This window comes from Neoarius graeffei, chromosome 3, assembly GCF_027579695.1.
Source record: "Neoarius graeffei isolate fNeoGra1 chromosome 3, fNeoGra1.pri, whole genome shotgun sequence".
In the NCBI taxonomy this organism is placed as follows: Eukaryota; Metazoa; Chordata; class Actinopteri; order Siluriformes; family Ariidae; genus Neoarius; species Neoarius graeffei.
This window is the reverse complement of record NC_083571.1, coordinates 90,641,246-90,785,424: the sequence shown is the minus strand read 5'-3', so window position 1 is coordinate 90,785,424 and position 144,179 is coordinate 90,641,246.

Below are 144,179 nucleotides of genomic sequence, written 5' to 3'. Positions count from 1 at the left end.
TAGTTCGTTATTTAAATTTTTTGTTTTGGGGAGTCGAATGCGGGGGGGTTCTTTTGAACTCAATTGTATGAGGGCTCCTGAAGACTAGGTCAGTTTTAATTAGGGATTTGTGTTGAGTTAGGTGCGGGGCTACTCCTGTGCTGTTGGTTTTTCGTTGATTGTGGGACATGCGCTTCAAGGAATGGTGATCCAGCATGCATGCGGTGTGGTGAGTAATTGGGCATTTGTGATGAACTTTTTGTGAAGTTAGTTTGGTAAAGTTGGCATCTGGTAAGAGTTTGGATTTTTGGTTTGGTATTTGGGTTTTGTGATGGAAAGTGTAGATGCATTTGTGGCATTTCCTTCAGAGGAGACATTAAATACTTTGATGAAGGATCAACTTCGGAAAGTTGTAGGTCATTATGGGTTTGAGACTGACTTGGCAAAAACTTTACATAAAGCCGAGTTGAGATTAGCCGTTAAAGATAAGTTGCTTGAGTTGGAAGTATTAGATCCTTCAAAATTGGTACCACCTGCTGGCTTATTAATGCCGCAGGGTGTAGCCCCAGTGGTTACTCCACCGGCGGCTTATTTGGCTTTCGAGCAGCGGAAGCAATTGTTGGAAATTCGGATGGAGAGAGACCGGCTGGCTGCTGAAGTCCGTGAGAAGGACCGGCAGCTGGTGTGTGACAAGTTGCGTGGGGAGGTTGAGAGGCGAAGGCAGTTGGAAGAACGGGCTTCCACCATTGTTGGTGGATCTATGGAAGGTAATTTATCAAATATGGTTAAACTTTTGCCTAGATTTAACGATCGTGACCTCGATACGTTTTTTTCATTGTTTGAAAGTCTTGCTGATGATCGAAGGTGGGGAGACTCGGAGCGCACTTTGTTGTTGCAAAGTGCAGGGGCGGTTCTAGCCATTTTGGGGCCCTAGGCGAAATACAGACATGGGGCCCTCAAAAGTCAGTCTTGAAACACACATACATAATAATGGTCATCCCTACTTGGCACATGCCATATCTCCTTGCTGTAAATTCAGAAAAAAAGATAGAAAACTGCAACTAACAATGTGCCCCAAATAAGCTCCACAGTGAAACAGGTTTGAGATTACTCCAGCATTTGCCAAAATTCTGACAGTGTTTATTGCTCAGATCAAACCAGAAAGAGAGAGTGACAAGGCAAACAACAGAAGAGACAGTCAATTTTAAGAGTCAATCTCCATATTTTAATAAAACAAGGATATCTGAAATCCAATTATTATTTTTACTCCACAGATACATATTACCAGATATAAAATGATCTTATTCTTATCAGAAGTAGAACACAAATGGATACATATTACCAGATACACATTACCAGAGATAGAAAATGATCTTACTGTTATCAGAACTACAACACAAATAGATATTACTCTATCGAAACCTCTACATTTCAATGGGATAAGACTGATGCCAAGATAAATGTATGAGAGAGAGAGTTTGTGTGTGTGAGAGTGTGTTTGTGTGTGCGGGGGGGGGGTAGAGAAAGAGAGAGGTATGAGTTTTAAAAGGTTGCAGCCAGTACATTACTGAAAAGTCTTTAATCTCCAAATGTCCATTGTTCATCATAATCATATGCGAAAGAAAGTCCTACTTGTTTTTGGGAAAATCTACTCCTCGTATTTGTACTGGACCTTTTTGGACAATTGAACACCTCTCTGAGTCTGACAACGTTGCTGGCCACAGTGCCGGATCATCGCTTAATATGACATTGTCTCCACTTTAGTTAGTTTCAGAAGTGCCGCTGCATTCTTTTTGCTTTGTGCCCTTTTTTTTCGTTTAGCGCAACCACTCTCATAACTGCACTTCATCTTGTTTACAGTTCCCGCTGCTTTGGTTTGAATTTCCGTCGCGCACCTGTCTACGTCGTCAGATCATGGACTAGTCCAATGTAAAACAACCGGGGGGGGTGCTGGGACAAATACTATATGGACCCTTTTCACGTGACATCACAACAAACTCGGCCGCCATTTTGGACATGTACTACCAGTAGTTTACCACAGCCAACATTGAGGAACGGCAGCAAAGAAAGTTTTTACTTTCAGCAAGACTTCCATCATGCCACTATATTGTTGTGCACCTGGATGTAGTAACCATCAACAAACAAGGCAAGGTTTATCATTTTATCGGATCCCGATGGAGAAGATGGATGGCGGCCATTAACAGGAAAGATTGGCAGCCCTCGGCATACCAACGCTTGTGTAGTGACCACTTTGTTGGAGGTAAGACGAATAAAATTAGCCAGAAAAGGCATTACATTGCTGTTAACATTCTGTGGCGGCGAGTGTGTAACCAAATAGGTTAAAAATAACCCATTGTAAACTCTTTGTTCTTCTGTAGTAGCTATTGAGCTAATGTCAACAACATAGTAGCTAGTACGTTACTGTAGCAATGTTTACGTTCAGTCATTTGGATGACTGTTAAAACCTTTCAGTCTCAAGTTTTTCCTTTACTGTATTTACTAGTTTACTGTAATTATGATCCAGCAGCTATTTACACTGGATCCAGTGTAAATAGCTGCCGGAGCCAACGTCCGAGGTTCTGGAGCGCGCTCCGGCTTGCTCCCCTTCAAATTAAGCAGCTCGCTCCGGCTTGCTCGGAGCACGCTGCGTAATTTGAGGGGGAGCAAGCCGGAGCGCGCTCCGGAACCTCGGCCGGAGCACTCCGGGAGCAAGCCGGAGCGCGCTGCTTAATTTGAAGGGGAGCAAGCCGGAGCGCGCTCCGGAACCTCGGCCGGAGAACTCCGGGAGCAAGCCGGAGCGCGCTCTGGAACCTCGGACGTTGGCATGTATGTGTATGGCGATGGGTTTTTAACGACATAGGTATACAGATTATGTGGGCCGAAGTCAGGTAAAGACGAGGGCTTCGTGTACTTCCGTACGTCAGTGAACAATCCTGGTGGAAGCAGGTAAACGTCGTTCTCTAAGCCTGCTAACCTCAATTTTTGCAAATACCTCTCCCTCTGCTCGCCTTGTAAATGACCTACGTTGCTGGATAGTGAAGGTGTTTTCTGCATCTCGCTCCTTTTTCTTTTATGTTTTTCGTTTGTCGCCTTCCTCGCATTCAAACTGATTCGAGCCGAAGTCCACTACATGTCCAAAATGGCGGTCGCGTTTACGAAGGTCACGTGACTGAAAAGGGTCTATACCATAGATATACATAGAAGACTAGATGCCTCGTCCCCGTTGCCCGTCAACAAAGTCGAACGTCCGCACATGGCGGCCATCTTACCTCAGACAGCTGGCTTACCCATTACATTGTGTTGGTAGCGATATGTACTTTTCAGATGACCGTAACTTCCTCAAATTTCAGTCGATATTCAAACGGTTTGGTTTGTTATATATATAAAAAAAAAAAAACGGAAGTATGTATTTATGATATTAATGATGAATAATCATTTTATGTTTTAAAAAAAATACATGCTGAAATTCCTATGCTGTGAGAAGCCTAACACTGCATACTTATGGATAACTGCGGCCTTAGGACAAATAACCATACAATTTATTTCCAATTTTTAGTGAAAATATTTTTACATGTGATAGGGCCGTAGGGGAAGCTAAAGTTAAATAAACAGCTTACTCACTTCTGAAACTTCAGAAATACTTCATCCACCTCAAAAACCTAATGCACTCACATCATAGCATAATAACAAATGCAAACTCACATCATAACATAATAACAAATGCACTGCCCGAGTAAGTAATAGTATAAAACAGTGACAGCGACTCACAGTAGTTTGTGACAAAAAAAGCATTTAATTAATCACGTGGTTATACTTCCAAGAATAAAAATATATCTTTACATTTACAAAAAGAACATTCAAAGCTGATTATCATGTCAGAGTCAATATATGTTAGCACAGAAGAATGAAATTTCATTTGACTAGGCTCCAATGTGCAGTTAAAATAAAACTAAACATACTGATATAAACATCTACAATTAAAACACACACAGACACACATCATCTTGTCATCAAAGTCAGTACTTTGATTTCCTCTAGAAATCATAATGCAAGTTGTTTTAAATTAACCAACCCAAAAATGAAAACCAAGTGCAACTTCAGTTATTGAAAATATTCTCATGACCTTCCATGTAAAATTACTTGGTGCTACGAGCTAACCTAGCATGAAACACAACTTTGACAAAGCTGCAGTAAGTCGTTTTTGAAGAGAAAAGGTACGATTTTAGCATGTTCAAGCACCCAGAATTACAACCACATTAATAATGTTTTAAGAAATCAAACCATTTGTATATACGTCAAAATTTCAGCGAGATAAGAGTATAAACATTTAAGCATCTCAATGGTCTTACCTCGGTGTACTGCAAATTCTGTGGAAAAGCTTGCCTGTGGTAAGATGGCCGCCCTGTGTGGACGTTCTGGAATACGCGGTGAGGCATCTAGTCTTCTATGTATATCTATGATATATACACATGAATTCGATATTCTGATGCTATTTTGGTGTGTTTTTCCATTTATATCACTGACTACTTAATATCAGAGACAAATTAAGATTACATATATATTTGGTGTTTACCGTGACAGGGCTGACTGTTAGGGGGCCCCCAAATTTTGGGGGCCCTAGGCAACCGCCTTGGTTTGCCTAATGGTAAGTCCGCCCCTGGCAAAGTGGTCTCACGGGGATGGCTCAGGATGCCTATGTTGCCCTGAGTGCTGAAGAGCGGAAAAACTATGCTTCTGTTAAAGGAGCCATACTGAAGGCTTATGAGCTGGTCCCAGAGGCCTATCGTCAGAAGTTTAGAAATTGGAGGAAAGGAGATAGACAGCTGCATACCGAGTTTGTTCGCGAACTCCTTACATTTTTCAATCGGTGGTGTACGGCTGTGGGGGTGAGTACATTCCAAGGTCTTTGTGATTTGGTCTTGTTAGAACAATTTAAAAATACTATACCTGACCGAATTGCAACTTGTATAACTGAGCGGAAAGCTAAAACTGCCGCTGAAGCTGCTGTGTTGGCAGATGAGTTCGTTTTGACTCATAAAGGTAATGTTAGTGGTACGTCTTTGGGCAGTCGTGATTCTCGTTATAATCGTCCGGCTGGTTCGAAACAGTTTATTTATCCCAGTGTAATGGGGAATGACCGGTGTCGTTATTGTAATGAGCGGGGTCATTGAAAGAAGGAATGTCCCGTGTTGCAGGAGTGGGGCAAAGGTGGAAATACTTCTGCTAAATCTGTGTGTGCTGCCTCCTCCAAGGGCGTGGATACGCCAGTGGAGGGTGTGAGTATGAAGTATAAAGATGTAAAAACTGCTGTGTGTAGCGCTTCAAGGAGTTTGTCGGGTGGTGAGAGCTCTGACAAGTCTGAAGTGACGATAACAGCTATAGGCCATAATGAAAGCTATGGGCAGTTTATTTCTACAGGTTTTGTGTCGTTGTTGGGTAGCTTGGAGAAGGTTCCTGTAAAGATATTGCGCGATACAGGGGCATTTGAGTCATTTATTGGACAACACATACTTCCATTTAATGAACAGTCCGACACGGGAAGGTGCGTTCTTATTAGGGGGATAGGAATGCAAACTTTTTCAGTTCCACTGCATGAGTTCAGTTTGGATTCAGATTTGGTAAAAGGGGAGGTTATAATAGCTGTTCGGCCCGAGTTACCAGTAGAGGGGGGTTGATGTAATTCTGGTTAACAACTTGGCAGGTGGACGTGTGTGGGCTGAGTCCTCGCCGTCACCTGTGGTAAGCGTGGTGCCATCACCTTGTGTCCCTGATGATTGCAGTGAACGGTTTCCTGATGTGTTTTGTGCCTGTGCTGTAACTCGTGCACAGAGTCGCAGGCAAGGCGTAAAGTCTAGTCTAGTGCCTACTTTGCCTCTGTTGCCATCAGTGTTGTCACGAGATGACCTGATTGTAGTTCAGCAGGGGGATGATGAGTTGGCAGATGTGCTGAGGAGTGGTTTATCTGTTGACACGGATTCTAGTGAGAGTGGTTATTTTGTCATTGATGGGATATTAGTGCGTAAATGGTCTGCCATGGGTGATGATCCTGTGTTACAAATTGTGGTTCTGGTGAAATACCGTGATTTGGTGTTGCAGACAGCTCATGGTGATGTCACGGGGCACTTTGGTGTCCGCAAGACTTATCAGAGGCTGTTGCAGCACTTTTTTTTGGCCAAGAATTAGTGTGGCTGAGTATGTGAGAACATGTCATGTGTGCCAGTTAATGGGTAAACCTAATCAGACAAAGCCTGTGCCGTTACATCCAATTCCTGTTGGGCAACCTTTTGAGCATCTTATTATTGATTGTGTAGGTCCATTGCCACCCTCAAAGTCAGGGTGTACATATTTGTTGACTGGTGTCAAGCCACACGGTATCCAGCTGCTTATCCGTTACGCACAATTACCACTCATTCAGTAATGAAAGCATTGTCTCAGTTCATGTCGATATTTGGAATACCGAAGGTTGTGCAGAGTGACCGGGGAAGTAATTTTACTTCAGGTCTATTTAAGGAAGTTTTGAATCAGCTTCATGTAATACATCGCGTAAGTAGCGCATACCATGCGCAGAGCCAAGGTGCTCTTGAACGGTTCCATTGTACATTAAAATCTTTACTGCGCACTTACTGCGTTGAGTTGAATAAGGATTGGGAGGAGGGTCTTCCCTGGCTTTTACTAGCTGCACGTGAAGTAACACAGGAAAGTATGGGATTTAGTCCCAATGACCTGGTGTTTGCACACAGGGTTCGAGGCCCTCTCTCTGTGTTAAAACATGAGGTGGAACCAGTGCAACCACCTCAGAACCTAATTGATTTTGTGCATGGGTTTAGACAGAAACGTTTTCTTGCTTGGAAGTTGTCCAAAGAAAAGCTGTCTAGAGCACAAAAGAAAATGAAGCGGCTGTATGACCGTTGCGCTGTGGAGCGTAAATTTAATGTTGGGGACCAGGTCCTGGCTTTGCTTCCAGTGCCCGGTTCACCTTTTTTTGCTAAGTTCTCTGGTCCGTATGTTGTGCGTCAAGTAACTGATTTGAATTATTTATTGTCTACTTCTGATCGTAAAAGATCTACCCAGTTGTGCCGCATTAATTTATTAAAGCCATATTATGCTCCTGCTGTGCAGTCAGGCTTGAGCAGTGAGAGAGCCAAGTCTATTGGATTGGCTACGGCGAGCGCATAGAGTGTGAGTTCTGATGTGATTGCAGACCCTGAGGATGCATTTTCTTCTAGTGTGGTGCTGCAACCTCGTCTTAGAAATTCTGAGTTGTCCAATTTGGATAGGTTGTTTGGTCACCTTTCTCTTGGACAGCAAAGTCAGTTGAAGTCTTTAATTCTTCAGTTTGATGTCTTGTTTTCTGATGTTCCTAGTTGCACAAATGTAATTCAACATGACATTGTGGTTGAGGATGTACAACCCATTCGTCAACGTTTTTACAGAATTTCACCCGAGAAAGAAAAACTTTTAGAAGCGGAGGTGTGCTATTTATTAGATCATGGTTTGGCTAAGCCACCTTATTCTAGCTGGTCCTCACCTTGTTTGTTGGTAGCCAAGCCGGATAATACTTTCCGGTTTTGCACCGACTATCGTAAGGTAAACAAGGTGACAAAGCCTGATTCGTTCCCTCTTCCACGGATGGAAGACTGTATTGATCGGGTGGGTTCGGCACGCTTTGTCAGTAAGTTCGATCTATTAAAAGGGTATTATCAAGTCCCACTGACATCGCGAACACAAGAAATTTCTGTGTTTATTACATTGTCAGGTTTATACTCTTATAACGTCATGAGTTTTGGTTTACGCAACACTCCTTCCACTTTTCAGCGGTTAATGAATCGTATTATCGCTGGGTTAGAAGGTTGCGCAGTATATCTTGACGACATAGTAATTTATAGTAACACTTGGGAGGAACATCTGTCCCACATCCGTTCATTTTTTGTTCATTTATGTGAGGCAAAACTTGCAGTGAATCTCGTGAAATGCGAATTTGCCCAAGCTACGGTGGTGTACCTTGGTAAGGTTGTTGGAAAAGGGCAGGTTTGTCCAGTTAGAGCCAAGGTGCAAGCAATTGATGAATTTCCCCCACCTACCACAAAGAAAGAGTTAATGAGGTTTTTGGGTATGGTGGGTTATTACCGCAGTTTGTTTGAATTTTTCCACTATTGTTGCTCTGTTGACTGCACTGCTTAGGAAAGACGTTAAGTTTGAGTGGACATCGGAATGTCAGTCTGCATTTGAGAATGTGAAGTTGCTTTTGAGCACAGCGCCTGTTCTTGCTGCCCCTCGGCTTGATATGTCTTTCGAGTTGTTTGTGGATGCTAGTCAGGTGGGTGCTGGAGCGGTTTTGTTAGTCTGACGACAGTGGCGTTCGTCGCCCAGTTTGTTACTTTTCCAGAAAATTCAATAATCAAGTAAATTATTCGGTTATAGAAAAGGAAGCGTTAGCTTTGGTTTGGGCATTGCAACATTTTGACGTTTATGTGGGGGGAGGAGTACGGCCCGTGGTGGTCTATTCTGACCATAACCCGCTAACGTTTCTTTATTTGTTGCAGAATCCCAACCAGCGCCTTATGCGTTGGGCATTGTTTCTACAGCCGTATAACTTGGATATCCGTCATATTAGGGGGGTGGAGAACATCATGGCTGGCGCTTTGTCGCGGTCCCCTTGTGATGTGTGATTGCTCGGTCATAATCCAGTGTGTTCTGTGTTTCTCTTATTTCAGCCCGTCTTAAATTGCTGCCTGGTGCTGGGGTGTGCTGATTGGTTGGGGTGGGGAGATGCAGGACAGTGGAGGGTGGATGGATATTTCAGTCACTGTAGTTTGACTGATTTAAGTTTTTGTGGTGTTTTCACTGTGCTCTGTTGTGCATGTTCTATATATGGATATTTACTTTTCTGTTTAGTTAAATTGTGTAGAGACTCACTGAGGTGTGTCTCTATTTTAAGGAGGGGGGGGGGTGTCACGACCCTGTCTGTTTTGGGGTGTCTTTAGCTCCACCCTGGTCCGTGTGTTGCTTAAGGTGCAATCAATAGGTGACTGGTCCAGGTGTGGAGGATTACAGATAATGCGGGCTTGGCCTATAAAAGGTCTCCCAAGAAAGCAAGAGGGGGCTTCCTCTTTCATTTTGGTTAATTTACTTGTATTCACACTAACACATTACACTTTTATTTTATGTATTTTTGACATTCTTTCATTATTTAAATAAATATCGGTATATCGAACGTACTACTTGGTGTGGTCTCCCTTCATGTTGCACTTGCCTTGAGCCAGCAGGTGTAACAGTGTCCAGCCACCTTTTTTGATGCAATATTATGAGTTCACTATTTCTGTCAACTGTAGCTTAAATAACAGTTTCTTGATCTGGGAAAGACATTGTATTTGTTTTTTGAAACACAGCTTGATTACTCATGCTGCGTTCATGTGCTATGGGAATTATGGTAAATACCAAACGCTGACATGGAAAGCACACATGAACGCCCCCTCTTGTGGTATTTTCCACTGGGCAACTCGTAGAAAATTTTGATACACAAGTTGCCAAGATGAGATGAACTTTAACCTTTTCAACATGGCAGCGAGCGGTACAAGACACTTGAATGTTAAGCATTGTATGCTACTAAAGTTTTTTTTTTTTTACTAGTACTAGTGGGTAGTTTTTTGTCTATGCAATGTTGTCATTAACAAGTGTAATATAATACGTTAGAAATCCGTTTCCTTTAAAAATGTGTTATGGTTTGTTTTTACCTATCCAGAGCAGACGCTATTGCTAACGATAGCTAACTAACTATTGCTAACTTGAATCTGGTCCACCATCTTTAATTTGTCAATAACAACAAAAGCATGTGAAAACACACTGGTAAATACCACTTCCCAACTGGAAAATATCATCTTCCCATAGCACATGAACGCAGCATCAGTCACATTTGATAGAAGATCCACAGGGCATCTGGTTCAGGAGTTGAATAAAGTTGTGTTGTGAAAATTTGTGAATGAAAAATACCAGCAGTCCTGTTTTTCAATGTATCTAAGGTATAGTACATAGTACTACCATTGCAGATCATGCCCAATTGTGCAAATATGAAAATATGGCTTAAAATATGAAAATGAATACAAATATTTTGAGCATTAAACAGATACAGATAATGGCATTATGTTCATCACTAATACCATTTCAGACAAATGGGTAAATCAAAGTGCTGACCAGCTAGTAGTGAAACCAGCAGGTACCGGTAAGTATATGTGTACACACACACACACACACACACACACACTCTCTTATTGGGGGGGGGGGGGGGGGTTACTTAATAGAACACAAGCAAGAGTGCTGTTGTACTGAATATCAACATGTGCTGATATTCAGTACAACAGTATGATTAAAAATGTAATATTGCTTATATACAACAATATGAAATTAATATTAGTAAGTGTTGTAACTGCATGTTCAATCAAATCAGTGGACTGGAACTAGCTGTTGTATCATAAGATACATATATACTGTATCATGTCAATATTTAACAACCAGAACAATATGATGTATATTAAAAGTTAAGAAAATGTTAATAAACCAACCACTTTAGTAAAGAAATGTACATCTCACCAGTAAAAACAACATAAGCAACATACTTGATGACTTGTGACTGTCATTACAGTTAAATGAGGACATTTTCAGAAATGTTTAATTTAGGCAAAAGTAAATTCAGAATCAATTAGTTGTGTACATTTGCTGCAGAATGTTAGCCCTCCTGTCTCCAGTGGACATCTCTCAATTAACACAAAACACTTGTAGAGTGAATGCTAATGCATTCTGCTTAACAACATCAAAGTATCACATCAAGTGCATCATGGATGGTTACTGGAAACATTCTCAATATACAGTCAAGTCATTTTTATAGCACTTTTAACAATAGACATTGTCACAAGGCAGCTTTACAGAAATTTAAAGACTTTAAACATAAGCTAATTTTATCCCTAATCTGTCCCCAATGAGCAAGCCTGTGGCAAAAAAAATCTCCCTCAACAACATGAAGAAACCTCAAGAGGAACCAGACTCAAAAGGGAACCCATCTTCATTTGGGTGATAACAAGCAATGTGATTATAAAGAACTTGCTACTATAAAAGTGTCCTATATAGTCACAAAGTATAACACTGTAACCAGGAAATTCATTATAGTTTGAACATGAAATCTGTTTTGTTGAAGTTATAAGCTGTTCATCGATGGAAACTTGAGTGCAAAACTGTTTATGACAACTGCAGTCCTAAAGTTAGGAAGTTAACTGTAGTCCTCAGCCATAAAAGCATGACTGTAAGTATCTAGAGCCATCTTCCAAGTGCGACTTTTGACTGTCCATATGGAGTCGTTCTCCACAGGAGCAACATGTTGAGACTTCAGCTAGATGTAAGGCATCAGGATGGATCAGGCAGGTCCAAAGAGCAGAAGAGGTCAGCATCTCAGTCTCAGGATTGACATGTAACTCAGAGGGACTGACTGTGTGTGTGTGGGGGGGGTTGTTAGGTATGCCCAATGTTACCTAATGAGTAAGAACAGCATACATTTTGGGCTGAGTGCAAGCAGTGACTCTGGCAAAACTAACTATGACAGCATAACTAAAAGGGGAGAGACAGAAGGTAACAGGCATGAGGGCACCCTGGGACATAAAGCGGCCAACTTTATGTCCCATCATCAACAAACCCGAGTGAGTGGGGGGCTAACAGCATCCATACATCCCTAAACAGATATGTGTTCAGCCTAGACTTAAATACTGAGACTGGGTCTGAGTCCCGAACACTACTTGGAAGGCTGTTCCATAACTGTGGGGCTTTGTAAGAAAAGGCCCTGCCCCCTGATGTAGCCTTCACTATGAGGTACCAGGTACTATACTGCACCTTTTGATCTAAGTAGGTGTGGCGGGTCATAAAGGACCAGAAGTTTGCTCAGATACTGTGGCACGAGACCATTCAGTGCTTTAAAGGTCAATAGTAGTATTTTATAATCAATACAAAATTTGATTGGGAGCCAATGCAGTGTGGACAAGACGGGGTGATGTGGTCATATCTTCTAGCTCTAGTAAGGACTCTTGCTGCTGCATTTTGAACTAACTGGAGCTTGTTTATGCACTTATTGGAACATCCAGACAGTAAGGCATTACAATAATCCAACCTGGTGGTAACAAAAGGATGAACTAGTTTTACTGCGTCTTGTAGTGACATGAAATTTCTTATCTTGGCAATATTTCTGAGATGAAAGAAAGCTATCCAGGTAATGTTATCAATATGAGTTTCAAATGAAAGACTGGAGTCAATGATCACCCCGAGGTCTTTTACTGCTGCACATGAAGAAACAGAAAGGCCATCCAGAGTTACTGTGTAATCAGAAATCTACTTCTAGCTGCATGTGGTCCTAGTACAAGTACTTCGCCTTGTCAGAATTAAGCAGAAATAATTTAATAAGTATCCAGTGTTGAATGTCCTTTACACATTCCTCAATTCTGTTAAGCTGGTGTCTCTCATCTGGTTTTGAAGAAACATACAACTGTGTCTTAACAGTGGAAACTAATATCACGTTTACGAATAATATCACCCAGAGGTAACATATATAAAGAAAAAAGCAGTGAACCCAAGACAGAACCTTGTGGAACACCAAACTCTACCTCAGTATGTCTAGAAAAGTCACCATTTACATCAACATACTGTTAGCTATTAGTTAAATAAGATCTGAGCCAGGAGAGGGCTGTTCCCTTAACTCCCACAACATTTTTTAGTCTGTCCAGGAGAATAGATGATTTGTCAAAGGCTGCACTAAGGTCTAGCAATACAAGCAGGGAGACACAGCCCTGATCAGATGCCAACAGGAGGTCGTTTACTACTTTAACCAGTGCTGTCTCTGTGCTATGATGAGGTCTAAATCCTGACTGATACATTTCATGGATGTTATTTCTATGTAAATATGAGCATAACTGCTGTGCCACAGCTTTGTCTAGAATCTTGGAGATAAATGGGAGGTTTGATATTGGGCAATAATTGAACAGCTGACAAGGGTCGGGGTCAGGTTTTTTTAATCGGGGGTTTGATAACTGCTAGTTTAAAGGATTTGGGTACATAGCCAATTCTAAGGGAATAATCTTTTATTTATTTCTAATTATTTTTAGAAGCAGTTCAATTGCTTCTGGTATTATCTGTTTGAAGAGTCATGTACTGTAGGTAAGGCATCTAGTACACAAGTTGAAGATTTTGATGTGGAGATTAATGAAATTACTTCGATTTCTCTAAGGGGAGTAAAACATTCTAATTGCTAATCTGTAACAATTATATTGTTAACTACAGGGTTACTTAAATTGGTAGTTTGAATTTTTTGTCAAATATTTTCAATTTTGTCATTGAAAAAATTAATGAAGTCGTTGCTACTACAAATTTCAGGTGTGCATGTGTCTCCAGTGGTCTTTTTCCTGGTTAATTTTGCTACAGTATTAAATAGGAATCTCAGAATATTTTTGTTAACTTCTATTAGTGTGAGGAGATATGTTGATCTAGCAGTACTAAGAGCTTTTCTATATTTCAGGAAGCTCTCCTTCCATGCTAATTTAAAAATGCAAGGTGTAAATAGAGCTGTCTTATTGACTCACATCAGCTATGATATTGAGGTTTTATGGTAATAAACATTTTACAGTACATTATATATTGAAGAAGTGCAACATTAACAATCAATAACTCTAAAGCCCCAGAATTCACAACTACTGCTAGGCTAATAGCAAAATAAAACTAATGTTGACTAATAAAATTTACTACATTGCATTGTAAAACTTGTCTTTAATGGAGGAAAATGGCAATTAAAACATCTTTACATGACATACTATATGCAATAAAATCCATTTACTTAGCTAAAAAGTAAAACATGTCAGGTTATATTAATTGCAAGTCCTTGTTTCAGGGTTTTAACTTAAGGGCCTGGTCCCACAACACTGATAACTATAACTACTATGACTATTAGACTAGTACAATTTTCACAAAAAGGAGTTCTAGCGGCAAATTTGAGGAAAAGTTGGTAAAGCATGTTTTTTACATAATTTGAGGGTGCTGATTCTGAATATTTTGTTTACCAAGCTGAATTCTGAGTTTTAAGCCTTCTAATTTGCATATTAATATGAGAAACGATTTTTTTCATTTATTATTATTATTTCTAAACTAATCAGTTAAACATAGCATTAGGCTCGAATTTCATATTTAAGTGCTAAAATGCATGAGTCATAACAAAATGTTTTCTTAACATATTGCATGGAATCAAGGTAATAAAACAAGGTAGAGCAGGAGTCATAATATGACGTTTATTAATAACAGATGGGATAAAGGTAACAAAGCAAACAGCATTCAGAAAATAAACAATTTTAATTAGTCTTAAACTTGAAATCAAACTAAGAATGAATACAAATCAAATTTATTTACAGCAGTTTAAGATTAACAGAGAGTGCCTCTCCAACTCCATGGACACTTAAACCATTCTCCTCGTCAATGCAAAAAGTCACTGTGGAAAGAAAAAGTCACACATCAGGATTTTATGGTGTGTTTGATGTTTGTTCTTTTAAGCTGTGTTAAAATTGTGAGAAGAAGTTTAGAGAAAGAACTGCTAACTTACCTGAAGTAAGGTGTGTATCCCTAGTCCGAACTGCTAGCATTCTGGCATGGGTGATCTTGAGTACTTCTACATTTGCAGCCACCTGTACAGAGCAAGCCAGCACTGCGACAACTGCATTTGCTTGTCTTACAACCATACTTGCATCTGCAGATAACCATCAAGCTGCAGCTTTTGGGGATTGCTGCAACAGACATCAGTTTGGGTTCCAGGTGTCCATTGATGATGTTCCATCCCATTTCCTCTATAGGTGGTAGAATTGGATGTGTTTTGTTTGATTGTCTCCATACTAGAGCTTGATAATGTGCTCTTCTAATATGCCACTGAGCAGCATCACTTATAGGGGGTAGGGCCTCAGGTCCCTAACATCTGGAGAAAAGAGTGGCTCTTGCATCATTGCAGCTGACATCGTTGGTGTCATAAACATGATAAATGAACTTCTCTGCAGAATGTATGGTGGTTTCAGTCAGTTCACCCAGGCCAAGTCCATCTAGAAGTGCAGGCTGCTCCAAGAAAGTTGTTTGTTAACATTTTTTGAAAGTCGGCCATCTTTAAACCATTGGCTTCCAAAATGTAGATATTCATGTACACATGCTAGAGCATCAACATAGAAGATTTGGTGACAATCCATCAACCCTTTCAAAAGTTATCGCACAAACAAAAAATCTTCATTCGCCTAGTATGACTGCTATGCTATTATGCTAATTAGCAGGCTTAAAACTCAAAATTCAGCTGGGTAAACAAAATATTTGGAATCAGCACCCTCAAATTATGGGAAATAGCATGTTTACCGACTTTTCCTCAAATTTACCGCTAGACCTTTTTCTGAAGGGAGCATTCATACCACAACTATGATCCCGACTATAATATTGGCTGGTACTGCCACTCAGGTAAATAAATGCATGCAGCTTAGGAATCATCATGGAAGTTTTTTCCAAGGGCGGCACGGTGGTGTAGTGGTTAGCGCTGTCGCCTCACAGCAAGAAGGTCCTGGGTTCGAGCCCCGGGGCCAGCGAGGGCCTTTCTGTGTGGAGTTTGCATGTTCTCCCCGTGTCCGCGTGGGTTTCCTCCGGGTGCTCCGGTTTCCCCCACAGTCCAAAGACATGCAGGTTAGGTTAACTGGTGACTCTAAATTGGCCGTAGGTGTGAATGGTTGTCTGTGTCTATGTGTCAGCCCTGTGATGACCTGGCGACTTGTCCAGAGTGTACCCCGCCTTTCGCCCGTGGTCAGCTGGGATGGGCTCCAGCTTGCCTGCGACCCTGTAGAAGGATAAAGCGGCTAGAGATAATGAGATGAGATGAGACTCTACATACTATATAGAATGGAAATGAATGCTTTGTGACCTCTCAGCCTCCCACACCTATCTTTTACTCCATATCTCTTCTAATCATTTTATAGCAGTGATTGAATATGTTGTCTTGCAGAACGTGTTGAAATGCTGGCCAAATGCACTGCATGTGTTAAACCATTGTTGGCATTATGTGTTTTGTGTGTCTGTTTACTCTATGCTCTATCTAGTTTTGGAACGTCTTTTTCCCTCAATTGCTTAAATTTTGTACAAAAGCAGATTCAGCACAAATTCCTTCAGTCACATTCTCAAAACAAAATGCAGAATAGACTGATGTCTCCATGCAGCATGATCTCATCTCATTATCGCTAGCCGCTTTATCCTGTTCTACAGGGTCGCAGGCAAGCTGGAGCCTATCCCAGCTGACTACGGGCGAAAGGCGGGGTACACCCTGGACAAGTCGCCAGGTCATCACAGGGCTGACACATAGACACAGACAACCATTCACATTCACACCTACGGTCGATTTAGAGTTACCAGTTAACCTAACCTGCATGTCTTTGGACTGTGGGGGAAACCGGAGCACCCAGAGGAAACCCATGCGGACACGAGGAGAACATGCAAACTCTGCACAGAAAGGCCCTTGCTGGCCACGGGGCTCGAACACGGACCTTCTTGCTGTGAGGCAACAGCGCTAACCACTACACCACCGTGCCGCCTCCATGCAGCATGATGAGACTACAAAACACATTGACAAAATAAAGTGCAACAAATGATATAAAATGTTGGTTAAAACCACATTTATAGACTATAAAATGATTTGTTCCTAAAACTAGTAATGACATATAATTCACCTTGTAATGTGTCCATTATATATGGTACAGTACCTGTGTATAAAAATTTACCATTGATGTTTTCAGTGACACCATGTCAAGGCAGATGTGGTAGAAGTATACAAATTCATTGAAAAATGTAAAACTGAAAAGAGTAATCTAAAAGTATTCTGGTACAAATTTTTATTTTTTGTCTTTTTTAAGTGCACAACACAAGCTCTTACAATTACTTACAGTGGTGCTTGAAAGTTTGTGAACCCTTTAGAATTTTCTATATTTCTGCATAAATATGACCAAAAACAACATCAGATTTTCACACAAGTATTAAAAGTAGATAAAGAGGACCTAGTTAAACAAATGAGACAAAAATATTATATTTGGTCATTTATTAATTGAGGAAAATGATCCAATATTACATATCTGTGAGTGGCAAAAGTATGTGAACCTCTAGGATTAGCAGTTAATTTGAAGGTGAAATTAGAGTCAGGTGTTTTCAATCAATGGGATGACAATCAGGTGTGAGTGGGCACCCTGTTTATTTAAAGAACAGGGATCTATCAAAGTCAGATCTTCACAACACATGTTTGTGGAAGTGTATCATGGCATGAACAAAGGAGATTTCTGAGGATATCAGAAAAAGCATTGTGGATGCTCCTCAGGCTGGAAAAGGTTACAAAACCATTTCTAAAGGGTTTGGACTCCACCAATCCACAGTCAGACAGATTGTGTACAAATGGAGGAAATTCAAGACCATTGTTACCCTCCCCAGGAGTAGTCGACCAATAAAGATCACTCCAAGAGCAAGGCATGTCTTAGTCGGCGAGGTCACAAAGGACCCCAGGGTAACTTCTAAGCAACTGAAGGCCTCTCTTACATTGGCTAATGTTAATGTTCATGAGTCCACCATCAGGAGAACACCGAACAACAATGGCAGGGTTGCAAGGAGAAAGCCACTGCTTTCCAAAAAGAACATTACTGCTTGTCTGCAGTTTGCTAAAGGTCACATGGATCCAACAGCCTTCTGGATCACCAGAAGGCTATTGGAAAAATGATTTGTGGACAGATGAGACCAAAATAGAACTTTTTGGTTTAAATGAGAAGCATTATGTTTGGAGAAAGGAAAACACTGCATTCCAGCATAAGAACCTTATCCAATCTGTGAAACATGGTGGTGGTAGTATCATGGTTTGGGCCTGTTTTGCTGCATCTGGGCCAGGACAGCTTGCCATCATTGATGGAACAAGGAATTCTTAATTATACCAGTGAATTTTAAAGGAAAACGTCAGGACCTCTGTCCATGAACTGAATCTCAGGAGAAGGTGGGTCATGCAGCAAGACAACGACCCTAAGCACACAAGTCGTTCTACCAAAGAATGGTTAAAGAAGAATAAAATGAATGTTTTGAAATGGCCAAGTCAAAGTCCTGATCTTAATCCAATCAAAATATTGTGGAAGGACCTGAAGCGAGCAGTTCATATGAGGAAACCCACCAACATCCCAGATTTGAAGCTGTTCTGTATGGAGGAGTGGGCTAAAATTCCTCCAAGCCGGTGTGCAGGACTGATCAACAGTTACTGGAAATGTGTAGTTGCAGTTATTGCTGCACAAGGGGATCACACCAAATACTGAAAGCAAAGTTTCACATACTTTTGCCACTCACAGATATGTAATATTGGATCATTTTCCTCAATAAATAAATAGCCAAGTATAATATTTTTGTCTTATTTGTTTAACTGGGTTCTCTTTATCTACTTTTAGGTCTTGTGTGAAATTTTGATGATGTTTTAGGTCATACTTATGCAGAAATATAGAAAATTCTAATGGATTCACAAACTTTCAAGCACCACTGTATACTGAGTATGATAAAAGATGATTGCAATAGAGGAAAAAAAAAGAATTGTACAATTTTATTCTTATACATACAATTAATTCCCACCTTAGTTACTGACTCTAAATTAATTTGCCTCTTGCCAAGAAATCAAGTACGTGGGCAAATATTGCCTAAACACACTCAAAAAAACCAACATGCATGTCTGTTACATGAACCTATTGACCCTTTTCCACTACCCTTTTTCAGCTCACTTCAGCTCGCTTCAGCTCACTTCAGCCCGACACGGCTCGCGTTTCGACTACCTTAGAGCAGCACGACTCAGCTCGCTTCAGCCCTGCTTAGCACCCAAAACTCGCACGGTTTTGGAGTAGGGCTGAAGCGAGCCAAATCGAGCCGAGTGGGGATATGGGTGTGAGGAGACACTCCCCTGTGCACTGATTGGTGAGAAGGAGTGTCTTCACATGCCCACACACGCCCCGCGAGCACGCTGGGATCTGTAAACACCGTAAACCCGGAAGAAGAAGAATTATGAATTACGAGAATTTCTGAAGCCTTATGCGCCTCGCCTCATCTATACGCTCTTGCCAGTATCAGTTGGCGTTGTCGGTGACAACAAGCCACAGCACCAAGACCAGCAACACTAACGACTCCATGTTTATTGTTTACTATCCGGGTCGTGAGCCTACCGCTTAAAAGATCACTGATGTCACTGTTTGCGCCGCCTAACGACATCACGTGACGTCCACCCACTTTTGCTAACTCCTCCCAATGTGTCCACCCACTTCCAGCCAGCACGGTTCAGCGCGGTTGTAGTCGAAATGCAACTCCAACAGCCCCGCTCAGCTCGACTCAGCCCGACTCAGCACGGCACGGCTCAGCCCAACTCAGCCGCGTTGGTAGTGGAAAAGCGGCATAAGTCTAACATGTAACGGTTGTCATTTAGGTCACTCAACAAAATTGTTTCTGGCTAAGTTAATGCATTCTACTTGGGTGGAAATACTTTCCATAATTTTATTACGTTCACTGAGCAAGTTATTTTTTTGAGTCCAATAGCTGTGTGTCTAATTTCTCAAATATTAACTAGCATCATAATTCTGATAATTTGCATTATCAGGATTATGATGCTATTTAGCTTGTTATTTAGCTTGTTAATGCTGTCACAATACAACCTGTAAATAATATCTGATCTTTTCCCACCTTTAATGTGATATACAAACCAACAAAATTCAAGTGAAAACAAAAAGAAGCCTTTTTAAAGAAAGAGAAAAACAACTTAAATTAACTGGTTGCATTAGTGTGGACAGCTTTTTCATAGTGGGGCATAAGAGTATGTTAAGAATTAACCAATCACATTCAAACATCCTGTATGTAATTCTGATTAATCCCAAATGAAGATAATCTGTTTCTGTAGGGACTGGGGCTCTGTTCAAGATAAAGGGATTCATGGATCACACGAAATACCAATCTATTTTGGCAAAACCTGAAGCCTCTGTTAGACAGCTGATGAAGAAGAAAAATATTCACCTTCTAGCATGGTAATGACCCAAAGCATAAATCCAAGTTAAAAAAAAAAGGATTTGGTAGAAGATCAAAGTTTTGGAAAGGTTCAGTCAGACCCCAAATCTAAATCCTATCAAAACCCTGTGGAATGTCTTGAAGAGGGCTGTGCAGATATCCTCATAAGTGGACAGATTTGGAGTACTTGGCCTACATTTGGACTATCTGGTCAAACCTCCTGACCATCACACTCATGCTTTTTCTACATCCAGTTCCAGATCTAATTTAATGAGAAAAATACTTTATTAACAATATCTCTCAACAAATAAAACTACAACATACAAATAAATATATTGAATAAAAACTCATTTAAAGCCCTGTCCAGGGATCAAAATATATACTGTCCACAAAATTGAAATAAACTACTCGATTCGATAATTTTTGACTATGTCCGCATTTTCAAAGTAATTGTTCAGTTTCTTAATGGTTCTCGATCCTCTAAGACTTAATACAGCTGATCTGATAAGAATGAATGACAGTTTGACTCTTAGCCAGTGTAGAACAGTACTGTAATCTTGGTCCTTTTTCCTTGAAACTTTAATCGATAATTCGCTAATGAAACGTTCCGCTTCCCTTCCATTCCCTCCATAGGGGGTAAAGACTAAAGGGGTGAAGGAGCCCTGTTCAATCTGTATAATGCGTTGGTTGTATTGGCATTTCTTTTCATTCTCGTTAGTGGAGAATGTTGTTTCTAGTTTCTGGTTCAAGTGGCTCTTAGCAAATGGGTTGAACACCCTTACGTCAAAAAATGCTCGTTGCCCCCTTATCCAGAAATCTCTTGCACAGACATCTAGCCTGGCTTCATCTGATGAGTTGGAGCTACTATGCAAAGCTTCGCCAGTTAACGTTTCCAGTTGTGGCTCGATTTCAACATCTTGACATACATCGTTAAGTAAATCTGCAAAAAGATCTCTTACTTCATCATGGCGTCTGTGTATAAAACCGCCTTTCATACATGACATGGCGTGGTCGACATCAAAATGTTTACCACAAGCACACATTGTTGGTAGATACTTTGGAGTCCAACGGTATCTAAGGCAAAGAGCATCATAGAATTCTCTTTTGCTCAAGTTGAGGTTCTCTGATTGTACTGGTAGGGTAGTTAACCAGCTTGAGGCTCCCTTCATCATGTTTAGGTCGTTTGCTCTTAGTTACTCTTTATTCGTCTTTTCACGGACTTGCTGTAAAGTGGCTTTGTGTTGTTCCTCTCTGGCTTTCACAATATTCTTTCTGGTCTGCTTCAATAGCTCATGATCCATCAGCGCTGCGCTGTCTTGATTCTTGATATTTGTAACTAGTTGGTCAGTTGCTGACCGAGAATTTGCATACTCAAAGTCTGCGATATTAGTAAAGATAGGTATTGCTAGACCTCCTTTCTTTACTGGTAAAGACAGCAAGAGTCGTTCTTCAACAGTGCAGATATGACCTTCTGTAATTGCTGGGATAAACATATTGTCTATCACTTCATCTACTTTAGTTAGGTATTGCTTGATGTTTGGAATTGTTCTGATGTAGTAGGTCAGTTTATGTCTAAAACCACTGGTAAATGCAGCGTAAGCAGCATGTGGTTCAGATCTTGCTATTTTGGACAGAAATATCAATTGATTACACCACGAGTCTACTAGCCCATCAATGTATTCGGACTGTCCAGCTTCACTACCGACAAATCCTCCGAGACACTGCCTTCCTTCGGTTGTTATCTTGATATCCATGCCAGCAAAAACTTGATATACTTCATCTTCTACTTCTGGTTTTACCACCAACCAAGATTTAGACACCTTGGGGTAGTATCCCAGTTTAGGTCCTAATGTTACCAAATTATCCCACCATGTTCTAAGGGGGGCTAGATTGCCTGCACCGCTCAAATCATCTGCAAATGCAACATGTTTCACACTGTCATTGTCTGATTTAATGACTTCCAGTAAAGGAATAATTCCTATAGCATACACTGGCATTGCAAGGGGATCACCTTGCGTGGTTCCCTCCGATGACAAGATTTCAGTACCACCAAGAACAAACAGGCGAGATGGAGTGCTATAGCAGTTCCTTATGTATGTAGCCATTGGGGGACATAAGTAATGTATATTGTGAAGTAGGACAGCGCGGTTGAGAGAGTTGAAGGCGTTATCTGCATCCACAAGAAGTACTGCATCAGTAGACTGGGCATCAAAAATATCTCTTATTGCATGTACAGCAGCTTCACAACCACTTGCCTGACCAGCACATAGTTGTAAATTTCCTACTGAGCTGATGATGTCCGGCTTTATGACTGATAGAATAGCTTTACCCACAATCCTCCGCAGCACTTCTCCAACACCTATAGGTCTGACTCCTGGATTCTTGTCCAAAGGTATCAATCGGCAAGCTAGATATGCTTCAAGATTAGTACAGCTCCTGTTATCTTCCATTGTAGTTTCAATTTCTATCATGCTGACTTTTTGTGCAAAGATGGCAAGTGCACATCTAAGATCTCGGCCAGCAGTTGCAAAGTTCTTTGAGACGAGTATCCTCCTCCATCCATCAGCATCTAGACCCGAAGGTCCACTTGACCCTTTTGTTTTTAGTGCTGCATTCATGATAGTAGATTCTGTTATGTTTTGAAACATAACAGGGTCAACGAATGGTATTGGACCATTTATCAGCACAGATGTTTCCACTTCAATAGTGTCTGGGTGTTTTCGTATTAACTCATCTATTGTGATTTGAGATAGTGGCAAAACGCCCCTACTGTTCTGTTGTTCGAGAAGTTTTAATGCAGCATTAATCTTTCCTTCAAACACAAGTTTGGCAAAAGTTTTTGCCAAATGTTAGGATTGCGCTGTGTGCTGTTCAGATGCGTTACCAAAGGAGTACTCCTGGGACAAAGGAGAGCAAACCACACGAGTTAAATCAATCTGGTTTATTCTCAGCCGTGCCCAACGCGCAGCTGCGTCGGGGCGTTTATATGCACTCCTCGCAGGGAGTATCAGCAGTGGAAAATTACAGAATGTGCTTTGCACACAGTCAAGGTCACACAAGAGTTATGCACAGTTTTAACAGGATGTTTCACACGAAAACATATACAAAATCAGGCTATGAAACGGGAACAGAACATGTGGAAGTGCAAAATGTACAGAGCAGCACGTATTGTAGCTGGCCTAAAGTAAACCCTAAACTGCTACACTAAACGACAGTCACCCTTGGGCTGCGCATTTACAAGAGTAGGTTTAGGAGTATTCAGGATTATATTCTTACAATCCCCTCTTTAATACTCTGACGCAAGCCCAGAGTATTATTCACACCCCAGTCGTGGCCGACACAGGGACATAACCTGTGTGCGAGATCATCATATTATATATACGATCCATGCAACAACGGAAAAGAAACGGGCCACACAGGCACACCAGAAGGCCAATAAACACAACGGGAATGATCATAGAGATATAAGGAGCCAGACCTCCGAACAAAACGTGCAACCACCCCCATCCCCAGGGCGAGCTAGCTTGCTCGTCCATATGTAAATCTTGAGCTACCTGTCGCATCTTTCCTAATTGTTTTGCAATCTCCCCGAAGCTTTCGTCGTCCTTATTAGGAACGAAGGTACAGCAAGAGTCGCCTATCATTGCACAAACACCGCCCTCTTTAGCGAGAAGTATGTCTAAAGCCATTCGATTCTGGGTTGTCATTAAGCGCAGCGCCGTTAGTTCGACGCGGATGCCTTCCATAGCGGCGTTAGTAGCATTAACAAAGGTAGCAAGACGATAGTGAGTTACTTCTAGTTGGTTCCATACCTGTGTTAGACTGTATTGTGGGACCAACGATTGCCAAAATTTATTCCATTTGCTTTCTAATTGATGTTCACGAGGCGGGAAAAAATCGTCGTCTACAGATCGCCGCCTTCGGCCCGTATTGAGAACCTCAGGGACGGGCACAACAGTAAATGCATGCTGGACCTGAACCAGGGCACACAGGCCGCGTTGAAGAGAGGGAAGGTAAGACCACAACTTACCCCGGTCGCAATCCCAATACCAATCTGGTAGCCAGATCGGGTGGTCAGAATTAAACATGGTACGTCCCGCCGTGTCCTGTTTCAGGTTAAAGGTATATTGACAACGGCAGCCAGGTAGACCTTTCTGCCAGGGGGAAGAAACATTTTTCCGGATACATACGGTTGGGTTCGAAAGACTACAGTGATTGAACGCCTCTCGGTCTACTTCCGTACCGTTACCTTCATATCGATGAAAGCATACTGAATAATTCATAGAGGTATCCCAGTGTATTGACAACCTTACCTCTGGGTCTGTATTGTCTGTCAGGAAAACCTTAGTTTGATTATACGAGGGCCACAGGCTGAGCCATGTCATATTAACCTCAGAGTAGTTAGACGGGGCTATTCGGACCGGAAAGGGAGCGCTGCTGTCATGGGGTAACAAAGAACACACATAGCAGGGTTTACTCATATTCATTGATGTTTTTACAGTGAAGTTTACATATTTCCAAAACTCGTTATCCCTTGGGTCCCGGTGTATTGCTTGTGCGGGTAACCCTGCCCCAAGCGTTGAGATCAGCACGATGATGAAGAAAGTCATACTGGTCACTGACTTTGTTCTCTAATGCTCACAGGGTGCAGACGGCGAAAAATGTCACAGGCTCCCGTGCATTTCAGACTCTTCAGCCCAGAACTTTGCAAGACTCACCAACCATCCCCTCTTTGTAGATCAGCCGAAACTGGATTGCTCCAGATGCTGGAAGGGGATCCCTGAAAAGGCCGTCAGCTATTGTCACAGCAACTTTCTGAAACACAAAAGTCTGTTAAGCATCAACAATATAGATTTCTATTACATTGGAGCCTTCTTTATTCTGCTGGCATGGATCCACTGTGGAAAAAGGTCCTTTAGCACAGCCGTGCGAGTTACAGCGAGTACATCGGTGGGCCCACTGTAGGGTGACTCCTCCATGGGAGCGTTTAGTTTAGCAAATCTCTTTACTAAAACTCTGTCCCCTACCTCAAAGGGGTGAGTGTGTGCCTCTGGAATGGGAGGCTTTTTGGAATTTACTCTCGCCCAATACTCATCCAGCACCCGCATGAGACCCACCGCGTACTCGCTGAGATGTACTTCAAGATCACCCGTTCCTATAACCTGCATGCCTCTACGCCAAGGGACAGGAAAGGGGCGTCCCATGACGAGCTCGTACGGAGATAAATTGTCGAGAGCGACCTGAGCAGTCATGCGCATATCAGCGAGGACCAACGGTAAAACTTGGACCCAATTTTTCGTGCCTGCGTCTTGCATAGCCTTACGCAACTTACCCTTAATTGTTCTATTCGCGCGCTCCACAATGCCAGAGGACTGTGGATGGTATGGGATATGAAAACGCCAATTGATCTTGAGGTCTTTACATAGCTCCTGCGTTACCTTAGAGGTGAACGGCGTTCCCTTATCAGAGTCAATTCCTACCGGAAGACCGTAACGTGGGATAATTTCCTGTGTAAGTTTGTTCACTGCTGTTCGGGCGTTCTCTTTGCTACACGGGAAAGCCTCAATCCACCGTGAAAATTTGTCAATCATGACTAAAAGGTATTTGAACGGGCCCTGCTTTGGCATGTGAGTGAAGTCGATCTGCCATTCTTGGAAAGGCGTGTCGGGTATGGGAAGGTGCTGATGTACCGCGCCTGGTTTAGATAGATTATTCTGGGCGCACGTTAAACACTTGTCCAGAATGTTGTGTGCGTCTGTGTGCAAATTATTGATGCAGAATGTTCTGTTCATATCCTCCACTACCCGTCTTCGGCCGCGATGAGTGGGACCATGGAACTCGCGGACGAGAAAGGGAGTACAGTGACGAGGTAAACAAAGACGGCCCTGTGCGTCAAGCAAAACGCCACTCTTCTCTGTCGCGCCCTGGACGTCCCAGAACTGCGTATCTGCCACAGAGGCCGAGGCCTGGATAGAAATGAGATCTATGTCAGGTAAGACAGCGCTAACCATGCGATCAGTAGAAACTAAAGCGCAGTTAAAGCCTGGAGGCAGGACACCGGATGCGGCTGCAGCTTTAGCGACTCGATCAGCGAATGAATTGCCCTCGATCAGCGAATGAATTGCCCTTTACTTCAAATGAGTCCCCTCTTGTGTGCGCGCGTGTCTTAACAATGGCCAACGTGCACGGAAGGAGACAGGCGGTGATTAAATCAGTAACAAGTGAAGAATGAGAAATGGGCTTACCGTCGGCTGTCGTAAACCCCCGAGACGCCCAAATGCGGCCGAAGTCGTGCGCCACGCCGAAAGCGTAGCGTGAGTCGGTGTAAATAGTAACGTCTGTGTCTTGAGCCAAAATACACGCGCGAGTCAAAGCATAGAGCTCCGCAGCCTGAGCAGAAGAAAAAGGCAAAGAATGAGCTTCAACAATTTCATCAGGGAGGCGACAAACAGAGTAACCACACAGGAACACACCATCCGCAGGGCGGGAACAGGAACCATCTACAAAAAGAGAATCGCCTGTGGAAAGAGGGGTGGAGTGTAAGTCTGGGCGGATGCTAGTCTCAAAAACGATATTAGAAAGACAGTCATGTGAGTCAAACACAACATCGTCATCCTGTGAGTTAAGAAGACGCTGAAGAGCGTGGGCGACAGAATCAAACGACGAGGAGGGCTTAACAGTGAGATGCTCTGTGGCCAAAAGAATAAACTCATAGCCAGAGCGACGCTGAGCAGACAAATGCTGAGTGCTAAGATTCCGCAGAATGTACACGACGTCATGTGAAGTGTGTAAAATGAGCGGATGCGACAAAACAAGTTTTTCAGCGTCCGTGACCATGAGAGCACACGCAGCAACAGCCCTAAGACAGCCAGGAAGCCCTTGTGCCACAGCGTCAAGAGTTTTAGACAGAAGCGCGCAAGGTCACATGCCCCCCCCGTGCTCCTGAGCCAGCACCCCAGAGGCGGTCCCCTTCTGATTGCACACATACAGGTGAAACGGCAAACGATAGTTCGGCAGCCCGAGAGCAGGGGCGGAGCACAAAGCTTGCTTCAGAGCCTTGAAGGCCGTTAGCATGTCCTCAGTCCAGACCAGGGGCTGAGTCAAAGGATCTGAGTGACTTATAGCTGAACGCAAACACTTGTCGTAGATTGAACAGTCAGGGATCCATTGACGACAGTAATTGATGAGGCCCAGAAATGCCATGAGAGCGTGCTTGGTTGCAGGCACCTGAGTGTCCATAATGACTTGAACGCGTTCCGGGCTAAGCCTCCTGGAACCCTGGGAGAGGTCATGTCCCAAGTAGCGAACAGTTGTGAGGCAAAACTGCAACTTCGTGCGGGAGACCTTGAAACCCTTCTGCGCCAGGAGTGTGAGGAGAGACAATGTGGCGGCAGCACAAGCGTCTTGATCCTCCGCCGTTACCAGGAGATCATCCGCGTACTGGAGCACCGTGGAGCCCCGGGGAAGACAGAGATCAGCCAGCGCGTCCCGCAATGCGGCAGTGAAGACCGCCAGTGAGTCAATGAAACCCTGTGGCAACCGCGTCCACGTGTATTGTCTTCCCCTGTGTGTGAAAGCAAACAGGGGCTGAGTCTCATGGCCCACAGGAACACTGTAAAAGGCAGAGCACAAATCAATCACAGAGAAATAAGCATGGTCACACGGAATAGAAGACATAAGAGAAGGAACGTCAGGGACCACTGGAGCCACGGGAACGATGAGTTCATTTATTTTACGTAGGTCTTGAGTGAAGCGCCATGTGCCATCCGGTTTTGGGACCGGGTTCACTGGGGTGTTATACGGGCTGACACAAGGAACCACGACACCTTGCTGCAAAAGAGATTTTAGAATATTGTCAATACCATTGAGCTTACTAGGAGACAGAGGGTATTGTTTAACATAAACAGGTGTAGAGTGTTTAATAACAGCTTCATACGGAGAGCAGCTCACAGAGCCCACATCGTCCTTATGATCCGCCCACAGGGTGTTGGGAAGAGCAGAGAGAACAGGGGAAGGAGCTTGGGACGTACAAGCAGCGTTCAGAATGTTATGTGGCAGCACAGAACTGGATAGGGCAAAAACATCAGGCGGACGATGAGGGTAAAGAGACGGCCGCCAAAGAAGGATATATTTTAGGTATGGCGCTTATTTTTGAGGTGCTGCCCGTCAAGGGCTCACCGTACGGAGGGGGTTTAGCAGGGGGCGCACTAGTCGTGGTCGAACAGCAGCCATTATCTAGGGCGGCCTGGACCGCCTCTTTAGTAACAGGCGTTGGTCTTGGTTTTGGAATAGCCTTTAAAACAGGTCTCGGGGTGTAAACACCCTTTGATTTATCCCATACCTTCTTCATGTCAAACCATTTACCATACCCTGCGCGCATATAAGGGCGATCCCAATCTGGATCGCCTAAGCTTTCGTAAATCATACGGTGCGCTGAAGCAAGGAAGCCTGGATTAAACGTCCCATCACGGGGATACGATGGAATCTGAGGATTTGCCTCCGTCCACCCAGCCAAATTGTCCAGCCACGGCGTAACGTAATAGCCTAAACCGCACCTATTCATCCATTCCGCCGGGGTGTCTGTGACCTCAGGTTTAGGATACGAGCCCCCCATTGTACAGTAAAGCAAACGGATCTGAACAGAAACAAACAGCAGATATTTATCCAAATTTCTATAGCGCGCTCTTCCTGGACTCGAACCAGGGAAAACAAAGCCCTCCTTAGGGCGCTACGGAGCTACTGCCAACCAGGTAGTCAATCAAACATGTCTTACCTGATTGAGAGTATCACGTCGGGGTCACCAAATTGTTAGGATTGCGCTGTGTGCTGTTCAGATGCGTTACCAAAGGAGTACTCCTGGGACAAAGGAGAGCAAACCACACGAGTTAAATCAATCTGGTTTATTCTCAGCCGTGCCCAACGCGCAGCTGCGTCGGGGCGTTTATATACACTCCTCGCAGGGAGTATCAGCAGTGGAAAATTACAGAATGTGCTTTGCACACAGTCAAGGTCACACAAGAGTTATGCACAGTTTTAACAGGATGTTTCACACGAAAACATATACAAAATCAGGCTATGAAACGGGAACAGAACATGTGGAAGTGCAAAATGTACAGAGCAGCACGTATTGTAGCTGGCCTAAAGTAAACCCTAAACTGCTACACTAAACGACAGTCACCCTTGGGCCGCGCATTTACAAGAGTAGGTTTAGGAGTATTCAGGATTATATTCTTACACCAAATGTTCCTCCTTAAGGCTATTCGGTGTTGGGGAGCGTAATTTATCTTGAATTGTACGGGCCTCTCGAATTAAAGCAGCTAAATCCCCACATTCCCATTGTGCTAGACGTCTTGATAAGCATTGAGAATGTTCCTTTGATGTTGATTTGAATGATGTTTTTTGCAGAAGTAGTGGAGGCATGACCATTAACACTTTGAAAACAATATCTCTAAAGTAAACAGAGTCATTGTTCCAATATTCAATCCATTTAATGGTTTCTATGATGAATTTCTTTCCTGCAGCTCCACTTGGTAACATAAATAAATTACGTCTCCAGTAAACAATCTCATTGTATATTTCATCAATTACAGAATAGAGGTCTTCTTTAGTCAAAGAACCCCAAATTTGTGTAGCTGGTTGACTACACACAAATGAGCTAGCATTGTTATTTAAATAATTTAGTGTTCGATTTTGCTCTCCTGAAGTCAGAGTATTAGGCTGTGAGGAACCCAGCCATTTTCTACATGTACTTAGATGAATGTTTTTACCGTGATTGGTAGCAAATGTTCGTGGACAAAGATCACATTTGAAGTAAGCTGGAGGTTGTGTTTGGATTAGATTTGGCTCCTCTTCGTGTCGTTGATGATCCATCTTTCATCGTCGAAAACTGTTTCATTTCGCTTCTTTAATGCACAAAACTTTAACCAAAGCGTTGATTCACATTTAAGATTATCCGGAGTATAAAAATATTTGCAACTTGATGCTTTTTTCCAACCATAAAACTTAAATTTGTCAACTAGCTTTGGAGGCCATTTTGTGCCGCGCCCAAAAAAAAAACAAAACCATCATCTCCTGATAATCCACCTATCCAACTATAATAATTAAACTAAAAATGTTGAATGTTTCCGCTTTTCTCCTTTTTTGCCATTTGATGTCGCGGGTTGTTGATTTTTCACGCATGCGCAGTCTTCCTCTTTGACCTCCAATTTGCCGTATATCCCGCCTTCTTGGCTACGATTGGCTAGAAATTCATCTATACAGAGTCTTGATTGGTTGACTGGTCGTGACTTTGCAGTATTGTCCAATCACAATGTGGAGGCGGGGTTTTCTGTCTGGAAATCAGTGTGACGTGTCTCCGGAAGCGCCGCAGTCGGAGCGGTGTGTGCCATAGACATCCTAATACATAGACGGAGAGTTGGCTGTTCTGACGCGAGAAATACGGTCGCCATCTTGGAGTGGTGAGAAAGCGCGAGATATCAAGGTACCGTCTATTAGTCTAGGGGGATTCAGTTTGCCCCTTTATCCCCATCTCATCTCATCATCTCTAGCTGCTTTATCCTTCTACCGGGTCGCAGGCAAGCTGGAGCCTATCCCAGCTGACTACGGGCAAAAGGCGGGGTACACCCTGGACAAGTCGCCAGGTCATCACAGGGCTGACACATAGACACAGACAACCATTCACACTCACATTCACACCTACGGTCAATTTAGAGTCACCAGTTAACCTAACCTGCATGTCTTTGGACTGTGGGGGAAACCGGAGCACCCGGAGGAAACCCACGCGGACACGGGGAGAACATGCAAACTCCACACAGAAAGGCCCTCGCTGGCCCCGGGGCTCAAACCCAGGACCTTCTTGCTGTGAGGCGACAGCGCTAACCACTACACCACTGTGCCGCCGCCCCTTTATCCATTAAAGAAATTCAATTTGGAGTGTTTTTAAATAATAACAAAATTGAATATGGTATTAATAATTTACTACTTTTAGGTAAACACTTTATTCACAAATGTCGTTTTTTATAAAACTAAACCTTATGTTACACACTGGAAGAATGACCTCAAGCTTTTTGCCAAATCTCTAAAGTTAGTTGAAAATAAGGATGTTGGTTATTTTATATCTTTTTTGGATGACTTTGATTTACTCAATTAACATATGTAAAGATAGTTAAGTAACCCCTTTCTTGTTCATATTTTTTACTTTATTGCTATGTGTGTGTTTTACTATTTTGATGTTTTGGATCTGTATATATATGGTGCTCTATTTGTTTGTATTTTGAATGTTTTGGGAAATAATAAAAAAAAAAGTACCATCTATTACTGCACGACTGAAGAAGAAGACAAGAGACAAGATGCCAGGCTGGTGCTCAGCGTACTCCTGCTCAAACGAGCGAACCATTTCAAACAGAAGCAGGGGGATTACTTTTCACAAGTAAGATTTAACATTACCATACTATTTGTTGTTTTTTTAAATAGTATATTACCAGAGCTGAGAAGGAGCTAAGAGACTTAAATCGTCATCAGGTAGTGGTTTCACGAGTGATGTTTTAATGTTGTATGCTAATATTATATATATTGTTATTAAATGTTTATTCATATACTACCTTTTTTATTTATTTACTAGTTTATTTATTTACTACATTGTTATATTTTTTTATGTTTGACATTAATTTGTTATAAATAAATGTTTTGATATGCTTTAAAACAAAAAAAAAAATGTTTGTGGTCAATATATGGTCATCACACATTGTCCTACATACCAAACAAAGTGCCCCACTCAACCTGAATACATCAGCTTTGCTGAAGGGGGGTCAGATTGTGTTGAAGGATGTAAAAGGCTCTTATAAATTCACTGACTAGATTAATTTCCCCTTTGATATTGTTTTGCTGGGATTCGAACCTGGTTCGTTGGTGTGATAATCCAGCAAACCCCCACTAGGCCACCAGGGGGATGACTCAAATGCAGAGGCGTGAGGCGGAAGTAGAAAAAGAATCAAAAGGTTTATTTAAACTATATACACTATATACAGGGCAAAACAAAAGACAAAAAAAAAAACCAAAGAGTATAATCCAAAAGAAAAGCAAAGTGCAAAAATTCAAAAGCTAAGAAGATCAAAAAACACAGTACAAAGGAAACTGGAGATAAACATAACAGCACAAAGACTCCGTGACAAGAGGACTGAACTCAGGGGTATAAATAGACAAACTAATTAAGGACACAGGTGAAGATAATTAGGCAATTAACACAAACACAAAACACAGGAACAGTGGCGGCCTCTAGAGGCCAAAATAAACATGACAAGAAAAGGAAATAACAGCGGCCTCTAGAGGCCAAAACAGTCCTAGTCCTAACAGGACCCCCCCCTCTAGGAGCGTCTCCTGACGTTCCCAGGGCGATCCGGATGGGCCGAATGGAAGTCCCGACATAGTTCTTTATCAAGGACATCCCGAGCAGGAACCCAGCAGCGCTCCTCAGGACCATAGCCCTCCCAGTCCACCAGATATTGCAACCCGCCGCGGACCCGGCGGGAGTCAAGCAGGCGATTCACAGTGAACACAGTCTGCCCCTGGAAGATGCGGGGGGGTGGGGGGTTCCTAGGGGCAGGGGCATACGTAGATGTCAGTACGGGCCGTAACAGGGAAACATGGAAAGTGGGGTTGATCCTCAGAGTCCGGGGCAACTGGAGCCGGTAGGAGACAGGGTTCACCCTGCGCACCACCTTGAAGGGGCCAATGTAGCGAGGAGCAAGCTTGCGGTTCTCCACCCGCAGTGGAAGGTCCTTAGTGGACAGCCAAACACGCTGCCCAGGGCGGAAAGCGTGTGCAGGTCTTCTATGGCGGTTGGCCTGAGTCTGGTTGGTTCTGGAGGTCTGTATGAGGGTCTTCCTGACCTTGCTCCAGGTCTTGCGACACTGTCTCACATATTGGTTGACCGAGGGCACCCCCGCGTCCTCCTCCTGGTCCGGGAACAGAGGTGGCTGGAACCCGAATTGGCACTGGAATGGCGACAGCTTGGTGGCCGATGACTGCAGGGTGTTGTGGGCGTACTCCGCCCATGGCAGCCAGGTGCTCCACGATGTCGGGTTATCCATAGCCAGGCCTCGCAGGGTGGTTTCCAGGTCCTGGTTGAGCCTCTCCGTCTGACCATTGGACTGTGGGTGAAACCCAGAGGAGAGGCTGGCAGTGGCTCCGATGACCTTGCAGAACCCGTGCCACACTCGGGAGGAGAACTGGGGCCCTCGGTCTGAGACGATGTCCTGTGGAAGACCAAAGACTCGGAAGACATGATTAAACAAAAGTTTCGCAGTTTCCAGAGCAGAGGGGAGTTTGCACAGTGGTATGAAGCGGCAGGCCTTGGAGAATCTGTCAACTAAGACCAAAATGACCGTGTTACCTTGTGACTCAGGGAGACCCGTGATAAAGTCGACTGCCACGTGGGACCAGGGACGCCGGGGAATGGTCAGAGGATGCAGGAGACCCTGGGGACGCTGTCGTGGGTTCTTGGTTCTGGTGCAAACCTCACAGGACAGGACAAATGACCTTACTTCCTTCTCCATGTTAGGCCACCAGAAGCGTCTTTTCAGGAAGTCCAGGGTCCTCCGAGCTCCCGGGTGGGCGGTGAGAGGGGAAGAGTGACCCCACTGGAGAACCTTGGCCCGGGCTTGATGTGGGACGTACAAGAGGCCTGGTGGCCCCGTCCCAGGACCGGGGTCCTGGCGTTGGGCTCGTCAGACAGCCTCCTCAATACCCCAGCGGACAGGGGCCACAATCCGGGACACAGGGATAATAGGCCCGACTTCATTCTCCCTGTTAGTGGCAAAGAACAGTCTGGACAGTGCGTCAGGTTTGGTGTTCTTGGAGCCGGGGCGGTATGAGAGGGTGAAGTCAAACCGACTGAAAAACAGGGCCCACCTAGCCTGTCGAGGGTTCAGTCTCTTGGCTTGCTGGAGGTACTCCAGGTTCTTGTGGTCAGTCCAAACCAGGAATGGATGTTGTGCTCCCTCCAGCCAGTGCCTCCACTCCTCAAGGGCCAGTTTGACCGCTAGCAGTTCTCGATCCCCCACATCGTACCGGGACTCAGCAGGACTCAGGCGGTGGGAGAAGTAAGCACAGGGGTGCAGCTTTCCTTCCGAACGTTGAGAGAGCACCGCGCCGACACCACTGTCCGAGGCGTCCACCTCCACGATGAATGGTTGGGAGGTGTCCGGGAGAACCAGAATGGGTGCCGTGCAGAAGCGGTCCTTGAGGTCTTTGAATGCCTTTTCTGCCTGAGGAGACCAGCCATAAGATCCACCTGTCCCTTTGGTGAGGTCTGACATGGGTGCTGCCACAGAACTGAAGTTCCTGATGAACTTGCGGTAGAAGTTAGCGAATCCTAAGAACCGCTGAACCTCCTTAACGGACTTGGGAGTAGGCCAGTCCCGGACGGCCAGGGTCTTGGCAGGGTCCATTTGGAGTTGGCCTGTCCGTACAATAAATCCCAGAAAGGAGACCTCGGGAACATGAAATTCGCATTTCTGGGCCTTGGCGAACAGATTGTTCTGTAGCAGCCTCTGGAGAACCTGGCGGACATGGTGGCGGTGCTCCTGCACGGTCTTGGAAAAGATAAGGATGTCGTCGAGGTAGACAAAAACGTATAGGTTAATCATGTCCCTTAAGACGTCGTTGATTAGGGCCTGAAAAACAGCTGGTGCGTTGGTGAGTCCGAAGGGCATCACCTGGTATTCGTAGTGCCCAGACGGGGTGTTAAAGGCAGTCTTCCACTCGTCTCCCTGTCGGATACGGATGAGGTGGTATGCGTTCCGTAGGTCCAACTTGGTGAAGACGGTGGCGCCTTGGAGCAGGTCGAAAGCTGTGGACATCAGCGGAAGGGGATATCGGTTGCGCACAGTGATCTTATTCAGGCCCCTGTAATCAATACATGGTCGGAGCCCCCCATCCTTCTTGCCGACAAAGAAGAAGCCGGCTCCAGCAGGTGAAGTGGAGGGTCGAATAAACCCAGAGACCAGGGCATCTTTGAGGTATTCCTCCATGGCCTTGCGTTCTGGCTGAGAGAGTGAAAACAGTCTGCCACGAGGAGGGGTAGTCCCAGGGAGCAAGTCGATGGCACAGTCGTAGGCCCGGTGCGGAGGAAGAACGGCGGCCCTGCTCTTGCTGAATACCTCCTTGAGATCCCAGTACTCTGTGGGAACTTGAGATAACTCGGTGAGATCAGGGGGCTCGGCAGGAGACACAGGAGAGCTAGAGAGCAGACAAGAGGCATGGCATGCAGGGCCCCATTCCACAACCTGGCTTGTTACCCAGTCTATGCGAGGGTTGTGGCGAGTAAGCCAAGGAAGGCCTAGAATAACTGGGAACTCAGGTGAAGGAATCAGGTGCAGGGATATTTCTTCCTTGTGACCTTGAGACTGGAGGAAGACTGGAGAAGTAACTTGAGTGACTCTTCCATCACCTAACGCTTGGCCATCGAGGGCAGACACAGACAGAGGGACTTCAAGAGGTGCAGTAGGTATATTGATGCTTTGGGCGAAGTGAATATCCATAAAGTTCCCAGCCGCCCCTGAGTCTATCAAAGCTTGACAAGAGTGGACAGACTCACCCCAGGAGATGGAGACCGGGATGTAGATTCCTTGGCCAGGGAGTCCGGGAGAGAGGGTAGGCCCCGTCACAACCCTCCCTCGGCTGGACGGGGCGGTCCTTTTCCCAAGAGTTCGGGACATGATGCTCGGAAGTGACCAGGCTTGCCACAGTAGATGCAGCACTTGTCCCTCCTTCTGCGCTCCCTCTCAGATGCGGAGAGGCGAGTACGACCCACTTGCATGGGTTCTGGACAGTCACTGAAGGAGGTAGACGGTCTCCAGGTAGAGGTAGGGAGGCTGGGGGGGCTCAAGGCTTGGTGGCGTTCTCTCATCCTGTTGTCCAGACGAATAGCATGTGAGATGAGGGTTTCGAGGTCACTTGGGCATCCAATAGAGGCCAGACCGTCCTTGATGGGGTCAGACAGACCATGGTGGAAGGCTGACACCAGGGCAGTCTCGTTCCATCCACTTACTGCTGCGAGTGTTCGGAACGAGATGGCGTAATCTGCGACGCTTCCTCCTTGCCGGATGGACATGAGCTTTCGGGCTGCGTCGGTACTGATGTCTGCCTGATCGAAGACCCGAAGCATCTCTTCAGAAAACAGCTGGAAATCAAAGCACTCAGGTCCCTGTCTTTGCCAGATAGCAGTAGCCCAGGCTCGCGCCTTACCAGCTAATAAGGTGATCACAAAGGCAATCTTGCGGCAATCCGTAGTGTAGGTGGTAGGCTGAAGCTCAAAGGTGAGTTGACACTGGGTAAGGAACTCTCGGCACTCACTGTGCTTGCCGTCATACCTCTGTGGTGCAGGAAGGCTGGGTTCGCGAGGTGAAGAAGGCAGCATTGCAGGAGGCACTGGAGCAGGAGTGGGAGCTGGATCAGGAGCAGGAACTGGATCAGGAGCAGGAGATGCAGGCAGAGATGTCAGCTGTGCCAGGGTTTTCCCAATTTGCTGAAGCAGTTCCTCGTGGCGAGCGAGGGCCTCACGTTGGCTGGTGAGCGTACGTCCATGAGCGTCCATGGTCGCTCCGAAGCGTGTCAAAGCTGCCATAATTCCCTGAAGGTTGGCCGGGTAGACAGTTGAAGCAGCCTCTGCTGAGTCGGTCATGACGGAGTCTTTCTGTTAGGGTTTTGCTGGGATTCGAACCTGGTTCGTTGGTGTGATAATCCAGCAAACCCCCACTAGGCCACCAGGGGGATGACTCAAATGCAGAGGCGTGAGGCGGAAGTAGAAAAAGAATCAAAAGGTTTATTTAAACTATATACACTATATACAGGGCAAAACAAAAGACAAAAAAAAAAACCAAAGAGTATAATCCAAAAGAAAAGCAAAGTGCAAAAATTCAAAAGCTAAGAAGATCAAAAAACACAGTACAAAGGAAACTGGAGATAAACATAACAGCACAAAGACTCCGTGACAAGAGGACTGAACTCAGGGGTATAAATAGACAAACTAATTAAGGACACAGGTGAAGATAATTAGGCAATTAACACAAACACAAAACACAGGAACAGTGGCGGCCTCTAGAGGCCAAAATAAACATGACAAGAAAAGGAAATAACAGCGGCCTCTAGAGGCCAAAACAGTCCTAGTCCTAACAGATATGTTCTTAACAATCTATTTAAAGAAAACATACACACATTTGAATCATTATAATGGATTTAGATTGTTAAAACCGCATTTTATTTGCAACAGATTGGTGGTTGTAGCCGATAGAAAAATGTTAAGCTGTTTATATCTAATGTATTTAGTATTACACTGAGTGCAGCGGATCACCACTCCAAGATGGCGGCCCCGCGTCTCGTCAGCGCTTTTAGAATTTACATTGGATGCTCCGTCTATGTATTAGGATGTCTATGGTGTGTGCGGGTTTGCGCGTTAAAGCCGGGTTTGATCCGCTGCGTTCCAGATCTAATTCATCATTTTCAATCAGAATAACCTCCACTCTTCTGGGAAAGCTTTTCACTAGATTTTGGAGCCTGACTGTGGGGATTTGCGGTCATTCAGACACAAAAGGTGCTGATGTTCGGTGAGGAGGACTCAGTGAGCCATTATAATTCAGCCCAAACATGATCAATGTGGTTGAGGTCAGGGCTATATGCAGGACAATTCAGTTCTTTAAGACCAATTTTGGCAAACCATTCATGGGCTTCACTTTGGGCACAGGGGCATTGTCATGCTAGAACAGAGATTTTGTGGCAACAGTTTGTGGAAGGTGTGATGGTCAGGTGTCTATATACCATTGGCTATATTGGGTGGGTGGGTAGATAGATAGATGGATGGATGGATGGATGCCTGTGGGACTTTTAGTTATCCATCAGTTCCAATTGTTTCTTTAGGAGTTTTGTTCCCTTGCTATGCTAAAATCCTATAATAACTCACTCCATGAGAGAGCAGCAGAACAGAATCATTTTCCTGTAATGGATTAAATATGCTCATTGCACCATCTTGGTAACAATGTGGCAAGACATTTTGAACAGATAATGGAGACTTCTATCACAACAGAAATTAAATAGCATCAATTCCTCATTTGCCTTATTGACAGCTTGCCTGCCATGCTGACACATCTTTATAACACACACACACACACACACACACACACACACACACTTGCTGAAAAGGCAATCCATTTCTCAGCTATTGTCATTTTTATTTATTTTTTGAAAGTTGATAAAATTTTTCATAAACCCTATTGAAAAATGCTTTTGATTTAAAGCACAGCCTGACATGTATCTCTATCTTGAATTTTTTTCTTGAATATTTACATAATTTACACATATGTGGTTTCCTTCACTCCTGTATTATTTGTTTCCAATTTGTCATATTACAGTTTTCCCCCAAACTCTTTTATTGTTGCTGCAACCTCACTGGATAGAATGAAAAGCCAATGAAATTCTCAGTCACGGTCATCAAGGGGCATAACACATCACAACTGAGAGAAAGTTTGTAAAGTAATTACAGATAATATATATCTTGGTATAATTTACTTTGTATACAAGCTGCTCTCAATAAACATGGGAGTAACATTATGTAACACACACAATGACCATCAAATATTATGTGAATAATACTAAAATATGTGAATCTTAAAAATGAGAGGAAGCTTAGATAACACTATTCAGCACCTAATATTAGTCTTTTTTTACAGTACCAGTTAGTTAGTTAGTTAGTTAGTTAGTTAGTTTCTTTTCCAGCAATATGATTTAAAATGATTCACCTTTGTATCTAATGTTAGCTAACATTTATCACCACCAAATTAGCTAGTTAAATACAGGTTAATTAAACTAATTTTAGCATTAATAAATGAGAAATGTCACAAATTTGCTCCCACATGCACACTGCTAATGTGGCTGACATTAGGGATAGAGAAAGGCATTTTACATTAGTGATGTTGGAATTTTAAGAATCATACATGTGGTGTGAGCTATGAGTATGATTATAGTAAAATCTTTTTACTTTTAACAGAGATGTGTTGATTACTATAATTATACCACAGTGCAGTTCTGGAATCAGAAAGTGTTGGTTGCTGTTCTATAACAGCAGCTATAGAGCAGCTACTCTATATGCAGCTGTTCCTTCACCAGGCTCTTTGTTTTCTCTGTCTTGGAGTTAGATAGATAGATAGATAGATAGATAGATAGATAGATAGATAGATAGATAGATAGATAGATAGATAGAATAAATAAATAAATAAATTTTATGTTACAGAGGAACTAAAAAGCACAAACTCCTCTTTCCTGAAAACAAACAATCTGACAAACAATTCATAACATTTAACATAACCGAAAACATTAAAAAATATAATGTATCTTTCAGTAGTAAATTAAAAACTGTAATTGTTGGCAAATTGCTGCAGTATAAAAGATATATGATCTCTGACATACAACCATACAAACTCAACACTCCTCAAACTACTTCATTTTAATGTTTGTTTATCCTATTTTTTTATTTGATTTTATATAGGCGGCACGGTAATGTAGTGGTTAGCGCTGTCGCCTCACAGCAAGAAGGTCCGGGTTCGAGCCCCGTGGCCGGCAAGGGCCTTTCTGTGCGGAGTTTTCATGTTCTCCCCATGTCCGCATGGGTTTCCTCTGGGTGCTCCGGTTTCCCCCACAGTCCAAAGACATGCAGGTTAGGTTAACTGGTGACTCTAAATTGACCGTAGGTGTGAATGTGAGTGTGAATGGTTGTTTGTGTCTATTGCCGCTTTTCCACTACCAACGCGGCTGAGTTGGGCTGAGCCGTGCTGTGCTGAGTCGAGCTGAGCGGGGCTGTTGGAGTTGCATTTCGACTACAACCGCGCTGAACCGTGCTGGCTGGAAGTGGGTGGACACATTGGGTGGAGTTAGCGAAAGTGGGTGGACGTCAGGTGATGTTGTTAGGCGGCGCAAACAGTGACATCAGTGATCTTTTAAGCGGTAGTCTCACGACCCGGATAGTAAACAATAAACATGGAGGACATGGAGTCATTAGTGTTGCTGGTCTTGGTGCTGTGGCTTGTTGTCACCGACAACGCCAACAGATACTGGCAAGAGCGTATAGATGAGGCGAGGCGCATAAGGCTTCAGAAATTCTCGTAATTTGTAATTCTCCTTCTTCCGGGTTTACGGTGTTTACAGATCCCAGCGTGCTTGCGGGGCGTGTGTGGGCATGTGAGGACACTCCTCCTCACCAATCAGTGCACAGGGGAGTGTCTGCTCACGCCCCTAGCCTCACTCAGCTCAGTTTGGCTCGCTTCAGCCCCACTCCAAAACTGTGCGAGTTTTGGGTGCTGAGTAGGGCTGAAGTGAGCTGAGTCGTGCTGTTCTTAGATAGTTGAAACGCGAGCCGTGTCGGGCTGAAGTGAGCTGAAGCGAGCTGAAGTGAGCTGATAAAGGGTAGTGGAAAAGGGCCATATGTGTCAGCCCTGTGATGACCTGGCGACTTGTCCAGGGTGTACCCCGCCTTTCGCCCGTAGTCAGCTGGGATAGGCTCCAGCTTGCCTGCGACCCTGTAGAACAGGATAAAGCGGGTAGAGATAATGAGAATGAGATGAGATTTTATATATATGTGTGTGTGTGTATATATAATCTCATCTCATCTCATTTTCTTCCGCTTATCCGGGGCCGGGTCACGGAGGCAGCAGTCTGAGCATGGAAGCCCAAACTTCCCTCTCCCCAGACACCTTGGCCAGCTCCTCGGGAAGAACACCGAGGCATTCCCAGGCCAGCCGAGAGACATAGTCCCTCCAGCGTGTCCTGGATCATCCCCGGGGCCTCCTTCCGGGGGGACATGCCTGGAACACCTCCCCAGGGAGGCGTCTAGGAGGCATCCAAAAGAGATACCCGAGCCACCTCAGCTGATTTCTCTCGATGTGGAGGAGCAGCGGCTCTACTCTGAGCTCCTCCCAAGTGACTGGGCTTCTCACCCTATCTCTAAGGGAGCGCCCAGCCACCCTGCAAAGGAAACTCATTTCGGCCGCTTGTATCCACAATCTTGTTCTTTCAGTCATTACCCAAAGCTCATGACCATAGGTGAGAGTTGGAACGTAGATTGACCGGTAAATCAAGAGCTTCACCTTTTGGCTCAGCTCCTTCTTCACCACAACGGACCGGTAAAGCAACCACATCACTGCGGAGGCTGCACCGATCCGCCTTTCGATCTCATGCTCCATCCTTCCCTTACTCGTGAACAAGATCCCGAGATACTTAAACTCCTCCACTTGAGGCAGGACTTCTCCACCAACCTGAAGAAGGCAAGCCACCCTTTTCTGGTTGAGAACCATGGCCTTGGACTTGGAGGTGCTGATTCTCATCCCAGCCGCTTCACACTCGACTGCAAACTGCTCCAGTGCATGCTGAAGGTCCTGGTTTGAAGAAGCCAACAGGACAACATCATCTGCAAAAAGCAGAGATGAAATCCTGTGGTTCCCAAACAGGATTCCCTCCAGCCCCTGGCTGGAGGGAATTTTATATATATATATATATATAAAATTTATATTATATATTGGGGAGAGTGGGGAGACTTGGGACAGGGAGACTTGAGACTGTTTGTATTCCCATAAATTACTTCCAACCAATCTGGTTTTAGATTACATCAGAAATTAGATGTTGCCCCATCAAGTAACCTACTTCCTTTGGAGCCATGAAGCTGGACACTGCAGCAAGGTTTGTGTAGTTAAAGATGCTGACTGCAAAGTCATCTGAAATTTAAATTTTTTTTTTATTGTGCATTGCATTTTCCTATGTCTCGCAAGGACAATATCATGCGGATGAGATGTGATCATTTTGATGTGCTGAGGGCCGCGTTTCTCTGTTTTGGGACCATTTTCCTACCTCTTGAGGTAAACAGTATGGTCCTACATAAATAGCTGAACATGAGGGGATTTAACTAATTAGCATAATTATGGAATTGGTCACACCAAGATGGCGACAACATTGTCCCTCTGCACTAACACACTGCATTAGTCTCGGAGAGTTTTGAATCACAGGTATGTAATTTGTGGTTGACATTTGCAAATAGATCCATGAAACGAAAGACAAATATATATTTTCTTTGCTTCTGCTTTTATGTTATTGTTTCTTTCTCTGTAAGATCAAAACATTAGGTGTTTTGATCTTACATACTTACTCCATACTCACTAGTGTGGAGTTGAGCCCATGCATTCTAAGGCTAACATAGCTAAGCACTAGCTAGAATGTCCTGGGTATGACTTTAAACTGCAACCAGTGGTGAGTTTCAGGTCTGGGAGGGCTTGAGGATTGGGGAAAGTGGAGTTACCCCTTAATCACCATTGCTCCCAGGTCTGCTCTGACCCGGAATGGTAGCACCTGCCTGGGTTCCAGCTATGGGTTAAATAGTACATCACCAATAAGGCACTGGCAACAGGGTGCTTTTCGGTACAATATGGCAGATGAGCCCAACAGGATCAATGGTGCACCACTTGATGGCATGCAGAAGAGCCACCCAAATAGCCAATGGATGGCGTAATCCAGCAAGTCAGTTGTCACTGCGGGACAACTTCCATACCCGTCAGATCTGTGGCACTTTTGTGAACCACTTGCCATCAGGTCTGGAGGTCCAGAGAGACAACACGATGGGGGCACAACATCATTTGCCCTACCTTACTGTGCAAGACGCTTCATTAGAAGAGGAGCTCTGGTGCGGGCCTCGCGGCCCATCTCCGTTTCTGCACATCATAATGAAGCAGTTACCATTGCTAGCAATAGACAGCCAATGACAAGCTAGAATGACTTAGTTATTTGTCCAGAAAAATGACATCATCTAACCTTGCTCTGTCTTGCAATTGCACTCACTAGGCAGGCTTTTCTTTTCCACTGGCTTTTAGCTGGTGGGAGAGCAGAGTCCACCATGTTTGGCGATGCTGATTTGTTTTGGTTAAAAGTAGGTCAAACATGCCCCATGGTGGTAACATGATATTATTGCTCACTTGCTTCAGTAATTGCCAGAATTGTAAAATGTGGGACGCATTTTATCTCGGTAAAACATTTACACACGTGTGTGTGCAGCAGCGAAACATTTTGAAACGCCAACAACAATGGAAATAGAACATTTTGCCCAGAATTCAAATTTGCAGTCAGCACCTTTAAATATTTTTGTCAATCAAAATTTGTGTTTTCTACTTCACAATCCACCTCCATTCTATAGTGCAATGTATGCTGGTGAATTTGGGATTTGTTAGGAATTAAAGTATGCAGCCTCGAGTTACCATATGTAGTATTATTTATTAAACTTAAATTCTGGGGGGGGCGGCACGGTGGTGTAGTGGTTAGCGCTGTCGCCTCACAGCAAGAAGGTCCTGGGTTCGAGCCCCGGGGCCCGCGAGGGCCTTTCTGTGTGGAGTTTGCATGTTCTCCCCGTGTCCGCGTGGGTTTCCTCCGGGTGCTCCGGTTTCCCCCACAGTCCAAAGACATGCAGGTTAGGTTAACTGGTGACTCTAAATTGACCGTAGGTGTGAATGTGAGTGTGAGTGGTTGTCTGTGTCTATGTGTCAGCCCTGTGATGACCTGGCGACTTGTCCAGGGTGTACCCCGCCTTTCGCCCGTAGTCAGCTGGGATAGGCTCCAGCTTGCCTGCGACCCTGTAGAAGGATAAAGCGGCTAGAGATAATGAGAGATGAGATGAGATGAAATTCTGGGGGAAAAACATTTAAGAATTTCTTTTTTTTTTTCAACATGGCCAGATGGGGAGAATTGGGACAGTTCATGGTTCAGTTTTTTTTTTTTTTTGGGGGGGGGTTACAAATAAAAAATTGTTTAAAATGTTTGTTAAAAATGTAGGCATGTACCTGTATGAGAATGAAGCTTATTTCATTCCTTCTTGAGAATGAAACTGTTTTGTCTTGTCAGGTTTTGGGTAAACTGACATTTTTCTATCATTGTACCACCATTGTATTTTCATACGGTTCATATGTTACAAGTTTTGATAATGAATAAAAATTAAACATGTATGCCTAGGTATTTTATTTTTGTTTCATGTTTCCCCACTATGTCTCAAGTCTCGTCTCGTCTCTCGTCTCGTCTTCTTCCGCTTTATCCGGGACCGGGTCGCGGAGGCAGCAGTCTAAGCAGGGAAGCCCAAACTTCCCTTTCCCCAGACACCTCGGCCAGCTCCTCGGGAAGAACACCGAGGCGTTCCCAGGCCAGCCGAGAGACATAGTCCCTCCAGCGTGTCCTGGGTCTTCCCCGGGGCCTCCTCCCGGGGGGACATGCCTGGAACACCTCCCCAGGAAGGCGTCCAGGAGGCATCCGAAAAAGATGCCCGAGCCACCTCAGCTGATTCCTCTCGATGTGGAGCAGCAGCGGCTCTACTCCGAGCTCCTCCCGAGTGACTGTGCTTCTCACCCTATCTCTAAGGGAGCGCCCAGCCACCCTGCGAAGGAAACTCATTTCGGCCGCTTGTATCCGCGATCTTGTCCTTTCGGTCATTACCCAAAGCTCATGACCATAGGTGAGAGTCGGAACGTAGATCGACCGGTAAATTGAGAGCTTCGCCTTTTGGCTCAGCTCCTTCTTCACCACAACAGACTGGTAAAGCGACCGCATCACTGCGGAGGCTGCACCGATCCGCCTGTCGATCTCACGCTCCATCCTTCCCTCACTCGTGAACAAGATCCCGAGATACTTAAACTCCTCCACTTGAGGCAGAACTTCTCCACCAACCTGGAGAGGGCAAGCCACCCTTTTCCGGTCGAGAACCATGGCCTCGGACTTGGAGGTGCTGATTCTCATCCCAGCCGCTTCACACTCGACTGCAAACCGCCCCAGTGCATGCTGAAGGTCCTGGTTTGAAGAAGCCAACAGGACAACATCATCCGCAAAAAGCAGAGATGAAATCCTGTGGTTCCCAAACAGGATTCCTTCTGGCCCCTGGCTGCGCCTAGAAATTCTGTCCATAAAAATTATGAACAGAACCGGTGACAAAGGGCAGCCCTGCCGGAGTCCAACATGCACTGGGAACAGGTCTGACTTACTGCCGGCAATGCGAACCAGACTCCTGCTCCGTTCGTACAGGGACCGGACAGCCCTTAGCAAAGAGCCCCGAACCCCATACTCCCGAAGCACCCCCCACAGAATACTACGGGGACACAGTCGAATGCCTTCTCCAGATCCACAAAGCACATGTGGACTGGTTGGGCAAACTCCCATGAACCCTCGAGCACCCTATGAAGGGTATAGAGCTGGTCCAGTGTTCCGCGACCAGGACGAAAACCGCATTGTTCCTCCTGGATCCGAGGTTCGACTATTGGTCGAATTCTCCTCTCCAGTACCCTGGAGTAAACCTTCCCTGGGAGGCTGAGAAGTGTGATTCCCCTATAATTGGGGCACACTCTCCGGTCCCCTTTCTTAAAAAGAGGGACCACCACCCCAGTCTGCCACTCCAGAGGCACTGTCCCTGACCGCCACGCGATGTTGCAGAGGCGTGTCAACCAAGACAGCCCCACAACATCCAGAGACTTGAGATACTCAGGGCGGATCTCATCCACCCCCGGTGCCTTGCCACCGAGGAGCTTGCAAACCACCTCAGTGACTTCGGCTTGGGTAATGGACGAGTCCACCTCTGAGTCATCAGCCTCAGTCTCCTCAGTGGAAGACATGACGGTGGGATTGAGGAGATCCTCAAAGTATTCCTTCCACCGCCCGACAATGTCCCCAGTCGAGGTCAACAGCTCCCCACCCGCACTGTAAACAGTGTTGGCAGAGTACTGCTTCCCCCTCCTGAGGCGCCGGACGGTTTGCCAGAATTTCTTCGAGGCCGACCGATAGTCCTTCTCCATGGCCTCCCCGAACTCCTCCCAGTTCCGAGTTTTTGCCTCCGCAACTGCCCAAGCTGCAGCACGCCTGGCCTGCCGATACCCGTCAGCTGCCTCGGGAGTCCTGGAGGTTAACATGGCCCGATAGGACTCCTTCTTCAGCTTGACGGCATCCCTTACTTCTGGTGTCCACCACCGGGTTCGGGGATTGCCGCCACGACAGGCACCGGAGACCTTGCGGCCACAGCTCTGAACAGCTGCGTCCACAATGGAGGTAGAGAACATGGTCCACTCAGACTCAATGTCCCCCGCCTCCCTCGGAAGCTGGGAAAAGCTCTCCCGGAGGTGGGAGTTAAAGACCTCCCCGACAGAGTGCTCGGCCAGACGTTCCCAGCAGACCCTCACCATACGTTTGGGCCTGCCAGGTCTGTCCAGCTTCCTCCTCCGCCAGCGGATCCAACTCACCACCAGGTGGTGATCAGTTGACAGCTCAGCCCCTCTCTTCACCCGAGTGTCCAAGACATAGGGCCGGAGATCAGATGAAACGACTACAAAGTCTATCATTGACCTCCGACCTAAGGTGTCCTGGTGCCACGTGCACTTATGGACACCCCTATGCTCGAACATGGTGTTCGTTATGGACAAACCGTGACTAGCACAGAAGTCCAATAACAAAACACCACTCGGGTTCAGATTGGGGAGGCCGTTCCTCCCAACCACGCCCCTCCAGGTGTCACTGTCATCTCCCACGTGAGCATTGAAGTCCCCCAGTAACACAATGGAGTCCCCAGTCTGAGCACTCCTCAGTACCTCTCCCAGGGACTCCAAGAAGGCCGGATACTCTATACTGCTATTTGGGCCATAGGCACAAACAACAGCAAGAGCCCTCTCCCCAATCCGAAGGCGCAGCGAGGCGACCCTCTCGTTCACTGGGGTAAACTCCAACACATGGCGGCTGAGCTGGGGAGCTATAAGCAAGCCCACACCAGCCCGCCGCCGCTCACCACGGGCGACTCCAGAGAAGTGGAGAGTCCAGCCCCTCTCGAGGAGCTGGGTTCCAGAGCCCAAGCTGTGCGTGGAGGTGAGCCCGACTATCTCTAGCCGGTACCTCTCAACCTCCCGCACAAGCTCAGGCTCTTTCCCCCCCAGCGAAGTGACATTCCATGTCCCAACAGCCAGCCGCTGTGTCCGGGGATCAGGTCGTCGAGGCCCCTGCCTTCGACTGCCACCCAATCCACATTGCACCAGTCCCCTACTGCTACCTCTGTGGGTGGTGAACCCACAGGAGGTCGGGCCCACGTCAGCTCTTCGGGTTGAGCCCGGCCGGGCCCCATGGGCAAAGGCCCGGCCACCAAGCGCTCGCATACGAGCCCCAACCCCGGGCCTGGCTCCAGGGTGGGGCCCCGGCTGCGTCATCCCGGGCGACGTCACGGTCCTCGGATTTTTCTCCATAGGGGTTTTGGTGAACTGCTCTTAGTCTGGCCTGTCACCTAGGACCTGTCTGCCTTGGGAAACCCTGACAGGGGCATAATGCCCCCGACAACATAGCTCCTAGGATCATTCAAGCACACAAACCCCTCCACCACAATAAGGTGGCAGTTCAAGGAGGGGTATGTCTCAAGTCTCCCAGCATAATAAGGCTGGCAGCCTTGAGCCCAAAGGGTCACCGGTTCGATTCCCGGGACCGGCAGAAAAAAAAACATGAGAGGAGATGAGCGAATGAACAGCACTTTCCCCTCCTCTGTATCATGGCTGGAGTGCCCTTGAGCAAGGCCCCTAACCCCAAACTGCTCCCTGGGTGCTGTAGCATAGCTGTCCACTGCTCTGGGTATGCATGTGTGCTCATTGCTCACTTGTGTGTGCATGCATGTGTTCACTGCTTCAGATGGGTTAAATGCAGATGAGGAATTTCACTGTGCTTGAGTACATGTGATAAATAAAGGCTTCCTCTTCTTTTTCTTCTTCTTCTTCATAATGTCCCATGTCTTCCCTCAATGTGTCATGTCTCCCTGCAAAAAAACAATGACAGAAGTGAAGCCTGAAGGCCAGTATGTAACAAGCTGAGAAACTAATGTTGTGGCAGAAGGGTATAGTCTCATCTCATCTCATTATCTCTAGCCGCTTTATCCTGTTCTACAGGGTCACAGGCAAGCTGGAGCCTATTCCAGCTGACTACGGGCGAAAGGCGGGGTACACCCTGGACAAGTCGCCAGGTCATCACAGGGCTGACACATAGACAACCATTCACACTCACATTCACACCTACGGTCAATTTAGAGTCACCAGTTAACCTAACCTGCATGTCTTTGGACTGTGGGGGAAACCGGAGCACCCGGAGGCAACCCACGTGGACATGGGGAGAACATGCAAACTCCGCACAGAAAGGCCCTCGCCAGCCACGGGGCTCGAACCCGGACCTTCTTGCTGTGAGGCGACAGCGCTAACCACTGCACCACCGTGCCGCCCCTGGGTATAGTAAATACTCTCTAATGCAATATGAATGTGACACTACCTGCATAGAATTTCACACAATCTACAAAAGCTGAAAACTTCTCAAGTCTCCCTGTTCTTCTTTATTATTTTAGCATTTGCAGTTAAAGGAATCTTTTAAAAGTTCCCCCACTTCCCGAGAACTGTAATATACTATCAGATATTACATACAAGGCGGCACGGTGGTGTAGTGGTTAGCGCTGTCGCCTCACAGCAAGAAGGTCCGGGTTCGAGCCCCGTGGCCGGCGAGGGCCTTTCTGTGTGGAGTTTGCATGTTCTCCCCGTGTCTGCGTGGGTTTCCTCCGGGTGCTCCGGTTTCCCCCACAGTCCAAAGACATGCAGGTTAGGTTAACTGGTGACTCTAAATTGACCGTGGGTGTGAATGTGAGTGTGAATGGTTGTCTGTGTCTATGTGTCAGCCCTGTGATGACCTGGCAACTTGTCCAGGGTGTACCCCGCCTTTCGCCCGTAGTCAGCTGGAATAGGCTCCAGCTTGCCTGCGACCCTGTAGAACAGGATAAAGCGGCTAGAGATAATGAGATGAGATGAGATATTACATACAAATCATTTAAAAAATAGTGTGTGTATGTGTTTGCCTGAGCAGTTTCACTCTGATTCACCTTTGTGGAAACTAGTGTCACGTCAGTTTCATGATGTAATGTTTATGGAGACTTCCTAAAATCCTGGACAAAAATTCATAGCCTTCAATCCTGTGGGATTATTTGGAACAGCAGGTGAAAAAACAAGCAGGTAAATCTAGTCAGTGGAAGAGATGGCTTAAAATTGACAGAAGCTGTTTTAAGACACTGCGTTACATCCAGGGAGAGCCATTTTACCAAATGGGTGCCATTTCCATCCCCAGGACATTATATCTATAAATATGCATAAAAAATCTATAAAAATAATTTTATTATTAACTAAAGTGTTCTACATATTGATCTAATTGAAAGTTCATGATATATAATTTAAAACATTGATAAAAGCTAACCAGAACACTGAAAAAATTGCATTTGTTACCTGTCCCCGCTTTCAAACACTTCACTTTACCATTAAATACAATGAAAAAAATCCTTCAGAATTTTTTGTACATAGTTGTGTAACTCCAGATCCCATCTATTCTTTAAAGATATTTTTAAAATAAGAAATGCACAATATTGGAGTTAAAATACGCATTTTAGTTGTGTCCCAAAGTTTTCCCTCAGTCCTGTTACCATAATGCATTCCTCACTCTGAAAAATTTGGAACATTCCACAAGTCACATTTCCATTTACATCATTTGAATCATCTGAACCTCATGGGAAGATCAAAGTAAGTTCTCTGATTTATTTTTCAATATATTTGAAAATGCAATGGATGAGATGCAATAGAGAGAGGCAACTATAGGGGTCTTAAACTAACTGAGCACTGTTTGAAGGTAATTGAAAGAGTGGTAGAGAAGATAGCCCGTGAGTTGGTGGCCATTGATGAGATGTAATTTGGTTTCGTACCTGGCAGAGGGCCAACTGATGCAATTTTCATTCTACGGCAGCTCCAGGAAAGGCACCTCGCCAAAGAAAATAACTTGTTTCTTGCCTTTGTAGATCTAGAAAAGGCTTTTGACTGTGTTCCTTGAGATATGCTATGGTGGGCAATGCAACATCTTGGTCTACCAGAGTGGCTAGTCAGTATAGTTTGGGCCATGTACACCAGTGCTTCAAGTAGAGTCTGAGTCAACAACTTCTTCAGTGACAGCTTCAAGGTTCAAATACAGTAGGTGTTCATCAAGGCACAGTGTTGAGTCCCCTGCTCTTTATCATTATGCTGGAGGCCTTGTCACATGAATTCCACACTGGATGTCCATGGCAGCTATTGTATGCTGACGACTTAGTTATCTCATCTGACTCGCTGGAAGAACTCCTGGAGAAGCTGTGTAGGTGGAAGTTTGGATTGGAGTCAAAAGGTCTTCATGTAAACATGAGCAAGACTAAGATCATGATGTCTGGCCCCAACTTAGATTCCCTGAGAGACTCAGGCAAGCATCCATGTGCTGTGTGTAGGAAGGGTGTTAATAGTAATTCCATCTACTGCAGTGGGTGTTTACACTGGGTTCATAAGAAATGCAGTAATGTATGTGCCAAGTTGATCTCTGACCCATTGTTCAGGTGCAGCAGATGTCTAGGAACAGCTCTCCCTATTGATGGCAGGCCATGTGACCACATCATGGTTGGTGAACACCATCTGGATGTGGTGGATTCCTTTTGCTATCTAGGAGATACCATCTGTGCTGGTGGTGGCTGTGAGGCTGCCACAATCACTAGGGTGAGAGCCACCTGGGGCAAATTCAGGGAGCTGCTGCCTATACTGACTTGCAAGAGCTTGTCATTTCAAACATGGGGTAGGGTGTATGGTAGCTGTGTTAGGGGTGCCATGTTGTATGCCAGTGAGTGTTGGGCCCCTAGGAAGATCGACATGGCAAGGCTGGAGAGAATGAGTGGGTAATGCTAAGGTGGATGTGTGGTGTCAAACCTGATGATGGTACCAGTGTGAGTGATCTATGCACAAGGCTCGAGATGGTTGACCTCATGACTGCTATCAGATGTAAGCAGCTGCAATGGTTTGGACATGTAGAAAGGGCTGAGAACTGTATGAAAACCATAAGGAACACCCAGGTTGATGGGCAGAAAAGAAGGGGTAGGCCATGCAAAACATGGTGCGAAGTGGTCACAAACGACCTAAAGGTGACCAACTTCACTGCAAATGACACAAGGGATCAAAGAGCATGGAAAATGAGGGTGAAAGCTTATCATGCAATATCACACCCACCAGCTGGTGGAAACTGAGTGTGAGTAAGTGATATTTGACAATATTGTAACTATAACCGGGACGGTAAAACTCAACATACTGTCCTGTTACCTAAAGTATGTCTTAGATATTGTTTGTCTATTTTTAAAATGTTAATTTTGGTAAATCACTAGAATGTGCAAAGTGTCCTTATGCTATTAGCATGGATGCCATGTGGCTATATTTTATGTTTTTGCGAATTCAATGTTTAAAACTCAGTCTTGTTACTTAAAGTCCCATTACTTAAATGAAGAATGAGTGATAGTAACAGGAATGAGTAGACTCCTCTGGTTTATTGATTTATTAGTATGAATATCAGTCAATATAATACTATTTAGCTGATTTTGAAGTTTTACCGTTGAAATTATTGAAGTTGTTAACATTCAAGATCAGTTTTTCAAAGTGAATGCTGTACTTACATGGAGCCAATCCACCACTAAGTGCTGCAGAAAAGCAGCAGCACTATCACGCTTGACACAATGCTGACCCAGAGAGGAGAGCGAAATATTTAGAGCAGGAATGAGAGAAATACAGAAAGCACCTAAAATTAGGCAGGATGAAAACCATCAATGACCTCCGTGAGGCTGTCCACTTCAGTGCATCACACCAGCAGGCAACACTGCACATCGGTGTGCTTTATGTGCATACAACTCCCCGCCCAATGTCCTTTTGCACAGTGTCCCCCTCAAAACAAAAGGGCCCACCAGCAGTCTGGCAGTCCATGTCTCCAGTACATGATTACCTGCAGAATGCATATCCAGAGGTTTCCATGATTCATTTTTACAGTGATGATCCTTGCACTCAGTATAAACAGCAAGGGAATTTTTTTCATGTTTTGTACTGAACTGTTTAGATGAGGATTCACTGCTGGGACATGGAACTTCTTTGAGGCGAGCCATGGGCAGGGTGATTCAGATGGCTTGGGAGGGGCCCTGAAGAGGATGGCTGACAGTCTGGTCAGCAAAGGGACAGACATTCTTGATGCTGCAGAGCTGTTTTCTGCATTGCAAAAAACAGACACAACAATCGAGCTGTTTTTTGTTGATGAGGAAACAGTTAAGAAAGCAGTTTCAGAGACGCTCAATGATTTGCCACCAGCTCCATCCACTATGAGGATCCATCAGGACCCTTGCCCAGGGACGTGCACAGGATTATAGAGGGGCAGGGGCTCAAAGTCAGAAAAAGGGCAGCAAGTGCATGATTTTTTTCCCGGTCCTTTCCAAAATATGGAAATGTAGAATTAAAATTAACGTACTAATAGGAAGGTAAGTACTTAGCTATGTGTCCTGTGTTGGTGAAAGTGATATGCAATTGCCATTTCTTTTGTGTCAGCAAAATTATCACTCATGTTATCATAGGCTTGGAAGACATGCAAAGCAATAAAACACTTGTGCATTATTAGGCTTTTTTATTGTTAAAGATTTAACATTGAACAGTGAAACCTGAACTTTGAATAAATAAGTAAATAGCCTAATGGACAAAATGATAAAAATCAGTCAGCAGCATTTTATTTTGTATTTTATACTCGATTTCCTGCACCATGCAAACTTCTCTGTGCTGCTCCATGTGCCGTACTCCGACGTCCAGCAAAAATAGAAAATGACACATAACATTGTTTTTTTCTGAAACATAACCCACATTTGATTTGAGCACGTTGTGGAAGAGGTCGATGACTAGTTATATATACAAGAGGAGAATGTAAGCTTCCCGACGATATATGATACTTGCATGTACACCGAAGCACGGCCGAGGCAATCGATTGTGAACAGTAACAGGTCAGGTCACGTCAGTTAACAAGCAGATTATTAAACTACAGAGACTTAAATTACTCGCACAAATGTCAGTAGCCCTACAAACGCCCAACTGTCATGTACATACAGTTTGAAAGGGCTAACTGTTAGACCATAACTCACATGTTCAAGCTGCCTCACTGTCACGTCTCCTCTGTTATCATTGTGGCAGCGCAGCGGCTTCTTCCCTCTCACTCCCGTCCGCGCGCCCCCTCTCTCTGGCCGCACTCGAGCGGAGCAGCAATGGAAAGAGAAACAGCAGGCTCAACGCACACAACGACCCCGTATTACAAGAAAATTGGTAGATTGCCGTGGAGTTTTTGTACCGCCGTTGTTTTAAACTTCTAACAGGACTGTATTATTTATTATTAGGATTATTATTATTATTATTATTTTAAAAGGGCAACATTTAATTCGAGGCAAAAAGGGCAGGGGCTCAAGCACCCCTAAAGCCTTATGTGTGCACGTGCCTGCCCTTGCCCATGGAATACTGACCTACAGAGACATCAGCTGCTTGTACACGACCATGCAAACTCTGACTTGTGAGTGCTTTAATGCAAAGCACTTCATTTTCAGTCATCAAGATGTGGCTCCCACAGCCTCAGTGGCAAAGTCCAAAAGTTGGCAAATGGTGTGTGCTGAGGTATGAAGATGACCTGTACCCTGGCATCATAAAAGATATGAGTGAGACACATGTTGAGGTCCACTGTATGCAAAAAGTTGGGGTCAACAGGTTTTTCTGGTCAGCCCATTATGACATTCTTTGGTAGCTGTTTGAGGATATTGTGCACATCATACCACCCCCAAGGCCAGCCACAGGTTGTCACATGGAATTTGAGAAAGAAGTACAGTATCTTGCAAAAGTATTAATCCCCCTTCATGTTTGTCCTGTTTTGTCGCATTACAAGCTGGAATTAAAATGGATTTTTGGATGGTTAGCACCATTTGATTTATACAACATGACTACCACTTTAAAGGTGAAAATTGTTGTTTTATTGTGACACAAACAGTAATTAAGATGAAAAAACAGAAACCTGGAGTGTGCATAGGTATTCACCCCCTTTCGTATGAAACCCCTAAATAAGAGGTGGCCCAACCAATTCACTTAATAAGTCACATAATTAGTTGATTAAGATCCACCTGTGTGCAATTAAAGTGTCACATGATCTGTCACATGATGTCTGTATAAATCAACCTGTTCTGGAAGGACCCTGACTCTGCAACACAACTAAGCAAGCAACATGAAAACCAAGGAGCACGCCAAACATGTCACAGACAAAGTTGTGAGAAGTATAGATCAGGGTTGGGTTATAAAAAATATCCCAAACTTTGAATATCCCACAGCACCATTAAATCCATTATAGCAAAATGGAAATATGGCAAACCTGACAAGGCTGCCCATCAAAACTCACAGACCAGGCAAGGAGGGCATTAATCAGAGATGCAACAAAAACACCAAAGATAACACTGAAAGAGCTGCAAAGATCCACAGTGGAGATAGGGGTATCTGTCCATAGGACCACTTTAAGACGTACACTCCACAGAGTGGGGCCCTTATGGAAGAGTGGCCAGAAAAAAGCCATTGCTTCAAGAAAAAAATAAGAAAAAAATGTTTGAAGTTTGCCCAACAGCATGTGGCAGACTCCCCAAACACATGGAAGAAGATTATGTGGTCAGATAAGACTAAAATTGAACTTTTTGGCCATCATGGGAAATGCCATGTATGGCGCAAACCCAACACCCTGAGAATACCATTCTGGCAGTGAAGCATGGTGGTGGCAGCATCCTGCTGTGGGAATATTTTTCATCTGCAGGGACAGGAAAGCTGGTCAGGACTGAAGGAAAGATGGATGGCACTAAATACAGGGTGATGCTGGAGGAAAACCTGTTTGAGTCAGCCAGAGGTTTGAAACTGGGACGAAGGTTCACATTCCAGCAGGACAATGACCCTAAACATACTGCTAAAGCAACACTGGAGTGGTTTAAAGGGAAACATTTAAATGTCTTGGAATGCCCTAGTCAAAGCTCAGACCTCAATCCAATTGAGAATCTGTGGTAGAACTTGAAGATTGTTGTACACCAATGCAACCCATCTAACTTGAAGGAGTTGGAGCAGTTTTGTCTTGAGGAATGGGCAAAAATCCCAGTGGCTAGATGTGCTAAGCTAATAGAGACATACCCCATGAGAATTGCAGCTGTAATTGCAGCAAAAGGTGTCTCTACAAAGTATTGACTTGGGGGGGGATGATTATGCACACGCCAGATTTCTTTTTTTTCATCTTAATTATTGTTTGTGTCACAATAAAACAACAATTTGCACCTTTAACATTGTAGGCATGTTGTGTAAATCAAATGGTGCTAACCCCCCAAAATCCATTTTAATTCCAGCTTGTAATGCGACAAAACAGGACAAACACGAAGGGGGATGAATACTGTTGCAAAACACTGTATGGGCCAAACTAGAGAAGGCCTTGTAAGTCAATAGGTCAGGCAAGTTTTCATTTGCAATTCTGTCTAAAATACTATTGGATGTAGGTTTTGCAGCTGAACCATTTAGTTTTTTGTAGACAAGAACATTGTGAAGTACATTCTATGCACTGGTAGTCCATGCAGAGCTCCAAGATCTTAGGAAATATCTTTTGCCTTTGTTGTATTTCTTACAGGGCAGGGCCATGGCCCTCGTGCCCTCTCAATTTGGCCTTGTGCCCTTGGAAAAAAAATATCTGCCGTAAGGCCACAGTGGCCTTGATGCCCTGCAGTTTTGCAGTTTTGTAGTCTGCCTCGTGACTGCCAATAGGCTTTAACATCACCTGCATCTATTGAGAAAAAAATACGTCTTTTGATGACATTCTGGATTCTTACTGGGCAACTCATCAGTGGTGGATCGGACTCGAGCCTGGCATGAACCGCTCCGACGTGCTATAATGACACCAATCTATCACCAGCCAACCAGGAGACTTAATCAAATGCATCCCCCGCCCACTTGTGTCTGCGTCTGAGACATTGAATTTTCACAGAAGGAGGGAAGAAGTTGACTGAGGTAAGACTGTGTGATAAATTAATGAACGAATAAGATAGGAATTAGGGCTTAAGTTTGTTACTGTTAAATAAGCATTGCTTGTACAGTAACGTTACTGTATGTCATTACAACGTTGACCCACTTTTAACATGCCGAGCACTGACTGTAGCCGGTAACAAATGCTAATTAGCTTGCTGTCAAGTTTTTCCTTTGTGAAGCTTTAAGCGTAAGGTCATGGATGTTACTACTGCTTGTTCCTGCCGTAATATGATACGCAATATGTGCTGTTGTCTGTTCATAGCCACTTTTTTAATCTATGCAGTTAGCATTGTTTTGTTACTAGTCTTGTATGTTTCTTTTTGCTGTTTAACCAAAGTGTAACTGCTACCATCTTGATGAGATCACGATCGCAAGAGATTTTATCTCATTGTTAAAAACAGAAAAATGCAGGCATATTGTCCAAGGAGCATGCAAAGTGCAAAGACCTTAAATTGCTCTGTGTACAGTGGTGCTTGAAAGTTTGTGAACCCTTTAGAATTTTCTATATTTCTGCATAAATAGGACCTAAAACATCATCCGATTTTCACACAAGTCCTAAAAGTAGATAAAGAAAACCCAGTTAAACAAATGAGACAAAAATATTATACTTGGTCATTTATTTATTGAGGAAAATGATCCAATATTACATATCTGTGAGTGGCAAAAGTATGTGAACCTCTAGGATTAGCAGTTAATTTGAAGGTGAAATTAGAGTCAGGTGTTTTCAATCAATGAGACAACAATCAGGTGTGAGTGGGCACCCTGTTTTATTTAAAGAACAGGGCTCTATCAAAGTCTGATCTTCACAACACATGTTTGTGGAAGTGTATCATGGCACCAACAAAGGAGATTTCTGAGGACCTCAGAAAAAGCGTTGTTGATGCTCATCAGGCTGGAAAAGTTTACAAAACCATCTCTAAAGAGTTTGGACTCCACCAATCCACATTCAGACAGACTGTGTACAAATGGAGGAAATTCAAGACCATTGTTACCCTCCCCAGGAGTGGTCGACCAACAAAGATCACTCCAAGATAAAGGCGTGTAATAGTCGGCGAGGTCACAAAGGACCACAGGGGAACTTCTAAGCAACTGAAGGCCTCTCTCACATTGGCTAATGTTAATGTTCATGGGTCCACCATCAGGAGAACACTGAACAACAATGGTGTGCATGGCATGGTTACAAGGAGAAAGACACTGCTCTCCAAAAAGAACATTGCTGCTCGTCTGCAGTTTGCTAAGATCACGTGGACAAGCCAGAATGCTATTGGAAAAATGTTTTGTGGATAGATGAGACCAAAATAGAACTTTTTGGTTTAAATGAGAAGCGTTATGTTTGGAGAAAGGAAAACACTGCATTCCAGCATAAGAACCTTATCCCATCTGTGAAACATGGTGGTGGTAGTATCATGGTTTGGGCCTGTTTTGCTGCATCTGGGCCAGGACAGCTTGCCATCATTGATGGAACAATGAATTCTGAATTATACCAGCGAATTCTAAAGGAAAATGTCAGGACATCTGTCCATGAACTGAATCTCAAGAGAAAGTGGGTCATGCAGGAAGACAACGACCCTAAGCACACAAGTCGTTCTACCAAAGAATGGTTAAAGAAGAATAAAGTTAATGTTTTGGAATGGCCAAGTCAAAGTCCTGACCTTAATCCAATCGAAATGCTGGGGAAGGACCTGAAGCCAGCAGTTCATGTGAGGAAACCCACCAACATCCCAGAGTTGAAGCTGTTCTGTACTGAGGAACGGGCTAAAATTCCTCCAAGCCGGTGTGCAGGACTGATCAACAGTTATCGGAAACGTTTAGTTGCAGTTATTGCTGCACAAGGGGGTCACACCAGATACTGAAAGCAAAGGTTCACATACTTTTGCCACTCACAGATATGTAATATTGGATCATTTTCCTCAATAAATAAATGACCAAGTATAATATTTTTATCTCATTTGTTTAACTGGGTTCTCTTTATCTACTTTTAGGACTTATGTGAAAATCTGATGATGTTTAAGGTCATATTTTTGCAGAAATATAGAAAATTCTAAAGGGTTCACAAACTTTCAAGCACCACTGTAAATTAGAAAATGGCGCAACTTCCTCTGTAGCCGTCAATGGAAAAGCACAGACTTGTCTTGAGTTTTGAGCCAATCACAACAGGGCAGCACTATGGCCTGAGGTAAAACATGATAGTTTAAGTTTATTTAAATTACAAAAATAAGTACACCCAATAACTGTCTCATATACTCTTCATATACTCATACTGTTTAAGTAATGCAATAAAACTAATCTTTAAAAGTGGTATTTACTCAAACTGTTTGCATAGAATGAACTTTCGGGTTAACAGTGTGTGGCAGCGGGGGCGTGGTCAAGTGTCGGTCTGTGATTGGAGGGCGGAGTCAGGGAAGGTAAGTGGCGGAATCACTGTACCTGATGGGAATTAACCTGGGTTTGTGTGTCTTCCCCAGTGACCGTGCCCTATAAGAGGAGAGGGAGCGCGGAGGAAGGGGGCGACTCCTGACCTGGATACCTGTGTGTGTGCATGCATGCGTGTATAGTTAAAAGCTGAAAAGCTACAATAAACAAGTTTTGAGAACTCAGTTTTGGCCTGCCGTGCTTCTGTGCTCCACCCATCTAGAACACTTGCTACAGTGGTGCCGAAACCTGGGACGGAGCGCAGGAGAGAACAGCCCCATGGAGTCCTCCCCCTTCAAGGACCTGATCCATGCCCTTGCCATGGCCCAACAGAGCCAGCACCAGGTGCTGGTCACCCTCCGGGAAGAACAGGAGAAAGGTTCGAGGCCCTGGTGCTGGCGCAGCAGGAAGATCGCCGGGCATTCCGGAACCTACTCGCGTCAGCGGGGTCCACCACCTCCACTGCCACGGGCCCTTCCCACCTAACCCTGACGAAGATGGGCCTGCACGACGACCCCGAGGCCTTCCTCGCTCTCTTTGAGCAGGCAGCAGAGGCGTGGGGTTGGCCAGTGGAACAGCGCATGGCGCGCCTCCTCCCCCTGCTCATGGGCAAGGTGCAGCTGGACGCGCTACAGCTCCCCGCCGACAGCCGGCTGGTCTACGCAGACCTCAGCAGGGCCGTCCTCCAGTGCGTGGGTCACACTCTGGAGCAGCAGCGGGCGCGGTGGTCCGGATCCCCGACACGCCAGGAACCGCCCTCAATCGGGCCGGAGGGTATCGCATACCAGTGAGTATCCAAGGGGATACATATCAGGCTTTGGTGGATTCTGGCTGTAATCGGACCTCAATCCACCAAAACCTGGTGCAAGACGAGGCATTGGGGAGAGAACAATTGGTGAAGGTGTTGTGTGTGTGCACAGGGATGTTCACAACTATCCTTTAGTGTTGGTCCACATTCTGTTTTGAGGGGAGAAATTTAGAGTTCAGGCAGTGGTTAATCCTTGCCTCACCCACTCTATAATTTTGGGGACTGATTGGCCGGGATTTCGGGATTTAATGACACACTTAGTGAAGAGTGGGTCCTGCCGTAGTTTAGCAGGGGGAGGTCCTGGAGTGGCATTGGCGGGAGCAGCTGTCACAGAGCCGTCTACGTCATCACTGCATCAGGGTGAGGAGCAGCAGGCTCCTCCTCCCTCTCTCGGGGAATCCCTCGCGGATTTTCCATTAGAGCAATTGCGAGACGAGTCTCTGCGGCATGCGTTTGACCAAGTGAAAGTAATCGATGGTCAAACACTCCAACCAAACGCCACCCCGTCCCTCCCCTATTTTTCCATTATTAAGGATAGATTATACCGAGTGACGCAGGACACTCAAATTAAGGAACAAATAACCCAACTTTTGATCCCAAAGAGCCGCCGGGAATCGGTATTCCAGATGGCTCACTTTAATCCCATGGCTGGACACTTAGGACAAGATAAGACACTAGCCCGAATAATGGCCCGGTTCTATTGGCCAGGGATTCGTGGCGATGTCCGTAGGTGGTGTACGGCATGCTGCGAATGCCAGTTAGTAATCCAGCGGCCATCCCAAAAGCGCCTTTGTGCCCTCTACCATTAATTGAGACCCCATTTGAAAGAATTGGGATGGATCTCGTCGGGCCATTAGATCGGTCAACACGAGGGTATCGCTTTATTTTAGTTCTGGTGGACTATGCAACGCGATATCCGGAAGCGGTGCTGCTCTGCAATATCTCCGCACATAGTATTGCGGAAGCGCTCTTCCACGTTATCTCCCGAGTCGGAATCCCCAAAGAGATTCTGACTGATCAAGGCACTACGTTCATGTCATGCACACTGCGCGAACTGTATGGGTTATTGGGAATCAAGCCGATCCGCACCAGTGTTTATCACCCACAAACGGACGGCTTAGTTGAATGGTTTAATCGCACCCTCAAAAACATAATTAAAAAATTTGTAAGCAAGGACGCACATAACTGGGATAAATGGCATGAACCCCTGCTTTTCGCAGTGTGAGAGGTCCCACAAGCCTCCACGGGGTTCTCCCCATTTGAATTATTATACAGGCGTAAGCCGCGCGGCATTCTAGATGTGCTGTGGGAAAATTGGGAGGAGGGACCTTCCCCGTGCAAAAATGAAATTCAATACGTTATTGACCTGTAGGTTTAATAAGTTTTACAATTTTTGAAGTGAGTGATGGATTGATAAGTTTAGATGTGTTCAATATTTTCTTATCTTCAGACATAATAATGTAGGAGATGTTTCTTTACCTGCTTGATAGTTTCAACTGAGACTCCAATCTTCCTCAGAAGAGTCATTAGTCCTTAAATTAAATTCATTATAGATGTGAACTTAAAATCATTGTTTTATTTTATGGCCTTGGTGCCCTGGCTTTTGGCCTTCGTGCCCTCAAAAAATTGACAGTACAAAAGGCCAAGTGGTCTTGCCCCTAAAATGATGAAATTCCAGGCCTGATTTCTTACCTTTTGTAGAAGAGAATGGACAGAACTCATACTGTGTCGGGGCCGGAAACACCCACCCATGGCATGCTTTAGGAGGAGCAAGGTACACCTGCCACCTTCTCGATCTCCCCTCTCTATCTCTTCCTCCCTCTCGCTCCCTTTCTCTCTCCACCATCTTCATTGTTATGAAGTGCAAACACACAGCACATCCTTTCCTCTCAGAAATCTCACATACACATGCACACGCGTGTACACACACACACACACACAAACACACACACACACACACACATATATATATGCATGCAAACACATTCCTGTTGTCTACTGCTAATTCCTGTTACTGAATGTTCATTCCTGTTACTAAATCTTTTTTTTTTTTGGTCAAAAATAAAAAAATCACATTTTTTCAATTATGTTTGGTCCATTATTTATCCAATTGTTTAAAAAATCTCATCTCATCTCATCTCATTATCTCTAGCCGCTTTATCCTGTTCTACAGGGTCGCAGACAAGCTGGAGCCTATCCCAGCTGACTACGGGCGAAAGGCGGGGTACACCCTGGAGTCATCACAGGGCTGACACAGACACAGACAACCATTCACACTCACATTCACACCTACGGTCAATTTAGAGTCACCAGTTAACCTAACCTGCATGTCTTTGGACTGTGGGGGAAACCGGAGCACCCGGAGGAAACCCACGCGGACACGGGGAGAACATGCAAACTCCGCACAGAAAGGCCCTCGCCGGCCACGGGGCTCGAATCTGGACCTTCTTGCTGTGAGGCGACACCGCTAACCACTACACCACCGTGCCGCCCTGTTTAAAAAATGACATGATTAAAAATTTTGATAAGTTTGAGGTTTAAGTCTCCTTTAAAAGAGATAAAGAGCTTTGCAGTTTAAAAAAAGTACAACTTCCATGCATGTAAAGTGATTTTTAGTCGCAAATATCAGTTATTTAAACAAGTCACCAATCAGTTCTTTAAAACAAACATTTTTCTTGATGGGAAAACAAAGGAAATAGTTGACATGCTTTTAAACATGCTTTTAAAATGAGACATGAATTTTGGTAACAGGACTGAGGATAATTTTGCACTTAGAAATCTTGTAAAAAATGAAATTAAATACTCTGAGTATTTTATAATCACCTTATAACCTTGAAGGTTGTTCGTAGAGAAAAAACACTTTTTGTAGTTAAAAAAAAAATTAAAAATCAACCCATCATGCTGGGTTGGTCCCTATTGTACACCAGACTGAGTGTTCTTAGGGGTAGTTGTTTGGAACCATTACTGATAGGAAACTACTCTGTTGTGAGATTCTACATAAAACCTTTGATGATTCCCCCAGAAGGACAAAGGGCCCTTGAAGAGTTCTAGATTTGACCTTATTTCTATGAGTGCACAATTATGTAATTCTTTGTTATGTTATGTAAATTTATTGTGGCAGGTGGTAGCCTTTCAGGACACTAACCAGTGTAAGAGACCAGACAAGGCCACCCTGGGAATTTCACACAGGGAAATATTTACCTTAACCCAACATCAATAGCCAAAAAGGCATTCAGGTTCCTTATACTAAGAAGCAGGAGATGTGGTTCATCCATTAATAACCTTTTACTGACAACAATGGAAATGATATATACAAAAGATAAAAAGAAATAAAATCGCACAGTTCACAACTAAATCAGAAGGACGGGGTAGAATTCTAAGCTGAAGCTTACCAGCAAAGAGGCAGCTAACTAAGTGGAGGGAGGTATCCTAAAAACATAGAAATCCACCCCAAATGACGTGTATATACAACAGTGCAGGGTCAAGACCAGTGATGTACAGATGCAGATGGCACGCAGGAAAAGGAATACCAGCACTGGAAGAAATCAGCTCCCCACCACCACCACCACAACCATTTTAGGTTCTCGGTTTCTGAAAGAAAACAGGAAGAATAGCAAAATTAGTGGGACTGCACACAATCAACCAATAACCAAGCACATGAACTGCAATTGACCAAATGCTGAATGCTGGTTATCAGCAGTTGTTAAAAAAAAAGGCCCTCCTGTCAGTGTATCAGAAAATGATTACAAATACAAAAATAAATAAACAAACAAATTGCTAGGCCAAATGCTAAACCAGTAGTACTGACTATCTGCAGTAGAAAAATGGCCTCTTACCAGGGAAACTAACACAAAAGGATACAACAAAGCTACAAACACAGAACAAACTAGAAATTTAAAATTGTCACTGACAATTTTGAGTTTTCATCTATTTCAAATGTAAATTGACAAAGTCCACGTTAACAGCCTCGCACCATTTGCCTCACACCTCGTGACAACTGCCAAGCACCATTTGCCTCGCAACATTCACCTAGCGCTATTTGCCACATGGCGAACGACAATCGCCTTGCGCCATTTGCTTTGTGGCAATCGACAATGGCTCACCAGTCATTACGGCCTCAGTCGAGGATGGCCCCCGCTACTGAGAGCAAGTACGGCCCTGTGAGTGATGGTCTTTACCGAGAATGAATAACTTTATACACACACACACACACACACACACACACACACACAGTCACAGATACAAACATGTATCTAGAAAATTAATTTTGGGTGTTATAACCATTTGCATCATGATATTTTAATTCATGGTTGGTTACTGTATGAAATAAGGGCCACATTTTTATTTATTATTAAAATATATTTATACAGGGTATAAACAAATCTATAAATGTTTTTCAGTGTTTGTTGTCATTTACCTGTTTACAATAAAAAATGAAAATAGTTTATCTATCTATCTATCTATCTATCTATCTATCTATCTATCTATCTATCTATCTATCTATCTATCTATCTATCTATGTGATCTTATTTCTTTTTATCTTTTGCATATATAGTTTCTATTGTTGTCAGTAAAAGGTTATTAATGGATGAACTGCGTCTCATATATACAGTGGTGCTTGAAAGTTTGTGAACCCTTAAGAATTTTCTATATTTCTGCATAAATATGACCTAAAACATCATCAGATTTTCACACAAGTCCTAAACGTAGATAAAGAGAACCCAGTTAAACAAAATGAGACAAAAATATTATACTTGGTTGTTTATTTATTGAGGAAAATGATCCAATATTACATATCTGTGAGTGGCAGAAGTATGTGAACCTTTGCTTTCAGTATCTGATGTGACCCCCTTGTGCAGCAATAACTGTAACTAAACGTTTCCTGTAACTGTTGATCAGTCCTGCACACTGGCATGGAGGAATTTCAGCCCATTCCTCTGTACAGAACAGCTTCAACTCTGGGATGATGTTCCAACTTTTTTGGAATCGGGGTTGTGTGTGTGTGTGTGTGTGTGTGTATATATATATATACACACACACACAACCCCGATTCCAAAAAAGTTGGGACAAAGTACAAATTGTAAATAAAAACGGAATGCAATAATTTACAAATCTCAAAAACTGGTATTGTATTCACAATAGAACATAGACAACATATCAAATGTCGAAAGTGAGACATTTTGAAATTTCATTGTGGCAGCGGGGGCGTGGTCAAGCACCGGTCTGTGACAGGAGGGCGGAGTCAGGGAAGGTAAGTGGCAGAATCACTACACCTGAGAGCAATTAATCTGTTTGTGTGTCTTCCCAGTGACCACGCCCTACTTAAGGAGGGAGAGTGAGAGCAGAGGAGCTCATCCCTGAACTAGACGCCAGTTGTGTGTGTTGTTTGGTGTTGAAACTGTTCACTGAAAAGTGTGGCAATAAAGCCTATTTTGAACCTGATCTCTGTCCTGCCGTCCTCTGTGCTCCACCCCCGCATACAGAAGTGTTACAGTGGTGCCGAAACCCGGGACCTGGAGCACAGCAGCCTAACAGCCCCATGGAGTCCTCCCCGTTCGCTGAACTGGTCCACGCCCTCGCCACGGCCCAGCAAAGCCAGCACCAGGCGCTACTCACCCTCCGAAAGGAGCAAGAACAGCGGTTCGAGGTCCTGGTGTTGGCCCAACAAGAAGATCGACAGGCGTTCCGGCACCTCCTCACGTCGGTGGGGTCCACCAATGCTCCCTCCGCGGGCCCGTCCCCCCTCACCCTAACAAAGATGGGCCCGCAGGACAACCCCGAGGCATTCATCACGCTCTTCGAGCAAGTCGCGGAGACCTCGGGGTGGCCGATGGAGCAGCACGCAGCGCGCCTCCTCCCCCTGCTAACGGGAGAGGCACAGCTGGCCACGCTACAGCTCCCCGCCGACCGCCGGCTGGCCTACGTGGACCTTTGCGGGGCCATCCTCCAGCGTGTGGGGCGCACCCCTGATCAGCAGCGTTAGCGCTTCTGTGCGTTGTGCTTGGAGGAAGTCGGCCGGCCGTTCGTGTTTGGCCAGCAACTCCGGGACACCTGCTGGCAGTGGCTGAGGGCCAACAACCGCGACGCTGAGGAGATCGTCGATCAGGTGGTGCTGGAGCAGTTCGGCGCGCGCTTGCCAGCAAGAACCACGGAGTGGGTCCAGTGCCACCAGCCGGCGTTGCTGGATCAGGCCATCTGCATTTCCATTACAATATGCACTAAAGATTGTGTTTACTCCCTGAAGTATCTGGACATGTAAACAGCTGATGAAATTAGTGCATTAAAAAGTGAAAATTACCTACCTGATCTCGGAAAGTAGGTCAAAGGTCAAATCTGACAGTTGATTCAGGTCGAATGGGTATATATTTGGGCCAGTTTACTATAGAATGTTATCAGCCAAAAACATTATTTCATGGTGAAAATGACATTTTTTGTCTCTTGTCTTGGTAGTTTTTGTCCTAGACCTGAAAATATTAGAGAAACATGCGATTTGATAGTATGAATAGAAAGAGCAAATGTAAATTATATATCGTGAATAATACATTTCATTCATGTAGAGGTAGGCTTAAAGTAGAGAAAACACCAATGCAAAGTTTTAAGCGATAACCATCACATTTTGGAATTTTTCTAATTTTTCTATATAACTTTTTATAAAATATATCAGTTTGTCAAAATCTATAAAAGAATATGCACTAAAGAAAAAATACAAGGTCATTGTATGTAAATATTAAGGTATTTTTATGATTTTTTGAAAATAGTACAGTCAGAAACAGAAAATGACCTTTTTGACCTCAAAAATTGAGTCAGAGGTCAAATTTGACACTTGACGCGGTACGCGGTGGTCCGGACTACCGTTGTGGTCCGGACCACGCCGTTTTCAGGTGTGGTCCGGACCACCAAGTTCAGAAGACAAATAAATTTTAAATTTTCAGCTACTTCTTCCCCTAATTTAGAATAAATTCTTTCCTTTGCCCTTTCTTCTGTTGCTTTGTAGTCTCTAGCACATTTTTTCTTATTCCTTAGAAGCTGTTCATAACCACCCTGAGACATAATGACGAAAGTTGGTAAAATTATTTTTCACTTCCCTCGTGGCAGCTCCCGCTTTTTTACATGCGTTAGAACTGGTATCTTTTATTGCACGTGTGTTTTACGCATGCATTTCTCTTCCGGTTTGAGAAAAAATAACAAATGATGTACGACTTTGTAAAAAAACTCGTATTAAATGACAAACACAGTATGATTTTGGTAAGTTTTTATTTATATCGTAATATAATACAGCATACGGTGAACCGGACCACAATCCAGGAAAAATAATTAATTAATGCCCTCGTTTTGTATGGAAAATACGGTGATCCGGACCACCGCGTACCGCGTCACTTGATTCTGGTAGAATGGGTACATGTTTGGGGTAATTTACTGTAGCATATTTTGAGTCAAAATCAATATTTCATGGTGAAATGGCTATATTGACCATTTTTGCAAACACACAAAATACATTAAATTCAATTTTTTGAAAACCGATAAAGACTTCTTTACCAAAGAAGAACTTGTACTAGTCCAAAGCAAATTAAAACTTTTGGCACCATTGGTGTTTTTGAACATGTTGTGGTTTTGGTTATTTAGGAAACAAACTGTTTTCGACCACAGTCCAGAAGGCGTTACTTTCCACTTGACTTGTATCGAAGCTTTTTGCGCAGGAAATGAGCACGTCATTTGTTTATATAAAATCTAGGGGGAAATCCTTACATCTTTAGTAAATACTGTAATAAATGAAGTGACATTTTCAACAAAAAAACCCATAAAATATGCTTTGTGACCTTGAAAAATAGGTCAAGGTCACTCATCTTGGTTCAGTGAGCTTTTGTTGTCCATAGCTACCAGCAGTTAAAATTTCATCTGAAACTGAACAACTTTTGGAAGAAAAAAACAATAAAAAAATAATAATAAATATCACCAAAAACAATAGTCTTCATCGATGAAATGGATGAAGACTAATGAAATGGGTTGCAATGGACCAACAGCTGAAAGCACTGGGTATCAGCATCTGTGATAAGAGCCTCCTGGCAGTGTTGTAACACGAAATAATTGCAAACATACAAAAGAAAAAGGAAAAAAAAATGATAAAAACAAGGAAAATACTGTCCAGAATAGCAATCACATGCCATGCACGTAATTTACAAATTAGGAACTATATAAACTAAACCCGGGCGGCACGGTGGTGTAGTGGTTAGCGCTGTCGCCTCACAGCAAGAAGGTCCTGGGTTCGAGCCCCGGGGCCGGCGAGGGCCTTTCTGTGTGGAGTTTGCATGTTCTCCCCGTGTCCGCGTGGGTTTCCTCCGGGTGCTCCGGTTTCCCCCACAGTCCAAAGACATGCAGGTTAGGTTAACTGGTGACTCTAAATTGACCGTAGGTGTGAATGTGAGTGTGAATGGTTGTCTGTGTCTATGTGTCTGCCCTGTGATGACCTGGCGACTTGTCCAGGGTGTACCCCGCCTTTCGCCCGTAGTCAGCTGGGATAGGCTCCAGCTTGCCTGCGACCCTGTAGAAGGATAAAGCGGCTAGAGATAATGAGATGAGATGAGATAAACTAAACCCCACTCACGATACACACAAGCAGAGTAAAGAAACAATAACAGTTGTGCTAGTGCTGTCTGCTAACCAGCAGAGGTAATCGACAACTAACAAAGGGAGTCACAATTGTGAACTGACACAAATAGCCTGAGGCAAAGGTGGATAAAAGTGAAGCCAGCTCAAAGGCAAAGCAGGTATAGGCAAAGCAGCAGCAGTTTTGTAGCATGAGCCGGAGTCGCATGTATAGTTCCCCAGTCAAGTTAAACACCAACCCAGGCCTGCAATCCCTATGATGCATAATAAAAACTTCAGATTAAAACTCCGGGACGCCTGCTGGTGGTGGCTGAGGGCCAACAACCATGATGCCGAGGGAATCATCGACCTGGTGGTGCTGGAACAATTCGTCGCCCGACTTCCGGAAGGAACCATGATGCCGAGTGGGTCCAGTACCATCACCTGGCATCGCAGGATCAGGCCATCGAGCTGGCCGAGGACCATATGGCGGCCGTTCCGATGGCAGGACAGCGTGTCTCCCCTTCTCCCCTCTCTTCTCTCTCTCCCTCTCTTCCTTGTCCTTGCCCCATCCCCCCACCGCAGAGGCGGGGCCTGGCTCCACCCCAGCCGGCCTGCCGCACCCACGGTGCCCTACCGTTTCCTACTTCCTTGTCTGTGTCTTCCCCCCCTCAGGTGAGTGATCTCTGGAACACCAATGCAGGGAGAGAGCCTGGGCCGGTATGCTGGCGCTGCAGGGAACCGGGGCACCTTCAGCATCAGTGCTCAGCGATGGAGGTGGGCGTGGTGGTCCAGATCCCCAACGCGCAAGGGACCGCCCTCAATTGGGCCGGAGCATATCGCATACCGGTGAGTATCCAAGGGGATAAGTATCAGGCTTTGGTGGACTCCGGCTGTAATCAGACCTCAATCCACCAAAGCCTGGTGCAAGACGAGGCACTGGGAAGAGCACAATTGGTGAAGGTGTTGTGTGTGCACAGGGATGTTCACAACTACCCTTTAGTGTCAGTCCACATTCTATTTCGAGGGCAAAAATTTAGAGTAAAGGTGGCGGTTAATCCTCGCCTTACCCACTCGATAATTTTGGGGACTGATTAGCCGGGATTTCGGGAATTAATGATGCTTTTAGTGAAGAGTGGGGCCTGCTATAGTTCAGCAGGGGGAGGTCCCGGAGTGGCATTGGCGGGAGCAGCTGTCACAGAGCCGTCTATGTCATCACTGCGTCAGAGTGAGGAGCAGCAGGCTCCTCCTCCCTCTCTCAAGGAATCCCTCGTGGATTTCCCGTTAGAGCAGTCACGAGATAAGAGTCTGCGGCATGCGTTTGACCAAGTGAGAGTAATCGATGGTCAAACTCTCCAGCCAAACGCCACCCCGTCCTTCCCTTATTTTTCCATTATTAAGGATAGATTATATTGAGTGACGCAGGACACTCAGACTAAGGAACAAATAACACAGCTTTTAATCCCAAAGAGCCACCAGGAATTTATATTCCAGGCAGCTCACTTTAATCCCATGGCCAGACACTTGGGGCAGGACAAGACACTAGCCCGGATAATGGCCCGGTTCTATTGGCCAGGGATTCGCGGTGATGTCTGTAGGCGGTGTATGGCGTGCCGCGAATGCCAGTTAGTAAATCCCGCGGCCATTCCAAAAGCACCTTTGCGCCCTCTGCCATTAATCGAGACCCCGTTCGAAAGAATTTGGATGGATCTCGTTGGGCCATTAGATTGGTCAACACGAGGATATCGCTTTATTTTAGTTCTGGTGGACTATGCAATGTGATATCCAGAAGCAGTGCCTCTTCACAATATCTCAGCACGTAGTATTGCAGAAGCACTTTTCCACGCCATCTCCTGGGTCGGAATTTCCAAAGAGATTCTGACTGATCAAGGCACTACGTTTATGTCACGCACACTGCGCGAACTGTATGGGTTACTGGGAATTAAGCCTATCTGCACCAGCTTTTATCACCCACAAATGGATGGCTTAGTTGAATGGTTTAATCGCACCCTCAAAAGCATAATTAGAAAATTTGTAAACGAAGATGCACGCAACTGGGATAAATGGCTCGAGCCCCTGTTATTTGCAGTGCAAGAGGTCCCGCAAGCCTCCACGGTGTTCTCCCCATTCGAATTATTATACGGGCGTAAGTTGCATGGCATTCTGGATGTGCTATGGGAAAATTGGGAGGGACCTTCAACCAGTAAAAACGAAATTCAATCTGTTATCGACCTGCACCCCAAACTCCACACACTCACACACCTAACCCAGGAGAATTTGCGGCAGTCCCAAGAATGGCAAGTCCGTCTGTACGACAGGGGCACGTGCCTTAGGGAATTCACACCGGGAGATAAAGTACTCATGTTGTTGCCCACGTCGAGCTCCAAATTGATCACCAGGTGGCAATGACCCTTTGAGGTCACACGGCGAGTCGGGGACGTCGACTATGAGTTGAGCCGAATGGACAGGGGTGGGGCGTTACAGATATACTGGTACCACCTCAATCTATTAAAACTTTGGAATGAGGAGGTACCCATAGCGTTGGTGTTAGTGGTTCTGGAGAAGGCGGCACTGGGGCCGGAGGTTCAAAAAAGAAAATTGACATCGCCCACCGCTCCGGTCCCCTGTGGAGACCACCTCTCCCCGACCCAGCTCACGGAGGTCGCCCAGTTGCAAACTGAATTTTCTGATGTGTTCTCACCCCTGCCTGGCCGCACCCACCTCATAGAATACCACATTGAAACGCCCCCGGGGGTAGTAGTGCAATCACCTTTACAGACTGCCCGAACACAAAAAAAGGTGGTTCAGGAAGAACTCGAGGCCATGCTTGAAATGGGCATCGTCGAGGAGTCCCACAGTGAATGGAGCAGCCCCGTGGTCTTGGTTCCCAAGGCCGATGGGTCAGTCCGGTTCTGTGTGGACCATAGAAAAGTCAACGCGGTATCTAAATTTGATGAATACCCAATGCCTCATATTGACAAGTTGCTCGATTGACTAGGCACAGCTCGTTTTTATTCAACACTGGATTTGACAAAGGGATATTGGCAGATCCCCTTGACTCCTCTGTCCTGAGAGAAAACGGCCTTTTCCACACCGTTTGGCTTACACCAGTTCATCACACTTCCTTTTGGGCTGTTTGGGGTGCCCGCTACATTCCAGCGGCTTATGGATAGGGTCCTCCACCCCCACGCCACCTATGCGGCCACCTGCTTGGATGACATTATTATTTACAGTAATGACAGGCCGTGGCACTTAGAACACCTAAGGGCCATCCTTAGGTCGCTGAGGCGAATGGGTCTCACAGCCAACCCGAAGAAGTGTGCGATTGGGCGGGTGTAAGTATGGTATTTGGGTTTCCACTTGGGCAATGGGCAGGTGCGTCCCCAAATTAATAAGACAGCAGCGATTGTGGCCTGCCCGAGGCCCAAGACCAAAAAGGGGGTGAGGCAGTTCCTGGGGCTGGCTGGCTACTATCGTAGGTTTATACCTAATTATTTGGACATCACCAGCCCACTGACTGATCTCACTAAAAAGGGAGCACCAGATCCGGTCCAGTGGACAGAGCAATGCCAGCGGGCTTTCTTTGAGGTAAAGGCTGCACTGTGTGGGGGGCCACTGTTACACTCCCCTGACTTTTCTCTCCCCTTTATTTTGCAGATGGACACATCGGACAGAGGGCTGGGGACTGTTCTGTCCCAGGAGCTGGAGGGGGAGGAATGTCCAGTGCTGTACATCAGCCGGAAGCTGTCGGTGCGTGAGGGCAGGTACAGCACAACCAAAAAGGAGTGCCTTGCCATCAAGTGGGCGGTCCTTGCCCTCCGCTACTACCTGCTGAGGCGCCCTTTCACCCTCTGTTCGGACCACGTGCCCGTCCAGTGGCTCCACCGCTTGAAGGATACCAATGCACGGATCACCCATTGGTATCTGGCACTCCAGCCATTTAAGTTTGAGGTGGTCCACAGGCCGGAGGCGCAGGTGGTCGTGGCGGATTTCCTCTCCTTTCGGGGGGGGAGTCGGCTACAGGCCGGACGGCTCCCCGGCCTGAGTCGGGCAGTGGGGGTATGTGGCAGCAGGGGCATGGCCAAGCGTTGGTCTGTGAATGGAGGGCGGAGTCAGGGAAGGTAAGTGGTGGAATCATTGCACCTGATGGGAATTAACCTGTGTTTGTTTGTCTTCCCCAGTGACCGCACCCTTTAAAAGGAGAGAGAGAGCAGAGAAAGGGAGCTCTCTCCCCAACCAGAACACTTGTGTGTGTGTGTGTGTGTGTGTGTGTGTGTGTGTGTGTGTGTGTGTGTGTGGCTGGGAGAGTGTGAAAGACAAGCTGAAAAGCTAAAAATAAAAGAGGTTTTGAGAACTCAGTTCTTGCCTGCCGTGCTTCTGTGCTCCACCCACCTGGTCAGATACTACAGCATGCTTTAATGTTAAGAATATTCATCACTGGATCTAAGAAGCCCAAACTTGTTCCAGTATGACAAGGCCCCTGTGCACAAAGTGAGATCCATGAAGATTTGGTTTGCCAAGGCAGGAGTGGAAGAACTCTAGTGTTCTGCACTGAGCTCTGATTTCAATCCCACTGAACACTAACCAAAATCTCATGCAAAACTTATACCCAGAAGAGTGGCGGTTACTATAACAGCAAAGGAGGGATTACAGTAAATTTAGAGTGGGATGTAACAAACAAACAACAAAAAAAAACATACAGGTGCTATGGTGAGTTATCCAGAAACCTTTGGCCATGTATGTAGTGTACCACAGTTCCAAAGTTAAACCTTGAAAAAAAAATGCAAACTCATAAATGTGCACTGCTAGTAGGGTTCTACTGGAATTGAAATACCTAGTCTAACAAGAATGGCAGGTGAGATGAGTAACCCTCTTATCCAGATTGGCTGGAAGTTCATGGTCTTGATCTTTTTTCCTCCCCTTTTCAGAGCCTGGGATTTCTCCTCTGGGCATCTATTTTACAGTGGTGCTTGAAAGTTTGTGAACCCTTTAGAATTTTCTCTATTTCTGCATAAATATGACTGAAGACATCATCAGATTTTTACACAAGTCCTAAAAGTAGGTAAAGAGAACCCAGTTAAACAAATTCGACAAAAAAAATCTTATACTCGGTCATTTATTTATTGAGGAAAATTATCCAATATTACATATCTGTGAGTGGCAAAAGTATATGAACCTCTAGGATTAGCAATGAAATTAGAGTCAGGTGTTTGCAATCAGTGGGATGACAATCAGGTGTGAGTGGGCATCCTGTTTTACTTAAAGAACATGGATCTATCAAAGTCTGATCTTCACAACACATGTTTGTGGAAGTGTATCATGGCATGAACAAAGGAGATTTCTGAGGACCTCAGAAAAAGCATTGTTGATGATCATCAGGCTGGAAAAGGTTAAAAAAACCATCCCTAAAGAGTTTGGACTCCACAAATCCACAGTCAGACAGATTGTGTACAAATGGAGGAAATTCAAGACCATTGTTACCCTCCCCAGGAGTGGTCGACCAACAAAGATCACTCCAAGAGCAAGGCATGTAATAGTCAGCGAGGACACAAAGGACCCCAGGGTAACTTCTAAGCAACTGAAGGCCTCTCTCACATTGGCTAATTTTAATGTTCATGAGTCCACCATCAGGACAACACTGAACAACAATGGTGTGCATGGCAGGGTTGCAAGGAGAAAGCCACTGATCTCCAAAAAGAACATTGCTGCTCATCTGCAGTTTGCTAAAGATCACATGGACAAGCCAGAAGGCTATTGGAAAAATGTTTTGTGGACAGACGAGAGCAAAATAGAACTTTTTGGTTTAAATGAGAAGCGTTATGTTTGGAGAAAGGAAAACACTGCATTCCAGCATAAGAACCTTATCCCATTTGTGAAACATGATGGTGGTAGTATCATGGTTTGGGCCTGTTTTGCTGCATCTGGGCTAGGACGGCTTGCCATCATTGATGGAACAATGAATTCTGAATTATACCAGTGAATTTTAAAGGAAAATGTCAGGACATCTGTCCATAAACTGAATCTCAAGAGAAAGTGAGTCATGCAGCAAGACAATGACCCTAAGCACACAAGTCATTCCACCAATGAATGGTTAAAGAAGAATAAAGTTAATGTTTTGGAATGGCCAAGTCAAAGTCCTGACCTTAATTCAATCAAAATGTTGTGGAAGGACCTGAAGCGAGCAGTTCATGTGAGGAAATCCACGAACATCCCAGAGTTGAAGCTGTTCTGGACAGAGGAATGGGCTAAAATTCCTCCAAGCCAGTGTGCAGGACTGATCAACAGTTACTGGAAACGTTTAGTTGCAGTTATTGCTGCACAAGAGGGTCACACCAGATACTGAAAGCAAAGGTTCACATATTTTTGCCACTCACAGATATGTAATACTGGATCATTTTCCTCAATAAATAAATGACCAAGTATAATATTTTTTGTCTCATTTGCTTAACTGGGTTCTATTTATCTACTTTTAGGACTTGTGTGAAAATCTGACAATATTTTAGGTCATATTTATGCAGAAATATAGAAAATTCTAAAGGGTTCACAAACTTTCAAGCACCATTGTACTGACAGCTGCCAGAATGGAGAACTTCACCAAATACTCCATTTCAAAATGTGTCCATCTTTAATAAGTTATCTTTTTTAAAAGTAAAACTTTTTAAGATGTTTAATATAAATGTATTAAATAAAATTTTAAACAGGCATTTTCATCTCATCTCATTATCTCTAGCCGCTTTATCCTTCTACAGGGTCGCAGGCAAGCTGGAGCCTATCCCAGCTGACTATGGGCGAAAGGCAGGGTACACCCTGGACAAGTCGCCAGGTCATCACAGGGCTGACACATAGACACAGACAACCATTCACACTCACATTCACACCTACGGTCAATTTAGAGTTACCAGTTAACCTAACCTGCATGTCTTTGGACTATGGGGGAAACCGGAGCACCCGGAGGAAACCCACGCGGACACGGGGAGAACATGCAAACTCCACACAGAAAGGCCCTCGCCGGCCCCGGGGCTCGAACCCAGGACCTTCTTGCTGTGAGGCGACAGCGCTAACCACTACACCACCGTGCCGCCCTAAACAGGCATTTTATTGACCATAATACGAAATAGACAATATTATTATCAAACAATATTATATCAGATTTAGTGTTTACTTTCACATTCCTAACCCAGACGATCAGTTTGTTAGAATATAGTTGAGAAACTGCCTGGCATGGAAAAAAGATTTAGCCCTGATTGGTTGTAATAAACCATTTATGTCTTATGTGTCCATCTGTATGCCTGACAGCAATAGCCCCACTCTGAGAGTAGCAGATGAATTACATTAATCAAATTTAATGGAAACACACTCTAATTATAAGTTGAGTGTATATGAGAGAGAGAGAGAGAGAGAGAGAGAGAGCTTTCATATGAGTACTGTACATTTCTGTGTGTGTGTGTGTGTGTGTGTACACATACATATGTGTGTCTATGTGTGTGTCTGCAGCTATTGTCTCATTGCTATGCAGCTAGCATTGGTCTCGCTAAAATAGGAAGCAATTACACTTGAACCTGCAGTTAAAGTTTGAGTGGCAGCTGATGTTTAATGCATGTATGAGAACACCGGAAGGTACATGCTCTCTGCCTCACACGCTGCCTCCCTGAGGCTCAGCTACAGGGTAAGAGCCTGGACCAGGACACATTTTCAGAATAAACAGTAGAGCTCTCATCTCCGTCTCAGACATGTACCTGTAATAGAGATGTTAATCATGACTTGTGCACCTTTACCAAAGCTAGCATATTAAGATCGAGTGGAAATGTACATTGCATCTTAAGCAGATTATCATTTATTCATTTAGTCTGAGCAACTGCTGTCCCATTTTAAGCATTTATGGTGCACAAGTATGAGAAAAGTGTCCAAAGATGACTTTTTTTGTATGCTCATGAAGGTTTACACTCAGGTAAATATTAATTTCAAAGAGTGAATGTATAGTATATACATATCTCTATGTTGAAATATAGAGTTGTTCCCAGACTGCACCTGCTAAAGGAATCAATAATCACTGTCAGATTTCTAATCCCTGTCAATTTTGAGGGGAAAGACAACAGGGATACTGTGCAGCTTATGAGTCAGCAGGTGTTTACATTTACTAGCAATGAAGGAGGAATGTCATGGCTTTTACACTTTGCGATTATATATAGCTGTCATATGACAGGGCAGAGGCCTGCTTGTGTAGAAACTGAAGTAGACAATAGGAGAAAGTAGGATAGACGTTTAAAAAAAATCAGCCTTAAATAAATAAGTAAATAAATAAATAAAGTAATGCAATACACCAATCATTATTCCAGACTCTTAAAACTGAAAAAGAGACAATAATGTCAGATCGCTATGCTGCTCTCAGATATTGAGAAGTACTCTGCTTGTGGAGTAGCTTAATATGGTGATACTGATTGGGTCATAGACACAAAGTAATCACAGAAAGTTTGATGTTTGCTTTTGATCTCATGTGCACAGAGAGAGTTTGTTCAAGAAGAATTATGAAGGAAGTGTAGCCAAGAAGCACTGTGGGATACCAAAATCCAGGAACCACTGATGCTCATCAGGAGGCTGATGATGATTGACAGGCATTATTATTATTTCAATTTGAGACATACGCCTCCATATTCTTCCTCTGACAGGCCATCATAACAGTGATGGACTATCTCTGGCCTTAAATGCAGGATACTCGGCTGAAACCATGGTTACCAGATGAGTGAGTGATTTGAGGAGCGGAATAAATGGGCCTCTCCCAAAACTCATGAAGCGTGGAAAAAAATGAAGTATGCACCGCGGGATGGCAGCAATGCATGTACAGTACTTACTTTTACCCCCTTTGAAAAGCTTTTCAAACTTTCTTCATTGGTCTCATTGTCGCAAAATGGAGATTATTGCCATTGGTTTTTAGGATTTCAAGGCTTGGAACCTCTTCAATTTTATGGAGTGAGGCTAATCCATCTCAACTTGGATTTAGGCAGCTTAAGTCATTTTCCTAAATAAGAAAATCTCATTTTTAGGAGTTTATGTTCACCTTGTGTGGGAATGTATGGCAGTATTATAGGTAATGGAATGATAATTAGTGTTTGATATAATAATTAAACATGATCTGTTCCCAGCAGTGCTGCATTACACAAGCTTGGTGTAATTATGAGACTGAGAGCCTGGGGCTGCTACTGCTTATTGAGACCTAAATGCTCCTGTTTGGGTGTGAAAAAAGGAGATTAGTTATTACCGACATTCTCTGCCAACCCTGTTTATTGAAACACATTTATTTTGCAACAATTAGTTGTAGGTTAAATACTAGATGTGGAAAAGTAAGGATGAGTGGCCTGTAAAACAAGAACTACAGATTTGTGCAAGGATTTATGGCTGCATTAGCTACTTTGGTAGAATTCCATGAAGAGAATTTGTTGCAATGATGGCCATGTGATGTGTTAACACAGTCAGGAAAGAGAGCAGAGCAGCTCCAGCTTCCAGCTGCGGAATTTAAAGATGAAAGATGCAAAAACAGGACTTCATATTTTATTCAGTGACTCCTTGAGATGAACGTATGTTCTTAAAGATACCACATGCTGAAAGCAAATCCTTGTGAGGAATCTAGTTAAAATGAACAAACCAGAGTATCAAAACTGTTGCAAAGTTCAAAACTCTTCCTGATGAAAAAGGATCTATCAGTATCAGAATGCTGTTTACTATTCCTCATGCTATTTTACATTAAGAATGTAGCTAAGGTTTGTGTGTCATTATGCATTTTATTGTTGTTATTAATACATCATGCTTAGGCTAAAGTTATAAAGTTATAGTTTGAAAACGAACTGAAGTTAGTATCAAAGTCCATATGTGGAGTGTGGCTTGTCAGGAGACAAATGAACATCTGCAATTAGAGCATCTGCAAGCAAAGAAATGTGTGTTTGTGTGCCCACGTACACTACCGTTCAAAAGTTTGGGGTCACTCAGACACTTTTGTGTTTTCCATGAAAAGTCACACTTTTATTTACCACCATAAGTTGTAAAATGAATAGAAAATATAGTCAAGACATTTTTCTGGCCATTTTGAGCATTTAATCGACCCCACAAATGTGATGCTCCAGAAACTCAATCTGCTCAAAGGAAGGTCAGTTTTATAGCTTCTCTAAAGAGATAAACTGTTTACAGCTGTGCTAACATGATTGTACAAGGGTTTTCTAATCATCCATTAGCCTTCTGAGGCAATGAGCAAACACATTGTACCATTAGAACACTGGAATGATAGTTGCTGGAAATGGGCCTCTATACACTTATGTAGATATTGCACCAAAAACTAGACATTTCGTAGAATTTAGCTAGAATAGTCATTTACCACATTAGCAATGTATAGAGTGTATTTCTGATTAGTTTAAAGTGATCTTCATTGAAAAGAACAGTGCTTTTCTTTCAAAAATAAGGAAATTTCAAAGTGACCCCAAACTTTTGAATGGTAGTGTATGTGCGCATGATTCATTTGAGTTCTACTCACAGACAAAGGAAAAGAAAAGAGAAGAAAACACAGAGAGACACATTTAAATCATGCATCTTTAGGTGTTGATTGGGCTGGAATGTGTGTGTGGTATCCTGACTGAAATGTATTACATGCACTACCACCCCACACCACCAGGTGTGATGGTGGATCCTTTAGAACTAATGAGATACTCAATAGAGAGGTAGTGAGAGAATAACTAGTGACTTGTAAGTGGAGTTTGTCTGTAATAAAAAGTTCGGAACAGGATGCCTGTGAGTGACATTGTCCTTTGTGATTAAGTTATCACAGTGTGAGAGATAGAGCCAATGAAAATACTTGCAGAGACTGATGACAGAGCTGATGCACGATGGGAGTGCAACTGGAGACACGCACATGTGCGCGCATACATACACACGCACACACACTTAGGGGGACTTGCCTTAATAACTGCAGAGGTTACCAAATAAGAACAAATATGTAGTCAGTATATTTGTGACATTTAGTACATATTCTCTTTCTATCAAGGCTTGGTGGTCATTTTCCATGTGTCTTTATCTGCCTCTGTTGATAAGTTTTAAACTGCTTCAGTCATATCTGTGAATTAATGCATGAAACTAACCTTTTGAGAGATTAGACACACTGTCCTCTAAATGTGCAAAAAATTCCCATCCCATGCAAAACACACTCTCTCTGTCGGAGTGCATGCTGGGAGTGAGTGGAAGGAGCGTGTGAGCGTGAGTTCTGTCCGCTGTGGCTTGAAAGAGTATTTTCTCTTTTCTATCTTTCTTCTAATTTTGTGTGTGTTGATTAAACTGTGTGTAAAGAAAGAATTTCCTTTTTTGTGCTTCTGTACTTTGTGGGTTGTTGTTGTTGTTGTTGTTGTTGATTTATTCAATATAAGAATGATCTTGTACATAATATATAAAATACAAGTACAAAAAACATTAAAATATTGGGATAACACAAGAAAGTGTAAACACTTATTTCCATTGTGGTCCCTAAAAAAAAAACCCCTGACAAGAACAACATAAGGTAAACTTAACACTAGAAAAATAAACTAATAAACAATTAACAGGTTATATAAGTATAAAAAAATAAATACAACAATATCACAGAAAAACAAAAACGGTGGTATACAATTGAAAAAAACTCATCAATAAAAATAAAAACACTAGATTCCTGATTGCTAAGATTTTGGAATAAAAATTGTTTGACTAGACGTTTAAACTGAGACTTGCTGGTAGCACCTTGAATATGACTAGGTAATTCATTCCATAACAAAATACTAGAATAACTAAATGAAGATTTTCCATGAGACTTAACAACTGGTACTTGGAAGGACATGGCACTAGATCTTGTACTGATAGAGTGGCGGTGTTGGTTCGAAAGAATGGGAAAGATAATTTGGAGCATTACCATTAACAATATTGTAAACTAAATTATATTTTAACTGATTAACACGTAACTCAACCGGTAACATACCAACTAGTCCAAATTCGTGAGTGCCAATATGTGTTCTGGCTGGTACATTTAAAAGATATCGAATAATTTTATTCTGAGTACACTGTAACCGAGTTTTATATTTCTTGGTTAGACCAGTGTACCAGGATTTGCTGGCATAGTCAAAATGACATTGGATCAGTGCCGACAGTGGGTCGCCGGTAACCAGTGTTAAAACTGGGAAGCATGGCGACTCCAGGTCTGGACGTGTTTGAAGCACTCGCGCGTCGCCACGGAATTAAAGTGGTGTCGCCAATAAGAGTGGATGAGTGTAGTGTAGCGGTAGGCAACATTGTTGGACATGAAAATGTGCTTGATGCGTCTAAAATGAATAATGCCATTGTTCTTTTTCTGAGTTCTGCAGCTAAGGTGAATGAGGTAGTTCTAAAAGGCTTGACTCTGAACGGGTTGTTTACCGCTGTGCTCCCTCTCTCCACACCTGCCAGGAGAGTAACGATATCAAATGTGCTGCCAATGTTGGCCAAAGAGTTGGGTCGGTATGGAAAATTGGTATCTCCAGTTAAGAAAATACTTATTGGAACCAAATCAGCGCTTGTGAAACATGTTGTGTCATTTAGACGATATACATACATGATTTTGAATAATTGTAATATGGAATCGGATCTTGTTTTGAAGTTTAAAGTCAACGATTTTGATTATACTGTGTTTGTTGTCCACTGAATCTATGCGCTGTTTTGGTTGTGGGAAGACAGGACATGCTGTTCGAACTTGTCCAGAAAAGGTAGCAAGTGCGCCAAGTGGACACACTGATGTTAACCGCGATTCAGAAACCAGCGCTGGTGCTGAGGAGCCCGGTGTAGAAGCGCATCCCTCTGCTGCTGAGCGAGACGGCCCAGTTGCACTGGCTCCGTTAGGAGCGGACGGAGAGGAGGGGAATGTTGGGGCTCAGGATAGTATTGATAATTTGAGTGAAAATGCTAGTGAACCCTCTGAGAATATAATTGTGGGGGAAAAAAACGATACTAGCAACGTTAGATGAGATTGAAAACAAAGAAGCGATTAATTCGCAGGCTGAAATGCCAATGAGTCAAGAGGAACTAGATGCTGATCAGGCTCCTTTCAAGAAACCTGAGAGAAAGAGAAAGATGAGTCTAAACCTGCAAAAAAAATCGGGAAGGGGAAAGAGTCCGAGTCTTGCAGATGATTGTGAGAGTGATTCAGGTGCTTCTGTCTGCTCATAAAAAAGTGCACCTGCCTTTGAGTTAACCAATTGGACTGTTGGTTATGATGTCAGTCATATTAAACTGTTTCTTAAAGTTACTAAGTTTACCAGGAATGTCCAAATTGTCAATTATTTCCCAGACCTCCAGAAGTTTGCTTAGTGTACAAAGAGCTTTTTGAGCAAACGTAAGTTTGCTAGAAGAGAAGTGTTCAGGTTAAAGAAGTTCTTGACAAAGATAAATGTTTTAGTGGGAGGTGAGGATGGTGCTGTCAATGTTGATGGGTATGGTGAGGAGGAGGAGGATGACGATGGTGTTAGTGGTGGCGATGATGAAGACAAAATGGTCTAGAAGAGATTACCTTTGGTTTCTCTTTCTTTGTATATTAGCATGTTTTTCTCTTCCTCTACTCATGAAAAATATTCAATTAGCTTCTCTTAATGTAAATGGAGCAAGGGAGAGTCTAAAAAGGGCAAGGCTCTTTGAATTGACAAAACAGAAAAAAAGTGGATGTCTTATTTGCACAAGAAACACATGAGAAATGCAACTGATTGGGTTAAAGAATGGGATGGTCTTGCCATTCTAAGTCACAATACCTCTGTTAGTGGTGGCGTTGCTATTTTGTTCTCCCACGGTTTTATTCCTCTTTCTTACACTGTAGAGGAGATCATAAAGGGTAGGATTCTTAAAGTTAGGGCTCTTTTTGAGAATTCTGCTTTTATTTTTATTTGTGTTTATGCTCCAACACTAGCTTTAGATCGAATGTGTCTTCTGGATGTACTTGATACAACCTTAGAAAACTGTTCCAATGAAGAATATTTATTCTTGGGTGGAGATTTTAATTGCACAGAGAAAGACATAGACAGAAATCACCTTGAACCACATATGCCTTCACGAAAGAAACTAGCGCAACTTTTAGGCCCTGTCCACACGGCAACGGATTCAGGTGAATCTGATAAAATTGTTTATCGTTTCGGCCTGGCGTCCACACGGCACTGGCGTTTTGGGTGCCCCCACAACGATATTTTTTGAGAACGGGTTCCAGAGTGGAAAAATCTGGCAATGGCGCCATTGCGAAGTCGTCTGGATGAGTAGAACGGATTTGTTTACAATGACGCCACAACCACATGACTAGAACAAGCAGCACTCTCGCTGTTTTGTATGAACCACTGCATTGCATTCACTTTTGTATACAGCTTTTCTTTTAAACAAGTAACTGAACCATTTCTTGAATTTCTTTTTTTTATTGGATAAGACTGCTTTTCAAAATGTTCACACACAATATAAAAAGTTATATAAATTATATAAAAATGCTTTTCAAAATGTTCACACACAATAAGAAAATTAAGTTATATAAAACTATGCACACTAATAAAACTAATTTGTACACACAGAAGGCACGATTTCCTCGCGTAGTCACAGCCATCTTCTTGTTGTTGTGTGTTTGTTCCTGACAGTGCTTCACACTGGGTAGAAGAAGGGGTTTATGCGCATGCGTTTACTTCTTCTATTGTTCTGGTGTCTCCGATGGGACCGTCTTATAGCACCCCTAGAGGTGTGACATGTGTATTGCATCATTTTCAGCAAGCGTTGCGTTGCCATATGTACCTGATATTTTACTGATCCGTTGCCCATGTGGACGCGATATTTTTTTTAATAAAATCTCGTTGCCATTGTCGTGTGGATGTAGCCTTAGAAACACATGAGTTAAGTGATGTTTGGAGGAATTTACATAGAAATGTGTCACAGTATACACACACACTCATATGTCTGCTAATTCTGTATCCCTTGCAAGGTTGGACCGTTTGTATATCTTTAATCATCATTTAAGCATTCTTAAAAAGTCTTGTATTGTTCCAGTTTGCATTTCAGATCATAGTCTGGTATTATGCTCTGTATTTATTAGTTCTGTTAAACTTAAAAGTGCTTATTGGCATTTTAACAATGCATTGTTGAATGATAATCATTTTAAGAACATGTTTAGATATTTCTGGTTCACTTTTAGAACTGAAAAGCACACTTTTGAATCATTACAGAGCTGGTGGGAGTATGGTAAAACAGAGATAAAACAACTATGTCAACAGTATACTTACAATGTCTCCAGAGATACAGTACAGAGCATGACATTTTTAGAGGATGGAATTTTAAATTGTCAAAATTTGGCACAATCTTATAATAATCAAGATACATTGGACAAATTATTTGAAAAGAAAACTAAATTGGCTGACCTGCTGGAACGTAAAGCACAAGGGGCTCTTGTCTGGTCACGTTTTCAAACCTTGAACGAGATGGATGCACCTTCAAAGTATTTTTTTAATCTTGAGGAAAATAATGGTCAGAAGCATATTATCCATGCATTAAAGTCAGAATCTGGTAAAATGTTGTCAAACCCAGCTGAAATTCGCTCTAGAGCTTGGGATTTTTACGTTAAGCTATATGCTTGTGAGCACAAGGAGGACAAGACTGCTGAAAGATGTTTTTTCTTGGGGCTACCCAAAGTCTCAGACCAGTCAAATGAGATGCTCACTGGGGTGTTGACCCTAGAAGAGTTACATAAAGCACTTCAAAGTATGGCGTGTGGGAAGGCGCCTGGCTTGGATGGACTTCGAATGGCTTTTTTTTTAAGTGTTTTTGGCCTGAATTGAGGGAGGACTTGCTTGAGGTGCTCAATGATAGTTTAGCCGGAGGGCTGATGCCAATGAGCTGCCGTAGAGCTGTTCTTACCCTTCTCCCTAAGAAGGGGGATCTCTGTATTGTGAAGTCATGGCGTCCTGTGTCTTTGCTTGCCTCTGAATATAAGTTATCATCTAAAGTATTGGCCACCTGGTTGGGGAAGGTTCTGGAAGGGATTGGTCAAGGTGAATAATCTTATTGTGTCCCTGGCAGGTCAATATTTGACAATGTTTTATTGGTTCGAGACATATTAGATGTATCAAACATGTTTGGCTTAAACACAGCTTTTATTTCTATAGATCAAGAGAAAGCTTTTGATAGAGTCGAGCATGCCTATCTTTGGTTTCAGCTCAGATTTTATAGATAAAATAAAAGTACTGTATAATGACATTGAAAGTTTGCTTAACATTAACGGTGGCTTATGTGCTCCTTTCAAAGTGTTAAGAGGAGTAAGACAAGGATGTTCACTGTCAGGAATTCTCTATAGTTTGGCTATAGAGCCTTTCCTGCATAGGCTTAGGCTACGTTTACATTAGACCGTATCTGTCTTGTTTTCTTCGCGGATGCACTGTCCGTTTACATTAAACCCCCTGGAAATGCCAGGAAACGGGAATCCGCCAGCGTCCACGTATTCAATCCAGATCGTGTCAGCTCCGGTGCTGTGTAAACATTCAGAATATGCGAATACGCTGTGCTGAGCTCTAGCTGGCGTCTCATTGGACAACGTCACTGTGACATCCACCTTCCTGATTCGCTGGCGTTGGTCATGTGACGTGACTGCTGAAAAATGGCGCGGACTTCCGCCTTGTATCACCTTTCATTAAAGAGTATAAAAGTATGAAAATACTGATGCAAATACTGCCCATTGTGTAGTTATGATTGTCTTTAGGCTTGCCATCCTTCCACTTGCAAGTAGTAAGTGATATGCGCTGGGATCACACACACAGCGGCTCAGTCCCGAATCGTGGCTTGTTCACTTCACTCGCGCGCTGTGTGAGCTGCGCAGGGCCGGAGTGCGCACCCTCCAGAGGGCACTCGCTGTTCAGGGCGGAGTGATTTGGAGCGCAGGATGCCTGCGGAGCCGAGCATATCCGTGTATTAGGCTTGCCATCCTTCTACTTGCAAGTGGTGAGCCTTGCGCGGCTTGCCATCCTTCTACTTGCAAGTGGTGAGCCTTGCGCATGCCCTAAATGCACTGGGATCATGTTATGCGCCGTCTAAAGTCATGTGATTAGCGTATCCACGTATTGGCGTTGCTGTGTGCACGGCTAACGGTTTTAGTGTAAACGCGAATCGTTTTAAGAACGTTAATCTGATGATCCGCTGATTCGACGTAATGTAAACGTAGCCTTAGAAGTGTCTTAAAAGGTACATCTTTACCAGGCTGCAATGATGTTTTTTATCTTTCAGCATATGCAGACAATGTACTCTTGATGGTTAGGGGTCAGGATGATATGGATACTTCGGTCAAAGTTTCTAAGGTTTTTGAAATTGTCTCTTCCGCCAGAATCAACTGGTCAAAGAGTGATGCTCTTTTTGTTGGAAAATGGGACAATAGCCTTCCAAGGTTACCGGGTGGGTTAATATGGAAGAACGATGGCATTAAATACTTAGGTATCTTCCTTGGAGACAGTAGTTATGTGAAGAATAATTGGGAGGGGATTGTTGATAAAATAAAAGGTCGTTTGGATAAATGGAGATGGCTTAAACCACAAATGTCATATAGAGGACACATATTAGTTATTAATAATTTAGTGGAATCTATTCTGTGGCATAAATTAGTGTGTGTCGATCCACCTGTACATTTGCTTTCAAAAGTTCAATCATTGTTAGATATTTTTCTGGGATAAATTGCATTGGGTCTCATAAAGTATATTGTATTTGCTAAAGGAGGAGGGGGGACAAGGTTTGGTTCATTTGTTCATTCTGCAAAGCAGAACAGCAGCTTTTAGAATGCAGTTTTTACAGAAGTTGTTAATTGAACAAAAATATGTGAGATGGAAATCTGTGGCCTTTGCCATTCTACGAAGTGTTGGTGGACTGGACATGGACAAATCTCTTTTCTTGATGGATTCCAGAAGACTGGACACTCTACAGCTGCCAATTTTTTACAAGAATCTTTTTAAAGTGTGGGACTTATTCACTGTACAGAAATTAAGTAAAAAACCTTCTTTGTATTGGCTTCTAAAAGAGCCTTTGATCTTTGGGACATGGTTGGACTTTACTTATGACAGCAATGCAATGTATGACAGTTTCTTAAGGTCACACTTACTTACTCTGGGGCAGCTGGTGGGCGTGGCCGGTAGAAATTTTCTAAATTGCCAAAATGTAGCAAGAGTTTTGAACATCAGGTCTGTTCGTGTCGTTCGCCAATTATTGGAAAAATGTAAAGCCTCACTTACAGCAGAAGAAAATTTGGTGTTAAAAGGCTACTTTGAGCAGAGAATAGTTCCTTGCGATAGTGATCCATTTCCCAATCTTGCACTATATCCAGATTTTGGTGAAAATGCTGGTCTTTTTTTGGATAATGTTGAACCTGTGCCCTTACACAGAGCTGGCAGAAGTGGTGGTCATGTGTTTTACAAGGTTTGTGTCAAAATTTTTAATTAGAAGGGGTTAAGTCAGAAGGTTGACTCTCCCTGGCGACCTGTACTTGGTTTGGGTGATGAAGTGAAACCGGAATGGAGAGCATCGTACAAGCCACCATTAGTTAAAAGAGTTGGGGACTTACAATGGCATGTTTTGCATGGAATCATTGCCGTAAATGCTTCTATTTCTGTTTTACGTCCTGAAGTGAGTCATAATTGTCCATTTTGTTTTGAGAGAGAAACAGTATTTCATGTTTTTATGAATTGTTCAAGATTGACTGTTTTTTTTTAATGCACTGGAGAGACTCTTTGAGTGTTTTAATGAGACGTTTTCAAAGAAGATCTTTATTTTTGGGTTTAAATATGTTAAGAAGCGCAGATCTGTTTGTCAATTGCTTAATTTTGTATTGGGTCAAGCTAAAATGGCTATTTACGAGTCGTAAAAATAAGATTGAATGCGACCAGGATCAGGATGTTGCAGCCATTTTTGCTGCTCTGGCTGAATCTAGAATACTAACTGATTTTCGCTTTTATAAAGCAACAAAGAATACACAATTGTTTAAGGATATTTAGTGTTTAAATGGTGTTTTATGTGCAGTAGAAAATGATGAACTCACTTTTTTGTACATTTTTGGTAGTTCAATTTTAATTTTTATTTATTTTTGAAATAACATTGTGTTTATCTGTTGAATACCTGCATTAAAGGTCTTTTGAAATTCTCAAAAATTTTCTCTCTCTCTCTCATCTTGCTATCTTTGTTGGGGTATTTCCTATCCATCAATATAATCCAAAACACTCCACATGCAATGTATCAGTATCAGCAATGTTTTGTATTTTCTAAAAGGAGTTAAAACATTTTGTTTGTACAGACGATGAAGAACAATTGTCTGACCTGTGTCTTTGGGAACTTTGTATACTACACTTAAATATTATTACATCCACTATCTGCACTGCCATATGTATACTGCAGTGACTTACTGGATTCTAACAAATAAACAAAAATCAATAAATAACCAAAATTATGTTTTTACACAAAGCTCTGGGACTCAAAAATTACAAAGTGAAAATATCATATTTACACAAGTTTTTTTGCTTTTACTCAATGCTAGTTGCACACAACAGAGACCACAGACTTAAAGAAAGAAAGAAAGAAAGAAAGAAAGAAAGAAAGAAAGAAAGAAAGAAAAATTAATGTTGTAATTGCAGTCATCATGGATGAGGTCCCCCAAGTCCAAGTGGGTTTTTTTTTTCCAATTTTCTCTGTTTCGAAAACAGCCATATCACTGTTTTCAAGCCTTCAGTAGAAAATGTGTGGTGAATGAAATGCTTCATCACTGAAACGCTTCATCACTTGTTATCTTCAGTCCCTAAACATCTCAAGTGTTGTGAGAAGGAATGGCAACATTACAAAGTGGTAAATGCTTTACCATCCCAACTGTTTTTAAAACGTGTTTCAAAAATCAAAATTGAAATGTGTTTATTATGAACGAACGAATGAATGAATGAATGAATGAGTGAATGAATAATTAAATTTATTTCATGAGGTAAAACATCAAATAATGTACTGCTGTGTTGTTTTGAATGCAACACAGGTCAAAGATTATTTACAAAACATTGTTTTCAGTTTTATGTTCAAGTTTAACAAACCATTTCAACTTTTTCTTATTTGGGCTTGTAGAATGATGGCTGAATATAATGCAGTATCAAAGCAACACATTTTTGACTGGGGGAGTGTTTTGTGATTACAAGTGCTAGTACAAAGGCCAAACTTTTCTTCTTTTTATCTCTGCTTTTTTTCTCTCTCTCTCCTCTTCTTATTGCGACCTCTCAAACTACTGAGACTTTTCACATTGTTGGGAGAAAGAGTTGCTATGGTAACCCCTAACAGTGGAAGATCTCAACAGGTGTGTAAGTTCCTGGGAGATTTCTCAAGGTGGCATCTACTTTTATTGGCTTCAGACACTGATATGAACTGAGTTCCAGATCATTATTGTACCAGACCTTGTCAGCTTTATTTCTCATTATTACTTTGGGCTCTTCTGTGATAATATAACCTTCCCACTCTTTCTTTGCTGTTCTCTTCCCCCTCAAGCTCTGTTTATTGTCCCTGCTCCCCCAATATATTCACACACAACCACCAAAACAACAATTCCTTCCATGGTGGAAAAATATAGGCTAGACAACACGACACAGAAATAACACGGATAAGACGATGTGTAAACAGCAGGACTCTTCATTTACTGTGCACTGTTTAAACATTTTCACAGCACTCCTCAAACAATAAATAGCCCTGATTCATTCTAGTGCCATATATTATATTTTAAATAGTATGAGGTAGAATGTATGAAAATGATACAGAGCTGAATCATATGTAATGTATACAACCCCAATTCCAAAAAAAGTTGGGACGCTGTGTAAAATGTAAATAAAAACAGAATGCAATGATTTGCAAATTTCATAAACCCATATTTCTTTTATTTCACAATAGAACATAGACAGAGGCGGCACAGTGGTGTAGTGGTTAGCGCTGTCGCCTCACAGCAAGAAGGTCCAGGTTCGAGCCCCGTGGCTGGCGAGGGCCTTTCTGTGTGGAGTTTGCATGTTCTCACCGTGTCTGCGTGGGTTTCCTCTGGGTGCTCCGGTTTCCCCCAAAGACATGCAGGTTAGGTTAACTGATGACGCTAAATTGACTGTAGATGTGAGTGTGAATGGTTGTCTGTGTCTATGTGTCAGCCCTGTGGTGACCTGGCGACTTGTCCAGGGTGTACCCCACCTTTTGCCCATAGTCAGCTGGGATAGGCTCCAGCTTGCCTGCGACCCTGTAGAACAGGATAAAGCGGGTAGAGATAATGAGATGAGATGAGAAGAGAACATAGACAACATATCAAATGTTTAAACTGAGACATTTTACTATTTCATGAAAAGTATTAGTTCATTTTCATTTTGATGGCAGCAACATGTCTCAAAAAAGTTGGTATGGGGGCAACAAAAGGCTGGAAAAGTAAGTGGTACTAAAAAGAAACAGCTGGAGGAACATTTTGCAACTATTTAGGTGAATTGGCGACAGGTGAGTAGCATGATTGGGTATAAAAAGAGCATTTTAGAGAGGCAGAGTCTCTCAAAAGAAAAGATTCACAGAGGTTCACCAATCTGTGAAAAACTGCATTTACAAATTGTGGAACAACTTCAGAATAATGTTCCTCAATGTAAAATTGTAAAGACTGAATATCTCATCATCTACAGTACATAATATAATCAAAAGATTCTGAAAATCTGGAGAAATCTCTGTGCATAAGGGACAAGGCCAAAAAATCAATATTGGATGTCCGTGATCTTCGGACTATTTTGCTGCATCTTGGCCAGGATGGCTTGCCATCATTGATGGAACAATGAATTCTGAATTATACCAGCGAATTCTAAAGGAAAATGTCAGGACTTCTGTCTATGAACTGAATCTCAAGAGAAAGTGGGTCATGCAGCAAGACAATGACCCTAAGCACACAAAGCATTCTACCAAAGAATGGTTAAAGAAGAATAAAGTTAATGTTTTGGAATGGCCAAGTCAAAGTCCTGACATTAATCCAATCAAAATGTTGTAGAAGGACCTGAAGCGAGCAGTTCATGTGAGGAAACCCACCAACATCCCAGAGTTGAAGCTGTTCTGTATGTAGGAATGGGCTAAAATTCCTCCAAGCCAGTGTGTAGGACTGATCAACAGTTACCGGAAATGTTTAGTTGCAGTTATTATACTTTGCTACTTTGCTCACTCACATTAGCTAATGTGAGTGAGACCGTCAGTTGCTCAGAAGTTACCCTTGGGTCCTTTGTGACCTCGCCGACTGTTACATGCTTTACTCTTGGAGTGATCTTTGTTGGTCAACCACTCCTGGGGAGGGTAACAATGGTCTTGAATTTCCTCCACTTGTACACAGTCTGTCTGACTGTGGATTGGTGGAGTCCAAACTTTTTAGAGATGGTTTTGTAACCTTTTCCAGCCTGAGGAGCATCAACAACGCTTTTTCTGAGGTCCTCAGAAATCTCCTGTGTTTGTGCCATGACACACTTCCACAAACATGTGTTATGAAGATCAGACTTTGATAGATCCCTGTGCTTTAAATAAAACAGGATGCCCACTCACACCTACAGTGGTGCTTGAAAGTTTGTGAACCCTTTAGAATTTTCTATATTTCTGCATAAATATGACCTAAAACATCATCAGATTTTCACACAAGTCCTAAAAGTAGATAAAGAGAACCCAGTTAAACAAATGAGACAAAAATATTATACTTGGTCATTTATTTATTGAGGAAAATGATCCAATATTGCATATCCGTGAGTGGCAAAAGTATGTGAACCTTTGATTTCAGTATCTGGTGTGACCCCCTTGTGCAGCAATAACTGTAACTAAACGTTTCCGGTAGCTGTTGATCAGTCCTGCACACTGGCTTGGAGGAATTTTAGCCCATTCCTCTGTAACGAACAGCATCAACTTTGGGATGTTGGTGGGTTTCCTCACATGAACTGCTCGCTTCAGGTCCTTCCACAACATTTCCATTGGATTAAGGTCAGGATTTTGACTAGGCCATTCCAAAACATTAACTTTATTCTTCTTTAACCATTCTTTGGTAGAACGACTTGTGTGCTTAAGGTCATTGTCTTACTGCATTACCCACCTTCTCTTGAGATTCAGTTCATGGACAGATGTCCTGACATTTTCCTTTAGAATTTGCTGGTATAATTCAGAATTCATTGTTCCATGAATGATGGCAAGCCGTCCTGGACCAGATGCAGCAAAACAGGCCCAAACCATGATACTACCACCACCATGTTTCACAGATGGGATAAGGTTCTTCTGCTGGAATGCAGTGTTTTCCTTTCTCCAAACATAACGCTTCTCATTTAAACCAAAAAGGTCTATTTCGGTCTCATCCATCCCAAAACATTTTTCCAATAGCCTTTTGGCTTGTCCACATGATCTTTAGCAAACTGCAGATGAGCAGCAATGTTCTTTTTGGAGAGCAGTGGCTTTCTCCTTGCAACCCTGCCATGCACACCATTGTTGTTCAGTGTTCTCCTGATGGTGGACTCAGGAACATTAGCATTAGCCAATGTGAGAGAGACCTTCAGTTGCTTAGAAGTTACCCTGGGGTCCTTTGTGACCTCGCCAACTATTACATGCCTTGCTCTTGGGATGATCTTTGTTGGTCAACCAATCCTGAGGAGGTTAACAATGGTCTTGAATTTCCTCCATTTGTACACAATCTGTCTGACTGTGGATTGGTGGAGTCCAAACTCTTTAGAGATGGTTTTGTAACCTTTTCCAGCCTAATGAGCATCAACAACACTTTTTCTGAGGTCCTCAGAAATCTCCTTTGTTTGTGCCATGATACACTTCTACAAACGTGTTGTGAAGATCAGACTTTGATAGATACCTGTTCTTTAAATAAAACAGGGTGCCCACTCACACCTGATTGTCATCCCATTGATTGAAAACACCTGACTCTAATTTTACCTTCAAATTAACTGCTAATCCTAGAGGTTCACATACTTTTGCCACTCACAGATATGTAATATTGGATCATTTTCCTCAATAAATAAATGACCAAGTATAATATTTTTGTCTCATTTGTTTAACTGGGTTCTCTTTATCTACTGTTAGGACTTGTGTGAAAATCTGATGATGTTTTAGGTCATATTTATGCGGAAATATAGAAAATTCTAAAGGGTTCACAAACTTTCAAGCACCACTGTAATTGTCATCCCACTGTTTGAAAACACCTGACTCTAATTTCACCTTCAAATTAATCGCTAATCCTGGAGGCCACTCACAGATATGTAATATTGGATAATTTTCCTCAATAAATAAATGACCAAGTATAATATTTTTTGTCTCATTTGTTTAACTGGGTTCTCTTTATCTACTTTTAGGACTTGTGTGAGAATCTGATGATGTTTTAGTTCATATTTATGCAGAAATATAGAACATTCTAAAGGGTTAACTAACTTTCAAGCACCACTGTGTGTGTGTGTGTGTGTGTGTGTGTGTGTGTGTGTGTGTGTGTGTGTGTGTGTGTCAAAGTACAAATTGTAAATAAAAATGGAATGCAATGATGTGGAAGTTTCAAAATTCCATATTTTATTCAGAATAGAACTCAGATGACATATCAAATGTTTAAACTGAGAAAATATATCATTTAAAGAGAAAAATTGGGTGATTTTAAATTTCATGACAACAACACATCTCAAAAAAGTTGGGACCATGTTTACCACTGTGAGACATCCCCTTTTCTCTTTACAACAGTCTATAAATGTCTGGGGACTGAGGAGATAAGTTGCTCAAGTTTAGGGATAAAAATGTTAACCCATTCTTATCTAATGTAGTATTCTAGTTGCTCAACTGTCTTAGGTCTTTTTTGTCGTATCTTCCATTTTATGATGCGCCAAATGTTTTCTATGGGTGAAAGATCTGGACTGCAGGCTGGCCAGTTCAGTATCCGGACCCTTCTTCTACGCAGCCATGATGCTGTAATTGATGCAGTATGTGGTTTGGCATTGTCATGTTGGAAAATGCAAGGTTTTCCCTGAAAGAGACATTGTCTGGATGGGAGCATATGTTGCTCTAGAACCTGGATATACCTTTCAGCATTGATGGTGTCTTTCCAGATGTGTAAGCTGCCCATGCCACACGCACTAATGCAACCCCATACCATCAGAGATGCAGGCTTCTGAACTGAGCGCTGATAACAACTTGGGTCATCCTTCTCCTCTTTAGTCCGAATGACACGGCATCCCTGATTTCCATAAAGAACTTCAAATTTTGATTTGTCTGACCACAGAACAGTTTTCCACTTTGCCACAGTCCATTTTAAATGAGCCTTGGCCCAGAGAAGACGTCTGCGCTTCTGGATCATGTTTAGATACGGCTTCTTCTTTGAACTATAGAGTTTTAGCTGGCAACGGTGGATGGCACTGTGAATTGTGTTCACAGATGATGTTCTTTGGAAATATTCCTGAGCCCATTTTGTGATTTCCAATACAGAAGCATGCCTGTATGTGATGCAGTGCCATCTAAGAGCCCGAAGATCATGGGCACCCAGTATGGTTTTCCGGCCTTGACCCTTACGCACAGAGATTCTTCCAGATTCTCTGAATCTTTTAATGATATTATGCACTGTAGATGATGATATGTTCAAACTCTGTGCAATTTTACACTGTCGAACTCCTTTCTGATATTGCTCCACTATTTGTCGGCGCAAAATTAGGGGGATTGGTGATCCTCTTCCCATCTTTACTTCTGAGAGCCGCTGCCACTCCAAGATGCTCTTTTTATACCCAGTCATGTTAATGACCTATTGCCACTTGACCTAATGAGTTGCAATTTGGTCCTCCAGCTGTTCCTTTTTTGTACCTTTAACTTTTCCAGCCTCTTATTGCCCCTGTCCCAACTTTGAGATGTGTTGCTGTCATGAAATTTCAAATGAGCCAATATTTGGCATGAAATTTCAAAATGTCTCACTTTCAACATTTGATATGTTGTCTATGTTCTATTGTGAATACAATATCAGTTTTTGAGATTTGTAAATTATTGCATTCTGTTTTTATTTACAATTTGTACTTTGTCCCAACTTGTGGCAAAATAAAAAAATTATAATAATTCATTATAATCAAACTTTAGTGTCATGTTGGGTTGCGACTTGATGTCCAACATAAAATGTGGGTCTGGAAACAAAACTAGTTGAGAACCATTGCTCTTACAGACACCAAAATGACTGAAAACTGAGTTCTGATGCATACACTAAGAGAAAAAAAGTTTCCTCAAGTATTTGCATTAATGGCATTTTGTAGACGCTCTTATCCAGAGTGATGTACAACATACCCAGAGCAGCCTGTGGAGCAGTTGGGTGTTAGGTGCCTTGCTCAAGGGCATTTCAGCCATTCCTGCTGGTTCAGGGAATCAAACTGGTGACCTTTTGGTCTCAAAGCTGCATCTCTAACCATTAGGCCATGGCTTTTTTTTTTTTTTATGGGTTCCACCTGGACAATATCTACTAAATTGAAACCCCCCAAATTGATGGGCTCCTCATAGACTTCTTAGAGTGTAATTATATAACAAAAGCATCCATTCAATGCACTTATATAATGAAATTACAGCAGCAGCATTTCCGTGTCATTTTAACTCAGAAAAAAAAAATCTACTCCTCAATTTAATATTAGCTACCTTTCCATTAGTTTAGCATTACTAGCTAACTGTAGCTAGTTGACCAGGGAGGGTTCAGTAAGCATTTACAATGTAGGCCAGACATCCATCAACAAAACTTCCAGTGTCTGCTGGAAAAGTGTTTTTTTTTTTTTTGTGTGTGTGTGTGTGTGTGTGCGTGCGCGCGTGTGTGTGTGTGAGAGAGAGAGAGAGAGAGAGAGAGAGATCTGAATCCACACATCTTAGATTATTCTCTCCCATACCATAAAACTGGTAAGTCATTAAACAAATGGTCCAAATCCTCATCACAAAGAATGATTCCCAACTCTGGCATCATCTTTCTAAATCAGGCCAAGAAGTTATGCAAATTGTAGTATGAGAATGGGAGTAGAATTAAAAGAATAATGCCAATCAAAAGGATGCCTAATGCTTTGCAGATTGGTGTTAATTCTTGCTTAAGATGCATACATAGGCATATTTTATGTGCTTTTCACATGTTCTGTGTTACTACTACTATTGGAACTGCTGCATGGTCCACATCTAGGAAGATGATCGGGGACCCTTCTCACGACGTCGTCAACGCCTCGCTGCTGCTCGTTCCATGAGCTGATGCTCTGACAGGGTTCGACCAAGCTTCACCTGGGCACGCCATGCCGTTCTGTCAGCCACCACCTCAAACCAATTGTTGCCGAAGCCGAAGATTTTCAGGTCTTCTTTCGTGCAGTCTTTCCATCTTTTAAGGGGACGGCCTCTCGGACAGATGCCGTGCGAGAGTTCGCAGAAGAGGAGCTGCTTTGGGATCCTGTTGTCACCCATCCTACAGACGTGGCCCAGCCAGCGGAGTCTATTAGCTCGAATCATAGTTTCCATTGTAGTTGAGTTGGCACGTGACAGGACCTCTGCGTTCGTGATGTGATGCCACCATTTAACTCTGAGGAGTTTCCGCAAGGATCGTTGATGGAAACTTTCTAGAATTTGCAGTTGCTTTGAGAGAGTTGGCCATGTCTCACTGCTGTAGAGCAGAATCGGTAGTATAATGGCTCTGTACACTGTCAACTGGGTGGTGGTGGACAGTCCATTTCTGTCCCAACATCTCGTAGCTAGACTGCGGAATGAGTGAGCTGCTCGGCTAATTCTCTTCTTGACCTCGGCTTGAAGGCTCCCATCGTCACTGGGGTTGCTACCCAGGTACACAAAATTGTGTGCCCGCTTGAGTTTGAAGCCATCTAGGAGGATCGGTGATGGTTCTGGGCACTGAATGTGCATTACCTCGGGCTTGGGTTTGCTGATGGTGAGGCCATAGTCGTTACATGCGTTGTTAAGGGCTGTTGTAACATTCTGTAGAGAGTTAAGATCTGCAGTGGCTAAGGCTGCATCGTTGGCATACAGGAAGTCGCTCAGTGTCGTTTTGGATGCTGATTTAGACTTGAGGCAGCGAAGTTGGAAAAGCTTGCCGTCCAACTTGTGTCGTATCTCAACTCCATAGTCTTGCATTTCCTTATGTGCATGGCGAAGCATGAAGGAAAAGAAAAGGATAAACAGCGTGGGTGCAAGAACACAACCTTGCTGTAGTCCAGAGGAGACTTCGAATGCTTCAGTGAGTTCGCCTTTGATAGAGACTTTGGCCTGCATGCTGTCATGGAAGCTGCTGCTGATGGCCACCAGCTTAAGGGGGATTCCAATCTTGCGCAGGATATCCCATGTGAGAGACCTATCCACTGTGTCAAACGCTTTGACAAGGTCAATGAAGATGATATGGAGCTGCTGGTTCTGCTCGCGGCTCTTCTCAATCAATTGGCGCAGGGCAAAGATCATGTCATTGGTTGGGCGCCCTTCTCTGAAGCTACACTGTGCCTCTGGGATGTGCTTTTCTATGCTTGGCCAGATACGATTCAGGATCACTCGTGCAAACAATTTTCCGACGATAGATAACAAGGAGATGCCACAGTGGTTTCCACATGTAAACCTGCAATTCTTCTTGAAGAGTGTCACGATGTTGCCATCTTTGAAGTCTTGGGACACTCTCTCTTCCTACCAGATTGTGAGCAGAAGCTTGTGGAGCTCGTTGGTGAGAGTGATGCCACCGGCTTTGAGAACTTCCGCAGGGATACAATCTGGGCCAGGTGATTTGTCGTTCTTTAAGTGTTTTAGTGCCTTCTGCACTTCATCAAGGAGCGGTGGTTCAGCAAGCTCATGTAGGATTGGCTCTTGGGGAATGTCATTGAGAACTGATGGATCAGCGCTGCTCGGTTGGTTGAGCAAAGTGGCAAAATGTTCTTTCCAGCGAGCTAGTATGTCATCTTTCTCAGTAAGCCGAATACTGTTAACATCATTGATGGGACCAAGGCCAGATGAACGCCTCTGCTGAACCATCTTCACTGCCTTAAAGAAACTCTGTGAGTCATGTTTCTCCGCATGTTCTTCTATCTCGCTAGCTCTGTCAAGCCACCATTGGTTCTGAAGTTTGTGCAAAGCTCTCTGGCACTCGCTATGTGCCTTCCTGTATCTCTGGCAGTTCTCGGGGGTTTCATTCTGTAAGACCGCTTGGAAACTGTCATGCTTCCTCTTCAAGAGGTCCTGGATGGTTAGATCGTTTTCGTCAAACCAGTTGTGATGACGTCTCTTCTGTAGCCCGAGAATGTCCTTGGATGTGGAGTACAAAACATCTCTCAAGGATTCCCAATGATCTTCTAGGGATGATGAGTTGATGTCTCCGAGCCTTTGCGTGATTGATCCCTCAAGTATTTTCATGACCTCCGGATCTTTGAGCCTGGTTGTGTTTAGGCACTTAGCACTGGGATACCAATGTCTTTGAGTGGAGATATGGAAACGTAGCTTCAAGCGCGCACACACCATTCTGTGATCCGTCCAACAATCAGCTGAGCGTTTTACCCGGGCATCGATCAGGTCGCTTTTGTAGTGGTTGCGTATGATGATGAAATCGATCATGTGCCAGCGTTGCGATCGTGGATGCATCCAAGTGCCTTTGTGAATGTTCTGATGTTCAAAAAGGGTGTTGGAGATTGTGAGTCCATAACGCATGCAAAGCTCGAGCAGTGTGATTCCTTGTTCATTGGAGTCTCCTAATCCATGGTTTCCGATGATGTCTGGCCACATTGTGGTGTCCTTGCCAACTCTAGCATTGAAATCACCGAGTACAAAGAGCCAGTCATAACTGGGCACTGATGAAAGGGCTTCAGACAGTTGGTCGCAAAATAGGGTTTTTTCTTCGAGGGGTCTTTTAAATGTAGGTGCGTAGGCACTTATTACAGTTGCTTGGCAGGACTTGTTGAGCTTGATCCTCATCATCATAATGTGGGAGTTGATGCCCTTCCACTTGGTTACCAGTGGGCGCAGGGAGGTCTTGATTGCAATCCCGACTCCTTCCTGTCTAGGCTGGACACTTGGTCTGCCTGAGTGGAGAAAAGTAAAGTTGCCCTCAATAAACTCCCCCTCCTCAGGGATGCGACACTCACTGAGTCCACAGATGTCGATGTTGAATCTCTTCAGTTCGTCTGCGACTAACGTGGTTCTTCTTTCAGGGGCTTGGCGTCTGGAGGTGGTTCTGTCAGATAGGGTTCTGACATTCCAGGAGGCAAGCTTGACTGATTTTATCATGTTGCAGGCACGCATGGGTGAGTCAGAGCCAGGGGGTCGTTGCGGCTTTGCCCTTGGTCCGTCATATGTGCGGTGTCGCCGCCCATGCATACGATGCTGATTCGAATTATACTGTGATGGGTCTATAGTGGGTATCAAGATCCTCAGCCAAAGGGTGAGCAGGCTGCCCTCTTCCGTGCGCATGTCCTCCGTGGGCAGTTGATGCAGAGTGGCCTCAAGGAGACACATATCACAACATCGTATGTCCAGGAGCGGTCAGAAAAGTAAAGGTCAGTGGGCCGACCCAGGCAGGGACTGACCTTAGGCATGCTGGCCATTGGGACTGCAGAAAGACCTCTTCCGCCCTATGGTGGCATGCCCACCACACATATAACTGCTTTTGGTCTGGCCTGTCACCTAGGACCTGTCTGCCTTGGGAGACCCTAACAGGGGCGTAATGCCCCCGACAACATAGCTCCTAGGATCATTCAAGCACACAAACCCCTCCACCACGATAAGGTGGCAGTTCAAGGAGAGGACTATTGGAACAGACTGTCACTTTTTTACTAAATTTGTAGAGGTCCTTTTTTTAAACTTACAGCTACATTAACTGAAAATTCTAACTCCAGAGGTTTAGCTTATTAATGGGCATTCATTCATTCATTCATTCATTCATCTTCATTTACCACCTGTTCCAAATTAGAGTCATGGTTGAACACTGGGCACAAGGTAAGAACACACCCTCAGTGGGATGCCAGTCCATTGCAGGGCATCATGTATTCATGCAGTCACACACTCATTCACACTTAGGGCCAATTTAGCATAGCCATAGGTTTCGGGAGATGGGAGGAAACATGAAAACCTGGAGGAAACACACACAGACACCAGGAGAACATGTAAAACTCCATATAGACAGCAACCCTAGCTCAGGTTCACTCTAGGGACCCTGGAGTTGTGAGATGGAAATGCTGTCCGCTACACATCTGTGCCATAATGAGCCTTAAGCCCTAAAGAAAAGCAAGAAATGGAACTCAGCCTCAGCTATAAAATTAGTCTAAATTTCTACTGAACAGTGAGTCTGCTGGACCAGGCTGCAATCTTCCAGTGGACCATTTCTCAACATTAAAGCATCCAAGGTCTTAAAGGGATAATTTGGAGAACTGATGACAAATAAGGATGCTGTTTATGTATCATGAGGTCCTACATAGAGCTAAAAGGATTATATCTACTCCTGGACTTCAATAAGCCAGAACGGCATTTACCCAAGGAAATGCTGTAAAGTGTTTGTGGACATATTTACAGCATTAAGTGACTTTTCTTTCACAACTACTGTCATTTTATCTTTTACAAGAACAGGGAGAAAAGGAGTAAAGGAAGGCAAGTGAGTATGGAGATGGAGAAAGAGTTCCATAAAGACAGCTCAAATGGCTGGCCCCAATCCAGGTAAACAGCTTTAGTCATGTTTAGTTCACTGTTCTCTTTGAACAGGGTCCCTGAAAATCATTTTTCCTCAGGGGTTTTTATTGTTTGTTTTCTTTTGGGAGAGATTGGGTTGTCAGGCACTTGATGGGTGCTCGGTAGGAACATAATGTAATGCCACAAAGCAGAGGAGAGAAATACCGCAGACTAACCTGACAGGTAATCTAGGGAAACAAACTCAATAGTTTTCCCTCATACAGTTTGTCTGAGTCCTACACCGCACCCCATCCCACAGCACTCAACTGGTCAATATTTCTTTTTTGGGGGCAGATTGCTTCAATGGGTGTTAGGGCTCAGGTTTAACTGTGCCACTGGGCTATAAAGCCTGCAGTTTTCACATATGCTATAAGTGGACATAACCTATGGAAAATAGCTATTCAGCCACATACTAACTTCACAGGACCCCTGTTGACTGCTTATACCAGACACACAGTGTTTGGTTTTGTCAGTCATCTTAAACCTAAGCCTAAATCACTGGCCCTGGGTGTGAACAATTCTTTTCAAATGGGTCATCCTTGAGTATGTACTTGATTACATTAAGTTCCTCTATTTAATTTACATTCATTGCCATACATTTTCATGCAAAGGGACTTACACTTGATAGTATTTCATTTTTGTTTCTATTACTAGTAACATATTAATGAATACAGGCAATCCATACACACAATTACAGTATATTCCCTGAAATTAAATTTCCTGTTTTGAGACTTGTTTACTTGTCCACAGAAACCAAATATACACAAAATATACATGTTTAAAATGGAAGCAAATTGTAGTGATACACATGTACTCCAATGCAGGTAAAAGGAAAAAAAAAACTAATTAAGACTCTTTATAATGTCCCCCCCCCCCCCAAGATTTTCTTCTTCTTCTTCTTCTTCTTCTTATTATTATTATTGTACTTCCCTTGCTAAAGAAAAATGGGGGGAAAAAACAGGCTAGGAGGGGGTGTATGTGGTAAATTACTGCTGTGCTCAATGGAAATGCATTAGATTCAAGTGCTGAGGGGAACAGGGATGATGGCAATAAAGCACATTTTGAGTATTTTTCATTTCCAGGGGAGAGATTGTCTCCCTAGGGGTAGGAGCGCGCGTGCACACACACACACACACACACACATTGTGGTTATAGGACCAAGGAACTCTTTTATGCCTGCTTATTATTAGATAAGCCAGCATGCAGCAAGGGTACATGAGCTATGCTGCTTAGGTACATGAGGCAACGTTCATAAAAAAAAATTACCTGAAGTTGTCATACCTCTTTGGTCTGCTGGATTTCTTCTGGTGCAATGTATATGGTAATTGATGAGGCTATGGAAAAAAAAAAAGAACTCCTTGTAAACACATGACAAGCAAAATAACAGGAAAAGGCAAGGGATAAGATAAAAAAGCAACAAAACTTAACACACCTTCTTGCCATTTTTAAAAAGAAACTCTCATAAACCACTACAAGCCCCCACTTATAGCCAAAAGCAGCCTACACCAAACATCAGTCAAGTCATTCAACAGTAATTTACTACCATTCCTCATCATCAACAGAACATAAATCATGTGCAACACATCATACATGTTGACAATTATCTGAGAATTTCTCTGAATCATATCCAACATGCTAAAATTGCATCTAGACTGCTAAGGCAAGTTGATAACTGATCCGGATAGTTGTGCCAAAATTTTGCAAGACACACATCACACATCCAAATGCAAGTATTATATCTCACTGTTATTTAAAAAAGAAAGTGTGCTATGCATTTATTTGTTGCTAAGGTGGCTGTTAGTGCTGTGTGTATGTTGAGGTGCAGGACAGGAACTCTGTATTGATCCAACAGTAACTGAATTTAAAGGAGTGGTTTGCAGTGTTTAGGGCCCTCTGCTGCCTGTAAAATGAATTGCACATGCAATGAAAGCATTGACCAGATTCTTATTTTCCCCCCATCTCATGTCCCCATTGAAACTACATAAGCCATATGAGTTGGGCATTAGGGAAAAGTGACAGAGCAGCTCTGTTCTGTCAAAGGCAAGAACTAATTACTAATTTCTGGGCTAGAAAAATATAAAGAGAAGCCAGAGATAAAGAAATGGCTGTATTGCAAATCACCGTTCTTAGCAGTATTTTTTAAATCATAAATTATTATAGGTTTAGAAACACTATCCAAACTAGAAAAGCACTCGGAGAGTGCAGACCTCCGCCAAGAACCTTTTAAAAAAATCCGGGATCCAGATCACCACCAAAATTTAATGGATTGTTACTTGTGCCCAGTCACACCTCTGGAAAAAAAAAAATTTCAGAGCAATCCGTTCATTACTTTTTCTGTAATGTTGCTCACAGACAAACCAACAAACAAACAAACACACACTACCAAAAACATAACCTCCTTGGCAGAGGTAATTATGCCTAAAACATCTAAAAATCCCCACACTCCCATGATTTGTAGACATACATCAGTAACCCTTTTTACACAGAGATTCTGTAATATGGGTTTAAAAATGATGCCTTAATATTCTGGCTTTAGTAATTTACACTGAACCAAATAAAGCCTTAATGAAGCCACACCAGTGGGTGTTTTTACATTACGAGTCAGCATTTCATGATGAGAAGCATGATGTGTCACAACGGAGCATTGGCATCTAGGGTGACATATCTACATGTCAGAAATATGAATACCCCAAGCATACCAGCTTTACTTTCAAAACAGTGGCGTGTGAACTAAGTGTTGAGGTGCTTTTGTTAGCCATGCACATTTATACCACTCTGCAAACACAAGCAAAGTGACTGAGCATCATATGCAACATGTAATCACTTCCATTAAATAATTCATATTTAAGGGAAGTAATAGAGAAATAACCTGTGTGTGTGTGTGTGTGTGTGTGTGTACGTACAGTAGTGCAAAAACGTATTTAGTCAGTGACCAATTGTGCAAGTTCTCCCACTTAAAAAGATGAGAGAGGCCTGTAATTTTCATCATAGGTATACCTCAACTATGAAAGACAAAATGAGAAAAAAAAATCCAGAAAATCACATTGTCTGATTTTTAAAGAATTTATTTGCAAATTATGGTGGAAAATAAGTATTTGGTCAATAACAAAAGTTCATCTCAATACTTTATTATATACCCTTTGTTGGCAATGACAGAGGTCAAACGTTTTTTGTAAGTCTTCACAAGGTTTTCACACACTGTTGCTGGTATTTTGGCCCATTCCTCCATGCAGATCTCCTCTAGAGCAGTGATGTTTTGGGGCTGTTGCTGGACAACATGGACTTTCAACTCCCTCCAAAGATTTTCTATGGGGTTGAGATCTGGAGACTGGCTAGGCCACTCCAGGACCTTGAAATGCTCCTTACGAAGCCACTCCTTTGTTGCCCGGGTGGTGTGTTTGGGATCACTGTCATGCTGAAAGACCCAGCCACGTTTCATCTTCAGTGCCCTTGCTGATGGAAGGAGGTTTTCACTCAAAATCTCACGATACATGGCCCCATTCATTCTTTCCTTTACACGGATCAGTCATCCTGGTCCCTTTGCAGAAAAACAGCCCCAAAGCATGACGTTTCCACCCCCATGCTTCACAGTAGGTATGGTGTTCTTTGGATGCAACTCAGCATTCTTTCTCCTCCAAACACAACAAGTTGAGTTTTGACCAAAAAGTTCTATTTTGGTTTCATCTGACCATATGACATTCTCCCAATCCTCTTCTGGATCATCCAAATGCTCTCTAGCAAAGTTCAGATGGGCCTGGACATGTACTGGCTTAAGCAGGGGGACACGTCTGGCACTGCAGGATTTGAGTCCCTGGCGGCGTAGTGTGTTACTGATGGTAGCCTTTGTAACTTTGGTCCCAGCTCTCTGCAAGTCATTTACTAGGTCCCCCCGTGTGGTTCTGGGATTTTTGCTCATCATTCTTGTGGTCATTTTGACCCCACGGGGTGAGATCTTGCATGGAGCCCCAGATTGAGGGAGATTATCAGTGGTCTTGTATGTCTTCCATTTTCTAATAATTGCTCCCACAGTTGATTTCTTCACACCAAACTGCTTACCTATTGCAGATTCAGTCTTCCCAGACTGATGCAGGTCTACAATTTTGTTTCTGGTGTCCTTTGACAGCTCTTTGGTCTTGGCCATAGTGGAGATAGAGGTCTTCTTTAGTCAAAGAACCCCAAATTTGTGTAGCTGGTTGACTACACACAAATGAGCTAGCATTGTTATTTAAATAATTTAGTGTTCGATTTTGCTCTCCTGAAGTCAGAGTATTAGGCTGTGAGGAACCCAGCCGTTTTCTACATGTACTTAGATGAATGTTTTTACCGTGATTGGTAGCAAATGTTCGTGGTCAAAGATCACATTTGAAGTAAGCTGGAGGTTGTGTTTGGATTAGATTTGGCTCCTCTTCGTGTTGTTGATGATCCATCTTTCATCGTCGAAAACTGTTTCATTTCGCTTCTTTAATGCACAAAACTTTAACCAAAGCGTTGATTCACATTTAAGATTATCCGGAGTATAAAAATATTTGCAACTTGATGCTTTTTTCCAACCATAAAACTTAAATTTGTCAACTAGCTTTGGAGGCCATTTTGTGCCGCGCCCCCCCCAAAAAAAAACATCATCTCCTGATAATCCACCTATCCAACTATAATAATTAAACTAAAAATGTTGAATGTTTCCGCTTTTCTCCTTTTTTGCCATTTGATGTCGCGGGTTGTTGATTTTTCACGCATGCGCAGTCTTCCTCTTTGACCTCCAATTTGCCATATATCCCGCCTTCTTGGCTACGATTGGCTAGAAATTCATCTATATAGAGTCTTGATTGGTTGACTGGTCGTGACTTTGCAGTATTGTCCAATCACAATGTGGAGGCGGGGTTTTCTGTCTGGAAATCAGTGTGACGTGTCTCCAGAAGCGCCGCAGTCGGAGAGGTGTGTGCCATATACATCCTAATACATAGACGGAGAGTTGGCTGTTCTGACGCGAGAAATACGGTCGCCATCTTGGAGTGGTGAGAAAGTGCGAGATATCAAGGTACCATCTATTAGTCTAGGGGGATTCAGTTTGCCCCTTTATCCCCATCTCATCTCATCATCTCTAGCTGCTTTATCCTTCTACAGGGTCGCAGGCAAGCTGGAGCCTATCCCAGCTGACTACGGGCGAAAGGCGGGGTACACCCTGGACAAGTCGCCAGGTCATCACAGGGCTGACACATAGACACAGACAATCATTCACACTCACATTCACACCTACGGTCAATTTAGAGTCACCAGTTAACCTAACCTGCATGTCTTTGGACTGTGGGGGAAACCGGAGCACCCGGAGGAAACCCACGCGGACACGGGGAGAACATGCAAACTCCACACAGAAAGGCCCTCGCCGGCCCCGGGGCTCGAACCCAGGACCTTCTTGCTGTGAGGCGACAGCGCTAACCACTACACCACCGTGCCGCCTGAGGTATACCAATGATGAAAATTACAGGCCTCTCTCATCTTTTTAAGTGGGAGAACTTGCACAATTGGTGACTGACTAAATACTTTTTTGCCCCACTGTATGTCTTTTATACTGATAATGAGTTCAAACAGGTGCCATTAATACAGGTAACGAGTGGAGGACAGAGGAGCCTCTTAAAGAGTCCCTTTGTTGTTACAGGTCTGTGAGAGCCAGAAATCTTGCTTGTTTGTAGGTGACAAATACTTATTTTACCAATTAATTCATTAAAAATCCTACAATGTGATTTCCTGGATTCTTTCCCCCCATTCTGTCTCTCATAGTTGAAGTGTACCTATGATGAAAATTACAGGCCTCTCTCATCTTTTTAAGTGGGAGAACTTGCACAATTGGTGGCTGACTAAATACTTGTTTGCCCCACTGTATGTGTGTGTGTTATATATATATATATATATATATATATATATATATATATATATATATAACATTTTATAATGTCCTTTAGCTAAGCTGGCTTTACAGGAAAAAATGCCTGTCACAAAAAACTGCACTCAGAGAGAGAGAGAGAGAGAGAGAGAGAGAGACTGGCTTTTACTGTATGAGCCTTTATTTTACGAAAGTCATGTTACACAATAAAATCAGGGTGAATAAATAAATTAATATTTAAAAAATCTTTTTGAATAAATTAGGCTAGATATAACATTGTACAGTGTGATTGAGTTGTAGTGATTCTGTTCATATAAGTCTCATGTAAAACAAACTTCTTCCTCTACTACACAGCACAAAGCCTCCTTACAACACCACACTGCCTTAAACAGTTCCAAATCACCCATACTCCTATAAAAATTAAAATCAATCAAAACTCTGGATTTAATCAATCTGGAGAGAATTCGCTCAGGGTCACAGTCTGTGTTTTGTGCAAATCTGTTTTTTTTTCTGCTTTCATAGATTGCCATTTTGGCCTGGCCAAGGATAAAATTAACCAGCTGACATCTGAATCTGTTTCTCCTGACATATTTAAAACCAAAAATAAAAGCTGAAAGGTGAAATTCAGATCAAATGATCTTAAAATGTTCTGCAACAAATAAAACAATGACTGTAGCCTGGAACAATGTAAAAAGGCATGGAAAACAGTTTCTCTCTGAGAACAAAAGGGACATTCTTGTGTGACATCAGGGTTTAAAATAGAGATAAAATAATTCACAGACACTATACAATGTAAAATCCTCCACTGGAGGTCAGCAACCTTTTTGGCTAATGGTGGTTTGGACAATGCCCTCCACTCTGGTTTAAGATCATCATTAAAACCAAGTACACTTTTCCATGGGGTGGTCCACCCTCCCACTCAGTTTTTTTTTTCTTATTTATAACTTTAACACAGGCCCTGTACAGCAGCATACCTGATGCAGTTTGAAAGTTCATTTCTTTCTCAACCCTGCACCCCTGCACTCCAGAAGGGGACCCCCGCACCCATCCAGGTCTGGAGCAATGTTCAGCTGGGGAAAAGGTTCCTCCTCTGCAGGACCATCCTCACTGTTTTTATTGTCCATCAGCTAAACTTGCTCCTCTGGTGTTAGCATGGACCTCCAGTGATGTAGGAGCTGATTGGTGACACGCAGGGACCATAGTCCTCCGCCCTTGACAAGTCTGTCCCTGCGATTTCCACCAGCTGCCGGAGCATTACAATCCTCGAAGAGACCAGAGGCTTGGACAGTGTGGGAGTAGTCCCGCCAGAGATGTCCAAATGTCCATCATAGACCAGGGGCTCTTCCAGCAGCCACTGTAATGTCCTATGTTCCTTGTATTGTTTTTTTGAAACAGTTCCAGATTTTAAAAAGTCTACAATAAAAATGGGTAATCCAGTAATGCCCAGCATTCTTGTGTCAATTGAAAACAAGGTTCTGCCCTCCCACTGTGTGCAACAGTCTGTAAGCTGGTGTTCTCTACACTAGCTTCCTGGGTCCAGCAAAGAGTCTCTGTATGAAGTGGAGTTGAAAGGCTACAGTTCTACTGCCAAGCTGGACCAGCCCTTGTCCTCCTTGGGCAGATGAAGAACACTCTGAGGAATCCAGTAAAGAGCATCCCAGAAGGTGTTCACTAACAGGGCCTGGATGTTTGCTAGCAGGTTTGGCGGTGGATCCACGCATGCCAGCTTATGCCAGAGGGATGCTGCTGCTAGGTTGTTTTTGACCAGTGTTCACCCCCTGTAGGACATTTTTGGGACCAGCCCCTTCCACTTGCCAAGTCTACCCTTGACCTTTTCAACAGTGCCATCCCAGTTTTTATTTAAAAACTCAGGGCTACCCAGGTGGACACCAAAGTAGTTAAATCCACCCTTTTTCCATACTAGACCACCTGGTAGTGTCGGCTGCCCTCCTCCCCACTCCCCAACTAAAATAGCTTTACTTTTGGCCCAGTTAACTTTAGCAGATGATAAAATAGCAAAATATTTTAAAATATCAATTAAAACATTCACATCTGTCTGTGTGCCCACCATCACTGCCAGGCCATCTGCATTATGCTAAGAGATAGAGAGAAGCATTAGAATTTATTAAAACCAGAAAGTGAATTTCTCAGTTTACATAAAAGAGGCTCAATTGCCAGAGTGTATAACATACCTGACAGAGAACAGCCTTGTCTAATGCCTCTGTAAACTTTAAAAGGGGCACATAAACTACCATTAACCTTCAGTACACTCTCAATTTCACTGTACAAAATCCTGATCATGGCTATAAAACCTGGGTTGAAGGTTTCCAGCACCTTCCACAAAGCCTTTTCCTGGTCTAGAAAAAGGAGACCAGTCTTTAAGCCCAATAGCCTGGAGATGTCCAAAACATCACAAATTAAATATACATTATGAAATATAGACCTGCCAGGCACACAGTATGTCTGGTCATGGTGAATGATCTGCTCCATTACCTTTGTCAGTCTTGAAGCTAATGCTTTTGAAAGCAGCTTACAGTCAGTGCACAGTAGTGAAACCAGGCACCAATTCTTAAGGTAGGTAAGGTCTCCCTTTTTTGGCAGTAGAGTCAGGACGGCCCTTCTACAGCTTAATGGGAGCATGCCTCTCTTCATGCTATCCTGTAGCACTTCTAGCACATCCTGCCCTATTATTGCCCAGAAGGTCTTGTAGAATTCTACAGGGAGACCGTTAATGCCTGGTGCTTGGCCGTTCTCCATACCTTGGAGAGCTTCCTGGAGCTCTAGTAGTGTCAGCTGAGAGAGAGAGAGAGAGAGAGAGAGAGAGAGAGAATCTGAGTGAAAGGTAATGAGCAAGAAAGGAATGAAGACACTTGTGCAAGCAACATGTTTGTGTGATCAAATTATTTTGCAGGAGAAAGTGAAGAGAATTTGGAAGAGATTTGAGGCAGAAAGGCACATGGACCTTAGACACCATAAATGCAGATGTTTGAATTTATGCTGGTCTTGGAAAGAACAATGTCAATGTCAAAAATGTCCCAATCCTGTCCCACCATTCTGGCTGTCCCTTTTACATGGATGTTGATTCCAGCTCTGTTACTACCAATCATTCTGGTTCAGAGGCAGAACAACACAGACCCCCTCTTCTGCATTCACAGAATGTGAGGTGGAATAAAGGCATAAGATGCCTTGAACAAGCTGTGTAAAAAAGGGGCTAGAGTCCCCAGAACCTGAGATCTTGAAGAAAAGACATGAGCAGAATCCTGATAAATAATCTCTTTCACTGTGAAGTGAATCATCTCACCTCCACAATCTCTCTCTCTCTTTGACATGCACACATGTACACCTATCTACTGTATATGCTTTATATATTTATTTTATTAGAATATACAGTTCCACATACACAAACATAATTGAACTCTTTCATTTATTTTTACTCTCTTCCACATGCTCTCCCCTCCCTATCTCCTTCCCTTCTTCCATCTCTCCTAGAAACAATATTGTTAAAACTGAAAACGGCTGTAGTAATGAGTAAACCTCTACTATAACCCACCACAGACAGCACTTTCAGTGCACACAAGCAGCCTCAATTCTTGTCCCTCTGAATCAGTGTTTGAATCCAACATTTTATCTTTATTCTGCTCATTTTGTGTCAGTAAAAGGAAGCATAACCCTCTACTTCCTGAAGATTAATTTCATGTGTACAGAGATAAAGATATGGATTTAAAAGAGCCAGAGAGGTTTAGAGGGGAAAAAGAAAAATGATGTTTGGCAATGTTTTCTGTGACAGCAGACAAGGACAAGCAGCACTTTCGTCATGTCTTACAGATGCAGCAATCCTTCTGCAGCCTCTCATTTATCCTGTGGACTGAGTGGCCTCAAACATGAAAAAGAAGAGTGGCTGTATACTTCTGTTTGTATCCTAATGAGCTTTTGTCTCCATTTTGCCTCAGTGCTTCACATGATTGTGTTAAGGCTGAGATTGATAACAAGGTCATAATGCTGTTGACATTCTCAGTGTCTCTAAAGGCCTCAGACGCCAGGTTGTCTTCCTCTTTTACATTAGGTTTCCATTAAACCACTTTAGTAGCACTGACAATTATCTATGAGAAATGGTCATTACATATCTTAAGACATATTTAAATGCAGTTCCAGTAATTGAGTGATGCAGCAGTCAGAGGTCACGCTGTACAAACATTAGATCTACCTTTTATGCTTTACAGTCATTTTATTACTTGCCACTGAGGAAGATAAGTCTGTGTCTACCTGGTTTATATATTTTTCCTTGATTTTAAGTTTGAGAATTAAGCCTTTTTTTCCCAGTATGGATTGATGCTCTTGTTTATTTGAACAAACCAAATGCTTTAGTTAGCAAACATTGTATATTTCTTGCCTGAGTGGTTCTTGTGCACTTTTAGAAAAGAGCATGCTAGTGGTTGGAATATTTTCTCTATTATTTCATGACACACTATGCTAATGTGACCAGGGCAGCCTAGCAGTATGGGCTAATGAAACAGACTGCATATATTCATAAACCCAACTCAGTCACACAAAGACTGGCATATAATGACTGTATATAATGATATAAGATGGCACTAACTTACAAAGTGCAACCGGACATAAATGGGAGCAAAAATGGAGTAGAGTAGGGGAGGCAGGGGAAGGTTTTAACTCGTGTAAAACTGTATTTCAGTTAGATAATGTTTTGTGCTTATCTGTCAACTGTAGCATATTTCTCCTCCATCCTCCAAGCTGTCTGTTTCAAACTACCAGACAAGCTGTTCTTTAAACAAATTCTTCCTAGCTGCATAGTGTGTTAGGTGTATTATAAAATATGGTCTGAAAAAAATTTTAAGGACTTAAAACCATGTCTGTTAATGGTAAATGTCTGTTCAACCTAAATGTATAGACAAACAAGGACTTTGATGAGTGTTAGCTCCCTTTGAAATTTTTTGTTACATTTTTGTAGTGTTACTGCCTGGAATTGAAATGGATCCCACCATATATGCTGTATATACCTACACAGTAGGGTCCAAAAGTCTGACACCACATTGAAAATCTGAGATTTTTTTTTTTATTTAAACCTGGAAATAAACAATTAAGACTTCTAAAAATTCTAAAACCAACAAAAAATGAACTTGGGAGTAGGTCATGACTTCACTTTGTCAGCTTGAATACACACTGTCATTAAAGCTAAAATGGGACATGAAAACTACTAAAAATATTTCTCAGATCTTCATTTCACTCAAGCTTTTGCTGATATAATTTGTAATGAAAACATCTGTGTTAAATTGAAAAGAGAATGCCAGAAACAAAAGCAATTTCACGAGTGGTCTCAGAATTTTGGATCCCATTGTGTGTGTGTGTGTGTGTGTGTGTGTGTACACAGTATATATATAAAATATACACACCAGTTAAAACCAGGTTCTTAAAACCAGTTTCTCCAGGTAGACAGAGCTCATTAGCCTTGGCAGTCTGTCTAGGAGAGGGCTCACTCTGATTTCAAAAGCCAAAGACCGCGGGGACATGGAACTTCTCTATTTGGTGTCAGAATGGGTTAAACCACTGGGAGTGAAGGACCCCTGGCAGTTGTTACAGCATTCTTCTAGGATAGGGTACTCTGATGTAAAACCTGCAGTCTGAGTGATTACTGGTCATCTCGCTTCAGCTTGTCACCAGGTGCTAGTCATGAAGATTCAGAGAGTGGTGTATGTGTTGTACAAGCATACATCACTTTAATCCATTGATGTACAGATGTCTTACCACCTCATCATCTCTTTACTTGCTAAGTCCTGTGGCGATGGAGGAGTGGTGAAGCATGCAGTCACAAATCTGTACATAGGTGGCAGGAATCTTATCTTAACATTGCTATCCAGTCTACATTGACAGAGGCTGATTTCAGTGGAGATTCTTATGTCTGAGCAGCCCTATTCAGGGAAAGCACTGCTCACCTGGATATCTGGAAAGGTGCTAGAAAAGGTGCACTAAAAATTCCCTGTCATCCTTAAGCTGGTCAGTTTACTGTGGCTGACGGCTGTTCACCAAAGCAGGAAGGATAATGAGATAAACAAGAAACGTGATGCAAAGTTTCATAAAATGTTAAACGTATGTTGTTGGAATGTTAGAACGTTACTCGATCGTGAAACTTCTGGCTGGCCAGAAACGAGAACAGCTCTTGTGACGAGAACTTCAACGATTGAATATTGATATTGCTGCTCTCTCAGAACCATGTCTATCTGACAAGGATCAGTTAACTGAAATGAAATCTAACTTCACAATCTTCTGGGTTGGGAAACCAAAAGGCAAAAATGTGAAGGAGTTGGTTTTGCAATCCGTAAAACCTTAGTTGATCAAATTGAGTGCCCATGTAGTGTCAAAGATCGTATTATGAAACTACGTGTCCCTTTGTCATGTGGTCGCCACATATCCATACTCTCCATGTATGCTCCAACTCTACAGGCAAATGAAGATACTATCATGTCTTTCTACAGAGCCCTTCGGGAAGCCATTACTTCCATCCCTAAGGAGGAAAAGCTGCTTATCATGGGCGACTTTAATGCATGAGTTGGGAGACATGAGATAAGGGATGCACTTGGTCACTATGGCATTGGCAAAATAAACAGCAATGGCTTGAACTTACTCCAACTCTGTTCAGAATTCAACCTAGCTATTTGTAACACCTTCTTCCATCATAAGCTGAAACAAAGTGACATGGAGTCATGCAAGATCAAAACACGGTCATATGATTGACTTTATTATCACCAGAAAAGATGATCTAAGGAATGTCTGCAATGTCCGTGTGCTACGCAGCGCTGAATATGATACTGACCACAAGATGGTTCATGGAAAATTGAAGTTGCAAGTGCGGAAGATGATTTGCATGGAAGGGGTAAAACTCTCCAAACGCATAAACATTTTAAAGTTGAACAATCCTGATGTACGGTGGTGCTTGAAAGTTTGTGAACCCTTTAGAATTTTCTATATATCTGCATAAATATGACCTAAAACATCATCAGATTTTCACACAAGTCCTAAAAGTAGATAAAGAGAACTCAGTTTAACAAATGAGAGAAAAACATTATACTTGGTCATTTATTGATTGAGGAACATGATCCAATATTACATATCTGTGAGTGGCAAAAATATGTGAACCTCTAGGATTAGCAGTTAATTTGAAGGTGAAATTAGAGTCAGGTGTTTTCAATGAATGGGATGACAATCAGGTGTGAGTGGGCACCCTGTTTTATTTAAAGAACAGGGATCTATCAAAGTCTGATCTTCACAACACATGTTTGTGGAAGTGGATCATGGCATGAACAAAGGAGATTTCTGAGGACCTCAGAAAAAGCGTTGTTGATGCTCATCAGGCTGGAAAAGGTTACAAAACAACCTGTAAAGAGTTTGGACTCCACCAATCCACAGTCAGACAGATTGTGTACAAATGGAGGAAATTCAAGACCACTGTTACCCTCCCCAGGAGTGGTCGACCAACAAAGATCACTCCAAGAGCAAGGCATGTAATAGTTAGCGAGGTCACAAAGGACCCCAGGGTAACTTCTAAGCAACTGAAAATCTCTCTCACATTGGCTAATGTTCATGAGTCCACCATCAGGAGAATGCTGAACAGCAATGGTGTGCATGGCAGGGTTGCAAGGAGAAAGCCACTGCTCTCCAAAAAGAACATTGCTGCTCATCTGCAGTTTGCTAAAGATCACATGGACAAGCCAGAAGGCTATTGGAAAAATGTTTTGTGGATGGACGAGACCAAATTGGAAAAATGTTTTGTGGATGGATGAAAGACTTTTCAACCTGAGTACAATTGGCCAGGTTGGGGTCTAGAAGGGATTGATGGAGAGAATGCTTAGTTTTGATGAATTGAGTAATTTCAGCATTGGTTTGACGAGAATAATCTCTATGCTTCCTCTGATTCAATCCAAGTACATCAGCTCCGGTTGAGTATACCTGATTTCTAAAATCATCCCAGGTACCATCAAAATTGAGTTCATCCAATTCATCAGAGAGCTGTTGATATACAGTGGTGCTTGAAAGTTTGTGAACCCTTTAGAATTTTCCATATTTCTGCATAAATATGACCTAAAACATCATCAGATTTTCACACAAGTCCTAAAAGTAGATAAAGAGAACCCAGTTAAACAAATGAGAAAAAAATATTATACTTGGTCATTTATTTATTGAGGAAAATGACCCAATATTACATGTCTGAAGTGGCAAAAGTATGTGAGCCTTTGCTTTCAGTATCTGGTGTGACCCCCTTGTGCAGCAATAACTGCGCCTAAATGTTCCCGGTAACTGTTGATCAGTCCGACACACTGGCTTGGAGGAATTTTAGCCCATTCCTCTGTACAGAACAGCTTCAACTTTGGGATGTTTGTGGGTTTCCTCACATGAACTGCTCGCTTCAGGTCCTTCCACAACATTTCAATTGGATTAAGGTCAGGACTTTGACTTGCCCATTCCAAAACATTAACTTTATTCTTCTTTAACCATTCTTTGGTAGAACGACTTGTGTGCTTAGGGTCGTTGTCCTGCTGCATGATCCACCTTCTCTTGAGATTCAGTTCATGGACAGATGTCCTGACATTTTCCTTTAGAATTTGGTGGTGTAATTCAGAATTCATTATTCCATCAGTGATGGCAAGCCGTCCTGACACAGATGCAGCAAAACAGGCCCAAACCAGCATACTATTACCACTATCATGTTTCACAGATGGGATAAGGTTCTCATGCTGGAATGCAGTGTTTTCCTTTCTCCAAACATAACGCTTCTCATTTAAACCAAAATATTCTATTTTGGTCTCATCCATCCACAAAACATTTTTCCAATAGCCTTCTAGCTTGTCCATGTGATCTTTAGCAAACTGCAGATGAGCAGCAATGTTCTTTTTGTTGAGCAGTGACTTTCTCCTTGCAGCCCTGCCATGCACACCATTGCTGTTCAGCATTCTCCTGATGGTGGACTCATGAACATTAACCAATGTGAGAGAGATTTTCAGTTGCTTAGAAGTTACGCTGGGGTCCTTTGTGACCTCACCAACTATTACATGCCTTACTCTTTGAGTGATCTTTGTTGGTCGACCACTCCTGGGGAGGGTAACAATGGTCTTGAATTTCCTTCATTTGTACACAATCTGTCTGACTGTAGATTGGTGGAGTCCAAACTCTTTAGAGATGGTTTCGTAACCTTTTCCAGTCTGAGGAGCATCAACAACACTTTTTCTGAGGTCCTCAGAAATCTCCTTTATTCCTGCCATGATCCACTTCCACAAACATGTGTTGTGAAGATCAGACTTTGATAGATCCCGTTTCTTTAAATAAAACAGGGTGCCCACTCACACCTAATTTTCATCCCATTGAAAACACCTGACTCTAATTTCACCTTCAAATTAACTGCTAATCCTAGAGGTTCACATACTTTTGGCACTCACAAATATGTCATCTCATCTCATTATCTCTAGCCGCTTTATCCTGTTCTACAGGGTCGCAGGCAAGCTGGCGCCTATACCAGCTGACTACGGGCAAAAGGCAGGGTACACCCTGGACAAATCGCCAGGTCATCACAGGGCTGACACACAGACAACCATTCACACTCACATCTACAGTCAATTTAGAGCCACCAATTAACCTGCATGTCTTTGGACTGTGGGGGAAACTGGAGCACCCGGAGGAAACCCACGCGGACACGGGGAGAATATGCAAACTCCGCGCAGAAAGGCCCTCGCCGGCCACGGGGCTCGAACCCGGACCTTCTTGCTGTGAGGCGACAGCGCTAACCACTACACCACCGTGCCGCCCCTCACAAATATGTAATATTGGATAATTTTCCTCAATAAATAAATGACCAAGTATAATATTTTTGTCTCATTTGTTTAACTGGCTTCTCTTTATCTACTTTTAGGACTTGTGTGAAAATCTGATGATATTTTAGGTCATATTTATGCAGAAATATAGAAAATTATAAAGGGCTCACAAACTTTCAAGCACCACTGTATACACACATACATGACAAAGGCAGGCCACACAAGCTCACAAGTGCTCCTCGTCACACTGCCTCAGTGGTGCTGAAGGAACAATGCTCCACTCTTCCAACAGCGGCGATGGTGAAGAGACAGTTTCGCCACAGCACCACTGTTGGTAAACATCATGTACATGGCCGAGGGGCAAGGAAACCTAATACAGCATGACTATAGTTTTCTAATCAGTGCGCTCACACACCCTCCATGAGGCACATGGAAGATATAAAAGGATGGCCCTTCACCAGTTGGGTGAGTAGGAGGATGGTAAGAAGAAGTAATGAGTCTGTGCTGCTCTCTTTGTATGCTGATAGATTCCAGGTCCACTAGTGCTCACCAGTCATCAGAGAAATGCGATTCTCCTCCCCAACACCTCCCCTGAACAACAAAACCTCAACAGTCTCCAAGGGACATTTTCACTCTGGGATAGGAAGATTTAAACACCATCTCTCAAGTTCACGCTCTTTTCCCCACTCCCTGCCAACTTTGTGACTGCAACAGTCACAGCTTTCCCCAGGACATGGCACGGGGCCTCCATGCAACTGCCCAAGAACTCCTGTCCTTGAAACAGGCCGCTCCAGCAGCAGCGATAGCTCTCCCCAACCCAGCCTGAGCTGCTCAATGATTGTTCATGAAGCTGACCACTGAGGACAAAGTTGAGTTGTTCTTGGATACTTTGAAGAGTGTTGCCCCCAGAGAAGGTTGGGCTCTATGACACTGGTCCCATGCCATGGCCCCTCTACTCACTGGGCAAGGGGCCTACTACATGCTCTCCAATGAAGAAGCTGACTACTACTGTACACTCAAGGAAGAGCTCTTGACCTGCTATGGGCTCTCCTCCACTTAAGCCACCTCGGAGTTCCACCGCTGGGCCTATCAACCCAGCAAGGAGCCTCGGGGACAGATGGATGCTCTTCTGCATGTTGCTCAAAGGTGGCTCCAGCCAGACCAGTTGTCCCTGTCAGAAATAGTGGAATGCATCGCCCTTGACAAGTTCCTGAGCGTCCTCCCTGGGGAAGAAAGAAAAGCTGTGGAATGAAAGCAGAGAAGACATGGTCATGGCCCTCAAATGCATTAGATCATGACACCACCAAGAGCTCCATCCCCAGTACAGCCTACAGGATGCTGAGAAGTACACAGGAACAGTCACAAGCCAAGCCAGTGCCTACTGACAGTCCCATGCCCACCAAGACCAACAGGATCCCCTCCCAAAAATCTACAAGCCATGGCTAGCTGGCTGCACAATGCATGGTGTTCTCCATGCCAGCTCCCCACAGTCACCATCTGGCTTAATGGGAGACTAGTATTGTCCCTGTTGGATTCAGTGAGTGCCATCACTCTAGCCTGCCCATTGGCACTGCCTCACTCTGTCGAACCCAAGGGAAGCCTGGCAGTGACATATGTCCATGGGGACATGAGGGAGGTCCTCACTGCTGAAGTTCAGGTGGGCAGCAAAAGAGATGAGTGACCACTAACCATTGGGCTCATTCCCAATCTGCTACATCCTTGCTCTTAGAGAGAGACTGGCTGGGATTCTACCAGCCAGTGGCTGAGAGGAGGCAGCAGGTCCCCTGGAGATGCCAATGCCAGCATTGAGCTCCAGCCCCTGTGCATGCCACCGTCCTCACTGAAGAAAAAGAAGTAGATGCTGAGGCTTGGTCAGAAGGTGAGAGCCACACCCTCTCTAATTGTCTTTCTGTTATGTGTAACCAGGTAGCCAGGGAGGAAAGCTTTGGCAAAGAAGAGAAGAAGGACAACCAGTGAAAGCATTGCTGGGGCTAGGTGCTGGAGATCAATGGTAAGAACACAAACCCCAACCAGGTGCTCCCCGTGGTCTACTTTCTAGTTAAAAATGGGCTTCTTCCACTGCAACTGCTGTGATGAGCCCTGCAATCTCCTTGTCATGCCCTGCACAAAGATTGACACCATCATGCACCTGGCCCACATCCACCCACTAAGTGGCCACCTGAGACCCCTAAACGCACTGGAAAAGGTCCCAGAGTGCTTCCAATGACCAGGCATGGCCATGGAGGTGTGCAATTTCTGTCAGAGGTGCCCCCAATGCCAGAAGACTACTCCATATAAACTAGCCCAAGCACCTCTCATTCTAATACCCATCATTGGGGTCACATATGGACCTGGTAAGGCCACTCCCAAAGTCTACCCATGGCCATGAATACATCCTGGTAATAGTGGACTACACTACAAAATATCCTGAGGTCATCCCTCTCCAAAACCTCACCTCAAAAAACAATCACCTGTGAGTTCATGGACCTCTTCAGACAGGTTGGCATTCAAAAAGACCTCCTCACCAACCAGGGTACTATATTCATGTCTAAGCTGATGCTAGACCTGTATCAGCTGCTGCAGGTGAACCATTTGAAAACCTCTGTTTCCCATCCCCAGCCAGATGGGCTCATCAAGAGGTTTACTCAGGCACTGAAGAGCTGCTATGACAAGTGGAGGATGAAGAAGGCCACAACTGGGACTGACTCTTGCACTACATGCTCTTCACCATCTGGGAGACCCCTCAGGCTTCTACAGGCTTCATGCCTTTTGAGCTCCTGATCGGGCAAAGACCCAGGGGTCTGCTTGATGTGGCCACAGAGTCCTGGGAGGACCAACCTGCACCATTCCTCTCAGTCATTGACTATGTGCAGGATCTGCAGCAGTGGATCAAGTGGGTGGTGCCCACCATGAAGGAGCACATGCAGATGGCCCAGAGAGAGCAATAATGGGCCTAGAACCACCCAGCACAGTCCCAAGAGTGTTAGCCTGGGGACTGCATGGTCCTCCTTCTACCCAGTAGCACCTGCAAGTTCCTGGCCTGTTGGCAACCATCATGGAGAGAGTAGGCCCAGTAAACTAATCACCCGTAGCAACCGGGTAAGAGAGGTACTGACAAATTGTATCACATCATTGTTCTGAAAAATGAATTGAACCAGTTCCAGCGCTCTTAGCCCTCTCTATCCCTCACACAGACAGCTCAAACAGAAATCAAGTCCACCATGGAGAGAAGCTCACACTGGCCCAAAAACAAGAGCTCTGGGAGCTGGAGGACCAGTTTGGGGATGTGTTCTCAACAGACCCCAGGTGGACACACATACTCCAACACAAAATCAAGACATCACTGGGAGTGGTGATTTGCTAAAGACCTTAATAGGTCCCAGAAGCCCCCTGTCAGGCTACAGAGGCAGAAGTAGCCCACATGCTTCAATCTGGCATCATTGAATAGTCCACCAACCCTTGGTTGAACCCTATTTTCATTGTCCATAAGCCTGACAGGAGCCTGCAGCAATGCAATGACTTTAAGAGGCTGTACTAAGTCTCAGAGTTCGACAGCTACCCCATGTTTTGAGTGGATGACCTCACTGAGTGCCTGGGGAGATTATGTTTCATATCCACCCTTGATCTCACTAAAGGCTACTGGCAAGTGGCCTTCACCCCCACTTCCAGGCTGAAAACAGGCTTCAGCACCACCACAGGACACTGGCAGTACTGGGTTTTCCACTTCAGCCTCCTCAGATTGCCAGCAACCTTCCAGCATCTAATGGGCATACTCCTGTGGCTTCATTGGCTCTACACTGCCACATACCTCAATGATGTAGTCATTCACTCATCCACCTGGCAGGAACACCTACATCAGATCAGAGATACACTGCTTGAACTCTGACAAGCTGGGCAAACAGCCAACCCCTGTAAGCACCACTTGGGACTCACAGAAGCACAGTACCTGGGCTATTGCATTGGTTGGAGTGTTCTGAAGCCCCAAGAGAATAAGATTGAAGCCATAATGCACTACACCTGAGCCTCCACGAAATGCCAGGTATGTGCTTTCTTGGGTATGGCACAGTATTATCAAAGAGTCATGCCTAATTTCTCCTCCCCCTCTCAGATTTAACCAGGAAAGGCAAGCCAGACAAAGTTTGATGGACCACAAAGGCAGAGCAAGCTTCTTCAATGCTAAAAGCAGCCATCACCAGCACATCACTGCTCCAAAACCTGGATGTCTCACAACACTTCCAGGTGCATATCAAGACCTTTGAGACTTGTCTGGGTGCTTTGCTTTCCCACAGAGAAGGAGAAGAACATCCAATCATGTACATGAATAAAAAACTGACCCTTCAATGGATGGCAAAGGCAAAGGACTCCAACAGCTGTATAACTCAATGGTTTCTCTCCCTACAGGACATCTCGTTCCAGGTCTGACATCGAGCAGGGGTCCACTACGGAAACACTGCTGGCCTCTGCAGGAGGGATGCACTCTGGACTCAATCCCCAACAACAGTGGGCTTGGAGTTTTTTTGGGGAGGGGGTACTGTGACAATGGCAGGTCATAACCCCCCCTTGCACACAAGTGCTCCTTGCAGGGCTGCCACAGTGGTGGTGAAGTAACAGTGCCCAATCCCCCCATAGTGGCGGTGCTGAAGAGACAGTGTCACCACAGTACCACTGTTGGTATCTTGAAGAATCTGCCACAGTTCTACTGGAGACTCTGACAATCCTACCCGTTTCTGTTTTTGCAAGTAAAACTGGACAGACTTCATGATTTTTTTTTTGTAAGAAAAGTAGTGTAATATGTTATTTTCTTTACTACCATACAAAATTTTTTTCAGTGACATTTAATTTTTGTGGGATTTTTTTTTTTGACTGACAACAATGCGCATATATATATATATATATATATATATATATATATATATACACACACACACACACATATATATACACACACACACACACTTTTCCTGCTTCCAACACATCAATTTTGAGAACTGACTTTTCTCTTGCTGCCTAATATATCCCATCCCTTGACAGGTGCTATTGTAACAATATAATCAAATGTAATTCACTTTACTCATCAGTGGTTTTAATGTTATGGCTGATACACTCACACACACACACACACACACACACACACACCAATCAGCCATAACATTAAAACCACTGACAAGTAAAGTGAATTACATTGATTATGTTGCTACAATGGCACCTGTCAAGGGATGGGATATATTAGGCAGCAAGAGAAAAGTCAGTTCTCAAAGTTGATGTATTGGAAGCAGGAAAAGTGGGCAAGCATAAGGATCTGAATGACTTTCACAAGGGCTAAATTGTGATGGCTAGATGACTGGGTCTGATTATCTCCAAAATGACACATCTTGTGGGGTGTTCTTGGTATTCAATGGTTAGTACCTACCAAAAGTGGTCGAAGGACAACTGGTGAACTGGCAACAGGGTCATGGGTGGCCAAGGCTCACTGATTCACATGGGGTACAAAGTCTAGCCCATGTGGTCCAATCCCACAGAAGGTCTAGTGTAGCACAAACTGCTGAAAAAGTTAATGCTGATACTTTTCTGTTTTAGCCAGCATTAACTTTTTTCAGCAGTTTGTGCTCTTCTGTGGGATCTTACAATTTTTTTTTTATTTTTGTCAGGCTTACAGACATTCTAATAGTTTTATGCATTCCTAGTTTTTTGTCAAAACACTTTTATTCTGCAAGTACTTCTTCCATGTGGTCACAGTGTACATTATGCATGAAAAAATCAATAGGCAATCAAACTAGAAACCATCATGTTAGACAGGCAGAGGGTCTCATTTGCAACATCTTGGCTTTTATCATCCCGATAACAGGTTTACTAAGCACTTGAAATCTCAGACTTCGATATTGTACTCAAAAATCAAGCTTCCGCATGAAACTGAATAACATTTTGCACTATCATGAGCTGAACAAAAGGGCCCAAAGCTATTCTGTTTTTCCAGTTGAGTAGTTTTAAAAGAGTATTCAAAACAGAGAGAAGCAGCATTGGGAACCCCGGAGAAAAGTACAAGTGTTTCCCTAAGTCAGGAAAATTATGACTGACTGCAGAATGTCTATGGCACCTGACACACTGACAGCCCTACTGTAATGCAAGCTCAACACAGACCAATGTTGCCAGGTGGTGCCATCAGACCATCAGGCTAGATGTGCAGCCTCTGAGTACAATCAGGAGCATTGTTTTGATGAACTTCATCTTGAACTTCATGAAGTGAATTATGGGATGGACATGATCATGAATTTCTTATAGCAAATTATGATGTGGAAAAACTACTATTGAAGTTTTTCCTTGTTTCTTTTTAATGTATTATTACTAAAAAAACAGAATATAGTTGTCCAATTATTAGTTTGTAAGGATTTTTTTATCTTCAGTAAAAAATATGGCGACACGGTGGTGTAGTGGTTAGCATGGTCGCCTCACAGCACGAAGGTTCTGGGTTCAAACCCAGCGGCCGGCGAGGGCCTTTCTGTGTGGAGTTTGCATGTTCTCTGCGTGGGTTTCCTCAGGGTGCTCTGGTTTCCCCCACAGTCCAAAGACATGCAGTTAGGTTAATATGGGACAGCCTTGGGCTGAGGTGCCCTTGAGCAAGGCACCTAACTCCCAGCTACTTCCTGGGTGCTATTAGCATGGCTGCCCACTGCTCTGGGTATGTGTGTGTGCTCATTGCTCGTGTGTGTTCACTGCTTCAGATGGTGTAGTGGTCTTTTACCAAAAATCCAGGTGACTGACTGAGTATTTCCATGACTGACTGTCCTTGCCTTCATGGCTCAAAAAGGGATTGTCCACAATGTCGAATATAATTTAAACTCAATGAGTTAAGGTTTTATTTTGTATTCAACATAACAGATAAAGCAAAAAAGATAAATAAGTTTCAAACAAACAGTCCCAGCCTGTGAAGGCAAGAAACAGACATAAGAAAGCTGTTGCCTCCAACCAGCCACGCCTTCTCTGGCTCTGGACAGGTAAATGTAGCTTTGAGATGGAAGTACTACACTCCAGACCTGCAGATGGTGCACAAGACACTCATACAAAAATGGTTAAATTTGGCTCCAACATTCCAGCCCCTAATTGTATGCAGTGTGAATAGAATACAATTACAAAAGCATAAAATGGAGCTCTTAACCATAATAAAAATGATTTCCCTTTTTTTATAGAAAAAGATAAAGTTACATACCGTACTTTCAATAGGTTGATTGCATTAGTTGTCAGAGGAGCAATCATCTACCAGCAGACAGACTTTTGTAATGGGTCGCTTGAGAACACTTGTCTTTGTTTTAATCTGTACTGAGCGTACCAGTCCTTTTCCATCCTGAAAGGTTTGAAGGACCCTTCCCAAGATCCAGGACCCTCGAGGTACTGTTGCATCCACTATCAAAACTATGTCTCTTGTTTGGATGTTTCTTTTTGTATTTGTCCACTTTTGCCGTTCTTGTAACAGCGGTAAGTATTCTTGAATTCATCTCTTCCAAAATAAATCAGCCATATAGTGGACTTGTTTCCACCTACATCTCAGATACATGTCAGATTTCTGAAAGATTCCTGGTGGTAAAACAGGTTTAGACTTTAAAAGCAAAACATGATTAGGTGTCAGAGCTTCAAGATCATATGGGTCAGGTGACATAGTGGTAATGGGCCAACTATTGAGGATTGCCTCTACCTCACATAGGATGGTACACAGGCTTTCATCAAGTACTTGCTGGTGTAAAACTGACAAAAGCACTTTTCTCACCATTCTGATAATCCTCTCCCACACGCCACCATGGTGTGACGCTGCTGGGGGATTGAAAGACCATTTGATGTTATCTTTTAACAGGGAATCTCTTATTTTATCCTGATTCAAACTCACAAGAGCTTTTCTCAATTCTTTTTCAGCACCTACCAAATTGGTACCGTTATCTGAACGAATGTGAGAGACTTGACCTCTACGACAAACAAATCTTCTGATGGCGCTGATACAAGAATCTGTATCTAAGGAATATGCCATCTTAAGATGCACTGCCTGACTAGACATACAAGTAAAGATTACCCCGTACCGTTTTACAAGGCTTCTAGCCCGCTTGATTTCAATTGGTCCGAAGTAATCCATTCATATGTTTGTAAAAGGGGGAAGGTCAGGGATTAATCTCTCTTTTGGTAAATCTGCCATTTTCTGTATTTTTGTTCTTCCAGCTACTCGTCTGCAGACAACACATTTGTTAACCATGCTTCTTATAGCAGAGTTTGCATTTGTGATCCAATACTTTTTACAGAGTTCTGAGAGAACATGATTTCTTCCACTATGGCCTGTGTGTTCATGAATATGATGCAATATCAAAGAAGAGATTGGATGACCTTTATGTAGGATAACTGGATGTTTTACCTGCTCAGGCATAGCTGACCTGCAGAGGTGTCCACCAACTCTCAATACACCATCATCCAACATTGGATCCAACCTAAATATACAACTTGTTTTTTGTACACTAGATGACACCATTTCCAATCTGGCCAATTCTTTAGATAATGTTTGTCTTTGGCTTAGTCCAATGATTACCTTCTCTGCCCTTTCCAGATCTTCAATGTTAAGGTTCTGACCACCCAATGTAGATTTGAAGGCTTGCATCTTTAAAGCAACTTCTCTGCTTTGAGGGCAGATCTTTGCACATTCGATTTCTTTTCTTTTTCTTGCAAGGATCTTCAAGATGTCTTTAAATTTCAAGAACCAAGCCACTGCCTTCTTAAGTTTCAACCACTCTGAAAAATATAACAGCAGTTGATCAATTGGGTTTTCTTTATCTTGAACATTAGTGCTTAACACAATAACTTTCTTTTTAACCTCTTAGTCATCCACTGGGCTGAACTGGAAATCTGTAGGGTAAAATGGCCATTCATCTTCTGGTTTACTGAGAAAGGTTGGACCTTCTATCCACCATCTGCATTCAACAAATTTCTTGACAGTCAAGTCTCTAGACACATCAGCTGGATTTAATTTTGTTCCCACAAACCTCCACTGAAACAAACTGGAATTTTCCTGGATAACAGATATTCGATTGGCAACAAAGGTGTGGAAACGTACATGTTCATTAGCTATATACTTTAAGACTGTCTGACTATCAATCCAAAACACTGAGTTCTCAAGTTTAAGTTGAAGCTCTAACCTGAGCATTTTATCCACCCTTACTGACAGCACTGCCGCAGAGAGCTCCAGTCTAAGAATTGTCATCTGTTTCAAGGGAGCCAATCTTCCTTTTCCCATCATAAAGGAAACAGAGACATCACCGTGGTCATTCTCCACCCGCAGATAACTTGCAGTGCCATAGCCATATTCACAAGCATCCGAAAAGTGATGCAATTGGGCACGTATTGGCTTTCCAAAATGCCTTGGTTTAATGCAACGGGGTACACTGAAGTCACTCAGTCTCTCAAGACTAGATATCCACTCTATCCACTTCTGAGATGTTGCAGAACAAATTGATTCGTCCCATCCATACCTTTCTTTACACAACTGCTGAAGCATATGCTTGACAGGCAAGGTAAGTGGAGCTAAGAAACCAAGTGGATCATATACTGAACTGATAACGGACAATAATCCTCTTCGAGTGAGTGGTCTTTGTTTCAATGTGATCTTTAACATGAATGTATAATTTTCAATACACCACTGTAATCCAAGAGCCCTCTCCATTGGCAGTTCATCTTTCTCCAAGTCCAGCATTTTAACATCTTTGGCTCTATCTTCTTGAGGAATAGCAGCAAGGACAGTACGACTGTTACTTGCCCATTTTGTGAGTTGAAATCCTCCCTTCCGACAGGCAGTTGACAAGTCCTCAACAAGTTGTAAAACTTCCTGATCTGAGGGCAGAGACTTCAAACAATCAACATAAAAATTGTTGTTAATAGTATTGATGACTTCTGTGGCAAAGTTACCCTTGTTGTCTTCTGCAGTCCTCTTTAACGCAAAACTTGTGCAACTTGGAGATGATACTGCACCAAATAAGTGAACAAGCATGCGGTGTTCTACTGCACTTTGACGTACATCACCTTCAGGCCACCAGAGAAATCTTAAGTAATCCACGTCTTTTGATGACACTTTTACTTGATGAAACATGGAGCGGATATCTGCCATTACAGCAACTGGCTCCAGCCTAAACCTTACAAGCACTCCAACTAGACTATTTGTTAAGTCTGGACCCTGAAGTAATTTGGAGTTAAGTGACGTTCCTTGATAGGATGCACTACAATCAAAGACCACTCTTAAGGTTTTCTTCTTGGGATGGTACACCCCATGATGTGGGATGTACCACACCCTACCATCGGTCTTTTCCAACTGTTCACACGGTATCACTTCAGCATATCTCATTTCAATAATCTATGACACAAAGTCACTGTATTCCTTTTTAAATTTTACATCTCTTTGGAATTTTTTCTTCAGGCCAAGGAGCCGCTGTACTGCCACAAATCGATTGTTTGGCAAGACTGGATTTTCTCTCCTAAAAGGTAAATCAAGAGTATAGTGTCCATCTTGCAGCATTACACTGTTATTTGCACATTTCATAAATGTCTTATCCTCCACTGACATTTCAAGTTTATCTTTAGATACTCTTTCACTGAAATCCTGATTGTATTGACTAATCAAAAGTTCCTCAATTCTGGCTATAGAAATTCTACTGCGTATAACTATTGGACAGTTAATTGCGCCAGAATCGTAACCTCTAAGGGGGCTATTAACAACCCATCCTAGGTGTGTTCTTATGGCAAAGGGCCCACCTTGTTCACTATTAATCACCTCCCAGGGTTCAATGACTTTATGAGCATTTGACCCAATCAACAACTCAACTTGGGCATCAATGATAGGTAAAGTCACCTTTTGTAGATACGGCCATTTTAAAAGTTCTTCCTTTCTGATCATGTTGTCTTTTGTTACAGGCATCTCTTGCTGGGTGTAAACATCTGGTAAAGCAACAAAGTCAGAACTGCCTAAGGCAGCAACTTCAAGTCCTGTAACGAGACATGAAGAAATACATCTCTCTTGATTCAAAGTACGCAACATAATGCTGGTTTTCTGTCCTTTAATATGCAGTTTTAACATTAGTTGTTCAGTGCAAAAGGAAGCAGAACTGCCTGAATCAAGAAAAGCATATGTTGTAATTATCTGATCACTTTTGCTGCTTTTTACCTTAACAGGAACAATGGCAAGTGCACAATCATTCTTACCGGCCCCAATATGCCCACAAGATTTAAAGGAAACAGGATGATCGTTACTGTCCACAGGAGGTTGCTCTGCATCTTTATTTGTAATTTGTTGATTTTCTATATGCAAAAGTCCAGGATGGGGTTTCCTACATAGGTCAGGCGCCTTTTGCAGTCTTTACTCATATGTCCTTTTACGAGACATCCAAAACAGATTCCATTTTTTCTTAAAAAGTCAATTTTCTCTTTATTTGGCCTGTTTCTCAAAATTGAACACTGTGAAAGTGAATGCTTACCCCTGCAAAATCCACACTGGACCGGTTGAACTAATTGATCAATTCTTGTGGCAAAGCTTCCAGTAGATTTAGATTTGGGCAGAAATTTTGACTTCTCTTTACTCTGAGAACCATCCAGAATGTTACCAAACACTGGGTCAGAGTAAATACGAACTTGTTTTTCAAGGAACTCCACAAGATTGGGGAATGTTACTCTTGTATTATTTTCTGTTTGTATCTTTGACGCAATTGACCTCCATTTGTCACGGATTTTATGAGGAAGTTTAAACATTATGGCTTTGAGGTTAGATGCCAAATTCAATTCATCCATATACATCATACTTTCCATTGAATTGCAGTAACCTCTAAGAAACAGAGCACGGGCGATTGCTCTAAGACAATGAGGGAGGGTCAGCCTCCTCTAAAAATTCTGGATCTGAAATAGCAAAGTTATAACATTGCTATTTCAGATCCAGAATCATAGAAATGTGTGTGCTCAACCCAACTACAGTGCAAAATCATTCCGTTATAACTTTCCCCAGTTCGCCTAATGTGTGAGTGAGTTTTTCCCCCTCGTGACAGCGCGATGCAGCCCAGCCTCAGTGGACTTCAATGGCATTTGGGAGCTATGCACTTTTCAATCTCAAAATGCAAGACGATTATTGGACAAATACTGCGAAAACGCCCGCCCACCAGACTCCCAGCCTCAGTGGACTTCAATGGCATTTGGGAGCTATGCGCTTTTCAATCTCAAAATGCAAGACGGTTATTGGACAAATACTGCGAAAATGCCTGCCCACGGACTCCGAGCCTCACAGTGGGAGGGACATGGCAGTTTCCGCGAGGAGACTGGTGATTGGTGAAAGCGGCCAGATATTTTCTTTGATTGACAGCTCGTTTCAACTATAGACAGGCAGCGGTGAATTTCAGTTCAGTCCCATGCGGATTCGCAAGTGCTGTGGTGTATTGTAAGAGATCAGCTTACATTTCGATTTCATTCATTACATACGGTTTCTACCAGCTTTTTTAGTTTGTATATATTTTCATTGTAAATAAAGTGTAAATATAGTGTTGTCACGTTTGCTATCTTGGTTCCAGAAATTTCATTTATTTGAGGACTGAACTTGAGGGGGCTAGTCAGCTAACAAGAAAGTTGTGCACGGATGCCAAGCATTGTTGATTTGATTTTGGCGAAGCCATTTGCCAGTCTTCCTTTTGAGGAAAAAATAAAAGTTAAAGAGCAGGGTAGACCAACGCCTCAAATTGACTTGGTGAAAAAGGTAGGGAATAATACTCGTTCCTTTCAGCTCTCCTGGTACGAGAAAGTGAATTGGCTAACAGCAAGTGACCCACATCAACAACAGTAAATAGGCTACTTTAGTAATATGTCATGGATGGACCAAAATATAGAATCTATTTAAAATGTTTATGCTGAGTATATTATATTGGAATATATATATTTTTCTGGATATGAATTAAACACAGCTACAATTTGGAAAACATTTTTAAACAAAAACACAGCCGAGAACATTTCACACTACAGACCTGGATTAAAAGTGAAGGGTTATCAAAATTGTCAATAAAGCATTTCTCAGTCAAAATAAGTAAAATATAGGGAAAGTGTCATTGAATGAAATGTGTGGCACCCAGCTCTATGTTTGGCTCCCCAAGGTCAGTGCTTGTGCCTATTCCAGAACACTCTGCTGTTACTGCTGAGGTTCCTGACAAAGAGCTGCTTTCAATAATGATCAATTTTTAAACAACATGCCACATGCCACAATTTTAAAATATAAAATGTTAAAACATAACCCCCCCAACACCATCATCATGTATATTGGACAGTAGGCTAATGGGCCAAAAGAACCTGTTATTTCACAGTTTGTGACCCTGCCAACAATCAGCCAGATCAAAGGCAAGAGTATGGGCAAAATTGATGTGTTTTTTCTTTTAAAATCTAGAAATATCGTAACCGACCAGCTTCCCGTTTGAAAGACTACCAGCCGCCACTGAAACAGAGTATAAGCCTGCAGTGCTTTTGGATCTTCTGCCTTGATTGGTGACCAAGAAAGAACCTTTTCTATATAGGCATGTGCAATCTTATATTCATTGCCATAATTTTCTTTTAACAGATGTTTAGCAGTTTGAAAACTTCTGTCTGGAGGCAAATGCTGACAACTCTTAACAAGAACTTGAGCTGGTCCCTTTGTATACTGTTCAAGAAAAGATAGTCTTTCTTCACTGCCCTCTACTTTGGATTCAATAATTTGTTCAAAAGACCTAATAAATGACTGGTACTGCAAAATATCACCATCAAAAGCCACTATATCTCTTTTTGGCAGGGAGGCAATTTGTTGTTGTCTTACCAGAGACATTGAGATGTCATTTTGGCTTTGAAGAATTGTGTGGAGTTGATCAGACTCTACTCTTCTCTGTGAAGATGATTGTATTTGCTGCACCATCACAGTTGTAGGTGAAGATGGAATTCTTGGTGTCTCACTGATCAATACTGTCTGACGACTTGGTCTGGTAGTAGTAATAGTCTGTTGAGCTGCTGTTGTATGTTGCGGCTGAGGCATGCTGACTTCAGTACGTGCGGGCATATGGACAATAGGATGATGCCAATTGGTTTTTGGTCTTACACAAGGTGTCATGACAATATTTTTGAAATCCAGTGTGTCATCTTTTTCCATGTAGCTATCGAAATGCTCATTCATGCCATCCCCGTTTATTAAGTTAGAAACATCATCTTCAGCCTCAGCACCTTTTAAAACAGAAATCTTGGCTGACGCTGCTGCCAGTTCTGTGTGGATATCCAACAGTTCCTTCTTCTTTCTTAATTGTTCTTTTTCACGATTAAGTTGTTCCTCCTTTTCCTCTAAAGCATGTTTTTCTTTTAATGCAGCAGCCTTCACCAAAAGGGTTACTCTTTCAGCCTCTGCCTGAATGCATCTAGAAGAACTAGTTCGTGAAGATAGAAGAGAGCAACTTTGTCTCTTTGACATTTGGGATTCAGGGGCCCTTACTGCTGATGCACTGTCTTCAGGCCTGATATCAGTATCAACAGCAAATAAAATCATGGGCCTCCTCTTTAGTTGCTTTCAAGTTGGACCACCATTGTGAAAGAGAGAAAAGGAACTCAGTTATCACTTCCCACTTAGGTTCAAACCAAATTTTTTATATCATTTTCATAGTCTTCTTTATTCAACAAACTCTGATACTGGGAGTGAGCTTGTTTGAACTCATCCAATTTTGTTTTATACATTATCTCATTAGATTTGACTTCATCAGCACAAGTGATGTCATTCATTAATTCTTTAATTATATTCATGCGCCTAGTCAACTGACTAAGCTTGGATTTTCTAGTTGTGCACATTTCTTCCAAAGTTTGTTTGTTAATTTCATCCATTGCTTGATCAAAATTTTCTTTTGCCATTTCATCGGTCATTTTTTTACTAAAGAAATCAGCCACTAAAACCATCAAGAGAAACAAAATATAACCCACTGCTTCTGGTCTTCTTAATAACTGAGCAAAGCCATCAATGTTCTTAATCAATGAATCAACAAAAAAATTTCACATCAAATCCATTCCAGATGAATAACGTTAAAGTTCCTTTTCACTTGCCAGGTAAGTTAACAAGGGTGTTTTTTTTTTATCGTACTTGCCTTCAAAAGTTTTCAAGATGGCCGTTCTTTGTTAGCTGCCATGTATCCATCCAAACAATCAAAATATAGAAGTCCAAGTTCCAGATTTTAAATCCACAGTGCAAAATCCATTTACGTCCAAATCTTCCAAAATCTTGCACTCCAGTACTCCGAAAGGCAGCTTTCTTACTTAAATGTAGTGGTCTTTTACCAAAAATCCAGGTGACTGACTGTGAGTATTTCCATGACTGACTGTCCTTGCCTTCATGGCTCAAAAAGGGATTGTCCACAATGTCGAATATAATTTAAACTCAATGAATTTAGGTTTTATTTTGTATTCAACATAACAGATAAAGCAAAAAAAGATAAATAAGTTTCAAACAAACAGTCCCAGCCTGTGAAGGCAAGAAACAGACATAAGAAAGCTGTTGCCTCCAACCAGCCACACCTTCTCTGGCTCTGGACAGGTAAATGTAGCTTTGAGATGGAAGTACTACACTCCAGACCTGCAGATGGTGCACAAGACACTCAAACAAAAATGGTTAAATTTGGCTCCAACAGATGGGTTAAATGCAGAGAGGAAATTTCACAAGTGTGTGATGAATAAAGTTGTGCTTTCTTTCTTTTCAGTAAGTATTTTTGTGAGAGCTGATAAGGCTGGACTCAAACATGGGTTGACAGGTATAGAACAGCAATTTTCAAATCCTGCTACATATTCCTAATCAGATTGAGGTCTGAGCTCTGACCTCAAGAATGGCTTGGGCCATTCTAACACATTCAGCTTCTTGGTTTTGAACCACTCTAATATAATTTTGCCAGTATGCTTTTGCTCATTGTTGGAAGGTGACCCTCTGCCCCAGCATCAAGTCTCTTGCAAACTGTAACAATTTGTCTTTTAGGATTGCCCTGTGTTTGCCTCAATCCATCTTACCCTCAACCATGACCAGTTTCCATGTCCCTGCTAATGAAAAATATCCCCACAATGTGAAGCTATTACCACCATGATTCACAGTGGGTACAGTGTTCTTGAGCATTGAGAGATGAGTAGTGTTTCCTTATAAAACTACACATTGGTGTACCCAAGTGAAGTGATCCAGTTTTGAAGACAAAGGGTTATCACACCAAACATTGTTTTCATTTTGTTATATATGAAGGCAGCTTTGCTTTACATGTGCTTAAGACTTTTGCACACTACTACATAGTTTCTGTCAGTTGGGCCTGTCAAGCAGCAGAGACAGTTACATCAATATTTATTAAGATAAAGAAAGCAATTCAAAATGGGAAGAAAAGTCAAGGTCAGTGAAAAGGAAAGAGGCAAGCAATCAACAAACAGCAATTTTCAGCAAACTTCAAACTTGTGAAACCAGGGAACAAAGAAAGTCAAGAACCACAACAGTGAGGACAGTAGCAAACTGCATGGTAAGTCAGAAAATGAAACTGAGCATTACTTCACCAGGAGTGTGTGTTTGAGAGTCCTTTATATAGGTGGTGGCATGAATGGGAACAGGTGGTTATGATTAGAAGACTGGTGACTGTGAAAATGATAATGAGTTGGGAAGTGTAGTCTGTAGCAGCCATGTTTGTGTGCTAAAGTGCATTCTGGGAAATGGAGTCTGGCACTGAATTCGGTGCTGACGTGACTGTCCCACTATACATTTTGCCAAGTTTTCTGAGTGTTTATTAACATTATTTAGCCATGTTGAAAAGTTTCATCTATGCAGCTAATTTGGTAATCCAAGTGATTTTTTTTTTAAGTACTTTGTACTTCATCATTTCCCCCTGACAAAGACTCTGGATAAAGTTGTAAGCTTGGGTAAGCAAGCTTTTTATGCAGGACAAATTATTTTTAAAAAATCAGTTATGATTATTTACCCATGTTTGTCTCTTCTTATTCCCCAGTGTTCTTAGTTCTGTTTTTTTCTCTTCTTTTTTTTTTGCTGCCAAGTTGGCCTACTACTTATTTAAGGTCATGCTTTTGCCTCAGACATTTCAGTGTTCCTGTGTTTTCACTTGTTCTACCTCTTTTCTTTATATGATTCTTGAAAAGCCCTTAATTAACAGAACAAGCATGTACATCCAGAGCCTCTCGTGTGGTACCAGATTGAAAGTTGAAAGGGCTTTGTATGGTCTTATAGAAAAGAAATCGGCATGTAATGGCTAAAGAGAGATTATTTTCATGACCTATATTTACAAGTCTAATATCGAGACCAAATTTCACTCTCATGGGGTCCCAAACAAGTTTACATCTGCTGCATGTTCTGTTCCAGTAATAAAAAATAAAAAATAATAATTAAAAAAAAAACTGTCCACTGCATCTCTGTAATTGTTCCCTGAGGAATGCAGTTATGGTCAGCATGACTCCACCGACGTGGCTGCAATAGTATCTCATTAAACTTTGTTAGACTGTTATTAGACTGCCATTAGGCTGCTATTTGGCTGTCATTAAAACACACACAGAGAGAGAGAGAGAGAGATCTATTTGCTTTTGCCAAACTCTCTTTCTCTCTTTATTTCTTTCACACACACACACACACACACACACACACACACACACACACACACACACACACACACACGTGTATGTGTGCATGTGTATGTGTGAAAGAAATAGTGTGTGTGTGTGTGTGTGTGTGTGTGTGTAAGAAACAGAGTAATGTTATGAAATAAATGTGTTTACTCATTGATGACTTATCAAGTCAATCATATTTCATCACATTCTCATTAAACTTGGGGAAGCACATTGTCTCTCCTGATGGGTTTTTTGTGAGATGCATCATTTCAACACCTTTACAACCAAAGCTCTATATTGATTTGGAGGTAAAAGAAGAACACTCAAACACTGAGACCCAATTTAGTGGTTGCTGATCTACAGTTTGTTCAGCAGACCTCACTGAGTCTATAAGAAATATCTAACATGTATCATTAATTTTGAAAATAATTATACAGCTCATTTATGGCTGTAGTTAAAACGTCAGGAGAATGATGGATCTGGTGATGTGGGAAGGTGGGTGGGTGAAGTAGATGTATTTGTTTATGTTTATGATCTATAAATTCCCTGCATTTGGTGATGATAAATTATAGCACACCAGAACCAACAGATTAAAGCAGGGCTGCGGTGCCAGATAATCTGTCCAATGATTGGATGAAGGCTGGATTACAAATTCAGAGCTCAGAGAACCTTATATACACAGTGGGGCAAAAAAGTATTTAGTCAGCCACCAATTGTGCAAGTTCTCCCACTTAAAATGATGAGAGAGGCCTGTAATTTTCATCATAGGTACACTTCAACTATGAGAGACAGAATGGGGGGAAGAATCCAGGAAATCACATTGTAGGATTTTTAATGAATTAATTGGTAAATTCCTCGGTAAAATAAGTATTTGGTCACCTACAAACAAGCAAGGTTTCTAGCTCTCACAGACCTGTAACAACTTCTTTAAGAGGCTCCTCTGTCCTCCACTCATTACCTGTATTAATAGCACCTGTTTGAATTAGTTATCAGTATAAAAGACACCTGTCCACAACCTCAAACAGTCACACTCCAAACTCCACTATGGCCAAGACTAAAGAGCTGTCAAAGGACACCAGAAACAAAATTGTAGACCTGCACCAGGCTGGGAAGACTAAATCTGCAATAGGTAAGCAGCTTGGTGTTAAGAAATCAACTGTGGGAGCAATTATTAGAAAATGTAAGACATACAAGACCACTGATAATCTCCCTCGATCTGGGGCTCCATGCAAGATCTCACCCCGTGGGGTCAAAATGATCACAAGAACGGTGAGCAAAAATCCCAGAACCACACGGGGGGACCTAGTGAATTACCTGCAGAGAGCTGGGACCAAAGTAACAAAGGCTACCATCAGTAACACACTACGCCGCCAGGGACTCAAATCCTGCAGTGCCAGACGTGTCCCCCTGCTTAAGCCAGTACATGTCCAGGCCTGTCTGAAGTTTGCTAGAGAGCATTTGGATAATCCAGAAGAGGATTGGGAGAATGTCATATGGTCAGATGAAACCAAAATAGAACTTTTTGGTAAAAACTCAACTTGTTGTGTTTGGAGGAGCAAGAATGCTGAGTTGCATCCAAAGAACACCATACCTACTGTGAAGCATGGGGGTGGAAACATCATGCTTTGGGGCTGTTTTTCTGCAAAGGGACTAGGACGACTGATCCGTGTAAAGGAAAGAATGAATGGGGCCATGTATCGTAAGATTTTGAGTGAAAACCTCCTTCCATCAGCAAGGGCATTGAAGATGAAATGTGGCTGGGTGTTTCAGCACGACAATGATCCCAAACACACCGCCCGGGCAATGAAGGAGTGGCTTCGTAAGAAGCATTTCAAGGTCCTGGAGTGGCCGAGCCAGTCTCCAGATCTCAACCCCATAGAAGATCTTTGGAGGGAGTTGAAAGTCCGTGTTGCCCAGCGACAGCCCCAAAACGTCACTGCTCTTGAGGAGATCTGCATGGAGGAATGGGCCAAAATACCAGCAACAGTGTGTGAAAACCTTGTGAAGACTTACAGAAAACGTTTGACCTCTGTCATTGCCAACAAAGGGTATATAACAAAGTATTGAGATGAACTTTTGTTATTGACCAAATACTTATTTTCCACCATAATTTGCAAGTAAATTCTTTAAAAATCAGACAATGTGATTTTCTGGATTTTTTTTTTCATTTTGTCTCTCATAGTTGAGGTATACCTATGATGAATATTATAGGCCTCCCTCATCTTTTTAAGTGGGAGGACTTGCACAATTGGTGACTGACTAAATACTTTTTTTGCCCCACTGTGTGTGTGTATGTATGTATGTATGTATGTGTGTGTGTGTGTATGTAATATATATATATATATATATATATAATTAGTGGTGCTTGAAAGTTTGTGAACCCTTTAGAATTTTCTATATTTCTGCATAAATATGACTTAAAACATCATCAAATTTTCACACAAGTCCTAAAAGTAAAAAAGGGAACCCAGTTAAACAAATGAGACAAAAATATTATTCTTGACCATTTATTTATTGAGGAAAATGATCCAATATTTCATATCTGTGAATGGCAAAAGTATGTGAACCTTTGCTTTCAGTATCTGGTGTGACCCTCTTGTGCAGCAATAACTGCAACTAAACATTTCCGGTAACTGTTGATCAGTCCTGCACACCGGCTTGGAGGACTTTTAGCCCATTCCTCCATACAGAATAGCTTCAACTCTGGGATGTTTGTGGGTTTCCACACAGGAACTGCTCGCTTCAGGTCCTTCCACAACATTTCGATTGGATTAAGGTCAGGACTTTGACTTGGCCATTCCAAAACATTAACTTTATTCTTCTTTAACAATTCTTTGGTAGAACGACTTGTGTACTTAGGGTTGTTGCCTTGCTGTATGACCCACCTTCTCTTGAGATTCATTTCATGGATAGTTGTCCTGAAATTTCCTTTAGAATTTGCTGGGATAATTCAGAATTCATTGTTCCATCAATCATGGCAGGCCATCCTGGCCCAGATGCAGTAAAGCAGGCCCAAACCATGATACTACCACTACCATGTTTCACAGATGGAATAAGGTTCTTATGCTGGAATGCAATGTTTTCCATTCTCCAAATATGCTTCTCATTTAAACCAACAATTTTATTTTGGTCTCATCTGTCCACAAAACATTTTTCCAGTAGCCTTCTGGCTTGTCCACATGATCTTTAGAAAACTGCAGACAAGTAGCAATGTTCTTTTTGGAAAGCAGTGGCTTTCTCCTTGCAACCCTGTCATGCACACCACTGTTGTTCAGTGTTCTCCTGATGGTGGACTCATGAACATTAACATTAGCCAATGTGAAAGAGGCCTTCATTTGCTTAGAAGTTACCCTTGGGTCCATTGTTACCTCGCCAACTATTACATGCCTTGCTCTTGGAGTGATCTTTGTTGGTCGACCACTCCTGGGGAGGGTAACAATGGTCTTGAATTTCCTCCATTTGTACACAATCTGTCTGACTGTGGATTGGTGGAGTCCAAACTCTTTAGAGATGGTTTTGTAACCTTTTCCAGCCTGATGAGCATCAACAATGCTTTTTCTGAGGTCCTCAGAAATCTCTTTTGTTTGTGCTATGATACACTTCCACAAACATGTGCTATGAAGATCAAACTTTGATAGATCCCTGTTCTTTAAATAAAACGGTGCCCACTCACACCTGATTGTCATCCCATTGATTGAAAACACTTGAATCTAATTTCACCTTCAAATTAACTGCTGATCCTAGAGGTTCACATGCTTTTGTCACTCACAGATATGTAATTGTGGCAGCGGGGGCGTGGTCAAGCATCGGTCTGTGACCAGAGGGCGGAGTCAGGGAAGGTAAGTGGCAGAATCACTGCACCTGATGTCAATTAACCTGTGTTTGTGTGTCTTCCCCAGTGACCGCGCCCTATATAAGGAGGGAGAGAGCGGAGGAAGGGAGCTCTCTCCCCAACCAGACGACCGATGGGTGTGTGCGTGTCTGAGTGTCTGGGAGAGTGCATACGCTGAAAAGTGTTACAATAAAGAGTTTTGGAAACTCAGTTCTGGCCTGCCGTACTTCTATGCTCCACCCACCCACTCAAAATTTTACAGTAATATTGGATCATTTTTCTCAATAAATAAATGACCGAGGGCGGCACGGTGGTGAAGTGGTTAGCGCTGTCGCCTCACAGCAAGAAGGTCCTGGGTTCGAGCCCGGGGCCGGCAAGGGCCTTTCTGTGTGGAGTTTGCATGTTCTCCCCGTGTCCGCGTGGGTTTCCTCCGGGTGCTCCGGTTTCCCCCACAGTCCAAAGACATGCAGGTTAGGTTAACTGGTGACTCTAAATTGACCGTAGGTGTGAATGTGAGTGTGAATGGTTGCCTGTGTCTATGTGTCAGCCCTGTGATGACCTGGCGACTTGTCCAGGGTGTACCCTGCCTTTCGCCCGTAGTCAGCTGGGATAGGCTCCAGCTTGCCTGCGACCCTGTAGAAGGATAAAAGCGGCTAGAGATAATGAGATGAGATGAATAAATGACCGAGTATAATATTTTTGTCTCATTTGTTTAACTGGGTTCTCTTTATCTACTTTTAGGACTTGTGTGAAAATCTGATGCTATTTTAGGTCATATTTCCACAGAAATATAGAAAATTCCAAAGGATTCACAAACTTTCAAGCACCACTGTGTGTGTGTATGTATGTGTGTGTGTGTGTGTGTGTGTGTGTGTGTGTGTGTATGTATGTATATATATATATATATATATATATATATATATATATATATATATATATATATACACACACAGTACTGTGTAAATGCTGTGGACAAAAATGGCAGAAAAAATTAATGAAATTAAATGATTAAACATTTTTAAAAACACAATGAAAAACAGTAAGCCATAATAAATGAAACAAAGTCAATATTTGGTGTGAGATGACCCTTTGCTTTAAAAAAAACCCATCATTATCAGATATAATTAGCAACAAGCAGTTTTATAAGGAGATGAGCTGTAGGTTTTAATGAGCATCTTGCAGAACCAGCCACAGTTCTTCTGGACACTTTGACTGTCACATTTGCTTCTTAATTTTACAGCAAAACCCAGTAGCCTTTATTATTATTATCATCTGAAAAGTGGTCTCATGTAATATGCTGCTAAGATACAATTTTTTTTTCCTCACATTTAATTTTGTGTTGGAAAATTAATGTTTGGAACTCTAAAATGTTTTTGTATTGACGACAATGTAGAAGTCTCTCTCATCTCATCTCATTATCTCTAGCCGCTTTATCCTTCTACAGGGTCGCAGGCAAGCTGGAGCCTATCCCAGCTGACTACGGGCGAAAGGCGGGGTACACCCTGGACAAGTCGCCAGGTCATCACAGGGCTGACACATTCACACAGACAACCATTCACACTCACATTCACACCTACGGTCAATTTAGAGTCACCAGTTAACCTAACCTACATGTCTTTGGACTGTGGGGGAAACCGGAGCAAACCCACGCGGACACGGGGAGAACATGCAAACTCCGCACAGAAAGGACCTCGCCGGCCACGGGGTTTGAACCCGGACCTTCTTGCTGTGAGGCGACAGCGCTAACCACTACACCACCGTGCCGCCCCCAATGTAGAAGTCATAAAATAGAAATATATATATATATATGTGCACATATACTAGGGGTGTAATGTAGTGCCATTATCTGTATGTGTATCTGTTTAGGGTTCCAAATAATGCAATCTGTCATGTTGGCAAATCCAAAACCTTAGCAACAAGGCAAGATTAAACCTGGAACAGCAATATGCCAAATGCAAGGCTTGGTAAATCAGGTAAACATACACTGTGCATTACTACGCAAAGAGGCGTAGTAAGAGTCTGAGTATAGGGTTTGTCCGTGATCGGGAACAGGTGTGCATGGTTAGAACTCAGGTGATGGTGAACATGCCGGTGATGTGTTGCATTGGGGATTGTAGTCCATGCTGACCACATTTGTAGGCCATGGTGTGTTCTGGGAAGTGGAGTTTCTGGTGGATTCTGGTACTGCTATGATAATGTGCCTTCAGATTTCTGTGTCTTCAGATTTAAATTGGAAGTAGGCATGGTCTTGGTAGGATTTTTTTTTTTTGAACCATACCATTTTGCCACAGAAACACACAAAAAAATGGGAAAAATTAATTCTTCATTCACAAAGTATAACAATAAACAGCAATTTGCAGAACATACTGTAGCTTTATTTTAATTCCTCAGCTTGTACAGTTTCTCAGCCTCAGTTACTTCACTCGAGTTCATTATTAGTCTCAACCAGAATCCCTGTGGACCTTTCTGTCAAGTTTTCTATCCAGTGTGACTGAATAAGCTACATTAGATAGAAAGCTTGACAGAAAGGTCCACAGGGATTCTGGTGGTTGAGATGGTTTGGACATGCACAAAGGAGAGATCCAGAGTATATTGGGAAAAGAATTCTGGATATGGAGTTGCCAAGTAAAAGGAAAAGAGGAAGACCAAAGATGCATTTTATGGATGTGATGAAGGAGGACATGAGAATGGGTGGTGTGACAGAAGAAGATATGGAGGACAGGAGGATATGGAGGGACTTTATCCACTGTGGCAACCCCTAACGGAAACAGCTGAAAGAAAAAGAAGTGATTATATAAGCTAGGCAACTGTCTTTCAAACAGTGATGTCTTGACTAAAGCAGGGAACTGTTGTCTACAATAGTTAACATCTGACAATAGCCACCTAATAATAGTTGATCAGATTAACTTGAATTCGGGATTTGTTACTGTACATTCCAGAAACATCATGTAGCGAGAATCGCGTGTGGGTGGAGCACAGAGGACGGCAGGACAGAGATCAGGTTTGTCTATCGGCTTTATTGCCACACTTTTCAGGGTTACAATAATGTTTAAGACATGCGAGAGAGACACACACAGTGTCTCGTCCGGGGCTGAACTCGTCCGGGGCTGAACTCCTCTGCTCTCGCTCTCCCTCCTTAAATAGGGCGGTTTACTGGGGAGAACACACAAAACACAGGTTAATGACACTCAGGTGAAGTGATTCTGCCACTTACCTTCCCCAACTCCGCCCTCCTGTCACAGACCGGTGCTTGACCACGCCCCCGCTGCCACATACCCCCACCGCCCGACTCAGGCCGGGCGCCCGTCCGGCCCGCAGCCGACTCCCCCCCCCTTGACGGGAGAGGAAGTCCGCCACGACCATCTGCGCCCCCGGCCTGTGGACCACCTTGAAGTTGAAAGGTTGGAGCGCCAGATACCAACGGGTGATCCGCGCGTTGGCATCCTTCATGCGGTGGAGCCACTGGAGGGGCGCGTGGTCCGAACAGAGGGTGAAAGAGCGCCCCAGCAGGTAGTAATGGAGGGCGAGGACCGCCCACTTGATGGCCAGGCACTCCTTCTCGATAGTGCTGTAGCGCCCCTCACGCACTGACAGCTTCCGGCTGATGTACAACACTGGGCGGTCCTCTCCCCCCACCTGCTGGGACAAAACGGCCCCCAGCCCTCTGTCCGATGCATCCGTCTGCAACAAAAAGGGGAGAGAGAAGTCAGGGGAGTGCAAAAGTGGCCCCCCACACAGTGCAGCCTTTACCTCAGAGAAAGCCCGCTGGCACTGCTCCGTCCACTGGACCGGATCTGGCGCCCCCTTTTTAGTGAGGTCAGTCAGCGGGCTGGTGACGTCCGAATAATTAGGTATAAACCTACGATAATAGCCAGCCAGCCCCAGGAACTGTCTCACCCCCTTTTTGGTCTTGGGTCTCGGGCAGGCCGCAATCGCTGCTGTCTTATTAATTTGGGGACGCACCTGCCCGTTACCCAAGTGGAAGCCCAGATACCATACTTCCACCCGCCCAATCGCACACTTCTTTGGGTTGGCAGTGAGCCCCGCCCACCTCAGCGACCTAAGGACGGCCCTCAGGTGTTGCAGGTGCCGCTGCCAGTCATTACTATAAATGATGATGTCGTCTAAGTAAGCGGCCGCATAGGTGGCGTGGGGCCGGAGGATCCGGTCCATCAGCCGCTGAAACGTAGCGGGCGCCCCAAACAGCCCAAACGGAAGTGTGACGAACTGGTGTAAGCCGAACGGTGTGGAAAAGGCCGTTTTTTCCCGGGATAATGGAGTCAAGGGGATCTGCCAATATCCCTTCGTCAAATCCAGTGTCGAGTAAAAGCGAGCCGTGCCTAGTCGATCGAGCAGCTCATCAATACGAGGCATTGGGTACGCGTCGAATTTAGACACCACACTGACTTTTCTATAGTCCACACAGAACCGGACCGAGCCGTCGGCCTTGGGAACCAAGACCACCGGGCTGCTCCAGTCACTGTGGGACTCCTCGACGATGCCCATTTCGAGCATGGCCTGAAGTTCTTCCCGAACCACCTTTTTTTTGTGTTCGGGTAATCTATAAGGACGGCTACGCACTACCACCCCCGGGGGCGTCTCTATGTGGTGTTCTATGAGGTTGGTGCGTCCGGGCCGGGGCGAGAACACATCCGAAAACTTGGCCTGCAACTGGGCGACCTCCGTGAGTTGGGTCGGGGAGAGGTGGTCTCCACAGGGGACCGGAGAGGTGCGAGATGCCAATGACCCTTTTTGGATCTCCGGCCCCAGCTCCGCCTTCTCCGGAACTACCGACACCAACGCCACGGGGACCTCCTCATTCCAGAGCTTCAGCAGATTGAGGTGGTAGATCTGTAGCGCCCCCTCCCTGTCCGTTCGCCTAACCTCATAGTCGACGTCCCCGACTCGCCGTGTGACCTCGAAGGGCCCTTGCCACTTGGCGATTAATTTGGAGCTCGACGTGGGCAACAGGACGAGTACCTTATCTCCCGGAGTGAACTCTCTAAGGCGCGTGCCCTTGTTGTACAGGCGGGTTTGCCGTTCCTGGGCCTGCCGCAAATTCTCCTGAGTTAAGTGGGTGAGCGTGTGGAGTTTTGCGCGCAGATCCATAACGTATTGAATTTCATTTTTGCTCTGCGAAGGTCCCTCCTCCCAATTTTCCCGCAGTACATCTAAGATGCCGCGCGGCTTACGCCCATACAGTAATTCAAATGGGGAGAACCCCGTGGAGGCTTGGGGGACCTCTCGCACTGCAAACAACAAGGGTTCGAGCCACTTATCCCAGTTACGTGCGTCCTCACTTACGAATTTTTTGATAATATTCTTGAGGGTGCGGTTGAACCGTTCGACTAAACCGTCCGTTTGTGGGTGATACACGCTGGTGCGGATCGGCTTAATACCCAGTAGCCCATACAGTTCGGCCAGTGTTCGTGACATAAACGAGGTGCCTTGATCAGTCAGAATCTCTTTCGGGATTCCGACCCGGGAGATGACGTGGAAGAGGGCCTCTGCAATACTACGTGCGGAGATATTGCGAAGAGGCACCGCTTCCGGGTATCGCGTTGCATAGTCCACCAGAACCAATATAAAGCGGTACCCTCGTGTTGACCGATCTAATGGCCCGACGAGATCCATCCCAATTCGTTCAAACGGGGTCTCGATTAATGGTAGGGGGCGCAAGGGCGCTTTTGGAATGGCCGCTGGATTTACTAACTGGCATTCGCGGCACGCCGTACACCACTTACGGACGTCGCCGCGAATCCCCGGCCAATAGAATCGGGCCATTATCCGGGCGAGTGTTTTATCCTGCCCGAGGTGTCCCGCCATGGGATTAAAGTGAGCCGCCTGGAATACCAATTCCCGGCGGCTCTTCGGAATTAACAACTGGGTGACACGCTCCTTCGTTTGAGTGTCCTGCGTCACTCGGTATAACCTATCCTTTAAAATGGAAAAATAGGGGAAGGTCGGGGTGGCATTCGGCTGGAGCGTTTGACCATCGATTACTCTCACTTGGTCAAACGCGTGTCGCAGAGTTTCGTCTCGCGATTGTTCCAGTGGGAAATCCGCGAGGGATTCCCCAATAGAAAGAGGAGGAGCCGGGGGCTCCTCACTCTGTCGCGGAGATGACGTAGACGGCTCTGCGACCGCAGCTCCAGCCAAAACGACACCGGGACCCCCCCCGGCTAACCGGCAGGACCCACTCTTTACTAGGTGTGCCATCAACCCCCGGAATCCCGGCCAATCAGTCCCCAAGATTAAAGAGTGGGTAAGGCGAGGATTAACCGCCGCCTTCACTATAGATTTGTCCCCTCTGAAATGTATGTGGACCGACACCAACGGGTAGCAGTGAACATCCCCGTGCACACACAACACCTTCACCCCTTGTGCTCCCCCCAATGCCTCGTCTTGCACCAGGCTTTGGCGGATCGAGGTCTGGTTGCAACCCGAATCCACCAACGCCTGATAGGTCGCCCCTTGTACACTTACCGGTATGCGATATGCTCCGGCCTGATCGAGGGCAGCCTCTGGCGCGTCGGGGATCCGCACCACCGCCCCCACCTCCATCGTGGCACACTGTTGCTGCAGGTGGCCCGGTTCCCCGCAGCGCCAGCAAACCGGCCCGGGCCTCCCCTCTGCAGCTGTGGATTGAGGGTCACTCACCTGAGGGGGGGGAGAGACAGACACAGAAGGGAGAAACGGGAGGGCACCACGGGTGCGGCGGGCCGGCTGGGGTGGGGCCGGCCCCCGCCTCCGTGGTGGGGGAATGGGGCGAGGACGGGACACGGGAGGAGGGGGAAGAGAGAGAGATCAGGTTTGTCTATCGGCTTTATTGCCACACTTTTCAGGGTTACAATAATGTTTAAGACATGCGAGAGAGACACACACAGTGTCTCGTCCGGGGCTGAACTCCTCTGCTCTCGCTCTCCCTCCTTAAATAGGGCGGTTTACTGGGGAGAACACACAAAACACAGGTTAATGACACTCAGGTGAAGCGATTCTGCCACTTACCTTCCCCAACTCCGCCCTCCTGTCACAGACCGGTGCTTGACCACGCCCCCGCTGCCACACATCACTATCAGGATACGTTCACTGTATAAATCTACCACAAAGCTGCAATGCAGTGCTGCTGTTAGTCTAAATGGATACTTTTCCATTATATTGCCTGTTCAAATTTTCAAGGAAGATTTTCATTTAATAATAGACAACGTTCATTTAAAAATGACAAAAACATGCACCATGAACAGATAAGTTAATAATTTTTAAAATCAGTTAAAGAGATATGCAGCCTTTTGAAAGAACATTATCTGAGTGGGCTATATGGGGTGGCAGCTCTATAAATAAAAGCCTATTTCTTTTGTGTATTTTGTGCCAGTTTGTACAGAATAGTGTATCTTCTGTTCAAATCATGTTAATGAACTTGGCTCAAGTCTGCATCACATATATAAAGAAGACCTATCTGTATCTGTTTAGAACACATTATCTATTCAGTCTGAAT